This window comes from Loxodonta africana, unplaced genomic scaffold (assembly GCF_030014295.1).
Source record: "Loxodonta africana isolate mLoxAfr1 unplaced genomic scaffold, mLoxAfr1.hap2 scaffold_173, whole genome shotgun sequence".
Taxonomy (NCBI): Eukaryota; Metazoa; Chordata; class Mammalia; order Proboscidea; family Elephantidae; genus Loxodonta; species Loxodonta africana.
Window position 1 is genome coordinate 164,031 of NW_026974921.1, and position 144,179 is coordinate 308,209.

A 144,179-nucleotide genomic window follows, 5' to 3' on the forward strand; every position below is an offset into this window, starting at 1 on the left:
TTGAGGGGACCTCAGTTGGCTGAAAAACAGCCAGATACAGACCTTCACAGCCAGAATTTCTCCAACCGTGGCTGTGGGCAGTGTGAACCTTCTGATGTGCTCCTGTGCTGGGAGACCTGAGATCCAGGTGAAGGTCTCAGTGAAATCTGAGCAGGTATGTGGGGCTGGGCCTCACTCTGGTGGCTCAGGGGAACTGACAGGTAAGGGACATGAGGAACTGGGTGTGTGTTCCTAGAACAATCTGGAAGAATATGACAGATCCCTCTTGTAGTAGGGCTTCCCAGCCACACCCCTTGTCTCTTCTGTCACAGGAGGCCTTAGTACCCCAAGGAGAGAATGTATTCACTTTCTGTGGTGTGTCTCATCTCTTGGTGCTGATCTCCACTTTCTCTGGTAGGCTTGGTGCCAGTTCAGTGGGAGTGGAAGAAGTAAAGCAAGGGTTAGGGTCAGATAAGTGACAAGGGAGGGCAGGGGGAAGCACTGGCCCCGAGAGAGGGTGGGGAGGGTGGATCTAGAGAGCATGGGGAAGCCCACCCGGGAATAGAAATGACTCTTACTTTCCTGACTCCTTTCTTTTCTGAAGCCATTAGGATGCTGCTGGCACTGGGAAGCTCATGTTAGCGTTCTGTTTTTCTGATAGGGTGACCTGACCTTCTTTATTTTCCCCCATGATTATTTTTTTAATGTGCAGCTACAAACACACCATAGGGTATCAGGTGACCATTATGGACCCCAGTTGACTCCACACAGGCCTCCTACCTCACTTGTACCCACCCAAGGATTGCTGCACCTTATGTTGAGTCTCCTTCCTTTTAGTGGATTCTACTGCCCAAAAATATACTGCCACCTCTTTCTGGAATGATCCAGTGACTGCTTCTCTGTAGTACAGATGGATTACTTGTAGCCTAACCAGCCTGCTGTGTATGTTATTTCCAACATGACGACTCCGTTTTATAGTTTTTATGTGCTCTTTTGTTGGCAGAATGGTGGTTGGCTTGCCTTTGTATAGTAAAATATCACCTAGTTTAAATACAATATTTCGTAGGTTCCTTTTCATTTGGTTAGGAATATTCATTTTGTTGCTGTTATTTTGTTTTTAACAATTACTCCCCATGCTTTTTTGCCTCCAACCGTCCTAGCCTTTAATCTACAGTGTATTTTGCTTACTGTAGATTTTCATATAAGTGGGATCATGCAGTAATTGTTCTTGGGATTTCAGTTATTTCACTCAGAAGAATCTATTTAAGGTCCATCAATTTATTACAAATAATAGAACATCGTCGCTCTTTATGGCTGCAACATATCACACGTATCTTTATGTCACATATTGCATATTCAATATCTTTTGATAGACACTTGGATTGTTTCCACCTTTGTTTTTTATTGTACTTTAGATGAAGGTTTACAGAACAATCTAGCTTCTCATTAAACAGCTAATACATATATTGTTTTATGACATTGGTTACCAACACCACAACATGTCAACACTGTCCCATCTCAAGCTTGAGATCCCTATTGCTGCCTTTCCTGCCGCCTCCTGCCTTTCAGTCCTTGCCCATTGGCTGTTGTGCCCCTTTAGTCTCATTTTGTTTCGTGGGCCTGTCTAATCTTTGGGTGAAGGGTGAACCTCAGGAGTGACTTCTTTACTGAGCTAAATGGGTGCCTGGGGGCCATACACTCGGGGTTTCTGCAATCTGCCAGGCCAGTAAGTCTGGTATTTTTTGTGAGTTAGAATATTTTTCTACATTTTTCTTCAGGAGTGTCCAAAACTCTCTATTGTGATCCCTATCAGAGCAGCCAGTGGTGGTAGCCAGGCACCAAGTAGTTTTACTGCACTAAGTCTGGTGGAGGCCATGGTAGATGTGGTCCATTAGTTCTTTGGACTAATCTTTCCCTTGTATTTTTAGTTTTCTTCATTCTTCCTTGCTCCTGAAAGGGTGAGATGAATGGAGTATCTTGATGATGACTCACAGACTTTTTTTCCAATCTTTTTTTTTTAATTTTTATTGTTCTTTAAGTGAAAGTTTACAAATCAAGTCAGTCTCTCATACAAAAACTTATATACACCTTGCTACATACTGCCAATTTGTCTCCCCCTAATGAGACAGCGTGTTCCCTCCATCCACTCTCTCTTTTTGTGTCCATTTCTCCAGCTTCTAACCCTCTCCACCCTCTCATCTCCCCTCCAGGCAGGAGATGCCAACATAGTCTCCGATGTCCACCAGATCCAAGAAGCTCACTCCTCTCCAGCATCCCTCTCCATCCCATTGTCCAGTGCAATCCCTGTCTGAAGAGTTGGCTTTGGGAATGGTTCCTGTCCTGGGCCAAGAGAAGATCTGGGGGCCATGACCACTGGGGTCCTTTTAGTCTCAGTCAGACTGTTACGTCTGGTCTTTTTATGAGAATTTGGGGTCTGCATCCCACTGGAAGAAAAAAAGGGACAACGTTAAGACCCCTAATATATGGCATAAACAGTATACAAAACATTACTAAAAATGCAGATGAAAAACTAGATAACTGGGAGCTCCTAAAAATCAAACACCTATGCTCATTCAAAGACGTCATCAAAAGAGTAAAAAGATTACCTACAGACTGGGAAAAAGTTTTTAGCTATGAAATTTCTGATCAGTGCCTGATCTCTAAAATCTACGTGATACTGCAGAAACTCAACTACAAAAAGACAAATAACCTAATTTAAAAAATGGGTAAAAGGTATGAACAGAAACTTCACTAAAGAAGGGTAACTAACAGATACATGAGGAAATGCTCAAGATCATTAGTCACTAGAGAAATGCAAATCAAAACTACAATGAGATTTCATCTCACTCCAACAATAGTGGTTTAATCCAAAAGACACAAAACAGTAAATGTTGGAGAGGCTGTGGAGATATTGGAACACTTATACACTTCTGGTGGGAAAGTAAAATGGTACAACCACTTTGGAAATTGATTTGGCACTTCCTTAAAAACGCTAGAAATAGAAATACCTTATGATCCAGCAATCCCACTTCTTGGAATATCTCCTAGAGAAATAAGAGCCTTTACGCGAACAGATATATGCATACCCATGTTCACTGAAACTCTGTTTACAATAGCAAACAGATGGAAGCAACTAAGGTACCCATCAACAGATGAATGGATGAATAAATTATGGCATAGTCATGCAATGGGACATTATGCATTGATAATGAACAGTGATGAATCTGTGAAACATTTCATAACATGGACAAATCTGGAAGGCATTATGCTGAGTGAAATTAGCCCTGACTAGTAGACTTGACTCATTGGGTAGGGTATGGTAGGGTAGGACAGGGTAGGGTAGGTGTAGCACATGCTAGGGTAGCATATGGTGGGGTAGCATAGGGTGGAATACAGAGAATAGAATAGAAAAGACTAGATTAGGGCAGGGTAGGGTAGGGTAGCAAAGGGTGGAACAGAGAGATTAGAAAAATAGAATAGAATCTAGTCGAATCAAGTCAAATCGCGCCAAATGGCATCAAATTGGGTAAAATTGCATTGATTCATGCCAATTAGCGCTGAAAATCAGGGCAGGGCAGAGCAGGGGAGGGGATCGGAGGGGACGGGACGGCAGGGCACGGCATGGCAGGGAACAGCACGGCAAGGCAGAATAGAAATAGAACAGAATAGAAATCATGCAATAGAATAGAGAAGAGTAGACTACAGTACAATAGAGTAGACTAGAGTATAATAGAGCCGAAATGAGAGGAATTGCGTCGAATCGATTAGAGTAAATTAGAGTGGTGTAGGTTAAGGTAGAGCAGAATAGAGTAGCATAGCATACAAAGGTGTGGAATGAATAGAATGGAGTAGAATGGAGTCAAGTAGAGACGAATAGAGTAGAAAAGAGTTGAATAGAGCAGAATAGGCCCAAATAAGGCCGAATCGAGCAGAATCGAAGCGATTCAAGCCAAAACGAGCTGAATGGAGCCTAATTGAGCCGAATAGAGCCAAACCGATCCAAATCGAGCCGATTCAAGCTTAATCGCGTCGAATCGCTTTAAAAGCATCAAATCCAATAGAAATGTATAGATTAGAGAAGGGGAGGGGAGGGTAGAATAGAGTAGAATAAAAGAGATTAGAACAGAATAGAAAGAATAGAATAGAGTGGAAAAGAGTAGGGTCGAATACAGTCGAATAGAGCCAAATAGGCCGAATAGAGACGAATAGAGCTGAATACAGCTGAAAAGAGCCGCATAGTGCTGAATCGCAACTAATCGAGCTGAATCAAGCAGAATCGCACCGTCGCCGGATACCATCGAATCACATCATTTTGCGTCAAACCAGGCCGAATCGCTTCATATCGCGTCGAATGTTGTTGAATCACAGCGAATCGCATCGTATCACGTCAAATAACTTTGAATTGCGTCAAGTCTCATAGAATTTTGCTGAATCATATCGAATTGCATAGAATCTGGTCAAATCTCTTCGAATCCCTTCGAATGCCTTCAGATCTCTTGGAATCCCGTCAAATTCTGTCAAATCACATTGAACTGAATCGAATTGAGTCAAATAGATGAAAGTAGGGTAGGTTTGGGTGAGGTGCAGTAGGGTTGGATAGGGTAGAATAGAATAGAGTACAACAGAAAAGGAGAGAACAGAACAGAATAGAAAGAATACAACAGAATAGAACACAGTAGAATAGAATAGAGTCAAATAGTGCAGAACATAGCCGAATTGAGCCGAATGGAGACAAAACGAGATGAATCACATTGAATCGCTTCGAATCGGGCCAAATCAAATGGAATCAATTAGAATAGATTATGATAGGGAAGGGTAGGATAGAATAGAGGAGAATAGTGTGGAATGGAATACAATGGAGTCGAATAGAAACGGATAGAGATGAATAGAGTAGGAAAGAGTTGAATAGGCAGAATAGGGCCAAATAAGGCCTAATAGAGCAGAATCCAGCAGAATCGATGCAGTTCGAGCCAAATATAGCCGAATGGATTGAAATGGAGCCAAATAGAGCCGATTTGAAGTGAATCGAGCTGATTCAAGTCTAATCGCGTTGAATCGCATGGAAATGCGTCTCATCGAATGAATCAAATAGATTAGAGAAGGGTGGGGGGCAGGGAGGGTAGAATAGAATAGAACAGTACAGAATAGAAAAATAGAATATAGTACAGTAGGGTAGAGCAGAGAAGAGTAGAGTAGAATTGAGTCGAATAGAGTCAAATAGTGCAGGATATAGCTGAATAGAGCCAATTCTAGCTGAATTGAGCCTAATGGAAACAAAACGAGACGAATCGCATTGAATTGCTTCGAATCGCGTCGAATCGAATCCATTAGCATCGATTAGAGTAGGATAGGGTAGAACAGAATAGAGTATAAAGGAGTAAAATGGAGTCAAATGCAGTCGAATAGAGAAATATAGAGTAGAAAAGAGCCGAATCAAGCCGAGTGGGGCTGACTGAGGCTGAACTGAGCTGAATCGAGTCAAAAAGAGCTGAATTAAAGCGATTTGAGCCAAATCAAGCTGAATCTTAACTAATAGCCCCGCCTTAACTAGTAGTCTTAACTAGTACTCTTGCCTTAACTAGTACCCTTGCCTTAACTAGTAGTCAACTAGAAATTTTGCCTTAACTAGTACCCTGACCTTAACTAGTAGCCTGAACTAGTACCCTTGCCTTAAGTTGTACCCTTGGCCGAACTAGTACCCTTAATTAGTACCCTTATTTAGTACCCCTAAATAGTAGGGTATGATACGGTGAGGTAGCATAGTGTAGGGCAGCATATGGTGGAACAGACAAAAAAGAATAAAATAGAATAGAATGGTATAGGTCAGGGGAGGTTAATTTAATGTAGGGTATGGTAGAGTAGCATAGGGTGGAATAGAGAAAATAGAAAACGAGAATAGAATACAACAGAATAGAAAAGAACAGACTCTATGACAGGGTAGGGTTGGGTAGGGTTCTGTAGAATAGAATAGTGTAGAGTGGTGTGGAATGGAGTCTAATGGAGTCGAACAGAGATGAATAGAGTAGAAAAGAGTTGAATAGAGCTGAATAGCGCCGAATAGGGCCAAATAGGGCCAAATCAAGCCGAATGGAGACGAATTGGGCCGAATCAAGTCGATTCGACCACATTCGAGCTGAATGGAGCTGAAACGAGCCAAATAGAGACAAACAAAATGAGCTGAGCTAAATCGAGCCAAATCACATCTAATCGCATCCTACTGCATCAAATCTCTTCGAATTCCATCAAATTCTACCAAAACCTGTCGAATCTCGTGGAATCTCACCGAATCCCGTCGAACTGTGTCAAATCAGGTCGAATTGAATGGAATCGAATTAAATTGAACCCATTAGAATAGTGTAGGTTAGGCTGGGATTCGGTAGGGTAAGGCACAGAAGAATAGAATAGAGTAGAAAAGAAGAGAATACAAGGAGTAGAATGGAGTAGAGTTGAGTAGAGTGAAATAGTCAGAGTCGAGTAGTGCAGAATATAGATGAATAGATACAATTTGAGCTGAATCGAGTTGAATGGAGGGGAAACGGGACAAATCACAATGAATCGAATCAATTAGAACAGATTAGGGTAGGGTAGAACAGAATAGGATACAATAGAATAGTGTAGAATGGAGTCGAACAGAGTAGAATGGTGTGAAATGGAGTCGAATGGAGCCAAACAGAAACGAATAAAGTAGAAAAGAGTTGAATAGAACCAAACAGGGTTGAATAAGGTTCGATCGAGCCTAATTACGCTGAATGGAGCAGAATCGAGCCGAATTGACCCGATTCAAGCCAAATAGAGCTAAATCAAGCAGATTCAAGCCTAATCACATGGAATCGTGTCGAAATGCATTGAATCAAATCGAATAGAGTAGAGGAAGGTAGGGTAGGAGAGGTTAGAATAGAACAGAACACAACAGAAAGAATAGAACTAAGTAGAGTCGAGTACAGTAGATTAGACTCAAATCGAGTTGAATAGAGCTGAAAAGAGCTGAATACAGCCGAATTGACCAAATTCGAGGTGAATCGAGACGAACCATGTCGAATCGCGTGGAAATGTGTCGAATCGAATCAAATAGATTAGTGTAGGGCAGGTAAGGTTAGGGTAGGGTAGGGTAGAATAGAATAGAGTAGACTAGAACAGAACAGAAAGAATAAAGTATACTAGAGTGAAATAGAGTCAAATACTGCCGAAAAGAGCCGAATAGAGAGGAAAAGAGCTGAGTAGAACCGAATCGAGGCTAATGGAGTGGAAAGGAGCTGAATCGAGCCGATATGACCCGAATCAGGCCAAATCGTGTTCAAGTGTGTCCAATAGAATCGAACAGATTAGGGTAAGTTAGGGTAGGGGTAGGGTAGAATAGAATGCAGTAGAAGAGAACAGGATAGAACAGAACCAAAAGAATAGAACACGGTCAAGTAGAGTATAGACGAGTAGAGTAGAATAGAGTCGAATATTGCCGAATAGAGACAAATACAGCCAAATAGAGCCAAAAAGAGCCGAAGCGATAGAAATCAAGACAAATGGCACCGAGTACCACAGAATCGTGCCGTATCGCGTCGAATTGCGTTGAATCCCATCGATGCAACTCAGATCAAATCCAATCGATTGGAATAGACTAGAATAGGGTAGAGTACAATACAATACAATAGGGAACAGTAGAGTAGCATGGAGTAGAATGGAGTTGAATGGAGTCGAAAAGAGATAATAGAGTTGAGTAGAGTCTAATAGAACTGAATAGAGCCTATTAGAGCCGAATAGAACTGACTAGAGTCGAATGGAGCCGATTAGAGATGAATCGAAACTTTTTGAGCCAAAGGGGAGTGAATGGAGTGCAATGGAGCTGATATGAGATAAATCGCATCGAAATGCATGGAATGGAATCCAACAGAATAGATTAGAGTGGGGTAGGATAGAATAGAGTAGAATAGAATTGATCACAGTAGACGAGAATAGAAAGAATACAATAGAATAGAGTAGAAAATGGTAGAGCAGAGCAGAATAGTGTAGAGTAGAATAGAGTAGAACAGAGTTGAATCGAGCCAAATGGAGACGAAACGAGACAAATCGCGTCGAATCCCATTGAATCAATTACAGTAAATTAGAGTAGGGTAGAGTAGAATAGTGTAGAATTGAGTAGAATGGTGTGCAATGGAATCGAATGGAGTCAAATAGAGTAGAAAAGAGCAGAATAGAGCCGAATAGTGCCGAAAAGCCCGAAGAGGACCAAATCTAGCTGAATTGAACCAAATCGAGCCGAATCCAGTGAATTGAGCTTAATGGAGCCGAATCGAGCCTAAGGAACCGAATTGACACTATTGAAGGCAAATGGAGTCGAATGGACACGAATCGTACCGATTCGACCTGAATCGAATCAAAATTCGTTGAATTGAATTGAATAGATTAGAGTAGTGGAGGTTCAGGTATGGTAGGGTAGGGTAGAATAGAGTAGAGTAGAATAGCGTAGAACAGAATAGAATAGTAAAGAACAATACAGAAAGAATACAGAAAAGCATAAGCTAGAGTAGAGTAGAGGAGAATAGAGTAAGTAGAATAGATTCGAACAGAGTCAAATAGAGCCAAATCGAGCCAAATCGCGTCGAAATGGGTTCAATCAAATCCTATCAAGTGGATTAGAATTGATTAGAGTTGGGTAGCATAGGGTAGGGTAGAATAGAACAGAACAGAATAGAAAAAATACAATAGCATAGAGAAGAGTAGACTAGAGTACAATAGAGTAGACTGGAGTATAATAGAGTCGAATAGAGCTGAATAGAGCCGAATGGAGACGAAATGAGAGCCGAATGGAGATGAAATGAGAGGAATAGCGTCAAATCGATTAGAGTAAATTAGAGTGGTGTAGGGTAGGGTAGAGCAGAAGAGAGTAGAATAGAATGGTGTGGAATGAATAGAATGGAGTCAAATAGAGATGAAAAGGGTAGAAAAGAGTCGAATAGAGCAGAACAGGGCCAAATAAGGTGGAATCGAGTAGAACTGAAGTGATTCAAGCCAAAACGAGCCGAATGGAGCCTAATTGAACCGAATAGAGTCAAATTGATCAGAATCGAGCCGACTCAAGCTTAATCACATCGAATCGCATTAAATGTGTCAAATCCAATCCAAACGTATAGATTAGAGGAGGGTAGAATTGAGTAGAGTAGAATAGAAGAGATTAGAACAGAATAGAGTGGAAAAAAGTAGGGTCAAATAGAGTCGAATAGAGCAGAATAGAGAAAATAGAGATGAATAGAGCTGAATGGAGCAGCGTACAGTCGAAAAATCGCACCTAATCAAGCTGAATCAAGGAGACTCTAACTGACCATCCCCAAATAGAGTCGAATCATGTCGAATCGCACCGAATCACCTTGTTTTGCATCAAACCAGGTCGAATCGCTTCGTATCGCGTCAAAATGTGTTGAACGTCGTCGAATCATGGCGAATTGCATCATATCACGTCGAATAACTTCAAATTACATCAAATCTCATAGAATTCTGCTAAATCACGTCGAATCACATGGAATCTCATCAAATCTCTTTGAATCCCTTCAGACCTCTCGAATCCTGTCAAATCTCATTGAACTGAATCGAATTGAATCAAATAGATTAAAGTAGGGTAGGCTTGGGTGGGGTGCAGTAGGGTTGGGTAAGGTAGAATAGAATAGAGTACAACAGAATAGGAGAGAACAGAACAGAATAGAAAGAATACAACAGAATAGTGTAGAGTAAAATAGTGCAGAACATAGGCGAATGGAGACAAAACGAGACGAATTGCGTTGAATTACTTCGAATCAGGTCAAATCAAATCGAATCAATTAGAATAGATTAGGGTAGGGAAGGGTAGAATAAAATAGAGGAGAATAGTGTAGAATGGTGTGGAAAGGAATAGAATGGAGTCGAAAAGAGATGGATAGAGATGAATAGAGTAGAAAAGCGTCAAATAGAGCAGAATAGGGCCGAATAGGGCCAAAGAAGGCCTAACCCAGCAGAATCAATGCAATTCGAGCCAAATCGAGCCAAATGGAGTGAAATGGAGCCAAATCGAGCCGATTCAAAGCGAATCGAGCTGATTCAAGCCTAATCGCGTCGAATCGCATTGAATCAAATAGATTAGAGAAGGGTAGGGGTTGGGCGGGGAGGGTAGACTAGAATAGAACAGGACAGAATAGAAGGAATAGAATATAGTACAGTAGGGTAGAGCAGAGAGCGGTAAAGTAGAAATGAGTCGAATAGAGTCAAACAGTGCAGGATATAGCTGAATAGAGCCAATTCTAGCCAAATGGAGCCAAATGGAAACGAAACAAGACGAATCGAGTCGAATTGCTTTGAATCGCGTCGAATCAAATCCATTAGAATCGATTAGAGTTGGGTAGGGTAGAACAGAATAGAGTAAAATGCAGTAGAATGGAGTCAAATGGAGTTGAATAGAGAAAAATAGAGTAGAAAAGAGTCGAATCGAGCCAATAGGGCCTAATAAGGCTGAATTGAGCCGAATCGAATCGAAACAAGCTGAATCGAAGATATTCGATCCAAATCAAGCTGAATCGAGCTGATTCAAGCGTAATCGCGTCCAATTGCATCGAAATCCTTTGAATAGAATCAAAGCGAATAGATTAGAACAGGTTAGGGTAGGGTAGTTTATGATAGGGTAGACTAGAGTAGACGAAACTAGAGCAGACAAGAGAAGGCTAGAGTAGTAGCCTAGACTAGTAAGCTGGACTAGTCAGCTAGACCAGTGGCATGGATCAGTAGCCTAGACAACTAACCTTGACAAGTACCTTAAATTAGTAATCTGAACTAGAACCCTTGCCTTAACTAGTAGTCTTAGCTAGTACCCTTGCATTAACTAGTACCCTTGCCTTGACTAGTACCCTGAGCTAGTATCTTGCCTTAACTAGTAGACTTAATTAGTACCCTTGCCTTAACTAGTAGTCTTAAGTAGTACCCTTGAGTTACTAGTACACTTAACTAGTACCCTTGCCTTAACTAGTAGTCTTAACAAGTGACCTTGCCTTACTAGTGCACTTAATTATTACCCTTGCCTTACCTAGTATCCTTAACTAGTACCCTGGTCTTATCTAGTACCCTTGCATTAACTAGTAGTCTCAACTACTACCCTTGCCTTAACTAGTAGCCTTAACTAGTTTCCTTGCCTTAACTAGTACCCTTATCTAGTACCCTGGCCTGAACTAGTAACATGAATTAATACTCTTGCCTTAAGTAGTACCCTTACTTGAACTAGTAACCTTAATTGGTACCCTTATTGAGTACCCCTAAGTAGTAGGGTATGGTATAGTGGGGTAGCATAGGGTAGGGTAGCATACGGTAGAACAGAGAATATAGAATAGAACAGCATAGGTCAGGGTAGGTTAGTTTAGTGTGAGGTATGGTAGAGTAGCATAGGATGAAATTGAGAAAATAGAAAATGAGAATAGAATACAACAGAATAGAAAAGAACAGACTAGATTAGGATAGGGTAGGGTGGGGTTGGGTTCTATAGAATAGAATGGAGTAGAATGGTGTGGAATGAAGTCTAATGGAGTCGAACAGAGATGAATAGATTAGAAGAGTTGAACAGAGGCGAATAGTGCCGGTTAGGGCCAAATAGGGCTGAATCGAGCTGAATAGAGCCGAATCGAGCCAAATCGAGTCAAATCGACCAGATTCTAGCTGAATGGAGCTGAAACGAGCCAAATAGAGACAAACAAAATGAGCCGAGCTAAATCGAGCCAAATCGCACCTAATCGCATCCTATTGGATTGAATCACGTCGAATTCCATCAAATCCCACCAAAACCCGTCGGATCTTGTGTTTTTCTCACCGAATCCCATCGAGTTGTGTCAAATCGGGTCGAATTGAATGGAATCAAATTAAATTGAACAGATTAGAGTAGTGAAGGTTATGCTGGGATTCGGTGGGGTAGGGCACAGAAGAATACGATTGAATAAATTAGAGTAGGGTAGGGTAGAACATAATAGAATAGTGTAGAATGGAGTCGAACAAAGTGGAATGGAGCCAAACAGAGACGAATAAAGTAGAAAAGAGTTGAATAGAGCCGAACAGGGCCGAATAAGTTTGGATCAAGCCTAATTATGCTGAATGGAGCAGAATAGAGCCGAATTGACACGATTCAAGCCAAATAGAGCTAAGTCAAACCGATTCAAGCCTAATCACATGGAATCACGTCAAAATGCATTGAATCGAATCAAATAGATTAGAGTAGAGGAGGGTAGGGTAGGAGAGGTTAGACTAGAACACAACAGAACAGAACACAATAGAAAGAATAGAATAGAATTAAGTAGAGTCGAGTACAGTAGAACAGAGTCAAATCGAGTTGAATAGAGCCAAACAGCTGAATACAGCCGAATTGACCAAATTCGAGGTGAATCATGTTGAATCGAGTTGAATTGTGTCGAATTGAATCAAATAGATTAGTGTAGGGCAGGTAAGGTTAGGGTAGGGTAGGGTAGAATAGAATAGAGTAGAATAGAACAGAAAGAGTAGAGTAGACTAGAATCAAATACTGCTCAAAAGAGCTGAATAGAGTGGAAAAGGGCCGAGTAGAACCGAATCGAGTCTAATGGAGCAGAAAGGAGCTGAGTTGAGCCGATACGACCCGAATCAGTTTGTATCGTGTTCAAGCGTGTCCAATAGAATCAAACAGATTACAGTAGGGTCAGTTAGGGTAGGGTAGGATAGAATGCAGTAGAACAGAACAGGATAGAACAAAACAGAACTGAAAGAATAGAATAGAGTAGAATAGAGTTGAATATTGCCGAATAGAGCCAAAAAGAGCTGAAGTGATAGAAATCAAGACGAATGGCTCTGAATACCGTGGAAACGTGCCAAATCATGTCGAATTGCATTGAATCCCATCGTTGCAAGTCAAATCAAATCCAATAAATTAGAATAGACTAGAGTACAATACAATACAATGGAGAAGAATAGAGTAGGATGGAGTAGAATGGTGTAGAATGGAGTTGAATGGAGTCGAATGGAGTCAAAACAGATAATAGAGTTGACTAGAGTCTAATAGAACTGAACAGAGCTGAACAGAGCCTATTAGAGCCGAATAGAACCGACTAGAGCTGAATGTAGCTGATAGAGGCTGAATCGAACTGATCTGAGCCAAAGGGGAATGAACAGAGTGCAATGGAGCCGATTTGAGCCGAATCGCATCGAAATGTGAGGAATCAAATCCAGTAGAATAGATTAGAGTAGGGTAGGATACGATAGCGTAGAATAGAATTGAACACAGCACAAGAGAATAGAAAGAATAGAGTACAAAAGGGTAGAGCAGAGCAGAATAGTGTAGACTAGAGTAGAACAGAGTCGAATAGAGTTGAATTGAGCCAAAATGGAGACAAAACGAGACAAATTTCGTCAAATCCCATCAAATCAATTACAGTAAATTTGAGTAGGGTAGATTAGGATAGTGTAGAATGGAGTACAATGGTGTGCAATGGAATCGAATGGAGTCAAATAGAGTAGAAAAGAGCCGAAGAGAGTCAAATAGGGCCGAAGAGGGCCGAATCGAGCTGAATTGAGCCAAATCGAGCTGAATCCAGTGAATCAAGACTAATGGAGCCGAATCGAGCCTAATCAAGCTGAATCAACACTATTCGAGCCAAATGAAGCCGAATGGACACGAATGGAACTGATTCTACCCGAATCGCGTCAAAATTCGTCCAATCGAATTGAATAGATTAGAGTAGGGTAGGTTCAGGTAGGGTAGGGTAGGGTAGAATAGAGTAGAATAGAATAGCATGGAATAGAAGAGAACAGAACAATACAGATCAAATACAGAAAAGAGTAGGCTAGGGTAGAGTAGAGGGGAATAGAGTAGAGTAGAATAGATTCGAACAGAGCCAAATCAAGCCGAAGTGTGTCAAAATGGGTTGAATCAAATCCAATTAAATGGGTTAGAATAGATTAGAGTTGGGTAGCATAGGGTAGGGTAGAATAGAGTAGAAGAGAACAGAACAGAATAGAAACAATACAATAGCATAGAGAAGAGTAAACTAGAGTACAATAGAGTAGACTGGAGTATAATAGAGCTGAATAGAGCTGAATGGAGACGAAATGAGAGGAATTGCGTCGAATCGATTAGTGTAAATTAGAGTAGTGTAGGGTAGGGTAGAGCAGAATAGTGTAGAATGGAATGGTGTGGAATGAATAGAATGGAGTCAAATAGAGACGAATAGAGTAGAAAAGAGTCGAATAGAGCAGAATAGGGCCAAATAAGGCCGAATCGAGCAGAATTGAAGCAATCAAGCCAGAACGAGCCGAATGGAGCCTAATTGAGCCAAATTGATCCGAATCGAGCCGATTCAAGCTTAATTGCATCAAATCACGTTAAATACATCAAATTCAATCGAAACGTAAAATTAGAGAAGGGTAGGGTAGGGTAGAATAGAATAGAGTAGAGAAGAAGAGATTAGAACAGAATAGAAGGAATAGAGTGGAAAAGAGTGGGGTCGAATAGAGTCGAATAGAGCCAAATAGGCTGAGTAGAGACAAATAGAGTTGAATGGAGCTGAATAGAGCGGAAAATAGCCGTACAGTGCCGAAACTCACCTAATTGAGCTGAATCAAGCAGAATCGCACCGTCACCGAATAGCGTCGTATCACATTGAATAACTTCGAATTGCATCAAATCTTATAGAATTCTACTGAATCACGTCGAATTGCATGGAATCTCTTCAAATCTCATCAAATGCCTTTGGATCTCATCGAATACTGTCAAATCACCACAAACTGAATCGAATTGAATCAAATGGATTAAAGTAGGGTAGGTTTGCGTGGGGTGCAATAGGGTTGGGTAGGGTAGAATAGAATAGAGTAGAACAGAATAGGAGAGAACAGAACAGAATAGAAAGAATACAACAGAATAGAATAGATTCAAATAGTGCAGAACAGAGCCGAATGGAGACAAACCAAGACGAATCGCGTTGAATCACTTCAAATCGGGTGAAATCAAATCGAATCAATTAGAATAGATTAGGGTAGGGAAGGGTAGAATAGAATAGAGGCGAATAGTGTAGAATGGTGTGGAATGGAATAGAATGGAGTCGAATAAAGACGGATAGAGATGAATAGAGTAGAAAAGAGTTGAACAGAGCAGAATAGGGCTGAATAGGGCCAAAGAAGGCCTAATCGAGGAGAATCCAGCAGAATTGATGCAATTCAACCGAACTACAGCCGAATGGAGTGAAATGGAGCCAGATTGAACCGAATCGAGTTGATTTAAGCCTAATCGCGTCGAATCGCGTGGAAATGCATCGAATTGAATCGAATCAAATACATTAGAGAAGGGGTGGGGAGGGTAGACTAGAATAGAACAGGACAGAATAGAAGGGATAGAATATAGTACAGTAGGTAGAGCAGAGGAGAGTAAAGTAGAGGAGAGTAGAGTGGGATTGAGCTGAAATAGAGTCAAATAGTGCAGGATATATCAGAATAGAGCCAATTCTAGCCAAATCGAGCCCAAGGGAAACAAAACGAGATGAATCGCGTCGAATTGCTTGAAATCACGTCAAATCGAGTCCATTAGAGTAGGGTAGGGTAGAACAGAATGGAGTAGAATGGAGTCAAATGGAATCGAATAGAGACAGAATAGAAAACAGTCCAGTCGAGCCTAATAGGGCCGATTGAAGCATAATCGCGTCCAATCGCATCGAAATGCTTTGAATCGAATCAAATCGAATAGATCAGAAGAGGTTAGGGTAGGATAGTTTAACATAGGCTAGAAAAGGGTAGACGAAAGTAGACTACAGTAGAGTAGCCCAGAGAAGGCTGGAGTAGTAGCCTAGACTAGTAAGGTGGATTAGTCAGCTAGACTAGTGGCATAAAACAGTAGCCTAGACAACTAGCCTTGAATACAACCCTTGCCTTGACAAGTACCCTAAATTAGTATTCTGAACTAGTACTCTTGCCTTACCTAGTACCCTTGCCTTACTAGTACTTTTAACTAGTACCCTCGCCTTAACTAGTACCCTTAACTCGTACCCTTAACTAGTAGCCTTGCCTTAACTGGTAGCCTTAATCAGCACCCTGGCCTTAACTAGTACCATTGCCTTAAATAGTAGCCTTAACTAGTAATCTTGCCTTAACTAGTAGCCTTAACTAGTACCCCTGCCTTAACTAGTAGTCTGAACTAGTACCCCTGCCTTAAGTAGTACCCTAGCCCAAACGAGTACCCTTAATTAGTACCTTTATTGAGTACCCTTAATTAGTACCTTTATTGAGTACCCCTAAGGAGTAGGGTATGGTACGGTGGGGTAGCATAGTGTAGGGTAGCATATGGTGGAACAGAGAAAATAGAATAAAATAGTAGAATAGCATAGGTCAGGGTAGGTTAGTTTAGTGTAGGGTATGGTAGAGTAGCATAGGATGCAATAGAGAAAATAAAAAAGGAGAATAGAATACAACAGAATAGAAAAGAACAGACTAGATTAGGATAGGGTAGGGTGGGGTAGGGTTCTGTAGAATAGAATAGTGTAGAATGGAGTAGAATGGTGTGGAATGGAGTCTAATGAAGGCAAACAGATATGAATAGAGTAGAAAAGAGTTGAATAGAGCCAAATAGCACAGAATAGGGCCAAATAGGGCAGAATCAAGCTGAATCGAGCCGAATGGAGACAAACCGAGCCGAATCAAGGCGAATCAACCAGATTCGAGCTGAATGTAGCCTACTGGAGCTGAAACGAGCCAAATAGAGACAAACAAAATGAGCCGAGTTAAATCGAGCCAAATCGCACTTAATTGCATCCTATTGCATCGAATCTCGACGAATTCCATCAAATCCCACCAAAACCCGTTGAATCTCATAGAATCTCACCAAATCCTATCGAATTGTGTCAAATTGGGTCGAATTAAATAGAATTGAATTAAATTGAACAGATTAGAGTAGTGTAGGTTAGGTTAGGCTGGGATTCGGTAGCGTAGTGCACAGAAGAATAGAATAGAGGAGCATAGGGTAGAACAGAAGAGAATACAGAGTAGAATAAAGTTGAATACAGTAGAATAGTCAGAGTCAAGTAGTGCGGAATATAGGTGAATAGATCCAATTTGAGCTGAATCAAGGCTAATGGAGTGGAAACGAGACAAATCGTGATGCATTGAATCGATTAGAATATATTAGATTACGGTAGGGTAAAACAGAAAAGGATAGAGTAGAATAGTGTAGAATGGAGTAGAACAGAGTAGAATGGTATGGAATGGAGTCAAATGGAGCCAAATAGAGAAGAATAAAGTAGAAAAGAGTTGAATAGAGCCGAACAGGGCCGAATAAGGTTGGATCGAGTCTAATTATGCTGAATCGAGCAGAATCGAGCCGAATTGACCTGATTCAAGCCAATAGAGAGATAGTATTGCTGATTGAAGCCTAATCACATGGAATCGCTTCAAAACGTATTGAATCGAATCGAATAGATTAGAGTAGATGAGGGTAGGGTAGGAGAGGTTAGAATACAACAGAACACAACAGAAAGAATAGAATAGAATTAAGTAGAGTCGAGTACAGTAGAATAGAGTCAAATAGAGTTGAATAGAGCTGAAAAGAGCTGAACAGAGCTGAGTACAGCCAAATCGATCAAATTCGAGGTGAACCCTGACGAATCACTTCGAATTGCGTTGAAATGTGTCGAATCGAACCAAATAGATTAGTGTAGGGCAAACTAGGTTAGGGTAGGGTAAGGTAGAATAGAGTAGAATAGAACAGAATAGAAAGAACAAAGTAGAGTAGACTACAGTCAAATAGAGTTGAATACTGCCGAATAGAGCGGAAAAGAGCTGAGTAGAGCCGAATTGAGTCTAATGGAGCGGAAAGGAGCTGAATCGAGCTGTTATGGCCGGAATCAGGTCGAATCGCGTTCAAGTGTGTCCAGTAGAATTGAACAGATTACAGTAGGGTAAGTTAAGGTAGGTTAGGGTAGAATAGAATGCAGTAGAACAGAACAGCATAGAACTGAACAGAACCGAAAGAATAGAATAAGGTTGAGTAGAGTATAGAAGAGTAGAGTACAATAGACTCGAATATTGCCAAATAGAGCCAAAATCAGACAAAGCAATAGAAATCCAGACGAATCGCTCTGAATCCCGTGGAATCGTGCCATATTGCATCAAATCCCATAGAATTGCATTGAATCCCATTGATTCAAGTCAAATCAAACCCAATCGATTAGAATAGACTAGAGTAGGGTAGAGTACAATACAATAGAATAGAGAAGAATAGAGTAGGATGGAGTAGAATGGTGTAGAACGGACTTGAGTGGAGTTGAATCCAGTCAAAAAGAGATAATAGAGTTGAAGAGTCTAATACAGCCAAAAAGAGCTGAATAGAGTGTATTAGAGCCGAATAGAGCCGACTGGAGTGGAATGGAGCTGATTAGAGCTGAATCGAACCGATTTGAGCTGAAGGGGGAAGAATGGAGTGCAATGAAGCCATTCTGAGCTGGATCCCATTGAAATGCATGGAATCGAATCCAGTAGAATGGATTGGAGTAGGGTAGGATAGAATAGAGTAGAATAGAATTGAACACAGTAGAAGAGAATAGAAAGAATACAATAGAATAGAGTAGAAAAGGGTAGAGCAGAGCAGAATAGCGTACAGTAGAATAGAACAGAGTCAAAAAGAGTTGAATCAAGCCAAATGGAGATGAAACGAGACAAATTGTGTAGAATCCCATCGAATCAATTACAGCAAATTAGAGTAGGGTAGAGCAAAATAGTGTAGAATGGAGTAGAATACTGTGCAATGGAATCAAATGGAGCCGAATAGAGTCGAATAGTGCCGAAGAGGGCCGAATTGAGCTCAATTGAGCCAAATCGAGCTGAATCCAGTGAATCGAGGCTAATGGAGCCGAATCGAGCCTAATCAAGCTGAATCGACACCATTCGAGCCAAATGGAGCCAAATGGACACAAATCGAACCGATTCGACCTGAATCGGGTCAAAATTCATGGAATTGAATCGAATAGATTGGAGTAGGGGAGTTTCGGGTATGGTAGGGTAGGGTAGAATAGGGTCAAGTAGAATAGAATAAAACAGAACAGAGTAGAACAGAACAATACAGAACGAATACAGGAAAGAGTAGGCTAGAGTAGAGCAGTGGGGAATAGAGTAGAATAGAATAGATTCCAATAGAGCCAAATCGAGCCGAATCGCGTCAAAATGGGTTGAATCAAATCCAATCAAATGGATTTGAATAGAGTAGAGTTGGGTAGCTATTATAGGGTAGGGTAGAATAGAGTAGAATAGAACAGAACATAATAGAAACAACAGAATAGAGAAGAGTAGACTAGAGTATAATAGAGTCGAATACAGCTGAATAGAGCCGAATCGAGATGAAATGAGAGGGATCATGTCAAATTGATTAAATTAGAGTCGTGTAGGGTAGGGTAGAGCAGAATAGAGTAGAATAGTGTAGAATGGTGTAAAATGAATAGAATGGAGTCAAATAGAGATGAATAGAGTAGCAAAGAGTCAAATAGAGCAGAATAGGACTGAATAAGGCCGAATCAAGCAGAATCGAAGCAATTCAAGGCAAAATGAGCCGAGTGGAGCCTAATTGAGCCGAATAGAGCCAAGTCGATCCGATTTGAGCCGATTCAAGCTTAATCGCATCGAATCGTGTTAAATGCATCAAATCCAATCGAAACATATAGATTAGAGACGGGTAGACGAGGATAGAGTAGAAGAGATTAGAACAGAATAGAAGGAATAGAATAGAGTGGAAAAGAGTAGGGTCGAATAGAGCCGAATAGGCCGAATAGAGACGACTAGACCTGAATACAGCCGAAAAGAGCCCTATAGTGCCGAAACGCACCTAATCGAGCTGAATCAAGCATAGAATCTGGTCAAATCTCTTCGAATCCCGTCGAATGCCTTCGGAACTCGTCGAATCCCGTCAAATCCTGTCAAATCGCGTCGAACTGAATTGAATTGAATCAAATAGATTAGAGTAGGGTAGGTTTGGGTGGGGTGCAGTAGGGTTGGGTAGGGTAGAATAGAATAGAGTACAACAGAATAGGAGAGAACAGAACGGAACAGAATAGAAAGAATACAACAGGATAGAATAGAGTAGAGAAGGATAGAGTCAAATAGTGCAGAACAGAGCCGAACTGAGCCGAATGGAGACAAAACGAGATGAATTGTGTTGAATCAGGTCAAATCAAATAAAATCAATTAGAATAGAGTAGGAAAGGGTGGAATAGAATAGAGAATAGTGTAGAATGGTGTGGAATGGAATAGAATGGAGTAGAATAGAGACGGATAGAGACGAATAGAGTAGAAAAGAGTCGAATAGAGCAGAATAGGGCCGAATAGGGCCAAAGAAGGCCTAATCGAGCAGAATCCAGCAGAATCGACCCAATTAGAGCCAAATCGAGCCGAATGGAGTGAAATGGAGCCAAATCGAGCCGATTCGAAGCAAATCAAGCTGATTCAAGCCTAATCGCCTCGAATCGCGTGGAAATGCGTAGAATGAAATCAAATCAGATAGGTGAGAGGAGGGGAGAGGAGGGTAGAATAGAATAGAACAGGACAGAATAGAAAGTATAGAATATAGTACAGTAAGGTAGAGAAGAGTAGAGCAGAGTTGAGTCAAATAGAGTTGAATAGGGTTAAATAGTGCAGGATATAGCTGAATAGAGCCAATTCTAGCCGAATCCAGCCAAATGGAAACAAAACAAGACGAATCGTGTCGAATTGCTTCGAATTTCGTCGAATCGAATCCATTAGAATAGATTAGAGTAGTGTAGGGTACGGTAGAATAGAATAGGGTAGAATGGAGTCAAATGCAGTCGAATAGAGACAAATAGAGTAGAAAAGAGTCGAATCGAGCCGAATAGGGCTGATTCAAGCATAATTGCATCCAATGTCATTGAAATACTTTGAATCAAATTGAATCGAATATATTACAATAGAGCTTAGGGTAGGGTAGTTCAGGATAGGGTAGGCAAGAGTAGATGAAAGTAGACTACAGTAGAGTCAGCAAGAGAAGGCTAGAGAAGTAGCATAGACTAGTAAGCTGGACTAGTCAGCCAGACTAGTGGCAAAGACCAGTAGCCTAGGTTACTAGGTTTGAATACTACCCTTGGCTTGACAAGTACCCTAAGTTAGTAATCTGTACTACTACCGTTGCTTAACTAGTAGCCTTAATTAGTGCCCTTGTATTAACTAGTACTCTTGCCTTAACTAGTAGTCTTAACTAGTACCCTTGCCTTACTAGTACCTTTAGCTAGTAGCCTTCCCTTAACTAATATTCTCAACTAGTAACCTGGCCTCAACTAGTAACCTTACCTTAACTAGCAGTCTTAACTAGTACCCTTCCTTAATTAGTACCCTTGCCTTAATTAGTAGCCTTGACTACTGCCCTTGCCTTAACTAGTAGCCATAACTAGTCCTCTTACCTTAACTAATAGCCTTGCCTTAACTAGATGTCTTAACTAGTACAATTGATTTTACTAGTAACCTTAACTAGTACCCTAGCCTTAACTAGTAGCCCAAACTACCAACCTTGCCTTAAGTAGTACCCTTGCCCCAACTAGTAACCTTAATTAGTGTCCTTATTGAGTACCCCTAAGTAGTAGGGTATGGTGTGGTGGGGTCGCGTAGGGTAGGGTAGTATAGTATATGCTGGAACAGAGAAAATAGACTAGAACAGCATTGGCCAGGGCAGGTTAGTTTAGTGTAGGGTATGGTAGAGTAGCATAGGATGGAATAGAGGAAATAGAAAGCGAGAATAGAATACAACAGTAGAAAAGAACAGATTAGGATAGGGAAGGGTGGAGTAGGGTTCTGTAGAATAGACTAGTGTAGAATGGAGTAGAATGGTGTGGAATGGAGTCTAATGGAGTCGAACAGAGATGAATAGATTAGAAAAGAGTTGCATAGAGCCAAATAGACCCGAATCGAGCCGAATCGAGTCGAATTGACCACATTCGAACTGAATGTAGCCGAAGGGAGCTGCAACGAGCCAAATAGAGACAAACAAAATGAACAGAAATAAATCGAGCCAAGTCTCACCTAATCGCATCCTATTGCATCGAATCTTGTTGAATTCCATCAAATCCCACCAAAACCCGTCGAATCTCACCAAATCCCGTCGAATTGTGTCAAATCAGGTCGAAATTGAATGGAATCGAATTAAATTGAACCCATTAGAATAGTGTAGGTTAGGCTGGGATTTGGTAGGGTAGTGCACAGAAGAATAGAATAGAGTAGCATAGAGTAGAAGAGAAGAGAATACAAAGAGTAGGATGGAGTAGAGTTGAGTAGAGAAGAATAGTCAGAGCCGAGTAGTGCAGAATAGAGATGAATAGATCCAATTCGAGCTGAATCGAGTCGAATGGTGAGGAAACGAGACAAATCACATTGAAGCGAGTCGTTTAGAATAGATTAGAGTAGGGTAGGGTAGAACAGAATAGGATACAATAGAATAGTGTAGAATGGAGTCGAACAGAGTAGAATGGTGTGGAATGGAGTCGAATGGAGCCAAATAGAGATGAATAAAGTAGAAGAGTTGAATAGAGCCGAACAGAGCCGAATAAGGTTGAATCAAGCCTAATTATGCTGAATCGAGCTGAATTGACCTGATTGAAGCCAAATAGAGCTAAATCAAGCCAATTCGTGCCTAATCACATGGAATCGCGTCAAAATGCCTTGAATCAAATTGAATAGATTAGAGTAGAGGAGGGTAGGGTAGGAGAGGTCAGAACACAACAAAACAGAACACAATAGAAATAGAATAGAATTAAGTAGAGCCAAGTACAGTAGAATAGAGTCAAATCAAGATGAATAGAGCCGAAAAGAGCTGAACAGAGCTGAATACAGCCGAATCGAGCAAATTCGAGGTGAATCGAGACGAATTATGACAAATCGCATATAATTGTGTCGAATCGTATCAAAGAGATTAGTGTAGGGCAGGTAAGGTTAGGGTAGGGTAGGGTAGAATAGAATAGAGGAGACTAGAACAGAACAGAAAGAATAGAGTAGGGTAGACTACAGTCAAATAGAGTTGAATACTGCCGAAAAGAGCTGAATAGAGTGGAAAAGGGCTGAGTAGAACCGAATCGAGTTTAATGGCCAAAAAGGATCTGAATCGAGCAGATACGGCACGAATCAGGTGAAATCCCGTTCAAGTGTTTTGAATAGAAAAGAATAGATTACAGTAGGGTAAGTTAGGGTAGGGTAGAATAGAATGCAGTAGAACAGAACAGGATAGAACAGAACAGAAAGAATAGAATACGGTCAAGTAGAATATAGAAGAGTAGAGTAGAACAGTTCGAATATTGCCGAATACAGCCAAATAGAGCCAAAAAGAGCCGAAGCAATAGAAATCAAGATGAATCAGGCCGAATCCCACGGAATCATGCCATATGGCGTCAAATCCCATTGAATTGCATTGAATCACATTGATTCAAGTCAAATCAAATCCAATCAATTAGAATAGACTAGATTTTTTTTAGAGTAGGGTAAAGTACAATAAAATAGAATAGAGAAGCATAGAGTAGGATGGATTAGAATGGTGTAGAATGGAGTTGAACAGAGTCGATAAGAGATAATAGATTTGAGTAGAGTCTAATAGAGCCAAATAGAGCTGAATAGAGCCTATTAGAGACGAACAGAGCCGACTAGAATGCAATGGAGCCGATTTGAGCCGAATCCCATTGAAATGCATGGAATCGAATCCAGTAGAATAGATTAGAGTAGGGCAGGATAGAATAGAGTAGAATAAAATTGAACACAGTAGAAGAGAATAGAAAGAATACAATAAAATAGAGTAGAAAAGTGTAGAGCAGAGCAGAATAGTGTAGAGTAGAGTAGAACAGAGTCAAATTGAACCAAATGGAGAGGAAATGAGACAAATGACGTCGAATCCCATCGAATCGATTACAGTAAATTAGAATAGGGTAGATTAGAATAGTGTAGAATGGTGTGCAATGGAATCGAATGGAGTCGAATAGCATAGAAAAGAGCTGAATAGAGCCGAACAGGGCCGAGGAAGGTCGAATCGAGCTGAAATGAGCCAAAAGCAGCCGAATCCAGTGAATCAAGCCTAATGCAGCCAAATCAAGCCTAATCAAGCTGAATCGACACTACTCGAGCCAAATGGAGCTGAATGGACACGAATCAAATGGATTCGACCCGAATCTCATCAAAATTCGTTGAATCGAATTGAATAGATTAGAGTAGGGGAGATTCAGGTAGGGTAGGGTAGGGTAGAGTAGAGTAGAATACAACAGAATAGAAACAGTACAATAGAATAGCGAAGAGTAGACTAGAGTATAATAGAGTTGAACAGAGCTGAATAGAGCCAAATCGAGATGAAATGACAGGGATCGTGTCAAATCGATTATACTAACTTAGAGTGGTGTAGGGTTGGGTAGAGCAGAATAGAGTCGAATAGTGTATTATGGTGTGGAATGAATACAATGGAGTAGAATGGAGTCAAATAGAGGCGAATAGAGTAGAAAAGAGTCGAATAGAGCAGAATAGGGCCAAATAAGGCCGAATTGAGCAGAATCGAAGCAATTGAAGCCAACATGAGCCGAATGGAGCATAATTGAGCCGAATAGAGCCAAATCTATCCGAATCGAGCCGATTCAAGCTTAATCACGTCGAATCACGTTAAATGCGTCAAATCCAATCGAAACGTATAGATTAGAGAAGGGGAGGGTAGAATAGAATAGAGTAGAATAGAAGAGATTAGAACAGAATAGAAGGAATAGAATAGAATAGAGTGGAAAAGAGTAGACGTCAAAAAGAGTCGAATAGGCCGAATAGAGATGAATACAGCTGAATGGAGCTGAATACAGCCGAAAAAAGCCGTATTGTGCTGAATCACACCTAATCGATCTGAATCAAGGAGAATCGCACCGATTGTTGCTGAATAGCGTCGAATCACATCGAATCACCTACAGTCATATCATTTTGAGTCAAACCTGGTTGAATTGCATCATATTGTGTCGAATTGCAACGAATGTCGTCGAATCACGGCAAATCGCATCGTATCATGTCGAATAACTTCAAATTGTGTCAAATCTCATGAAATTCTGCTGAATCACGTCAAATCGCATGGTATCTCATTAAAACTTTTCGAATCCCGTCAAATGCCTTCCAATCTCGTTGAATCCCGTCGATTCCCGTCAAATCGTGTGGAACTGAATCGAATTGAATCAAATAGATTAAAGTAGGGTAGGTTTGGGTGGGGTGCAGTAGGGTTGGGTAGGGTAGAATGGAATAGAGTACAACAGAATAGGAGAGAACAGAACAGAATAGAAAGAATACAACAAAATAGAATAGAGTAGAAAAGAGTCAAATAGTGCAGAACATAGCTGAATTGAGCTGAATGCAGACGAAACGCATTGAATTGCTTTGATTCGTTTCAAATCAAATCGAATCAATTAGAATAGATTAGGGTAGGGAAGGGTAGAATAGAATAGAGGAGAATAGTGTAGAATGGTGTGGAATGGAATAGAATGGAGTCAAATAGAGACGGATAGAAACGAATAGAGTAGAAAAGAAACGAATAGAACAGAATAGGGCCAAAGAAGGCCTAATCGAGCAGAATCCAGCAGAATCGATGCAATTCGAGCCAAATCAAGCCGAATGGAGTGAAATGGAGCCAAATCGAGCCGAATTGAACCAAATCGAGCTGATTCAGGCCTAATCGCGTCGAATCTTGTGGAGATGCATCAAATCGAATTGAATCAAATAGATGAGATAAGGGTAGGGGAGGGGCGGGGAGGGTAGAATAGAATCTAATAAAACAGTACAGAATAGAAAGAATAAGAGTATAGTACAGTAGGGTAGAGCAGAGGAGTAGAGAAGAGTAGAATAGGATTAAGTCGAATAGAGTTGAATAGAGTGAAATACTGCAGGACATAGCTGAATAGAGCCAGTTCTACCTGAATTGAGCCATATGAAAACAAAACGAGACGAATCGTGTCAAATTGCTTCCAATTGTGTCGAATCGAATCCATTAGAATAGATTAGAGTAGGGTAAGGTAGAACAGAATAGAGCAGAATGGAGTCAAATGGAGTCGAATAGAGACAAATAGATTAGAAAAGAGTCGAATCGAGCCGAATAGGGCCAAATAAGGATGAACAGAGCCAAATCGATTCGAAACGAGCTGAATCAAAGCGATTCGAGCCAAATCGAGCTGAATCGAGCTGATGATGCTGAATCGAGCCGATTCAAGTATAATTGCGTCTAATCGTATAGAAATGCTTTGAATAGAATCAAATCGATTAGAATAGAAGAGGTTAGGGAAGGGTAGTTTATGATAGGGTAGACTAGGGTAGACGAAAGTAGACTGCAGTAGAGTAGACAAGAGAAGGCTAAAGTAATAGCCTAGACTAGTAACCTGGACTAGTCAGCTAGACTAGTGGCATAGATCAGTAGCCTAGACAACTAGCCTTGAATAGTACCCTTGCCTTGAAAGGTACCCTAAATTAGTAACCTGAACTAGTACCCTTGCCTTAACCAGTAATCTTAACTAGTACCCTTACATTACTAGTACCCTTAACTAGTGGCCTTTACAAGTAGCATGAACTAGTACCCTTGTCTTAACTAGTACCCTTAAGTAGTAGCCTTGCCTTAACAACTAGCCTTAACTAGTACTCTTGCCTTAACCTGTAGTCTTAACTAGTACACTTGCCTTAACTAGTACCCTCGCCTTAACTAATAGCCTTAACTAGTACTCCTGCCTTAACTAGCTGACTTAACTAGTACCCTTGAACTAACTAGTAGCCTTGCCTTGACTAGTAGGCTTAACTAGTAGCCTTGCCTTACTAGTACCTTTAACTAGTAACCTTGCCTTTACTAGTATCCTTAACTACTACCCTGGCCTGGTCAAAATGCATTGAATCTAATTGAATAGAGTAGAGGACGGTAGGGTAGGACAGGTTAGAATAGAACAAAACAAAGCACAATAGACAGAATAGAATAGAATTAAATAGAGTCGAGCATAATAAGATAGAGTCAAACAGAATTGAATAGAACCAGAAAAAGGCTTACAGAGCTGAATGCAGCTGAATCAACCAAATTCGAGGTGAATTGAGACGAATCGTGTCCAATTGCATTGAACTGTGTCGAATCGAATCAAATATATGAGTGTAGAACAGGTAAGGTTAGGGTAGGGTAGGGTAGAATAGAATAGAGTAGAATAGAACAGAACAGAAAGAATAGAGAAGAATAGACTAGATTAGAGTCAAATAGAGTCGAATACTGCTGAAAAGAGCCGAATAGAGAGGAAAAGGGCCAAATAGAACCGAATCAAGTTTAATGGCACAAAAAGGAGCTGAATCGAGCTGATATGACCTGAATCAGGTTGAATCCCATTCAAGTGTGTTGAATAGAATAGAACAGATTACAGTAGGGTAACTTAGGGTAGGGTAGGGTAGAATAGAATGCAGTAGAACAGAACAGGATAGAATAGAACAGAACAAAGAATAGAATAGGGTCAAGTAGTGTAGAGTATAGAATAGAGTTGACTATTGCCTAATAGAGCCAAATACAGCCAAATAGAACCAAAAAAAGCAAAAGCGATAGAAATCAAGAAGAATCGCACTGAATCCTGTGGAATCGTGCCATATCGCGTCAAATCCCGTCGAATTGCATTGAATCCTATCGATTCAAGTCAAATCAAATCCAATCGATTAGAATAGACTAGAAAAGGGTAGAGTACAAGACAATAGAATACAGAAGAATAGGGTCGGACGGAGAAGCATGGTGTGGAATGGAGTTGAAAAGAGATAATAGAGTTGAGTAGTCTAATAGAGCCGAATAGAGCTGAACAGAGCATATTGGAGCTGAATAGAGCTGACTAGAGCCGAATGGAGCCGACTAGAGATGAATCGAACTGATTTGAGCCGAAGGGGGATGAATGGAGTGCAATGGAGCCAATTTGAGCCGAATCCCATCGAAGTGCGTGGAGTCAAAACCAGTGGAATAGATTATAGTAGGGTAGGATAAAAAAGAGTAGAATAGAATTGAACATAGAGGAAGAGAATAGAAAGAATACAATAGAATAGAGTAGAAAAAGGTAGAGCAGAGCAGAATAGTGTAGAGTAGAGTAGAACAGAGTCAAATAGAGTCGAATTGAGCCAAACAGAGACGAAACGAGACAAATAGCGTCGAATCCCATCAAATAAATTACAGTAGAGTAGGGTGGAGTAGAATAGTGAAGAATGGAGTAGAATGGTGTGCAATGGAATTGAATGGGGTCAAATAGAGTAGGAAAGAGCCGAATAGAGACGAATAGGGCCAAAGAGAGCTGAATTGAGCTGAATTGAGCCAAGTCGAGCCGAATCCAGCAAATCGATCCTAATAGAGCCGAGTCGAGCCTAATCAAGCTGAATCGACACTATTAGAGCGAAATGGAACTGAATGGACACAAATCGAACCTATTCGACCCAAATCGCGTCACAATTTGTTGAATTGAATTGAGTAGATTAAAGTAGGGGAGGTTCAGGTATGATAGGGTAGGGTGGAATAGGCTAGAGTAGCATAGAATAAAACAGAATAGAATAGACAAGAACAGAATAGAACAGAACAATACAGAACGAATACAGAAAAGAGTAGGCTAGAGTAGAGTAGAGGGGAATAGAGTAGAGTAGAATAGATTTGAACAGAGCCAAATAGAGCCGAATCAAGCCGAATCATGTCAAAATGGGTTGAGTCAAATCCAATCAAATGGATTAGAATAGATTAGAGTTGGGTAGTATAGGGTAGGGTAGAACAGAGTAGAATAGAACAGAACAGAATAGAAACAATACAATAGAATAGAGAGGAGTAGAATAGAGTATAATAGAAAAAAAATATAGAGCCGAATGGAGATGAAATGAGAGGAATCGCGTCAAATCCATTAGAGTACATTAGAGAGGTGTAGGGTAGGGTAGAGCAGAATAGTGTAGAATGGTGGGGAATGAAAGGAATGGAGTAGAATGGAGTCAAATAGAGACGAATAGAGTAGAAGAGTGGAATAGAGCAGAATAGGGCCAAATAAGGCCAAATCGAGCAGAATCGAAGCAATTGAGGCCAAAACGAGCCAAATGAAGCCTAATTGAGCCAAATAGATCCAAATAGGTCTGAATTGAGCAGATTCAAGCTTAATCGTGTTGAATCACGTTAAATGTGTCAAATCCAATCGAAACGTATGGATTAGAGTAGGGGAGGGGAGGGTAGAATAGAATAGAAGAGATTAGAAGAGATTAGAAGGAATAGAATAGATTGGAAAAGAGTAGGTTCGAATAGAGCTTAACAGGCCGAATAGAGACGAATAGAGGTGAATGGAGCTGAATACAGCCGAAAAAGAGCCGTATAGCGCCGAATCGCACCTAATCGATCTGAATCAAGCAGAATCGCACCGACTGTCGCCGAATAGCGTCGAATCGCATCAAATCATGTTGAGTCACATCCAATGATATCATTTTGCATCAAACCGGGTCGAATCGCTTCATATTGCGTCAAATTGCGTCGAATGTCATCGAATCAAGGCGAATCGCGTTGTATCACGTCGAATAACTTCGAATGGCGTCAAATCTCATAGAATTCTGCTGAATCTAGTTGAATCGCATGGAATCTCATTAAAACTCTTTGAATCCCATCGAATGCCTTCGGATCTCATCAAATACCATCGAATCCTGTCAAATCTCGTTGAACTGAATCAAATTGAATCAAATAGATTAAAGTAGGGTAGGTTTGGGTGGGGTGCAGTAGGGTTGGGTAGGGTAGAATAGAGTACAACAGAATAGGAGAGAACAGAACAGAATAGAAAGAATACAACAGAATATAGAAAGAGGCAAATATTGCAGAACATAGCTGAATTGAGCCTAATGGAGACAAAACGCATTGAATCGCTTCGATTCGTTTCAAATCATATCGAATCAATTAGAATAGATTAGGGTAGGGAAGGGTAGAATAAAATAGAGGAGAATAGTGTAGAATGATGTAGAATGGAATAGAATGGAGTCAAATAGAGATGGATAGAGACGAATGGAGTAGAAAAGAGTCGAACAGAGCAGAATAGGGCCAAATAGGGCCAAAGAAGGCCTAATCAAGCAGAAACCAGCAGAATCGATGCAATTCAAGCCAAATCGAGCCAAATGGAGTGAAATGGAGCCAAATCGAGCCGATTCAAACTGAATCAAGCTGATTCAAGCCTAATGGCGTCGAATCGCTTGGAAATGCGTCGAATCGAATCATAGATGAGATAAGGGTAGGGTAGGGGACAGGGAGGGTAGAATAGAATAGAACAGAACAGTACAGAACAGAAAGAATAGAATATAGTACAGTAAGGTAGAGCAGAGGAGTAAAGTAGAGAAGAGTAGAGTAGGATTGAGTCGAATAGAGTCAAATAGTGCAGGACATAGCTGAATAGAGCCAATTCTAGCCGAATCGAGCCAAATGGAAACAAAACGAGATGAATCGCGTCGAAATGCTTTGAATCGTGTCGAATCAAATCCATTAGAATAGATTAGAGCAGGGTAGGGTAGAACAGAATAGAGTAGAATGGATTCAAATGGAGCCAAATAGAGACAAATAGAAAAGAGTCGAGTTAAGCCGAATAGGGCCTAATAAGGCTGAATTGAGCCGAATCGAGTCGAAACGAACTGAAGCGAAGTGATTTGAGCTGAATCGAGCTGATGGTGCCGAATCGAGCCAATTCAAGAATAATCGCGTCTAATCGCATCGAAATGCTTTGAATTGAATCAAATCGATTAGAATAGGTTAGGATAGGGTAGATTATGATATGGTAGACTAGGGTAGACGAAAGTGGACTACTGTAGAGTAGACAAGAGAAGGCTAGAGTAGTATCCTAGACTAGTCAGCTGGACTAGTCAGCTAGACTAGTGGCATAGATCAGTAGCCTAGACAACTAGCCTTGAATAGTATCCTTGCCTTGACAAGTACCCTAAATTAGTCATATGAACAGGTACCCTTGCCTAAACAAGTAGTCTTAACTAGTACTCTTGCCTACTAGTACCCTGAACTAGTACCCTTGCCTTAACTAGTAGCCTTAACTAGTACCCTTGCCCTACTGGTACCCTTAACTAGTATCCTTACCTACAAACCTGACCTTAACTAGTACCCTTACCTTAACCAGTAGTCTTCACTAGTACCCTTGAATTAACTAGTAGCCTTAACTAGTACTGTTGCCTGAACTAGTAACCTTAAATACTGCCCTTGCCTTAACTAGCACACTTAACTAGTACCCTTGCCTTAACTAGTACCCATAACTACTACAGTGGGCTTAACTGGTAGCCTGAACTAGTACCCTTGCCTTAAGTAGTACCCTTACCCGAACTACTACCCTTAATTAGCACCCTTATTGAGTACCCCTGTAGAATAGAATGGAATGGAATGGAGTCTAATGGAGTTGAATAGAGATGAATAAAGTAGAAAAGAGTTGAATAGAGCCGAATAGCACTGAATAGGGTCAAATAGGGCCGAATAGAGCTGAATCAAGCCAAATCGAGCCGAATCGAGTCGAATCCACCAGATTCGAGCTCAGTGGAGCCAAATGGAGCTAAAAAGAGTCAAATAGAGACAAACAAAATGACCCGAGCTAAATCGAGCCAAATCGCACCTAAATGCATCCTACCACATCGAATCTCGTCAAATTCCATCAAACCCCACCAAAACCTGTCGAATCTAGTGGAATCTCACTGAATCCAGTCCAAGTGGAATCTCACTGAATCCAGTCCAATTGTGTCAAATGGGGGCGAATTGAATGGAATCAAATTAAACTGAACAGATTAGAGTAGTGTAGGATAGGCTGGGATTCGGTAGGGTAGGGCACAGAAGAATAGAATAGAGTAGCATAGAGTAGAACAGAAGAGAATACAAAAAGTAGAATGAAGTAGAGTTGAGTACAATAGTGAGAGTCGAATAGTGCTGAATATAGATGAATAGATCCAATTCGAGCTGAATTGAGTCGAATGGAGAGGAAAAGAGGCAAATCGTGATGAATCAAATGGATTAGAATAGATTAGAGTAGGGTAGGGTAGAACAGAGTAGAATAGTGTAGAATGGAGTAGAACAGAGTAGAATGGTGTGGAATGGAGTTGAATGGAACCAAATAGAGACGAATAAAGTAGAAAAGAGTTGAATAGAGCCCAACAGGGCCGAATAAGGTTCGATCGAGCCTAATTATGCTGAACTGAGCAGAATCGAGCCGAATTGACCTGATTCAAGCCAAATAGAGCTAAGTCAAGCCGATTCAAGCTTAATCACATGGAATCACTTTGAAATGCATTGAATCAAATCAAATAGATTAGAGTAGAGGAGGGTAGGGTAGGAGGGGTTAGAATAGGACAGAACAGAACAGAACACAATGGATAGAATGGAGTAGAATTAAGTAGAGACGAATACAGTAGAATAGAGTCAAATAGAGTTGAATAGAGCCTAACAGAGCTGAATGCAGCTGAATCGACCAAATTCGAGGTGAATCAAGAAGAATCATGTCGAGTCTCGTTGAAATGAGTCGAATAGAATCAAATAGTTTAGTGTAGGGCAGGTAAGGTTAGGGTACAGTAGGGTAGAATAAAATAGAGTAGAATAGAACAGAATAGAAAGAATAGAGTCAAATAGAGTCAAATACTGCCAAAAAGCCGAACAGACCGGAAAAGAGCCGAGTAGAACCAAATCAAGTTTAATGGTGTAGAAAGGAGCTGAATCGAGCCGATAGGACCCAAGTCAGGTAGAATCCCGTTCAAGTGTGTCGAATAGAATAGAACAGATTACAGCAGGGTAAGTTAGGGTAGGGTAGGGTAGAATAGAATGCAGTAGAACAGAACAGGATAGAACAGAACAGGACTGAAAGAATAGAATAGGGTCAAGTACTGTAGAGTACAGAAGAGTAGGGTAGAATAGAGTTGAATAGTGCCGAATAGAGCCAAATACAGCCAAATAAAGCCAAAAAGAGCCGAAGTGATAGAAATCAAGATGAATCGCGCCGAATCCTGCGGAATCGTGCCGTATCACGTCGGATCCCATCGAATTACATTGAATCCCATCGATTCAAGTCAAATCACATCCAATCGATTGGAATAGACTAGAGTAGATTAGAGTACAATACAATAGAATAGAGAAGGATGGAATAGAATGGTATAGAATGGAGTTAATGGAGTCTAATGGAGTTGAAAAGAGGTAATAGAGTTAAGTAGAGTCTAATAGAGCCGAATAGAGCTGAACAGAGCCTATTAGAGCTGAATAGAGCTGACTAGAGCCGAATGGAGCCGATTAGAGCTGAATCGGACCGGTTTGAGCTGAAGGGGGATGAATGGAGTGCAATGGAGCCGATTTGAGCTGAATCGCATCGAAATGCATGGAATCGAATCCAGTAGAATAGATTAGAGTAGGGTAGGATAGAAAAGAGTAAAATAGAATTGAACACAGTAGAAGAGAATTGAAAGAATACAATAGAATAGAGTAGAAAAGGGTAGAGCAGAGCAGAATAGTGTAGAGTAGAACAGAGTCGAATCGAGCCAAATGGAGACAAAATGAGACAAACCATGTTGAAGCCCATCGAATCAATTACAGTAAATTAGAGTAGGGTAGAGTAGAATGGAGTAGAATCATGTGCAATGGAAGCGAATGGAGTTGAATAGAGTAGAAAAGAGCTGAATAGAGCCGAATAGTGCTGAATAGGGCCGAGGAGGGCCGAATCGACCTGAGTTGAGCCAAATGGAGCCGAATTCAGTGAATTGAGCCTAATGGAGCCGAATCGAGCCTAATCAAGCCAAATCGACACTCTTTGAGCCATACGGAGCTGAATGGACACGAATGGAACTGATTTGAACCGAATCGCGTCAAAATTCATCGAATCGAATTGAATAGATGAGAGTAGGGGAGGTTCGGGTATGGTAGGGTAGAGTAGGGTAGAATAGAGTAGAGTAGAATAGAATAAAACAGAATAGAATAGAACAGAACAGAATAGAACAATACAGAACGAATACAGAAGAGAGTAGGCTAGAGTAGAGTAGAGGGGAATAGAGTAGAAGAGATTTGAACAGAGCCAAATTGAGCCGAATCATGTCGAAATGTGTTGAATCAAATCCAATCAAATGGATTAGAATAGATTAGAGTTGTGTAGCATAGGGTAGGGTAGAATAGAGTAGAATAGAACAGAACAGAATAGAAACAACACAATAGAATAGAGAAGAGTAGACTAGAGTACAATAGAGTAGACTGGAGTATAATAGAGTTGAATACAGCCGAATGCAGACGAAATGAGAGGAATCGCGTCGAATAGATTAGAGTAAATTAGAGTGGTGTACGGTAGGGTAGAGCAGAATAGTGTAGAATGGTGTGGAATGAATAGAATGGAGTCAAATAGAGACGAATAGAGTAGAAAAGAGTCGATTAGAGCAGAATAGGGCCGAAAAAGGCCGAATCGAGCAGAATTAAAGCAATTCAAGCCAAAACGAGCCAAGTGGAGCCTAATTGAGCTGAATGGAGCCTAACTGAGCTGAATAGAACCAAATCGATTCGAATTGAGCCGATTTGAGCTTAATCACGTCGAATCGCATTCAATGCATCAAATCCAATTGAAACGTATAGATTAGAGAAGGGGAGGGAAGGTTAGAATAGAATAGAGTAGAATAGAAGAGATTAGAACAGAATAGAAGGAATAAAATAGAATAGAGTGGAAAAGATTAGGGTCGAATAGACTCGAATAGAGTCAAATAGAGCTGAATAGGCTGAATAGAGACGAATAGAGGAAATAGAGCTGAATGTAGCTGAATAGAGCCGAAAAGAGCCGTATAGTGCTGAATCGCACCTAATCGAGCTGAATCAAGCAGAATCGCACCGACCGTCCCTGAATAATGTCGAATCACATCGTTCTGTGTCAAACCATGTCGAATCGCTTCATACAGCGTTGAATTGCATCGAATGTCGTCGAATCACGGCGAATCGCTTCGTATCACGTGGAATAACTTCGAATTGCTTGAAATCTCATAGAATTCTGCTGAATCACGTCGAATCGCATGGAATCTCATCAAATCTCTTTGAATCCTGTCGAATGCCTTCAGACCTCGTCAAATCCCTTCGAATCCTGTCAAATCGCGTTGAAATGAATCGAATTGAATCAAATAGATTAAAGTAGGGTAGGTTTGGGTGGGGTGTAGTAGGGTTGGGTAGGGTAGAATAGAATAGAGTACGACAGAATAGGAGAGAACAGAACAGAATAGAAAGAATACAACAGAATAGAATAGAGTAGAGTAGAAAAGAGTCAAATAGTGCAGAACCTAGCCGAATTGAGCCGAATGGAGACAAAACAAGAGGAATCGCTTTGAATCGCCTCGAATCGGGTCAAATCAAATCAACTCAATTAGAATAGATTAGGTTAAGGAGGGGTAGAATAAAACAGAACAATACAGAATAGAATAGAGGAGAATAGTGTAGAATGGTGTGAAATGGATTAGAATGCAGTCAAATAGAGACGGATAGAGGCGAATAAAGTAGAAAAGAGTCGAATAGATCAGAATAGGGCCGAATAGGGCCAAAGAAGGCCTAATCGAGCAGAATCCAGGAGAATCAATGTGATTTGAGCCAAATTAAGCTGAATGGAGTGAAATGGAGCCAAATCGAGCCGATTTGAAGCGAATCAATCTGATTTAAGCCTAATGGCGTCGAATCTCGTGGAAATGCGTCGAATCAAATCAAATCAAATAGATTAGAGAAGGGGAGGGGAGGGGCGGGGAGGGCAGAATAGAATAGAACAATACAGACTAGAAAGAACAGAATATAGGACAGTAGGGTAGAGCAAAGGAGAGAACAGAGTAGAATAGAATCGAATAGAGTCAAATAGTACAGGATATAGCTGAATAGAGGTAATTCTAGCCGAATCGAGCCAAATGGAAACAAAACGAGATGAATCGCGTCTAATTGCTTCGAATCACGTCGAATGGAATCCATTAGAATAGATTAGAGTAGGGTTGGGTAGGGTAGAACAGAATAGAGTAGACTGGAGTAAAATGGAGTCAAATGGAGTCGCATAGAGACAAATAGAGTAGAAAAGAGTCGAATCGAGCCAAATAGGGCCGAATAAGGCTGAACCGAGTCAAATCCAGTCAAAAAGAGCTGAATCGAAGCGATTTGAGCCAAATCAAGCTGAATCGAGCTTATGGTGCCGAATCGAGCCATATCGAGCCGATTCTAGCATAATCGAGTCCAATCGCATCGAAATGCTTTGCATTGAATCAAATCGAATAGATTAGAACAGGTTAGGGTAGGGTAGTTTATGATAGGGTAGACTAGGGTAGACAAAAGTAGACTGCAGCAGAGTAGACAAGAGAAGGCTATAGTAGTAGCCTAGACTAGTCAGCTGGACTAGTCAGCTAGAGTAGTGGCATAGATCAGTAGCCTAGACAGCTAGCCTTGATCAGTACCCTTGCCTTGACAAGTACCCTAAATAAGTAATCTGAACTAGTACCCTTGCCTTAACTAGTACCTTAACTAGTAGCATTGCATGAACTAGTACCCTTAACTGGTAGCCTTGCCTTAACCAGTAGCCTCAAGTAGTACCCTGACCTTAACTAGTACCCTTCCTTAACTAGTTGTGTTAACCAGTACCCTTGCCTTACTAGTACCTTTAACTAGTACACTTGCCTTAACTAGTAGTCTTAACTAGTACACTTGCCTTAACTAGTAATCTTATCTAGTACAATAGCCTGAACTAGTACCCTTGCCTTAAGTAGTGCCCTTGCCCAACCTAGTATCATTAATTAGTACCCTAATTGAGTACCCCTATGTAGTAGTAGGGTATGGTACTGTGGGGGAGCATAGGGTAGGGTACCATATGGTGGAACAGAGATAATAGAATAAAATAGAATAGAACAGCATAGGTTCAGCATAGGTTAGTTTAGTGTAGGGTATGGTAGAGTAGCATAGGATGGAATAGAGAAAATAGAAAACGAGAATAGAATACAACAGAATAGAAAAGAACAGACTAGATTAGTATAGAGTAGGGTGGTTTAGAGTTCTGTAGAATAGAATAGGATAGAATGGTGTGGAATGGATTCATATGGAGGGGAACAGAGATGAATAGAGTAGAAAAGAACTGGAGAGCCGAATAGCGCCGAATACGGCCAAATAAGACCGAATCGGGCCAAATGGAGTCAAATCGACCAGATTTGAGCTGAATGTAGGCGAATGGAGCTGGAACAAGCCAAATAGAGACAAACAAAATGAGCCGAGCTAAATCAAGCCAAATCGCACCTAATCGCATCCTATTGCATCGAATCTCATTGAATTCCATCCAATCCCACCAAAACCCGTCGAATCTCATGGAATCTCACCAAATTCCGTCAAATTGTGTCAAATGGGGTCGAATTGAATGGAATTGAATAAAATGAACAGATAAAAGTAGTGTAGGTTAGGCTGGGATTCGGTAGGGTAGTGCACAGAAGAATAGAATAGAGTAGAATAGAAGAGAATACAAAGAGTAGAATGGAGTAGAGTTGAGTAGAATAGTCAGAGTTGAGTAGTGCAGAACATAGATGAATAGATCCAATTCGAGCTGAATTGAGTCGAATGGAGAGGAAAAGAGGCAAATCGTGATGAATCGAATGGATTAGAATAGATTAGAGTAGGGTAGGGTAGAACAGAATAGAATAGTGTAGAATGGAGTAGAACAGGGTAGAATGGTGTGGAATGGAGTCGAATGGAGCCAAATAGAGATGAATAAAGTAGAAAAGAGTTGAATAGAGCTGAACAGGGCCGAATAAGTTTGGATCGAGACTAATTATGCTGAACTGAGCAGAATCTAGCCGAATTGACCTGATTCAAGAAAAATAGAGCTAAATCAAGCCGATTCAAGCCTAATCACATGGAATCGGGGTGAAAATGCATTGCATCGAATCAAATAGATTAGAGTACAGGAGTGTAGGGTAGGAGGGGTTAGAATAGAACAGAACAGAACAGAACAGAACACAATAGAAAGAATAGAATAGAATTAAGTAGAGACAAGTACAGTAGAGAAGAGTCAAATAGAGTTGAATAGAGCCAAACAGAGCTGAATGCAGCCGAATTGACCAAATTCGAGGTAAATCGAGACAAATCTTGTCAAATCACATTAAAGTGTGTCAAATCGAATCAAACAGATTAGTGTAGGGCAGGTAAGGTTAGTGTACGGTAGGGTAGAATAGAATTCAGCAGAACAGAACAGAACTGAAAGAATAGAATAGGGTCAAGTGCTGTAGAGTATAGAAGAGTAGAGTAGAATAGAGTTGAATATTGCCGAATAGAGCCAAATACAGCGAAAAAGAGCCGAAATGATAGAAATCAAGATGAATCACACCAAAGCCTACGAAATCGTGCCATATCGCGTCAGATCCCATCGAATTGCATTGAACCCCATCGATTCAAGTCAAATCACATCAAATCGATTAGAATAGGCTAGAGTAGATTAGAGTACAATACAATTGAATAGAGAAGGATGGAGCAGAATGGTGTATTGCAGTCGAAAAGAGATAATAGAGTTCAGTAGAATCTAATAGAGCCGAATAGAGTTGAATAGAGCCTATTAGAGCTGAATAGAGCTGACTAGAGCCGAATGGAGCCGATTAGAGCTGAATCGGACCGGTTTGAGCTGAAGGGGGATGAATGGAGTGCAATGGAGCCGATTTGAGCCGAATCGCATCGAAATGCATGGAATCGAATCCAGTAGAATAGATTAGAGTAGGGTAGGACAGAATAGAGTAAAATAAAATTGAACACAGTAGAAGAGAATACAAAGAGTGCAATAGAATAGAGTAGAAAAGGGTAGAGCAGAGCAGAATAGTGTAGAGTAGAACAGAGTTGAATACAGTCGAATTCAGCCAAATGGAGATGAAACGAGACAAATCATGTTGAATTCCATTGAATCAATTACAGTAAATTAGAGTAGGGTAGAGTAGAATGGAGTAGAATCATGAGCAATGGAAGCGAATGGAGTCAAATAAAGTAGAAAAGAGCTGAATAGAGCCGAATAGTGCTGAATAGGGCCAAGGAGGGTCGAATCGAGCTGAATTGAGCCAAATCGAGCCGAATCCAGCGAATCGAGCCTAATGGAGCCGAATCGAGCCTAATCAAGCCGAATCGACACTGTTCGAGACAAATGGAGCCAAATGGACATGAATGGAACTGATTCGACCCAAATCACGTCAAAATTCATCGAACTGAATTGAATAGATTAGAGTAGGGGAGGTTCGGATAGGGTAGGGTACGGTAGGGTACAATAGAGTAGAATAGAATAGAACAGAGCAGAATAGAATACACAATGAATACAGCAAAGAGTAGGCTAGAGTAGAGTAGAAGGGAATAGAGTAGAGTAGAAGAGATTTGATTAGAGCAAAATCGAGCAGAATCGCTACAGAATGGGTTGATTCAAATCCAATCAAATGGATTAGAATAGATTAGAGTTGTGTAGAATAGGGTAGAGTAGAATAGAACAGAACAGAATAGAAATATTACAATAGAATAAAGAGTAAACTAGAGTACAATAGAGTAGACTAGAGTATAATAGAGTCGAACAGAGCCGAATGGAGAAGAAATGAGAGGAATCAAGTTGACTCGATTAGAGTAAATTAGAGTGGTGTAGGGCAGGGTAGAGCAGAATAGTGTAGAATGGTGTAGAATGAATAGAATGGAGTAGAATGGAGTCAAATAGACATTAATAGAGTAGAAAAGAGTCGAATAAAGCAGAATAGGGCCGGAAAAGGCCAAATCGAGCAGAATTGAAGCAATTTAAGCCAAAACGAGCTGAAAGGAGCCTAACTGAGCCGAATGGAGCCTAATTGAGCCGAATAGAGCCAAATCGATTTGAATCGAGCTGATTCAAGCTTAATCACGTCGAATCCAATCGAAACGTATAGATTAGAGAAGGGGAGGGAAGGGGAGGGTAGAATAGAATAGAGTAGAGTAGAAGAGAAGAGATTAGAACAGAATAGAAAGAGTGGAAAAGAGTAGGGTTGAATAGACTCGAATAGAGTCGAATAGAGCCGAATAGGCCGAATAGAGACAAATAGAGAAAATAGAGCTGAATGGAGCTGAATAGAGCCGAAAAGAGCCGTATAGTGCCGAATCGCACCTAATTGAGCTGAATCAAGCAGAATCGCACCGACTGTCACGGAATAGCGTCGAATCACATCATTTTGTGTCAAACCGTGTCGAATCACTTCACATCGTGTCGAATTGCATCAAATGTCATCGAATCACTGCAAATCGCGTTGTATCATGTGACATAAATTCGAATTGCGTCAAATCTCATAGAATTCTGCTGAATCACGTCGAATCACATGGAATCTCGTCAAATCTTTTTGAATCCCGTGGAATGCTTCGGACCTCGTCAAATCCCATCGAATCCTCTCAAATCGCGTCGAACTGAACCAAATAGATTAAAGTAGGGTAGGTTTGGGTGGGGTGCAGTAGGGTTGGGTAGAGTTGAATAGAATAGAGTACAACAGAATAGGAGAGAACTGAACAGAACAGAAAGAAAGAATACAACAGAATAGAATAGAGTAGAAAAGAGTCAAATAGTGCAGAACTTAGCCGAATTGAGCCGAATGGAGACAAAACAAGACGAATCGCATTGAATCCCTTCAAATCGGGTCAAATGAAATTGAATCAATTAGAATAGATTGGGGTAGGGATGGGTAGAAGAGAATAGTGTAGAATGGTGTGGAATGGAATAGAATGGAGTCGAATAGAGACGAATAGAGTAGAAAAGAATCGAATAGAGCAGAATAGGGCTGAATAAGGCCGAATCGAGCAGAATCAAGGCGATTCAAGCCAAAACAAGGTGAATGGATCCTAAATGAGCCGAATAGAGCCAAATCCATGCGAATCGAGCCGATTCAAGCTTAATCACGTCGAATCGCGTTAAATAGGTCAAGTCCAATCGAAAAGTATAGATTAGAGTAGGTGTTGGGAGGGTAAAATAGAACAGAGTAGAGTAAGATAGAAGAGATTAGAACAGAAGGAATAGAATAGAGGGGAAAAGAGTAGAGTCAAATAGAGCTGAATAGGCCGAATAGAGACGAATAGAGCTGAAGGGATCAGAATACAGCCAAAAAGAGCCACATAGTGCTGAATCGCACCTAACTGAGCTGAATCAAGCAGAATCGCACTGACTGTCACCGAATAGTGTCTAATCACATCGAATCACGTCAAATCGAGTCAAGTCACATAGTTTTGCATCAAACAAGGTCAGATTGCTTCATTTCGTGTCGAATCCCATTTTATCAGGTCGAATAACTTCGAATTGCATCAAATCTCATAGAATCCTACTGAATCACATTGAATCGCATGGAATCTCGTCAAATCTGTTCAAATCCCTTCAAATGCCTTCGGATCTCATCGAATCGAGTCGAATCCTCTCAAATCACGTCGAATTGAATCGAATTGAATCAAATAGATTAAAGCAGGGTAGATTTGGGTGGGGTGCAGTAGGTTTGGGTAGGGTAGAATAGAAGAGAGTACAACAGCATAGGAGAGACAGAATAGAAGAATACAACAGAATAGAATAGAGTAGAAAAGAGTCAAATAGTGCAGAATATAGCCAAATTGAGCCGAATGGAGACAAAAGAAGACGAATTGCATCGAATCGCTTCTAACTGGCTCAAATCAAATCGAATGGATTAGAATAGATTAGGATAGGGAAGGGTAGAATAGAATAGAGAACAGTGTAGAATGGTGTGGAATGGAGTTGAATGGAGTCCAGTAGAGACAGATGGAGATGAATAGGGTAGAAAAGAGTCGAATAGAGCAGAATAGTGTCAAATTTGGCCTTATCGAGCAGAATCCAGTAGAATCGATGCAATTCAAGCCAAATCGAGCCGAATGGAGCCGATTCGAACCGAATCGAGCTGATTCAAGCCTAATCGCGTTGAATCGCGTGGAAATGTGTCAAATCGAATCTAATCAAATAGACTAGAGAAGGGTAGGCTAGGGGCAGGGAGGGTAGACTAGAATAGAACAGAACAGTACAGAATTGAAAGAATAGAATATAGTACAGTAGGGTAAAAAGAGCAAAGTAGAGAAGAGTAGAGTAGAATTGAGAAGAATAGAGTCAAATAGTGCAGGATATAGCCGAATAGAGCCAATTCTAGCCGAATCGAGCCAAATGGAAACAAAACGAGATGAATCGCGTTGAATTGCTTTGAATCGTGTCCAATCGAATCGATTAGCATAGATTAGACTAGAGTAGGGTAGAACAGAATAGAGTAGAATAGTGTAGAATGGAGTCAAAAAGAGACAGAGTAGAAAAGAGTCGAATCGAGCCAAATAGGGCTGAATAAGGCTGAACCGAGCCAAATCGAGTTGAAACGAGCAGAATCGAAGCAATTCGAACCAAATCGAGCTGAATCGAGCTGATGTTGCTGAATCGAGCCGATTCAAGCATAATCGCGACCAATCACATCAAAATGCTTTGAATCGAATCAATTGGAATAGAATAGGTTAGGGTAGGGTAGTTTATGATAGGGTAGACGAAAGTAGACTACAGTAGAGTACACAAGGCTAGAGTAGTAGCCTAGACTAGTAAGCTGGGCCAGTCAGCTAGACTAGTGGCATAAATCACTAGCCTAGACAACTAGCCTTGAGTAGTACCATTGCTTTGACAAGTACCCTAAATCAGTAATCCAAACGAGTACCCTTACCTTAACTAGTAGAATGAATTAGTACCCTTGCCTTAACTAGTAGTCTTAACTAGTACCCTTGCCTTAAATAGTAGTCTTAACTGGTACCTTGCTTTAACCAGTAATCTTAACTAGTACCCTCGCCTTAACTAGTAGTCTTAACTAGTACCCTTGCCTTAACTAGTTCCCTAGCATTAACTAGTACTCTTAACTAGTAATGTCAACTAGTACCCCTGCCTTAACCAGTACCCTCAACAAGTACCCATGCCTGAACTAGTACCCTGAAGTAGTATCCTGGCCTTAACTAGTACCCTTAAATAATACACTTATGTAACTAGTACTCTTAGGTAGTACCCTGGCCTTAACTTAACTAGTAGCCTGAACTAGTACCCTTGCCTTAAGTAGTCCCCTCGCCCAAGCTACTACCCTAATTAGTACCCTTATTGAGTACCCCTAAGTAGTAGGGTACGGTACAGTGGGGTAGCATAGGGTAGGGTAGCATACGGTGGAACAGAGGAAATAGAAGAAATAGAATAGAACAGCATAGGTCAGTTTAGTGTAGGGTATGGTAGAGTAGCATAGGATGGAATAGAGAAAATAGAAAACGAGAATAGAATAGAACAGAATAGAAAAGAACAGACTAGATTAGGATAGGGAAGGGTAGGGTAGGGTTCTGCAGGATAGTATAGTGTAGAATGGAGTAGAATGGTGTGGAATCGAGTCAAATGGAGTCGAACAGAGATGAATAGAGTAGAAAAGAGTTGAATAGAGCTGAATAGCACCAAATAGGACCAAATACAGCCAAATCGAGCCGAATAGAGCCAAATCAAACCAAATTGAGCCGAATCGTGTCAGTAGAACTGCCTCATGTGGCTTCCTAGGAGCAGTTGGTGGATTTGAACCACTGACCTTTTGGGTAGCAGCTGAGTTCTTAACCACTGTGCCATCAGGGCACCAATAATGTACCCAAGCCTTTATTAATGCATAAATGTGTGCCAGTGGAATTTTTAATGAAAATTATTGTGAATTTTTGTTCACGGAGCTATTCTATTAGACAAATGCAAATGCTCTTTCAGATATGTTCATTGAAACTTTATCATGATCCACATGAACGTTTTCTTTTGCTGTAATTCTGAAATTAATTGGTTTAACACTATGGTCTAGCACTCACGATGTAATGGATTCTGTACTAATTCTTTGTACACAAAACAATAGAATACTAAAAATAATTACTGTCTATGAATTCCACAAGAGTTTTGTTTACAGACACATTGTGAATTGTTTCTTCTGTATCATTAACCTAAAAGGTAATAGGAATGAATTTTGCAATAAAATACTTGTATCTTCCAAACCCATAATTTTTCTTTGCTTTCTCAATGTCATTGGAGACCTTGCTCACATTAAAATCCAGGAACATTTAATAACAAATGTAAGCCTAGTTGGATCTCTTTCTCTTTCTAATCAGCACACAGGGGCCTTTTACAGAGATATTTTTCTGACGTCTCTTCAAATGTGTTCATCCTAACAGCCTAGTAATTAAGCTATTTACACAGAATCAATAACAGTATTTTTTAAACAGATTTTCTGATTCTCTCTTGAATACACCACAGTAGATTTATCTCTGCCTAACAAAAAGGATAGTAAACAAAGAGGATATTTACCAACATGAACAGTGACTATACACATGGACTTCACCAGATGGAATACACAGGAATCAAATTGACTACATCTGTGGAAAAAGATGATGAAAAAGCTTGATATCATCAGTCAGAACAAGGCCAGGGGCTGAGTCTGGAACGGACCATCAATTGCTCTTAAGCAAGTTCAAGTTGAAACTGAAGAAAATCAGAGCAAATCCACAAGAGCCAAAATATGACCTTGAGTATATCCCACCCGAATTTACAGACCACCTGAAGAATAGATTTGATGCGATGAACACTAATGACCAAAGGACAGATGAGTTGTGGAATCACATGAAGGATATCATATGTGAAGAAAGCAAGAGGTCATTGAAAAGACAGGCAAGAAAGAAAAGACCAAGATGGATGTCAGAGGAGACTCTGAAACTTGCGCTCAAACATCGAGCAGCTAAAGCAAAAGGAAGAAATGACAAAGTAAAAGAACTGAACAGAAGACTTCAAAGGGTGGCTTGTAGAAAGAGCTGGAGATAGAAAGCTAAAAGGGATGGACATGCTCAGCATTACTCCAGCTGAAAGAACTGAAGAAAAAAGTCAAGCTTCGTGTTGCAGTAGTGAAGGATTCTATGGGGAAAATATTAAGCAATGCAGGAAGCATCAAAAGAAGATGGAAGGAATACACAGAGTCATTACACCAAAAAGAATTAGTCGGGGGGCAACCATTTCAAGAGGTAGCAAATGATCGGGAACCGATGGTACTGAAGGAAGATATCCAAGCTGTACTGAAGTCACTGAGGAAAAACAAGGCTTCAGGAATAGACGGACTATCAATTGAGATGTTTCAGCAAATGGATGCAGCACTGGAAGTGCTCACTCATCTATGCCAAGAAATTTGGAAGAGAGTTTCCTGGCCAACTGACTGGAAGAGATCCATATTTATGCCTATTCCCAAGAAAGGGGATCTAACCTAATGAGGAAATTATCAAACAATACCATTAATATCACATGTAAGCAAAATTTTGCTGAAAATCATTCAAAAGTGGCTGAAGCAATATATTGACACAGAACTGCCAGAAATTCAGGCCAGATTCAGAAGAGGACATGGAACCAGGGATATCATTGCTGATGTCAGATGGATCCTGGCTGAAACCAAAGAATATCAGAAAGACGTTTACCTGTGTTTTATGGACTATGAGAAGGCATTCAACTGTGTGGATCATAAAAAATTATGGATAACATCATGAAGAATAGGAATTCCAGAACACTTAAGCGTGCTCATGAGGAACCTGTGCATAGATCAAGAGACAGTTGTTTGGACAGAACAAGGGGATAGTGAATGGTTTAAAGTCAGGAAAGGTGTGCGTCAGGTTTGCATCCTTTCACCATACCTTTTCAATCTGTATGCTGAGAAGCTGGACTATATGAAGAAGAACGGGGCATCACGATTAGAAGATGACTCCTTAACACCCTGCATTACGCAGATGACACAACCTTGCTTGCTGAAAGTAAAGAGGAACTGAAGAACTTACTGATGAAGATCAAAGACCTTCAAGATGGATTACACCTCAAAATAAAGGAGACAGAAAATCCTTGCAACTGGACCAATAAACCACACTCTGAAATATGAAAAAAGGGTTGAAGTTGTCAAGGATTTCATTTTACTTGGATACACAATCAACACCCATGGAAACAGTAGTCAAAGAATCAAAAGCTGCATTGCATTGGGCAGATCTGCTGCAAATGACCTCTTTAAAGTGTTGAAAAGCAAAGATGTCACCTTGAAGACTAAGGTGCACCTGACCTAAGCCATGGTATTTTCAGCCACTTCTTATGTGTTTGAAAGCTGGACAGCGAATTAGAAGAGTGAAACAGAATTGATGCCTTTGAATTGTGTTGGCAAAGAATATTGAATATACCATGGACTGTCAAAACAATGAACAAATTTGTCTTGGAAGAAGTACAACCAGAATGCTCCTTAGAAGCAACGATGTCAAGACTGCATTTTACATATTTTGGACATGTTGTCAGAAGGGATCAGTCCCTGGAGGACATCATGCTTGGTAAAGTACAGGGTCAGTGGAAAAGAGGAAGACTCTTAATGAGATCTATTGCCACAGTGGCTGCAACAAGGGCCTCAAGCATAACAATGATTATAAGGATGGTACAGGACTAGGCAGTGTTTTTTTTCTGTGGTACATAGGCTCACTATGAGTCAGAACTGACTCATCAGCACCAAACAACAACAATCCTATATGGGGTTTGTTGAACTTCTCAGATAGTTAGATTTCATCTTTCATACTAAGAAAGTTTTCGGTCAGCAAATCTTGAATGATCTTCTGTGTTTTCCATTTTCTCCCCCTATTCTGGAATTCCAATCACTCACAAAATTTTGCTCTTGATTGTATCCCACATCGTTCTCACGGTTTCTTCATTTTTCTTCATTCTTTTCTCTGACTTTTCTCAAATTGGCATCCAAAGATTTGTTTTCAGTTTCTCTGATCCTGTCTTCCATTGTTTCAAACCTGCTCCTCAAACCTTTTATGATACTGTCATTTCTGAAATCTTGTTGATTATCATTTTGATTTGTAATTGCTGTTTTTGTAAGATTTCTAATTATTAATTTTGAAATTTTATTCTGTATTATTTTTTCTGAACTCTCTTATTGATTTGTCTGTGTTTTCTTTGACTTTGGCTATATATTGGTTAGTTTTGTCTGCATTTTCCTTTATCTCTTTCACCAGATGGGTGGTGTTGTGGTTTCTGTTGCAGGCAGGGAGGGGCCTGGGCTCCTAACCGGGTCTCCTTGGGGCCGTGGTGGACAGCACAAGGGGCCCAGAGCCAGTGAGGAAGAGTCTGGAATCCTTCTTGTGTACCCTCTGGGGTGAGGCTGGTGGCAGTAGATGTCTGGAGGTGGCAGTAGATGTCTGGAGCTGGCACGGAAGGGCCTGAGGTTCATGTCTAGTCCCCTTGGGGCCACAGTGGGTGGCAGGAGTCATCTGGAGCCTACAGGAAAGGGCCAGTGGTTTGGGCCAGGTCCCACTGGGGCCACAGCCAGAAGGTGGAAGAGGTGGGGGGCAAAGGCAGGGGCAGAGGATGCCAAATGGAGGAGGGCAACAGGGTGGGTTGGTACTGTGGTTCCTGGCATTTGGGGTTGCCAGGATGGGGTGGTTATAGCTGCTGTTCCCCAGAGGGGTGGGGAGTGTAGGATTGCTCCCCTGTAGTTTCCACTGGAAAGATTTTGGTCTCCTCCTTGAGTTGCAGGCAGCAATGTGATCTTACTTAGCCCTGGGTATGCCTGTGTTGTGCCTCTATCTCTTATTGGGAATCCTGTGGAGGTGCCTTTCTGTATGCGGGGTTGTTGGTTTTATTCCAAGATGGCCACACTGAGTCATGCCGTTTGGCAAGAGAATCTCCACTCTGTATCTCTATTCCTGCTCCGTTTTATATCAGTTTCTTGTTCTCAGTAACTTCCATCTAATACTTTAACCCTTCATTTAAGGTTCAGGGATCCAGGATTGATGTCTGTATATGTTTTACTTGTTTTGTCATGTCTTTGTTGCAGCGGGTTGGCTTAGTGCATCTGACTACTCTTCCATCTTGGCTTCCACTCCAATGTATATTTTCCTAATTACTTGATCTTCCCAATGGATTAACACTTTTATAATTTTTAAATGTTCTTTTTGTCTGGTAACTTTTTTTACTCAAAGTCTAATATGTCAGATATTAGTATAGCTAATTCAGCTTTCTTTTGATACTGCTCGCTTGGTGTCTTAGTTTCCTAGGGCTTCCATAACACATTAATATATTCTCTCACAATTTTGGAGGTTAGAGGTCCAAATTTAGGGTACTGGCAGGGCTATTATCTTTCTCTTTTTGTTCTGGGGGAATATCCTCCTCTCTCTTCTGGCTTCTTGTAGCCCCTGGCTTTTTTTGACAGTCCTTGGATACATGTAGGTTCATTGGCCTCTATCTTCACATGGTGTCTCTGCTGCCTGTGTGACTCTCTACATTTCCCTGTCTGTTCTCTCCTTTTATAACACTTCCGTCAGAAGTTATTAGGATCAGAACCTACCTTACTCTGATATTATCTTAAAAGAATAACCCTATTTCCCCAAACAAGGTTACACTGACAGGCATAAGGGATAAGACTTCATCACTTGCAGTGACACTTTCAATTCACAGCAGAGGGCTTATGTTTCACCGTTCTTTATCTTCACCCGATTTGTGTCTTCAAATCTTAAGTGTGTCTGTTGTAGACTGGTGTATATTTGTATCATGTTTCCTTTTTCATGTATTTTTCCAACTTCTGCCTTTCAATTGAGTTGTTTCACTATTTAAATTTAATTTAAATAGATGACTTCTGTTTTCCTTCTTGCAATTTATTTTCTATAGGTCTTATGTCATTTTTAGTTGGTCTATTTCTTGATTTCAGGCCTCTATTGTGTTAAATCAATAATTTCTAGTGTAATTTTAAAATTTCCTGTTGTATATTTTCCAATATATATTTTATATTATTTTCTTAAAAAGTCTGTGAAGATTATACTTAGCAAATTAGAACAAATTCAAATTAATAATATCTTACTTTCAATAATATTTAATAAATCTCTGTCCCATTTATTCTTTGTAAAAATATTGTCACACAAATTACTTCTTTATATGTTAAAAGCAAGGATTTTCTTTTCTCTGCTTATTGGAAAGATTTTAGTGCAAGAAGTTAAAAGGTCTAGTTTTTTTTTTTTTTTTTAAGGAACTAATTGAGGAAACAAACTCAGTGTGCATGGAGGTTCTCAGGGCCTTGAATATAATCACATAACCTCACACTCTTCTCTCTGCCAAGGAAAAGTAGATGTCCCACAATGCTACCTTTAAAAATTTGTAAAACAAATTTCAACACAAATCTGAACTAAATGATATCTATTCAGGCCCATATATATAATAGTTATACCATCAAACATCTAGTGAATTCTTCACTCATGTGTCTGTTATGCCAAATTATATCCAGTTTGGAACCTCATATGTTTTGCAGGTGATTTTTAAAAAATCTGACAGTATATTAATAAAGCTTTCTCTTTTAAAAGACATTAAATACTTGAGTGTTTACGTGCAGATGTAGAAAGTAGGTTAGGCCCAAGAACAAACATTTTATAACTTTCTTTCACTTATTCCAGATATGCAAATGTTCAATAGTTTCCCTCAGTTTGTTCTCCTAAACATCTCTTGAGTTCACTCCCTGAGCTTTCGATTCACTGCCACTATTGTGTTTTAAACATTTGGAATACCTTATTGAGCTTAAAGCGTTGGCCCTCCAACTTGTCTTTCTAAACACAAACGTCTCAAAATCTAACCTTAGAACATTTGGCAGAGAAATCTTTATGAAGTAAATATCTGATCACGTAAATGCTTATACCAAAAAAAGAAAATCCTATATGAAACATCTGCTACAGAATCACCTACAGTTCACGTTTCTATTCAATGTGATTTGAAAAGTTATTTTAGGTATGACACATAGAATTTTTACCTCAATAATCTAATCACACTAAATTTATGTGGTTAAGTACAAGAGGTCGGCAGTTCGAATCTGCCAAGTGCTCCTTGGAAACTCTATCGGGCAGTTCTACTCTGCCCTAGAGGGTCGCTATGAGTCGGAATCGACTAGACGGCAGTGAGTTTGGTTTTGGTTCAGACCTACCAGACTAGGTGCCAGTGCATTTTCAGTGCACATAAACTTTTTTGTAGATTAAACCTCAACATAGAGGAAAAAAAATCCTAAAACTGGACAAATAAGCAATATCATGATAAGAGGAGAAAATGTTGAAGTTGCTGATGATTTCATTTTAATTGGATTCACAACCAACACCCATGAAAACAGCAGTCAGGAAATCAAGTGATGCAAAAAGCTGCCAACCAAGAATAATATATCCTGCAAAACTCTCACTGAAATATGATGGCAGAATTAGGACATTTCCAGATAAACAGCAATGAAAGGAATATGGAAAAACCAGACCAAACTTACAAGAATTATTAAAGGGAGTCCTTCAGTTAGAAAACAAACAATATTGGACAACCACCTGAATCTAGCACTTAAGACAGCCTCCGCCAGATACCAACCAAGCAAAACAGGAATAGAGGGATATTCCTTGATGTAATAAATTGCATTCATACAAATCCAACAGCCAACATCATTCTTAACAGAGAGAGGATGAAAACATCCCCCCTCCCCCAAAAACAAGAAGACCAATCTTATTTAACATTGTGCTAGAAGTCTTAGCTAGAGCAATAAGGCAAGAAAAAGAAGTAAAGGACATCCAAGTTGGTAAGGAAGAAGTAAAATTACTATACATGAAGAACCCAACGCCTACACAAGAAAACTGCTGGACCTAACGGAAAGATTCAGCAGAGTAGCAGGATAAAAGATCCACCCACCAACCACTGCCTTCGAGTCGATAAAAGATACACATAGAAAAATCAGTCAGATTCCTATACATCATAAAGAGAAAAACAAAAAGAAAATCAGGAAAGCAACACCATTTATCATAGCAACTAAAGACAAACAAACAAACAAAACAAGATACTTAGGAATAAATCTAAACAGAGACATAAAGGGCCTATACAAAGAAAGATTCAAAACACTATGTCAAGAGACCAAATAGACAAACATAAATGGAAAACCTACCACGCTCATGGATAGGTAGACTCAACATTGTGAAAATGTTAATTCTACCCAAAGCAATCTACGAATGCAATACAATCCTGATCCAAATACCAACAGCATTCTTCAAAGAGATGGAAAAAGTAATCATTAAGTTTATGTGGAAAGGAAAGAGGCCCCAGATAAGTAAAGCACTATTGAAGTAAAAGAACAAAGTAGGAGGACTCCTACTACTTGACCTTAGAGCCTACTATACAGCTATGGTAGTCAAAAAAACTGGTACTGGTACAACGGCAGACACTTTGACCAGTGGAACAGAACTGAGAGCCCAGGCAGAAGTCCACCCACCTGGTCACTGTATCTTTGACAAAGGTCCAAAGACTGTTAAATGGGGAAAAGATAGTCTTTTTAATAAATGGTGCCTGCAAAACTGGATGTCCACCTGTAAAAAAATGAAATAAGACCCATATGTCACACCATAAACAAAAACTAATTCAAATGGATCAAAGACCTGAATATAAAACCCCAAACTATAAAGATCATAGAAGAAAAACCAGGGTCAACACTAGAGGCCCAAATACATGGCATAAATAGCATACAAACCATAACTAACAATACAAAAACAACAGAAGATAAGCTAGATAACTGGGATCTTCTAAAAATTAAACACTTATGCTCATCAAAAGACTTCACTAAAAGAGTAAAAAGACAACCTACACGCTGGGAAAAAAACTGTCTATAGCAAATCTGACAAAGGTCTAATCTCTAAAATCTATAGGAAAACCCAATACCTCTACAACAAAAAAAAATCTAATTTAAAAAAATGGGCAAAGGATATGAATAGACACTTCACTAAAGAAGACATTCAGGCAGCTAACAGACATATGAGGAAATGCTCGAGATGGCTAGCCATTAGAGAAACGCAAATCAAAACTACAATGAGATACCGTCTCACCGTGACATTACTGGCACAAATCCAAAAAACTGAAAATAACAAATGTTGGAGAGGCCGCAGAGAGACTGGATCTCTTATGCACTGCTGGTGGGAAAGTAAAACGGTGCAACCATTTTGGAAAATGATATGGCAGCTTCCTTAAAAAGCTAGAAATAGAAATACCATATGACACAGCTATCCTACTCCTAGGAATATATGCTAGAGAAATAAGAGCCATCACACGGACAGACATATGCACACCTATGTTTATTGCAGCATTATTCACAATAGCAAAAAGATGGAAAAAACTTAAGTGCCATCAACAGTTGAATGGATAAACCACTATAATACATACACACAATGGAATACTATGCAACAACAAAGAACAATGATGAATCTGTGAAACATCTCACAACATGGATGAATCTGGAGGGCATTATGCTGAGTGTAATACATTAATCACAAAAGGACAAATAGTACATGAGACCACTATTATAAAAACTCATGAAAAGGCTTACACACAACAAGAAACAATCCTAGGAAGGGGAGGGTTGGGGAAGGAAAAATGCCAACTAGACAATAGATAAGTGGTAAATTTGGTGAAGAGTAAGACAATACACAATTCTGGGGAATGCAGCACAACTTGACCAAGGCAAGGACATGGAAGCTTCATAGACAGATCCAAACTCTCTGAGGGACTGAATTACTGGGCTGTGGGCTGGCGACCACAGCCTCGGGGGACATCTATCTCAATCGACGTAACATAGTTTATAAAGAAAATGTTCTACAGCCTACTTTGGTGAGTAGCTTCTGGCATTTTAAAAGCTTGTGAGTGGCCATCTAAGATACTCCACTTGTCCCACCCCATCTGAAGCAAGGGAAAATGAAGAAAATCAAAGACACAAGGGAAAGATTAGTCCAAAGGACTAATGGACCACAACTACCACAGCCTCCACCAGACTGAGTCTAGCACAACTACGTGTTGCCTGGCTACCACCACGTACTGCTCTGACAGGGATCACAATACAGGGTCCTGGACAGAGCTGGAGAAAAATGTACAACAAAATTCTAACTCATAAAAAAAGACTAGACTTACTGTTCTGACAGAGCCTGGAGAAACACCCAGAGTATGCCCCCTGGACACACTTTAAATTCAGTACTGAAGTCATTCCTGAGGTTCACCCTTCAGCCAAAGATGAGACAGGCTCATAAAACAAAATGAGAGTAAATAGTCACACAAACCCAGGGGCAAGGATGAGATGGGAGGAGGGGACAGGAAATCTGGTAATAGAGAACCCAAGTTTGAGAAGGGAGACCGTTGATATGTTATGGGGTTGGTAACTAATGTCACAAAACGATGTGTATTAATTGTTTAATGAGCAACAAATCTGCTCTGTAAACCTTCATCTAAATGACAATACAAAAAAAGAAAAAGGTCAAATGGAAAAAGAAATCATACAACACATTGCATTGGGCAAATCTGTTGCAAAAGACCTCTTTAAAGTGTTAAAAACAAAGACCTCACTTTTAGGACTAAGGTGGACCCCACCCAAGCCATGATATTTTTAATTGCCACATATGCATGCAAAAGCAGGACAAGGAATAAAAATTACTGAAGAAAAATTTTTGCATTTGAATTATGGCATTGGCAAAGGGTATTGAAAAAAAAGTTTTTTTTTTTTTATTGACTATACTATGGACTGGAGGGTGAAAAAATCTGTCTTCAAAAAAGTACAGAATGAGTGCTCCTTAGAAATGAGGATGGCGAGACATCAAGTACTTTAGATATGTTTTTATAAGAGACAAGTACCTTGAGAGGGGTATCATGCTTGCTAAAGCAGAAGATCTGCGAAAAATAGGAGGATCCTCAACAAGATGAATTGACACAGTGCCTACCACAATGGGCTCAAACATAGCAACAATTGTGAGGGTGGCGCAGGACCCATGTTTCTGTCCTTTGTACATGGGGTCGCTATGAGTCGAACTGACTTGACGGCACTGTTTAACAACAAAAATAACAAAATTTTTATGATTTAAAGCCTTCCTCTTTTTCTTGCGTTGTTACAATCTACCCCAACTGACACAATTTTTCCTCCCAAAGGGCAGCTAACACTTATTGAGAGCTCATTGTAGGCCACGTGCTGACCGTGAATTGTTTTATACATACTTCATTTCATTCTGAAAATAACCTTATCAAGTAAGAACAATTGTTATTTATATCTCATGAATGGAGAAACTTATCGATAGAGAGTTTGGGAAACTTAACCAGGCTGACATGTAAATCTGGAGTTACAACCTGGCTAGCTGACACAAAACAATATGCTACTCATTTTCAGGACAGTGATACTAGCTAGCAATATTTGAACTACTTCCTAGTGCCCCCAAATAGTGTGCATGCTCTTATACATGTCTATATCATTCCTTTACACTTTCTTTCATGTATATTGCAAGTGTCACAAGAATCACCTCTTTTCGAACTGCACTCCTGATTCACTAAAATAAGTAAGCATTCATTACTATGAACACATCATTGTGTATAGTGCTCTATTATAAGAGAAATTACTATCTATGATATTTGTTGGTTTCTTTGTTTCCTCCACAGTAAGCTGTTTCATCCTAATAAGGACCAAAATTTTGACTAGTGTAGAACCTAGGATAAGCGTACCTATAATAAATGGATGTTAATCAATTATACTCATCCAACCATTTGTACAGGGTATAAAACCAAAAACCGAACCCGATGCTGGCGAATTGATCTGACTCCTAGCGACCCTATAGGATAGAATAGAATTGCCCCATAGGGTTTCCACAGAGGACCTGGTGGATTCGAACTGCCAACTTTTGGTTAGCAGCCATAGCACTTAACCACTATACCACCAGGACTTCTGTACACAGTATATTAATATATAAGTATAATTGGATTTTTTTTTTTAGTTTTTTTTTTTTAAGGGAAAGAGTTCCATATCTTGGGAGGTAAAAATAATAACAATAATAAATTTGTGGTGAAATCTAAAAGGGAGAATTCTATAACACTGCAGGAAATATTAATCATAAAGAGAAGTAGGAAAGAGTGAATCACACTGAATTTGTTTAAAATGCTATAAGAAAGTTAATTAATTGAAAGAACAGATTAAGTAAACAGGAACATAGGAGCAATAATCTTTATTTAATGTTTACATCAAGATTTTAAAATTTTTTCCTCATTTTTTGAAAACAGTGAAAATCTTTTTGAATGTATCCTTGAAAACTTGTTTCACTTGCTGGTTCCTTAGACTATAAATGACGAGATTTAATAAAGGAGCAAATGAAGTATAGATGACAGCTATACCTTTGGATAAAGTCACCCTTTCTTTTGCTGATGGCTTTATGTAAATGAAGATACAGCTACCATAAGTAAGGGAAACTACAATCATGTGGGAAGAACAAGTGGAAAAAGAATTTGTTCTTTTCTGAGCAGGAAGGATTTTTAGAATGGTCTTGATTGTATATGTATAGGAAAAAAATCAGTAACAGCAATGTGACCACAAGTATTATATAGCTGATAAAAACAAATGAAATTAATTCTAGGAAGTGAGTGTCTATGCAGGACATCTGTAAGATAGAAATTTCACATGAAATGATCAATTACTTTGGAAAAACAGAATTCTAGTTTCAGCCCTATGACCAACGGTGGAAAGGTAATCAGAAAGCCAGCTGTCCATGAACTGAGTACCAGTTGGTAGCACACTTGGCTTCTCATAATGATGGGATAATGCAACTATTTGCAGATGGCTGCATAAGAGTCATAGACATGGCAGGCAGAAGGTGAAACTCTGTAACACATATTAAGAGGAAAAAGAACAATTGAGATGCACAACCATTGCAGGAAATGATTTTGTTTTTAGTAACAATGCTTGTCAGAAATCTAGGAATAGATATTGTTGTCAATAAGATTTCCAAGTGGGAGAAATTTCAGAGAAAAAAAATACATTGGCGTCTTGAGGCGAAGATCCAACAGCGTGAGGGGGATGATAGCTAAGTTCCCCATCACACCCAAAATGTAATTGAGAAAGAGAAATATAAAAATCACAATTTGCAACTCTGGGTCATCTGTCAGTCCCAAGAGAATGAACTCTATCTCCTTTGACTGGTTCTTCATTTCACTTATGAATCCTATTAAATCGACATTGGGAAAAAAACACAAAAGCAGAAATAACAGGATCTTTTTTAAAGCTAGTATCAGAAAAACTTGATAACCAGAAATGTAAACAAGTGTAAATATTTGTCACAGTTTGACAAGGCAGGTGATCCCTAAAATTATAGTACAGATCAGCCTAAACATCTTCTAATGCACTGTACCGTATACATTAAAGTTTTACATATTACAATACGAAGTTCTTTCTTCTCTTTCTCCTTTGGACTTGAAAAGTGATTTAAATATTGGCTAATCATTTCCAAATAATCTGAATTCTGCTTAAATATTCTAAATAGAGAGAGGATAAGTATTATTTGAGATGTGTTTTCTGTGTACGTTTAATAAATTATTGTAATAAGTTTTTATAAAATTTTGCCAACTTTGCCAGTGTCAATTTACTATGCATGTTCAACATCTTTTACTTTATGAAAAGACTTTTTAAATTTATCAAACATATAGAATTATTAGGAGTTATATATTTTCCGTAAGTATGATCAAAATTCTCCAGTATATGCCATTAATTTTTTAGCTTTGATGCAGTACTGCTCCATGTTCCTTTGACTTATTTTCTTCAATGATTATTTTTTCTGATTCCAAATCATCAGTCTTATAATCTGTTGCATTTCAACTCATCATTTTGAAATATCTTCAAGATACAGTTAGTAATTTCAAAAGTCTAAATAAAGTAGGGAAAGAAATGTAGCTATAGGAAAAACAAACACAATCAATTATTATCTTACTTTGTCTTGGATTCAGACAATTTATAAAGTCTTAAATATTACTTTTTTCCTGTTTGTGCAGACTACAGTAAATAATTTTGTCTTCTTAGTCTAATGATGAGGGTGATATTAATTACTAGGAATAAGGAGTTTCGTTAAATATTTTTGTTAGTCTAGGACTAGTATAGAAGTGAAAGTCAGTAGTCACTTGTGATACTAATTATATTATTTCTGACACTCAACTTCATTTTTCTTAAATACATAAGTAAAAAATTTCTCTATAGATGAATAGGCCCATTGTTTGCTACAGAGTTAATTGTATACTTTATGTTCAGTAGACTACTGTCTTGTATGTATATACATGGTGGAAAAGAGATATTTTCTCTTTATTTTAATGAAGCTGTTGAAGTGCTATCTGAACATTCATGTCTTTAATTTCAGAGTTAATATACAGGTCCCATTGGGTATTTAAATTAGGGTATCTCTAAATCAACTACCTTATTCATTTTAAAAATCATTCCACTAGGTTATTAATATATGCATCTCACTTGAATAAAAATGTTTGACCCTTGCATAGAAGGATGTGTTTTCCCTAATTTCATTTTTCTCACTCTACTTAATGTAGCAAAAATGTGTATTTTCTTATAAAATTTTTGTTTTGGGTTTTGAATGAGAGCTATTGATAATCTGAGGTGCTATAGGAAACACTGGTGGCATGCTGTTTAAGAGCTATGGCTCTTAACCAAAAAGATCAGCAGTTCGAATCCACCAGACACTCCTTGGAAACCCTATGGGGCAGCTCTGCTTCGTCCTATAGGGTCGCTGTGAGTTGGAACCAACTCAACGGCAATGGTTTTATAGCAATTTATAGCAATAATAATCTACCATGTCCCTATTTTCAAGTATTTTTCCCCAATATTTTATATTTATATTTGAGTTTCTTTTTGGCTTTGGAAAATAGGTTAGATGATAGTTAGAGAGAGAATAGATGATTAGATAGATAGATAGACAGACAGACAGTGAGACAGATAGATAGATGATAGATAGATGATAGATAATAGATGATGGATAGATAGATAGATGATTGATAGACAGACCGACCGACCGACAGACAGACAGATAGATAGATGATAGGCAGATATATAGATTCAAATTGCCCTGGTGGCACAGTGATTAAGAGCTACGGTGAATCCACAAGTCACTCCTTGGAAATCCTATAAGGCAGATCTACTATGTCCTATAGGGTTGCTATGAGTCATAATTAACTAGATGGCAAAGGATTTGGGTTCTTTTTTGGCTTTGGAAAATAGATTAGATAGATAGCTAGATGATAGATTGGGAGATGGACAGATACATTGGCAGATAGATTCGAACTAATGATTTCAGTAAATCTCAAAATCTGAAGTCAAGGATAGCAGCCATTTTTGTTTTATTCCTTGACCACTAAAAAGATCACAAACTGAGTGATCACGAGTGTTTTTTATGAAGAATGTGTTCCACTACTTTCATTTCTTCAATTCTCAGTCTTGCTCTACATTCAGTCAGAAAGAGAACAGAGTCAGTTCAACAATTTTCGCTAACATCATGTGGCTAGATGGCAAATCTACATGCTGGTTTCTTTAAGAATCTGCAAAATAGATGCTATTTTTGCTCTTCAAAATTCCTGAAGGAGTACAATTTCATGTAGTTAAAAAAATCTATCATGGGAGGCGGGGCCAAGATGGCTGACTAGGTAGAAGCTACCTTGGATCCTTCTTGCAAAAAAGACTCGGAAAAACAAAGTGTATTGATCATATACATGACAATCTACGAACCCTGACCAACAAACACAAATCTAAAGAGTTGACATGAGTGACAGAGACTCAGCCAGCACAAGCAGGCTGCACACTAATGAGCTAAGGAGAGAAGGAACAACCACGGGAAATCAGTGACAGTTTTCGGAGCCTGGAGTCAGTGTCCCAGCCAGAAAACCTTGGCCCCGGGCTTTGGACTGGGGGCAGGGGAGCGGAGCACGGTATCCTGAGACAGCAGAAACATGGAACGCAGCCCTAGCCCCAAGAAGTGACCTCAGGGGAAGCCCAACCAGTGCAGGCAGGCAGCACAGCCATGCGGCTGACAGGAGGAGAAGTCACCGGGAGGCAGCGACTGGTTTTGGAATCTGGAGTGTGGCATCCCAGCTGGGGAACCTTTGCACTGGGCTTTGGAATGGGAGCAGAGGAACTGACCACGGCTTCTGATACAGCACAAGCACAGAATGCGGGCCTGACCCTCGGGGGCAATCTCAACCCAGCCAGTGCACACAGTCGACACGCCCCTCGGGAATCTCAGATAAAACAGTCATCACCAAGCAAGATAAGTAACTTTGTCTATATTCCTGGGTGCTACTCTCTCCTATCTATCTGATCCCTCCCCTCCCCTTCCCAGGCAGCTTCATTAACATTGGAATTTCATGGGCCAGAGAGTGAAGTACTCTGCGGTTTTTTTTGTTTTGTTTTGTTTTTTGTTTTTGTCTTTTCCTAACCCATTCTCCTCGCCTGAGAGAAGCAGCTACAAAAAAACCCAGGGACCAAAAATCCTTCCCTGACTTCCCAAAATCGGACCAAAAATAGAGAACCAGCTCCAGCCAAGCATTTGAGATCCACAGTCTTGGGCTTTCATCCCTACAGGGAACAAAGTGGCTATTATAAAGCAAAGGCAATTCTGATAGTGATCTGACTGTAAATGTTTTAGCAGATTACTGGTAAGACAAGTTTCCCAGGTCTGATATCTCTACCTACTAAACAGAGCCCTCACTGAGCTACAAGGGGGAACTGAGGGCTGAAGCTCCATGCAAACCACCTAGCCTCCTGCCATAAGGGTCTGAGGATAATGACACCTAGCAATCTGTAGAGGTACATGCATTTGGTGCCTAAGGTACAGCTGTGGAGCCCACCCACCAAAGTGCTTTAGGAATAGAGACACACCTACTTCACTGGCACTTGGGGGAAGACTGTCAGTATCCTGCCCCCCGGAGTATGACCCCCTGCTGCTACTAGAATCTGGTGCACACAACTATCACCACTACTCCTCTAAGTTAATAGGTGACAGTCTACCCCACACACTTGGTGACCCAAAATCAGATTCTACTCAAGAAGAGTGAATGGACTCTTAGGCTTATATAAATGGTAACAGCCCAAACCACCTGGTAATAGGACATAAGTGATTCAAAGGCTACAACAATCAAGACAGCACGATCTAGTAGCCCATCTACATATATTGAAAGAAAACAAAACAAGATAAGACTCAGTGAGCAAATATAAAATAAATCATTACACTGTCTTATAGATGGCTCGGAGACAGTAGTCGATATCAAACCACATAAAGAAGCAGATCATGGTTGCTTCTACAACTCCCCAAATTAAAGAATGAAAATCTTTCCCAAATGAAGATACAATCCTGGAATTGCCAGATGCAGAATATAAAAAACTAATATACAGAATGCTTCAAGACATCAGGGATGACCTCATAAATGAAATAAGGCAATCTACACAAAAGGCCAAGGAACACACTGATAAAGCAGTTGAAGAAATCAAAAAGATTATTCAAGAACATAGTGGAAAAATTAATAAGCTACAAGAATCCATAGAGAGACAGCATTCAGAAACCAAAAAGATTAACAGTAAAATTACAGAATCAGACAACTCAATAGGAAGTGAGGAGCAGAATCGAGCAATTGGAAAGCAGAGTGGGGGAGTTGGTGGATAAGGCAATTGACACCAATATAGTTGAAGAAAAATCCGAAAAAAGAATCAAAAAAAGGGAAGAAACCCTAAGAATCATGTGGGACTCTATCAGGAAGAATAACTTGGGTGTGATTGGAGTTCCAGAACAGGGAGGAATAACAGAAAATACAGAGAGAATAGTTGAAGATCTGTTGGCAGAAAACTTCCCTGACATCATGAAAGATATCATGATGACATCATGAAAGGATATCTATCCAAGATGCTCATCGAACCCCATAGAAGACTGATCCGAAAAGAAAATCACCAAGATATATTATCATCATCCTTGCCAAAACCAAACATAAAGAGAAAATTTTAAAATCAGCCAGGGATAAAAGAAAGGTCTCCTACAAAGGAGAATCAATAAGAATAAGTTCAGACTATTCAGCAGAAACGATGCAGTCAAGAAGGCAATGGGATGACATATATAGAGCACTGAAGGAGAAAAATGCCAGCCAAGGATCCAGCAAAACTCTCTCTCAAATATGAAGGTGAAATTAAAACATTTACAGAGAAACACCAGCTTAGAGAATTTGTAAAAACCAAACCAAAGCTACAAGAAATACTAAAGGAAATTGGTCAGAAAATCAATAATGTCAGATACCAGCACAACACAAGGTCATAGAACAGAACATCCTGATATCAACTCAAATAGAGAAATCACAAAAACAAATTAAGATTATTTTTAAAAAGAAAAAAGTGCTCAAAACAGAGAATCATTGAAGTCATTATGTAAAAGATCACAATACTCAAAAAGAAGGACTAAATACAGGAGGCATAGAGCTGACATGTAGAGAGGGAAACAAGGCAATATAGGAGAATACAAGTTAGGTTTTTACTTAGAAAAATAGAGGTAAATATTAAGGTAACCACAAAGAGGTCTAACAATTCCATAACTCAAAATAAAAACCAAGAAAAACATAATGACTCAGCAAACATAAATTCGACTACTATGAAAATGAGGAACACACAATTTACAAAGAAAAACGTCTCAGAACAAAAAAGTAAGTGGAAAAATGAAATTGTCAACACACACAAAAAGGCATCAAAATGACAGCACTAAACACGTACTTATCTATAATTACGCTGAATGTAAATGGACTAAATGCACCAATAAAGAGACAGAGAGTTTCAGACTGGATAAAGGAACAAGATCCGTCTATATGCTGCCTACAAGAGACACAACTTAGACTTAGAGAAACAAACAAACTAAACTCAAAGGATGGAAAAAATATATATCAAGAAAACAATAAGCAAAAAAGAGCAGGAGTAGCAATATTAATTTCTGACAAAATAGACTTTAAAGTTAAATCCACCACAAAGGATAAAGAAGGACACTACATAATGATTAAAGGGACAATTGACCAGGAAGATATAACCATATTAAATATTTATGCACCCAAAGACAGGGCTGCAAAATACATAAAACAAACGTTAACAGAACTGAAAAGTGAGATAGACACCTCCACAATTAGAGTAGGAGACTTCAACACACCACTCAATAGAGACACAGAACACCTAATTGCTACAATCAACCAACTTTACCGCATAGACTTATGCAGAACACTCCACCCAACAGCTGCTAAGTATACTTTCTTTCTAGTGCCCATGGAACATTCTCTAGAATAGATCACATATTAGGTCATAAAACAAACCTTTGCAGAATCCAAAACATCGAAAGGTTACAAAGCACCTTCTCAGACCACAAGGCCATAAAGGTGGAAATCAATAACAGAAAAATAAGGGGAAAGAGATGAAATACTTGGAAACTGAACAATACCCTGCTCAAAAACCACTGGGTTATAGAATACATTCAGGAGGGAATAAAGAAATTCATAGAAAGCAACGAGAATGAAAACACTTCCTATCAAAACCTCTGGGACACAGCAAAAGCAGTGCTCAGAGGTCAATTTATATCGATAAATGCACACACACATAAAGAAGAAAGAGCCAAAAGCAGAGAACTGTCCCTATAACTTGAACAAATAGAAAGCCCACAACACAAGCATCCATCAGGCACCAGAAGAAAACAAATAATAAAAATTAGAGCTGAACTAAATGAATTAGAGAACAGAAAAACAATTGAAAGAATTAACAAAGCCAAAAGATGGTTCTTTGAAAAAATTAACAAAATTGATAAACCATTGGCTAGACTGACCAAAGAAATACAGGAAAGGAAACAAATAACCTGAATAAGAAACGAGAAGGGCCACATCACAACAGACCCAACTGAAATTAAAAGAATCATATCAGATTATTACGAAAAATTGTACTCTAACAAATTTGCAAACCTAGAAGAAATGGATGAATTCCTAGAAAAACATTACCTACCTAAACTAACACAATCAGAAGTAGAACAACTAAATAGACCCATAACGAAAAAAGAGATTGAAACGGTAATCAAAAAACTCCCAACAAAAAAAAGCCCTTGCCCGGAAGGCTTCACTGCAGAGTTCTACCAAACTTTCAGAAAAGAGTTAACACCACTACTACTAAAGGTATTTCAAAGCACAGAAAATATTGGAATACTACTTAACTCATTCTATGAAGCCACCATATCCCTGATACCAAAACCAAGTAAAGACATCACAAAAAAAGAAAATTACAGACCTATATCCCTCATGAACATAGATGCAAAAATCCTCAACAAAATTCTAGCCAATAGAGTTCAACAACATATCAAAAAAAAAAAAAAAATACACCACGACCGAGTGGGATTTATACCAGGTATGCAAGGCTGGTTTAATATTAGAAAAACCATTAATGTAATCCACCATATAAATAAAACAAAAGACAAAAACCACAGGATCTTATCAATTGACGCAGAAAAGGCTTTTGACAAAGTCCAACACCCATTCATCATAAAAACTCTCAGCAAAATAGGAATTGAAGGAAAATTCCTCAACATAATAAAGGGCATCTATACAAAGCCAACAGCCAACATCATTCTAAATGGAGAGAGTCTGAAGGCATTTCCCTTGAGAACGGGAACCAGACAAGGATGCCCTTTATCACCGCTCTTATTCAACATTGTGCTAGAGGTTCTAGCCAGAGCAATTAGGCTAGACAAAGAAATAAAGGGCATCCGGATTGGTAAGGAAGAAGTAAAATTATCTCTATTTGTAGATGACATGATCTTCTACACAGAAAACCCTAAGGAATCCTCCAGAAAACTACTGAAACTAATAGAAGAGTTCAGCAGAGTATCGGGATACCAGATAAACATACAAAAATCAGTTGGATTTCTCTACACCAACAAAAAGTACATCAAAGAGGAAATCACCAAATCAATGCCATTTACAGTAGCACCCAAGAAGATAAAATACTTAGGAATAAATCTTACCAAAGATGTAAAAGACCTATACAAAGAAAACTACAAGGTACTACTGCAAGAAACTAAAAGGGACCTACATAAGTGGAAAAACATACCTTGCTCAGGGATAGGAAGACTTAACAGAGTAAAAATGTCTATTCTACCAAAAGCCATCTATACATACAATGCACTTCAGATCCAAATTCCAATGACATTTTTTAATGTGATGGAGAAACAAATCATCGACTTCATACGGAAGAGAAAGAAGCCCCAGATAAATAAAGCATTACTGAAAAAGAAGAAGAAAGTGGGAGGCCTCAGTCTACCTGATTTTAGAACATATTATACAGCCACAGTAGTCAAAACAGCCTGGTACTGGTACAACAACAGGCACATAGACCAACGGAACAAAATTGAGAACCCAGATATAAATCCATCCACATACGAGCAGCTGATATTTGACAAAGGCCCAGTGTCAGTTAATTGGAGAAAAGATAGTCTTTTTACAAACGGTGCTGGCATAACTGGATATCCATTTGCAAAAAAATGAAACAGGACCCATACCTCACACCATGCACGAAAACTAACTCCAAATAGATCAAAGAACTAAACATGAATTCAAAAACGATAAAGATCATGGAACAAAAAATAGGGACAACGTTAGAAGCCCTGATACAAGGCATAAACAGAATACAAAACATTACCAAAAATGACGAAGAGAAACCAGATAACTGGGAGCTCCTAAAAATCAAACACCTATGCTCATCTAAAGACTTCACCAAAAGAGGAAAAACACCACCTACAGATTGGGAAAAAATTTTCAGCTATGACTTCTCCGACCAGCGCCTGATCTCTAAAATCTATATGATTCTGTTAAATCTCAACCACAAAAAGACAAATAACCCAATCAAAAAGTGGGCAAAGGATATGAACACGCACTTCACTAAGGAAGATATTCAGGCAGCTAAGAGATACACGAGAAAATGCTCTCGATCATTAGCCATTAGAGAAATGCAAATTAAAACTACGATGAGATTCCATCTCACTCCAACAAGGCTGTCATTAATCCAAAAAACACAAAATAATAAATGTTGGAGAGGCTGCGGAGAAATTGGAACTCTTATACACTGCTGGTGGGAATGTAAAATGGTACAACCACTTTGGAAATCTATCTGGCATTTTCTTAAAAAATTAGAAATAGAACTACCATACAACCCAGAAATCCCACTCCTCGGAATATACCCTAGAGAAATAAGAGCCTTTACGTGAACAGATATATGCACACCCATGTTTATTGCAGCACTGTTTACGATAGCAAAACCTGGAAACAACCAAGGTGTCCATCAATAGATGAATGGTTAAATAAATTATGGTATATTCACACAATAGAATGCTATGCATTGATAAAGAACGGTGACGAATCTGTGAAACATTTCATAACATGGAGGAACCTGGAAGGCATTACGCTGAGTGAACTTAGATGCAAAAGGACAAATATTGTATAAGACCGATATTATAATATCTTGAGAAATAGTATAAACTGAGAAGAACACATACTTTTGTGGTTACGAGAGGGGGAGGGAGGGGGGTGGGAAATGGTTATTTACTGATTACCTAGTAGATAAGAACTACTTTAGGTGAAGGGAAGGACAACACTCAATACAGGGAAGTTCATCTCAACTGGACTGGACCAAAACCAAAGAAGTTTCTGGGATAAACTGAATGCTTTGAAGGTCAGCAGAGCAAGGGCGGGGATTTGGGGACTATGGCTTAAAGGGACTTCTAAATCAATTGGCAAAATAAATTCTATTATGAAAACATTCTGCATCCCACTTTGAAGTGTGGCATCTGGGGTCTTAAAAGCTAACAAGTGGCCATCTAAGATGCATCAGTTGGTCTCAACCCACTTGGATCAAAGGAGAATGAAGAACACCAAGGTCACACGATAACTATGAGCCCAAGAGACAGAAAGGGCCACATGAACTACAGACTTACATCATCCTGAGACCAGAAGAACTAGATGGTGCCCGGCCACAACCGATGACTGCCCTGACAGGGAGCACAACAGAGAACCCCTGAGGAAGCAGGAGATCAGTGGGATGCAGACCCCAAATTCTCATAAAAAGACCAGACTTAATGGTCTGACTGAGACTAGAAGAATCCCGGTGGTCATGGTCCCCAGAACTTCTCTTGGCCCAGGTCAGGAACCATTCCCGAAGACAACTCATCAGACATGGAAGGGATTGGACAATGGGTTGGAGAGAGATGCTGATGAAGAGTGAGCTACTTGTATCAGGTGGACACTTGAGACTGTGTTGGCATCCCCTGTCTGGAGGGGAGATGGGAGGGTAGAGAGGGTTAGAAACTGGCAAAACGGTCACGAAAGGAGAGACTGGCAGGAGGGAGCGGGCTGGCTCATTGGGGGAGAGTAAATGGGAGTATGTAGTAAGGTGTATATAAGCTTATATGTGACTGACTGACTTGATTTGTAAACTTTCACTTAAAGCACAATAAAAATTATTTTTAAAAAATCTATCATGCTACAGTTTATATGTATCCCTGTATATTCTGACAGCTTTGAGTACTGCATCTACATATAGAAAATATGTGACGCCTGAGATGTCAATGGTAATTACCATTGTATGTGTAGAGTTGTCTAATTTTATTATCTAGACATTTATTCCAAATTACAAGTGATTTGCCGTATGCAGGGAGTGTTGATACTCTTTTTCCCCTAAGGGCATATGGTATAAACAAAAGTCAAACAATAAATGATGAATATTATTGCTTTTGTAATATTAGAAAACATTCAGTTATTTGAATAAGAACTTTAATTCCAGTGTTTTTCTTGAGAAGGCTTTAAATCAGAGGGGCAATTGGGAAAGTATACCCATCTGTTAATATTTCCCAATTTCACATACTCTACAAAAGTCACAGGACCAGGATACTATCGATAACTCAATTAGAATATGCTTTCTAATTGCCAGATAGAATTTTTCTCTACTTTTTTCCCTTAATTACTTAAACTTAAATGAAAATATGTTTTTCTAAGAGAAGAATATTTTAGGAACGCTCTCAGATTAAAGGAACCCACTTTTCATAACAAAGAATGACTATGTTTGCAATTGTGCACAAAATTGCACACTTGTTACAGTTTTATCAGGTTGTTCATAAGAGACTCAAAGGAGTTAATTAAAATAAAAGGAAGGAAGGAAAAGTAATCTCTTATGGAGACTGGTGTTGAGGATCTACCAATTACATATAATAATAATAAGCTAAAAATTGTAAATTGCTTTAAATACAAATCTGAGGGGACATTATTCCAACAGATAACTAGAAATGATTTAAACACTATATGACACGTCAACAAGATTCTGATTCTTCACTACCCTCAATCTTTATGAGTAATTCTTCTGATCAGAGGTTTTATCTCAAACAGGAAACATTTTCTGGACTCCATTATGCAATATATTAAAATTCGGTTAGCTAGATTGTTGCCCAACCAAGTACTTGAGAACAAATATTTGTGTTGTTGTTAGTTACCATCAGTTGGTTGTGACTCAGCGACATCACGTACAACAGAAAGAAACACAGGCTGTATTTCCCCATTCACAAAATCACCGCTATGTTTGAGCCCATTTTTGCAGCTGCTGTGTCAATCCATCTAATTGAGAATCTTCTTTTTCTCTGACCCTCTACTTTTCCAAGCATGATGTCCTTCTCAAGGTACTGGTCCCACCTGATAACATGTCCAAAGCATGTGAGATAATGTGTCACCATGTTTGCCTCTAAGGGGCATTCTGGCTGAACTTCTTCCAAGTAGGATTTGTTCATTCTTCTGTCAGTCCGTGGTATTCTTTGCCAACACCATAATTCAAAGTCATCAGTTCTTCTTTGATCTTCCTTATTCATCGTCCTTCTTTCGCCTGCATATGAAAAAATGAGGTGAGTTAAAATACTATGGCTTGGGTCAGACACATCTTGGTCCTTAAAGTAACATCTTTGCTTTTGAGCACTTTAAAGAGGTCTTTTGCAGCAGTTTTCCTAGTACAATGCATCCTTTGATTTCTTGACTGCTGCTTCTGTGGGCGTTGATTGTGAATCCAAGTAAAATGAAATCCTTGACAACTTCAATCTTTTCTCCATTTATCGTGATACTGCTAATTGGTCCAGTTGTGAAGAGTTTTGGATTTGGGTTTTTTTGTTGTTGTTTTTTATTTTGAGGTGTAATCCATACTGAAGGCTCTAGTCTTTGATATTCATCAGTAAGTGCTTGAAGTCCTCTTGGTTTTCAGCAAGTAAGGTCATGTCCTCTGCATATCACAGGTTGTTAATGATTCTTCCTCCAATCCAGATGTCACATTCTTCTTAATATACTCCATCTTCTTGGATTATTTGCTCAGCATACAGATTCAATGAATATGGTGAAAGGATATGACCCTGATATACACCTTTTCTGATTTTAAACCTTGCTGAACCCCCTTGTTCTGTTTGAACAACTGCCTCTTGGTCCATGTACAGTTTCCTTATAAGCACAATTAAGTTCTGGAATTCCCATTCTTTGTAGTGTTATCCATAATTTGTTATGATCTACACAGCAACGATAACCCTTGTTTTATGTCCTCTTCTTAATCCAGTTTGAATTTCTGGCAGTTCCCATAATGTACTGTCGCCACTGCTTTTGAATGATCTTCAGCAAAATTTTACTTGTGTGTGATATTAATGATATTGTTTGATAATTTCCACTTTCTGTGGGATCACCGTTCATTGGAATGGGCACTTTTGTCTGGCCAGGTAGCTGTCTTCCAAATTTCTTGGCATAGACAGGTGAACACCTCTAGTACTGCATCCATTTGTTGAAACAACTCAATTGGTAGCTCTTAATTCCTGGACCCTTTTTTTCTTAATGCCTTCAGTGCAGCTTGGACTTCTTCCTTCACTACCATTGGTTCTTGGCCATATCCTGCCTCCTAAAATGGTTGATCATTGACCAATTCTTTTTGATACAGTGGCTCTGTGTATTCCTTCCATCTTCTTTTGATGCTTCCTCCATTGTTCAGTATTTTCCCAGCAGAATCCTTCAATATTGCAACTCAAGGCTTGAATTTATTCTTCAGTTCTTTCAGCTTGAGAAATGCTGAGTGTGTTCTTTCCATTTGGTTTCTAATACCATGTCTTTGTACATTTCCCTATAATACTTTACTATGTCTTCTCAAGCCACCCTTTGAAATCTTCTGTTCAACTATTTTACTTCATCATTCCTTCCATTCGCTTTAGCTACTCAAAATTCAAGAGCAAGTTTCAGAGTCTCTTCTGACATCCATTTTGGTCTTTCCTTTTTAATGACCTTTTGCATTCTTCGTGTCTGATGTCCTTAATGTCGTTCCACAACTTGTCTGGTCTTCAGTCATTAGTGTTCAGTGCATCAAATCTATTCTTGGAATAGTGTCTAAATTCAGGTGGGATACTCAAGGTGGTATTTTGGCTCTTGTGGATTTGATCTAATTTTCTTCAGCTTCAACGTGAACTTACATATGAGCAGTTGATGATCTGTTCTGAAGTCGGCCCCGGCCTTGTTCTGACTGATGATATTGAGCTTTTCCATTGCCTCTTTCTACAGATGGAGTCAATTTGATTCCTGTGCAATCTGTCTGGTGAGATCCAAGTGTATCGTTGCAATTTATGTTATTGAAAAAAAGATAATTGCTGTGAAGAAGTTGTTGGTCTTGCAAAACTCTATCACAGGATCTCTGGTGTCATTTCTATCACCAAAGCCACATATTCCAACTATTGATCAATCCTTCTTCTTTGTTTCCAACTTTCGCATTTCAATCACCAGTAATTACCAGTATGTTTGATCAATTTTAGATTTGGAAATTGGTAAAAATCTTCAATTTCCTCATCTTTGGCCTTAGTGGTTGATTCTTAAATTCGAATAATTGTCGTATTAGCTGGTCTTCCTTGTAGGCACGTCGATATTTTTCTATTACTGACAGCATTGTACTTCAGGATAGATCTTGAAATGTTCTTTTTGACGATGAATGTGATGCTGTTCCTCTTCAATTTGTCATTCTTGGCATAGTAGACCATACGATTGCCTTAACCCAAACGGCAACTACTAGTCCTTTTCAGCTATCTAATGCCTAGGATATTGATCTTTATACGTTTCATACAATTTTTGTTGACTTTCAATTTCCCTAGATTCATACTTCATAAATTCCATGCTGATTATTAGTGGATGCTTGCAGCTGGTTCTTCTAATTCTGAGTCATGCCATACCAGCAAATGAAGGTCCTAAAAGCTTGACTCCATCTACGTCATTAAGGTCGGGTGTACCTTGAGGAGGCAGCTTTTCCCCAGTCATAATCTGAGTGCCTTCCAACCTGAGGGGCTTCCAACCTTCCAGCATTATATTAGACAATGTTCAGCTGCTATTCATAAGTTTTTCACTGTCTAATTTTTTATTTCACAAGTAGTTATTTAGGATGACACAAGCCTAGTAGAAGGAGAAGCCTAGTGGTATGATTATCAATATGATAGCAATTTTTACAACTTACCAAAACATCTTTTCTCTTGATAAATTACGAGCATTTTGTGAGCAAAGAGAACATTTTGCTCAGAATTGCCTGCCAAATGGCTTGATGTAGATCACTCAGTCAGTAAAATGTTTGTTAAATGAATCAACAAATAGATGGAAGAATTTTGAACTGAGATGACACTGTCTCTGTGAATGTCAATGACTCTGCGTACCTGAATCTAAAAGTTCCACCCAACCTCCTTTGCCAACAGAAGCATCCCTCTTCCTCTACCTCATGAGATTGGTCATGCATTATTTAGAACTCACTGATTACCTCACCTGAAGTAGTTGCCTTTAAAATTCTTCTTATGAGTGTATTTACCACTCCTAGACTGTCTTTTAGTGTATAACATGTATCAGATCTGCCATTATCCATGGGATGAAAAATTCTTACTTAGAAGGAGAGCATAGATATTAAAAGTTTTACAATATTTTGCTCATTAATTTGATCATAAATATGAAAAATTATTTTCAAATGGATTCTCATAACAAAAGTCAGGGAAGGAAACACATGATTTTACACTGAGCTCATTGTATTAAAATGAGTGCATTTATCAGAAACCCTGGATTCACTAGGCCACCTTAAGTAGGTAGGAAGGATTCTAGTGGATTTATCAGGTGGTTAATAATCTGATGACTCAAGGGTAACCTACAACAAAAGAAGTAAAATGTCATAAACACCTCAATATACAGATTAAATTGATGAGATATATTTGTTAGAATGCATTCATCACGTTCAAGCTATTCATTAACCTCAAAATTATGTTCCCTAAACCAGGTGGCTATTATAATGCAAAGGCAAATCTGTTAGAGGTCTGACTGTAATTGTTTCAGCTGTGTGATGGTGAGGCAGGTTTTGGAGGTCTGATACTGCTCTACTTATTAAACAGAGCCTTCACCTACCCACAGTACAGACCGGAGGGCTGAGGCTTAATCCATGCCACCTAGCACCACGCGAAAGCGATCTGAGGATAATGGTGCCTACCAGTCTTTACGGATATAAGCATTGGGTGCCTAAGGCACAGCTGCAGAGTCCACCCAACAGAGCACTCTAGGGAACAGAGACGGTACATCCTCACTGACAGTTGGGGGAAAGCTGTCAGCACCCTACTCTCCTCAGGGTGCGACCCCCTGCCGCTACCAGAAACCAGTGTATACAACCATCACCACTACTCCTCTAAGATAGTAGGTGAGAGCTTAAACCACACAGTAGGTGGCTGACTGTCAGGACACCTGAGCTGATTTTATTAAAGAATAGTGAATGGACTCATAGGCTTATTTACCTGGTAACAGTTCTAACCATCTGGTAACAGGACATTAGTGCTTCAAGGGCTCCAGTGACCAAGTTAGCATACTCTAGTAGCCTATCTGAGTATATCGAAACAAAGCAAAACAAAAAGGACACTGTCAGCAAACATAAAATAAATTATTACAATAACTTATAGATGGCTCAGAGACAGCAGTCAATATCAAATCACATAAAGAAGCAGACCATGATTGCTTCTACAAACTCCCAAAATAGAGAATCAAGGTCTCTCCTAGAGGAAAATGTATCCTGGAATTGGCAGATGTAGAATACAGAGGATTAGCATACCGAACACTTCAAGACTTCAGGGACAACATCAGGAATGAAATCAGGCAATGTACAAAAAAAGCCAAGGAACACACAGATAAAGCAGTTGAAGAAATTAAAAAGATTATTCAAGAACATAATGAAAAATTTAATAGGCTGCAAGAATCCATAGAGAGACAGCATTCAGAAACCCAAAAGATTAACAATAAAATGACAGAATTAGACAAATCAATAGGAAGTCAGAGAAGCAGAATTGAGGAATTGAAATGCAGAATTGTGGAGATGGCAGATAAGGCACTTGGCACCAATGTAGTTGAAGAAAAATCAGATAAAAGAATTTAGAAAAATGAAGAAACACTAAGAATCAAGTAGGACTCTATCAAGAACAACTTGTGTGTGATTAGAATTCCAGAAGAGGAAGGGAGAACAGAAAATACAGAGAGAATTATTGAAGATTTGTTGGCAGAAAACTTCCCTGACATGGCGGAAAATGAAAGGTTATCTATCCAAGATGCTCATTGAACCACATAAAAGGCAGATCCCAAAAGAAAATCACCAAAACATATTATCATCAAAATTGCAAAACCAAAGATAAGAGAAAATTTTAAGAGCAGCCAGGGATAAATGAAAAGTTACCTACGAAGTAGAATGAATACGAATAAGTTCCAACTACTCGGCAGAAAACATGCAGGCAAGAAGGCAATGGGATGACATACACACAGCACTGAAGGAGAAAAATTGCTAGCCAAGAATCATATATCCAACAAACCTCTCTCTCAAATATGAAGGGGAAATTAAGTCATTTAGAAATAAACACAAGCTTAGAGGATTTGCAAAAAACAAACCAAAACTACAAGAAGTACTTAAGGGAATTCTCTGGATAGGAAGCCAATAATATCAGATATCAACACAACACAAGGACACAGAACAGAGCATCCTGATATCAACTAAGATAGGGAAATCACAAAAATTAAATAAGATTTTAAAAAATGCTCAAAACATGGAATCACTGACATCATTATGTAAAAGATGACAATAATCAATAAAGAGGGATGAAATACAGCAGGCATAAACCTTCCATATGGAGAGGAAATCAAAGCAATGTAGGGAGGTACAAAGTAGGTTCATACTTAGAAAAACAGGGGTAGATATTAAGGTAACCACAAATAAGACTAACAATCCCAAACTTCAAAATAAAAACCAAGGTAAACATAAAGACTCAGCAAAAACAAATTCATCTACAACGAAAAAGACGAACACACAATTTACAAAGAAAAAGTTCTCAGAACAAAAAAATAAGTGGAAAATGAAACTGTAAACAATACAGAAAAATGCATCAAAATGACAGCACTAAATTCATACCTATCTATAATTACCCTGAATGTAAATGGACTAAATGCACCAATAAAGAGACAGAGAGTCATAGATTGGATAAAAAAACATAATTCAGCTATATGCTGTCTACAAGAGACACACCTTAGACTTAGAGACACAAACTAAAACTCAAAGGATGGAAAAAATACATCAAGCAAACAACAATCAAAAACAAGCAGGAGTGGCAATATTAATTTCTGACTAAATAGACTTTAAAGTTAAATCCACCACAAAGGATAAGGAAAGACACTATCTAATGATTAAAGGGACAATTTACTAGGAAGATATAACCATATTAAATACATATGCACGCAATGACAGGGCTGCAAGTTACATAAAACAAACTCTAACAGCATTGAAAAGTGAGATAGACAGCTCTGGAATTATAGTAGGAGACTTCAACACACCACATTTGGTGAAGGATAGGACATCCAGTAAGAAGCTCAGTAAAGACCCAGAAGATCTAAATGCCACAATCAACGAGCTTGACCTCACAGACATACAGAAAACTCCACCCAACAGCTGCAAAGTATACTTTCTTTTCTAGTGCACATGAAATATTCTCTAGAATAGACCACATACTAGGTCATAAAGCAAGCCTTAGCAGAATCCAAAACATCGAAATATTACAAAGCATCTTCTCAGACCATAAGGCCATAAAAGTAGAAGACAAAAACAGAAAAACCAGGGAAAAGAAATCAAATACTTGGAAATGGAACAATACCCTGCTCCAAAAAGACTGGATTATAGAAGACATTAAGGAGGGAATAAACAAACTCATAGAATCCAATGAGAATGAAAACACTTCCTATCAGAACCTTTGGGATACAGCAAAAGCAGTGCTCAGAGGTCAACTGATGTCAATAAATGAACACATACAAAAAGAAGAAAGGGCCAAAATCAAAGAACTGTCCCTACAACTTGGACACAAATAAAGAGAGTAAAAAAAGAAACCCTCAGGAACCAGAAGAAAATAAATAATAAAAATTAGTGCAGCATTAAATGAATTAGAGAACAGAAAACAATTAAAAGAGTTAACAAACAAAAAGCTGGCTATTTGAAAAAAATAACAAAGTTTGTAAACCATTGGCTAGGCTGACAAAAGAAAAACAGGAAACAAATAACCCAAATGAGAAATGAGATGGGTGATATTACAACAGACCCAGATGAAATTAAAAGAATCGTATCAGATTACTATGAAAAATTGTACTCTAACAAATTGGAAAACCTGGAAGAAATGGGTGAACTCCTAGAAACACACTATCTACCTAAACTAACACAAACACAGGTAGAACAGCTAAGTTGACAGATAACAAAAGAAGAGATTGAAAAGATAATCAAAAAACTCCCAACAAAAAAAGTCCTGGCTCTGACAGCTTCACTGCACGGTTCTACCAGACTTTCAGAGAAGAGGTTACTCCACTACTACTAAAGGTATTTCAGACCATAGAAGAGGACGAAATACTCCCAAACTTATTCTATGAAGCCAGCATATCCCTGATACCAAAATGAGCTGAAGACACCACAAAAAAGAAAATTACAGACCTATGTCCCTCATGAACTGATACGCAACAATCCTCAACAAAATTCTGGCCAATAGAATTCAACAACATGTCAAAAAAATAATTCACCATGACCAAGTGGGATTCATACCAGGTATGCAGGGATGGTTCAACATCAGAAAAACAATTAATGTAATCCACGACATAAACAAATAAAAGACAAGAATCACATGATTTTATCAATTGATGCATAAAAGGCATTTGACAAAGTTCAACACCGATTCAGGATAAAAACTCTCAGCAAAATAGGAATAGAAGGAAAATTCCTCAACACAATAAAGGGCATTTATACAAAGTCAACAGCCACCATCATCCTAAATGGAGTGAGCCTGAGGATAATTCCCTAGAGAACAGAAACCAGACAAGGATGAGACTTACCACCAGTCTTATTCAACATTGAGCTGGAAGTCCTAGCCAGAGCAATTAGGCTACAAAAAGAAAATAAAGGGCATCCAGATTGGAAAGGAAGAAGTAAAAGTAACTCTATTTGCAGATGACATGATCTTATACACAGAAAAACCTAAAAAATCCTCAAGAAAACTACTGAAACTAATAGAAGGGTTCAGCAGAGTATTGGGATACAAGATAAACATACAAAAATCAATTGAATTCCGTCACACACACCACACACCAACAAAAAGAACATCAGAGAAGAAATCACGAAATCAAAACCATTTACAGTAGCCCCCGACAAGATAAAATACCTAGGAATAAATCCAACCAGAGATGTAAAAGACCTATACAAAGAAAACTACAAGACACTACTGCAAGAAACCAAAAAGACTTTCATAAGTGGAAAAACATACCTTGCTCATGGATAGGAAGACTTAACATTGTAAAAATGTCTGTTCTCCCAAAAGCTATCCATAGATACAATGCAATTCTGACCCAAATTCCAACAACATTTTTTAATAAGATGGAGAAAGAAATCACAAACTTCATATGGAAGAGAAGAAGGCCCTGGATAAGTAAAGCATTGCTGAAAAAGAACAAAGTGGGAGGCCTCACTCTACCTAATGACAGTCAAAACAGCCTGGTACTTGTACAAAAACAGATACATAGACCAATGGAACAGAATGGAGAATCCCAACATAAATACATCCACATGTGAGCAGCTGATATTTAACAAAGACCCAAACTCAGTTAAATGGAGAAAAGACACTCCGTTTAGCCAATGGTGCTGGCATAACTGGATATCCATCTGCAAAAAAAAAAAAAAAGAAAGAAGACCCGTATCTCACACCATCCACAGAGAAAAAAAATTAACTCAAAATACCTCAAAGTCCTAAATATCAAGTCAAAAATGATAAAGACCATGGGAGAAAAAATAGGGACAATGCTACGAGCCCTAATGCATGGTATAAACTGTAAACCAAACATTACTAACAATATAGAAGAGAAACTAGATAACTGCGAGCTCCCCAAAGTCAAACACCTATGCTCATCCAAAGACTTCACCAAAAGAGTAAAAAGATTACCTACAGACTGGGAAAAAGTTTTTAGCTATGACGTATCTATCTGATCTCTAAAATCTACGTGGTACTGCAAAACTCAACTACAAAAAGCCAAATAACCCGATTAAAATGGACAAAAGATATCAGCAGGTACTTCACTAAAGGAGACATTCAGATAGCTAACAGACACATGAGGAAATGCTCGTAATCATTAGCCATTAGAGAAATGCAAATCCAAACTACACTGGTATTCCATTTCACTCCAACAAGGTGGGCATTAATCCAAAAAACACAAAACAATAAATGTTGGAGAGGTTGTGCAGAGACTGGAACACTTCTACATTGCTGGTGAGAACGTAAAACGGTACAACCACTTTGGAAGTCGATTTGGCACTTATTTAAAAAACTAGAAATAGAAATACCATACCATCCAGCAATCCCACTCCTTGGACTATATCCTACAGAAATAGCAAAAAGATGGAAGCGACCAAGGTGTCCATCAACAGATGGGGGATCATGACCACTGGGGTCCTTCCAGTCTCAGTCAGACCATTAAGTCTGGTCTTATGAGAATTTGGGGTCTGCATCCCACTGCTCTCCTGCTCCCTCAGGGGTTCTCTGTTGTGTTCCCTGTCAGGGCAGTCATTGGTTGTAGCCGGGCACCATCTAGTTCTTCTGGTCTCAGGCTGATGTAGTCTCTGGTTCATGTGGCCCTTTCTGTCTCTTGGGCTCATAATCACCTTGTGTCCTTGGTGTTCTTCATTCTCCTTTGATGAAGGTGGGCTGAGACCAATTGATGCATCTTAGATGGCTGCTTGCTAGTGTTTAAGACCCCAGACACCACTCTTCAAAGTGGGATGCAGAATGTTTTCTTAATAGATTTTATTATGCCAATTGGCTTAGATGTCCCCTGAAACCATGGTCCCCAAACCACTGCCCCTGCTACGCTGACCTTCGAAACATTCAGTTTATTCAGGAAACTTCTTTGCTTTTGGTTTAGTCCAATTGTGCTGACCTCCTCTCTATTCTGTGCTGTCTTTCCCTTCACCTAAAGTAGTTCTTATATACTATCTAATTAGTGAATGCCCCTCTCTCCCCCTCCCCGCTCCCCCTCTCATAACCACAAAAGAGTGTTTTCTTCTCAGTTTAAACTATTTCTCAAGTTCTTATAATAGTGGTCTTATACAATATTTGTCCTTTTGCAACTGGCTATTTTCACTCGGCATAATGCCTTCCAGTTTCTTCCATGTTATGAAATGTTTCACAGATTCCTCACTGTTCTTTATCGATGCGTACTGTTCCATTGTGTGACTATACCATAATTTATTTATCCATTCATCTGTTGATAGGCACCTTGGTTGCTTCCATCTTTTTGCTATTGTAAACAGTGCTGCAATAAACATGGGAGTGCATATATCTGTTCATGTAAAGGCTCTTATTTCTCTTGGATATATTCCAAGGAGTGGGATTGCTGAATCGTATGGTAGCTCTATTTCTAGCTTTTTAAGGAAGCGCCAAATGGATTTCCAAAGTGGTTGTACCATTTTACGTTCCCACCTGCAGCGTATAAGTGTTCCAATCTCTCCACAGCCTCTCCAACATTTATTGTTTTGTGTTTTTTGGATTGATGCCAGCCTTGCTGGAGTGAGATGGAATCTCGTTGTAGTTTTGGTTTGCATTTCTCTAATGGCTAATGATCGTGAGAATTTCCTCATGTTGTTAGCTACCTGAATGTCTTCTTTAGTGAAGCGTCTTTTGCCCATTTTTTTAATTGGGTTGTTAGTGTTTTTCAGTTGAGTTTTTACACTGTCATGTAGATTTTAGAGAACAGGTGTTGATCAGAAATGTCATAGCTAAAAACGTTTTCTCAATCTGTAGGTAATCTTTTTACTTTTTTGAAGTCTTTGGATGAGTGTAGGTGTTTGATTTTTAGGAGCTCCCAGTTATCTACTTTGTCTTCTGCATTTTTAGTAATGTTTTGTGTACTGTTTCTCTTAACGTTGTCCCTATTTTTTCTTTCATGATCTCTGTCGTTTTAGATTTTATACATAGGTCTTTGATCTGTTTTGAGCTTGTTCTTGTACATGGAGTGAGGTATGGGTTTTGGTTCATTTTTTTGCAGATGGATATCCAGTTATGCTGGCACCATTTTTAAAAAGACTGTCTTGTTCCCATTTAACTGTTTTCAGGCCTTTGTCAAATATCAACTGCTCATGTATGGATGGATTTATGTCTGGATTCTCAATTCGGTTCCGTTGGTCTAAGTATCTGCTTTTGTACAAGTACCAGGCTGTTTTGACTACTGTGGCAGTATAATAGGTCCTAAAATCAGGTAGAGTAAGGCCTCCCACTTTGTTCTTCTTTTTCATTAATGCTTTACTTATCCGGGGCCTCTTTCCTTTCCTTTCCTTATGAAGTTGGGGATTTGTTTTTCCATTTTATTAAAGAATGTCATGGAATTTGGATTGGAATTGCATTAAATACATAGATCATTTTGGGCAACATGGACATTTTTATAATTTTAAGGCTTCCTGTCCATGAGCAAGGTATGTTTTTCCACTTAAGTAGGTCTCTTTTGGTTTCTTGCAGAAGTGTTTTGCAGTTTTCTTTGTAAAGGTCTTTTACATCTCTGGTAAGATTTATTCCTAAGTATTTTATCTTCTTGGGGGCTGCTGTAAATGGTATTGATTTGGTGATTTCCTCTTTGAAGTTCTTTTTGTGGGTGTAGAGGAATCCAACTGATTTTTGTATGTCTATTTGTATCCCGATACTCTGCTGAACTCTTCTATTAGTTTCAGTAGTTTTCTGGAGGATTCCTTAGGGTTTTCTGTGTATAAGATCATGTCGTCTGAAAATAGATATAATTTTTCTTCTTCCTTGCCAATCCGGATGCCCTTTGTTTCTTTGTCTAGCCTAAGTGCTCTGGCTAGAACCTCTAGCACAATGTTGAATAACAGCAGTGATAAAGGGCATCCTTGTCTGGTTCCCGATCTCAATGGGAATGTTTTCAGGCTCTCTCCATTTAGGATGATGTTGGCTGTTGGCTTTGTATACATGCCCTTTGTTATGTTGAGGAATTTTCCTTCAATTCCTATTTTGCTGAGAGTTTTTATGCTGAATGGGTGTTGAATTTGTCAAATGCCTTTTCTGCATCAGTTGATAAAATCATGTGATTCTTGTCTTTTATTTATTTATGTCGTGGATTACATTAACTGTTTTTCTAATGTTAAACCCGCATACCTGGTATGAATCCCACTTGGTCATGGTGAATTATTTTTTTGACATGTTGTTGAATTCTCTTGGCTAGAATTTTGTTGAGGATTGTTGCGTATCAGTTCATGTGGGATATAGGTCTGTAATTTTCTTTTTTAGGTGTCTTCAGCTCATTTTGGTATCAGGGATATGCTGGCTTCATAGAATGAGTTTGGGAGTATTTCTTCCTCTTCTATGGTCTGAAATACCTTTAGTAGTAGTGGAGTAACCTCTTCTCTGAAAGTCTGGTAGAACCGTGCAGTGAAGCTGTCAGAGCCAGGACTTTTTTTGTTGGGAGTTTTTTGATTATCTTTTCAATCTCTTCTTTTGTTATCTGTCAACTTAGCTGTTCTACCTGTGTTTGTGTTAGTTTAGGTAGATAGGGTGTTTCTAGGAATTCATCCATTTCTTCTAGGTTTTCCAATTTGTTAGAGTACAATTTTTCATGGTAATCTGATATGATTCTTTTAATTTCAGTTGGGTCTGTTGTAATATCACCCATCTCAATTCTTATTCAGGTTATTTGTTTCCTCTCCTGTTTTACTTTGGTGAGTTTGGCCTATGGTTTATCAATTTTTTTTAATTTTTTCAAAGAACCACCTTTTGGTCTTGTTAATTCTTTCAATTGTTTTTCTGTTTTCTATTTCATTTAGTTCAGCTCTAATTTTTATTAAATGTTTTCTTCTGGTGCTTGAGGGTTTCTTTTGTTGTTTTCTTTATATTTATTCAAGTTGTAGGGATAATTCTTAGATTTTGGCCCATTCTTCTTTTTTGTATGTGTGCATTTATTGATATAAATGGACCTCTGAGCACTGTTTTCACTGTGTCCAAAAGTTTCTGATAGGAAGTGTTTTCATTCTCATTGAATTCTATGCAATCCTTTATTTCATCCTTAATGTCTTCTATAATCCAATCTTTTCTGAGCGGGGTATTGTTCAGTTTCCAAGTGTTTGATTTCTTTTCCCTGTTTGTTCTGTTATTGATTTCCACTTTTATAACGTTATGGTCAGAGAAGATGCTTTATAATATTTACACGTTTTGGATTCTTCTAAGGCTTGCTTTATGACCTAATATGTGGTCTATGCTAGAGAATGTTCCATGTGCACTAGAAAAGAAAGTATACTTGTTTGCTGTAGGTCTATGAGGTCATGTTGGTTGATTGTGTCATTTAGATCGTCTGCGTCTTTATTGATCTTCGTTCTGGATGTCCTGTCCTTTCCTGAAAGTGATGTGTTGAAGTCTCCTACTATTATTGTGGAGCTGTCTATCTCACTTTTCAATGCTGATAGAGTTTGTTTTATGTATCTTTTAGCCCTATCATTGGGTGCATAAACATTAAATATGGTTATATCTTCTTTTTATAAAAAAATAATTTTAATGATTATATAGTGTCGTTTGTTACCCTTTATGATGGACTTCACTTTAAAGCCTGTTTGTCAGAAATTAATATTGCCACTCCTGCTCTTTTTTGATTGTTGTTTGCTTGATGTATTTTTTCCATTCTTTGAGTTTTAGTTTGTTTGTGTCTCGAAGTTTAAGGTGTCTCTTGTAGGCAGCATACAGACAGACCGTGTTTTTTAATCCATTCTGCCACTCTCTGTCTCTTTATTGGTACATTTAGTCCGTTTATATTCAGCGTGATTATGGATGTGTATGAATTTAATGTTATCATTTTGATGTCTCTCTGTGTGTGTTATTAACAGTTTCTTTTTCCCACTTAATTTTATGTGCTGAGTAAATTATATATAGTCCCTTCCTCATACTCTTTGTTGTTGATTTTGTTTCTGCTCTGTATTTTTTCTTGTATTTTATTTTGATGAGTAGAATACTTTGTCTCCTTTTGGTTACCTTATTATTTACCCCTGTTGTTGTTAGGTGCTGTCGAGTTGGTTCCGACTCACAGTGACCCTATGCACAACAGAACAAAACACAGCCTGGTCCCGCGCCATCCTCACAATAGTTGTTATGCTTGAGCTCATTGTTGCAGCCACTGTGTCAATCCACCTTTTTGAGGGTCTTCCTCTTTTCCACTGACCCTGTACTCTGCGAAGCATGACGTCCTTCTCCAGGGACTCATCCGTCCTGACAACATGTCCAAAATATGTAAGACGCAGTCTCGCCATCCTTGCCTCTAAGGAGCATTCTGGCCGCACTTCTTCCAAGACAGATGTGTTCGTTCTTTTGGCAGTCCATGGTATATTCAATATTCTTTGCCAACACCACAATTCAAAAGTGTCAACTCTTCTTCGGTCTTCCTTATTCATTGTCCACCTTTCACATGCATATGATGCGAATGAAAATACCATGGCTTGGGTCAGGTGCACCTTAGTGTTCAGGGTGACATCTTTGCTCTTCAACACTTTGAAGAGGTCCTTTGCAGCAGATTTGCCCAATGCAATGCGTGTTTTGATTTCTTGACTGCTGCTTCCGTGGTTGTTGATTGTGGATCCAAGTAAAATGAAATCCTTGACAACTTCAACCTTTTCTCCGTTTATCATAATGTTGCTCATTGGTCCAGTTGTGAGGATTTTTGTTTTCTTTATGTTGAGGTGTAATCCATACTGAAGGCTGTGGTCTTTAATCTTCATTAGTAAGTGCTTCAAGTCCTCTTCACTTTCAGCAAGCAAGGTTGTATCATCTGCCTAATGCAGATTGTTAATGAGTCTTCCTCAAATCCTGATGCCCCGTTCTTCTTCATATAGTCCAGCTTCTCGGATTATTTGTTCAGCATACAGATTAAGTTTTCCCCTAGTTTTCTAAATTTAAACCTTACTTTCACTTCTTTGTATGGCCGTATCGTCCTGTCCGTGTGGAAGATCTATGATTACATTTCTTAGTCCCTCTTACTTTTTTAATGTTGAGTTTTTTTTTATCTTGCTTTTTTTTTTTTCTCTGTCTGGGTTGACTTCTGATTGCTCTGTCCAGTGTTCTAGTCTTGGGTTGATGCCTGATATTATTGATTTTCTAACAAAAGAGCTCCCTTTAGTATTTCTCATAGTTTTGGTTTTTTTTTTTTTTTTTTTTACAAATTCCCTAAACTTCTATTTATCTAGATATGTCCTACTTTCCCCTTTGTATTTAAGGGACAGTTTTGCTGGATATATGATTCTTGGTTGGCAATTTTTTTCCTTCAATTTTTTTAAATAAGTCATCCCATTGCCTTCTTGCCTGCATGGTTTCTGCATAGTAGTCTGAGCTTATTCTTATTGACTCTCCTTTGTAGGTGACTTTTTGTCTATTAAAATACTCTCTCTATCTGTGGTTTTGGCAAGTTGGATTATAATATCTCTTGGCGACTATCTTTTAACATCTACCTTATGTGGAATTCGATAAGCATCTTAGATAGATATCTTCTCATCTTTCACAATATCAGGGAAGTTTTCTGCCAAAAAATCAACAATTCTCTCCACATATTTTCTGTTATCCCTCCCTGTTCTCATTCTCCAGTCCCTCGCAGGTTGTTTCTCTTGATAGAGTCCCACATGATTCTTAAAGTTTCTTCATTTTTTAAAATTCTTTTATTCGATTTTTCCTCAAATATGTTACTGCCAAGTGATTTATCTTCAAGTTGAGAAATTATGGCTTCTACTTGCTCAATTCTGCTCCTCCGATTTTCTGTTGAGTTGTGTAATTCTGTAATTTTTTTGTTAATCTTCTGAATTTCTGATTGCTGTCTGTCTATGGATTTTTCCAGCTTATTAAATTTTTCATTATGTTTCTGAATGATCTTTTTAATTTCTTCAATTATTTTATCTGTGTGTTTCTTGGCTTGTTCTGCGTATTGTCTCATTTCCTTCCTGATGTCTTGAAGAGTTCTGTATATTAATCTTTTGTATTCTGCCTCTGGTAATTCCAGGATTGCACTTTTATCTAGAAGATCCCTGGATTCTTTGGTTTGAGAGCTTATTGAGGTGATCATGGTCTGTTTCTTTATGTGACTTGATATTGACTGTTGTCTCTGAGCCATCTATGAGTTATTATATTAGTTTATTCCTGCTTACTGTATCGTAGCCTCTTGCTTTGTTTTGTTTGGTTTTGATATGCCCAAATGGGTTGGCTGAGTGAGCTAGCTTGATTATTTTCACCTTTGGAACTCTGACGTCCTGTCCTCAGATGGAAAGAGCTGTTATCAGTTATATCATTCTAGGAGTCCATTCACTTTTCTTGTATGAATTCAGCTCAGGTGTCCAGGTAGCTGATCATGAAGTGTGTGGTACAGGCTCTGTCCTACAGTCTTAGAGGGGCAGTGGTAATTGGTGTATATACCAATATCTGATTGCAGCAAGGGGTCACACTCTGAAAAAGGCGTGGGGCTGAGAGCTGACTCCCAAGTGTCTCTGAGGAAAGCGCGTCCCTGTTCCCTAGAGTGTGCAAGGTGGGTTCTTCAGACAGACCATGGGCTCCTAATATTTTTGGTTGTAAAGACTGGGAGGTACTAGTTATCCTTGGACCCATGTAGTGGGTGGCTGAGTGACCTGAGTGGAGCTATCAGTCCTTAGGCCCATCATGTGGGTAGGTGAGGACCCTGTTTAATGGGCAAAGCAATGCCAAACATCACCCACCTTTCCGCCGCACAGCTGAAATGGTTAGAGTCTGCCAACAAGGGCCTAGTCTCCTGAAATAGGCCCACACAGGTCCATGCAGAGGGGAAAGGTGCTTAAAGTCCATGGACTGTTTATGCCTGGACAGGAGCCACTTCTGTGCTGAGCTCCCCTGGTTAGTAAATTAGTGGAGCTGGCAAATTATCTTTTCCCCCAATTGCAAATTTTTTCCTTCTCCATGGCTGGGAGGATGCCTCTAGGCACTCAACAGTGCCTATCTCAGGCCCAGAGAATTCAGCCCGTGAAGCTGGCTTGTGAGTGTGGGGCGCGGTGAAACATACGGAAGTACTTAGCTTTTGCTGAGAGCGCCATTCTTCTCTGGTTCTGAAGGTATGAGTAGGCTGTGTGGCTGGCTGCTTCTCCCTAAGGAAACTGTGGCAAAATGCTAGTACCAACCCACTGCCGCCACTCTGGAATGATGCCTGAGGGCATTCCGAGATTCAGGCCCAGTAACTCCTCTCTGCTTCTGTACTGTCTCTTCTTCCCCCTTCCCCTCTGTTCTATTTCTAAACTTGCCTTTGAAGCTCAGGGCTTCTAGCTTGTCATAAATATACTCGTTTCACTTTTTTTTTTTTTTTTGAGTCTTTATTGTATAGAGGGTTCGCCGGAAGCATCTGTCTATTCCACCTTCTTAGCTCAGCCAGCGTAAACAAAATCTTTTCGATGCTCTAAAACTAAGAGAAATAGATCACAAATACTAAACATGCAGTGGTAAAATTATAGGTATATGGTTTCACAGTTCTGAAATTGTATATATTTACTAGGTTTAGACAAATAAAGAACTGAATTTTAATAATGGGATTCCCTGGTTGGTGCAAATGGTTAACATTCTCAGCTGCTAACCGAAAGGCATATGTTCAAAACTTTCACATTTCTAATGAAGACAATTCTTTACAAATTCGATCAAAATTTCACCTTTTATAAGAAAGTGGGTTTCTTATTTTATTACTCATATAATATGAAGTAAGGATGAATATTAAGCAATTTATTAATGGATATAAATATTACATAGAAGTCACCATCTTAGGTCCTCTGTGGGATGCAAGGATGAACATAACTCTTCTCAAGAGAGATCTGCTAGGGAGAGGAGTGAGCAGGTTACTGAGAAATGCAAGGGCCCCTTCCAGATTTCCCTTATGGTCTATAATATAGCAGAGATGTGGCCTGACTTTGTCTGGTTTCCAGGAGATCAGTACACAGTCTTTGCTGAGGTTAAAAATATTTCCACATCTTTTGAAGGTTTCTGACGTTCTACTTTTCATGTCTTGAAAACTGCCTTTAAGCCGTTATAAAATAAAGCATGATTAGTGTGAATGTTGCTAGTTGTTGGAAGGTATAAAACGATTTTACATTTTATTCTTCTAAACAGAAATTTTACTCTCTAAAATCAAAAGGAGATAGCTGTCAAGATTTTAATAGAATTGATAAACTATTACTACATTCAAAATAGCATTTGAATACGTGGGAACAAGCTAAGTAGGTTAGGAAAATGAAAGAAGTTTTTTCTTAACTTTTCTGGATATCCATTTGGATAAGTGGACTTATGGAGAAGATAACTGTGAGATAGAATTACAAGGGAATGAAACATTTTTTCCAAAAACCTTAATAACTCAGTGTCATGGGTTGAATTGTGTACCCTAATAATACATGTCAAATTGATTAGACCATGATTCCCAGTACTGTGTGGTTGTCCTTCATCTGGTGATTGTAATTTTATGTTAAAAACTATTAGGGTAGGATTATAACACCCTTACCCAGGTCACATCCCTGATCCAATGTAAAGGGAGTTTCCCTGGGGTATGGCCTACACCACCTTTTATCTTACAGGAGATGAAAGGAAGGGAAACAAGCAGAAAATGTGGGACCTCATACCACCAAGATAACAGTACCAGGAGCAGAGCGAGTCCTTTGGATCTGGGGTCCATCCATGGAGAAGCTCCTGTCTGGGGAAAGATTGATGCCCTGAATTTGGACTTTTACCCTACTTCACTGTGAAGACATAAATTTCTCTTTGTTAAAGCCCATCCACTTGTGTTATTTCTGTTACAGCAACATTATACTAAGAAACTCAGGAAGATAATTTCATGGAAAATGCAATGAGCCGTAAGCCAGCGACAGAGTTGATAAGATAAAAGGCTAGCAGTCACTTTTCAATTTGTGCTTCAGTCAAAATGAAAAATAAATACATTATGCCTCTTTCAGTTCAAAAATAAAAATGTTTTTATTTAAATACATACATGTACATTTTTAGGAAGCCATACAGAAGTGGAACATTAAAGATCGTGATGGAATAAGAAGACAAACCAGTGAGTAATTGAAATTTTTCTATTTTTTAAATAATTGGGTTACTTATTCTGTCTTGTAGCAATTGTATTTAGTGTACTCATATGGTCTTGGCAATTAGACCCATAAATCTTAGGGTTAAAAATTTAAATATATTACTTGTAATAAGGCAACTGATTTCTTATATCCTAAAAAAAATAATGAGTTGTTACTTCAGGCTTCTAAGTTTGACTTTTACTTTTTGGTAAGTTAAAGTAACCCATTTCTGTTTCTAGGAGATAGATTGTTTAATAGATAGATTGTCTAATTCTGAGTGAAAAGAAAGGGCTATGTAATTCTTATGACTGTTTCAACACAATTGTAATCAGATTTGCGTAAATAGGACATAAAATGACAATTATTTTATTCATTGTCTCCCAAAGATGTGCTTTGTTGTGTAAAGATTTCCTATCTACTACTGTATTTTTAATATAAAATAACTAATAAATGTGTATTAAAAGAATGCCAACAAGATCTTAAAAATAAGAAAAAATTTGCATGGATTATACAGGATATTTTAGAATATTGGAGATGATGATGCTGATCATGATGAATTATATCTTTCATCTCTTCCCCTTAATACTTTTTTTGTCTAAATGGGATTAAAAGAAGAAAAATTGAAGAGAGAGAGAGAGAAATGAACAACTACACAGTGGTCACAGTGCTTGAAATCTCCTTTACAACTGTATGCATTCCCAGATTTCTGGGTGCAATTATCACCAGGGATAAGACCATGTCCTATAACAACTGTGCAGCTCAAGTCTTCTTTATTTTCATGAGGGTGACAGAATTTTACCTTCTGACAGCCATGTCCTATGACTTGTATGTGGCCCTCTGCAAGCCCCTGCATTACACGAGCACCATGAACAGGAAACTCTGCTCCTTGCTTGTGTCATGTGTGTGGCTGAGAGGGTTTCTGACCATATTCCCACCCCTTATGCTTCTTCCCCCCCAGATTACTGTGCTTCCAAAGTCATTGATCACTTTGCATGCGACTATTTTCCCCTCTTACAACTATCTTGCTCAAATACATGGCTCCTAGAAGTAATTGGTTTTTACTTGGCTTTGGTTTCTTTGTTACTCACTTTGGCATTAATGATTTTGTCCTACATGTGTGTCATCAGGACTATTCTGAGAATCCCATCTTCCAGTCAGAGAAAAAAAAACTTTCTCCACTTGTTCCTCCCACATGACTGTCATTTCCATCTCTTATGGAAGCTGCATCTTCATGTATGCCAATCCCTCTGCAAAAGAAAGGCATCATTGACCAAAGGAGTTTCTATTCTCACCACCTCTGTTGTCCCCGTGCAGAACCCCTGCATTTATTCCCTGAGGAACCAGGAAGTAAAACAAGTCTTTGAAAACTTCCTCCAGAACGTAGTGTTTTCTACAAATTTGGAGCTTTTTTTTTTTTTTTTTTTTTTTTAGCAAAAATACAGATACATGTGGTTGACATGAGTTGGAATCGACTCCACACCAACAGTTTTTTTGGGGGGAGGGCGTATAAAGAACAATGAAATGTAAACCTGAAATTCATAGATGTTTGTACAGGTACGCTTGTTCTTTTAGAGTCTCTTTACCTGTCACATCATTTGATCTGATATTTTGCAAATCCTTCACTTTAACTGCTGTGCCTGAGTTTGTCCAATGCAGTGCCTATTAACATATTTGAAAATATGGTAAAGTTTATTTCTCCTACTGAATTTTCTGAAAACCTTACATTTTCCTTGAAGGCACACTGTAATTAAGGTGGAGTAAAGTTGTTTTAATTCTGTTTATTTTCTCAGCTCTTAAAAGACACAGTTATTATTGCTTCGTACTTCAAATGTAGTGTTTCAAATGTATGTAATTTCTTGTGTATTTTCAAGGTGAATATTGATAGTGTTTTCAGTAGTGTTTATAGAATTTCCACGCTCTGTGTCATTGTTCATTAAATTCAGTTCAATACATACTATTGTGTTGCACTTTGAATACAGAGCTTTATACTTTGTGAAATTTAATGTATATTTTCTGCATAAATATTGATCATGAGATTAAGTAATTTTTATAAAATTTTCATGTTTTTAAAACTTCTTAGGAGATATTCATAGTTTTTCTAAAACATGCAAAGTAAATGCACTAAAACTAAAACAGATTTCACTTCTTTTTTCTGTAAATTATAAAAGTTCCGCATTGCGAACTACAAAAATAAATTTAGGCTACACTATGATTATTTTGGAAAGCCTGGTGGCATACTCGTTAAGTGCTAAGGCTGCTAACCAAGAAGTCAGCAATTCGAATCTGCCAGGCACTCCTTGGAAACTTTATGGGACGGTTCTACTCTGTCCTATAGGGTCGCTATGAGTCGGAATCGACTTGATGGCAGCGGGTTTTGATTTTATGATTCTTTTAATTATATGAGCCGCACAAGTTATATGAACAGTGTTGTGATAATGATTCATCTGGCTTAAAATATAAAACATTAATTAATGACTATATTTTAGAAGAATTACAATTTCAAATTTTCTTTTCTTGTTCTCCCAAATTATGTTGACTAGAAAATTTTGTTTAACAGACTTCGTTGTTAAATTGTAGACTACTTACAAAGTGAGGCATTTGAAAAAAAAAACTTGAAGTACTTGTCAAATCATGAAAAGTGTTGTTATGCAGATTTTTAGTATAATTCAAATATATTTTGGTCTTTATATGTATCTATATTCTTTTAAGATCTGGAACACAATGCGTTCCAATATGAGAAATGAACATGGTGACTTCTCTCTGAGGAATTTAAAACCTGTAAGTCTTGGTGGTACCTTACATTTGTCTGTGATTTAAACGGTCTCAGAGATCTTTTACATATCCCTTTTATTCATGTATTTATTCATCTCTTTATTCCCAAATTTCAGTATCTACATAGGAAATGATTCAGTGATGGAAAAGAATGGCTTTTGTGCTTGTTCATATCCAGTGTAAGGAAAAAAAGGAAGTAAATTGATTATAATCCAATTGTATATAAATTCTATAATATCTCTATGAAGAATACACTGTACAGGCACATGAAAATATTAAGGTTATAAATGTAATAGGCTTGCCCACATCATTCAGAATTTGGAAAAAACATTACAGCAATAAGGAAGGCACAATCATTGTTATTTGTATGTATTATATTAGGATTACGGTCATGATAGAGACAGCAGATAAAGAGAAAAATTTGCTACATTGCAAAGCCTTGTGTAACTAGACATTCCATTAATAACTAACATTTAGTTAATACTTAAAAATATTATACAATGACCAAGTTTAAAAGCTTAATTATTTTTGCAGACTCCTATGACATAGTGGGTTCCTTGGGTGGTACAAACTGTAAATGCTGCACTCAACTGCTAAACAAAAGGCTGGAGATTCGAGTCCACCCAAAGCTGCTTCAGGAGAAAGGCTTGGAAATCTACTTCCAAAATATGATCCATATTGAAAACCCTATGAAGCACATTTCGATTTTTAGGCACACGGGGTTGCCATTGACTGCACAGCAAGTTCTTTTTATTTTTTTTTAACGACATATGTAGTAATCATTCTACGTGACTACACCTTATGTTTTTAAACTTGATTTGCATCTGGCATGGCGGAACAATAGCTGTCATTCTGAGCAAACTAAGTAAACGACAGTCTTTGCAACTATAGACAAAAATAAAAATACTTATCCATGTATGTAGATTTGGGGTTCCATCTGAAATTGAGTTAAATTTGGTGTATTCATAATTATAATTATTTAATACATTGTAAGCAATAAGGTACTTTTTTCTGGTTAAATAAATAATGACTGTTATTGAAGTACTGAGTTATGATACCTAACTTTCAACTTACCATCAATAAGAACTTAAGAAAATTAGGCATGTTAGCTTTTCCAACTTCAGTGTCCTCATTTTTTTAAAATAAAGTTGAAAATACTTCAGTTTTTACGCCATACGCTTACTGCGGAAACACTGGTGGCGTAGTGGTTAAGTGCTACACCTGTGAACCAAAGAGTTGGCAGTTCGAATCTGCCAGGTGCTCCTTGGAAACTCTAGGGGGCAGTTCTACTCTGCCCTACAGGGTCCCTATGAGTCAGGATTGACTCGACGGCTCGGCTCTAGGTTTGTTTTTTTTACGTTTACCGTGAGATAAAATTATAAAAGATATTCATAGATTATTTTTTAAAGTAAGAAACGTTATTCAAATGTAACACTAGTGTTTAAGAATCCAACAGTATGAAGGGCTTAGGTTTTGCTCCAAATCTATGACTTTGTTTATATGTGAAATAATATATATATATAATTTTTTTAGGCACTCCAATCTATCGTGCACAGGTGAAATTTCTTTCCCAGCTCTTAATTTCATATCATGTAAAGCCATTACTTGCTAGTCACATTCAGTTAATCTGGTCAATTTAAAAATATCAGCTTCATATTCGACTAGCTTCGGTCGGGCATTGAAATTTGGATGGAGTCTCGGGCTCCTTTCATTGCCTCTTCTCTACTCAGGGATAGTTCGTGATTGGGACAAAGGCAGAAGACAGATGGAAAAGGACAAACACCTTTTATTTATCTGGTGCTCCTTTAAATCTCTTTTGATTAACATTGGATCTTTGTGGGAGGGTGTCTAAATGCAGATACTCCTATATGGTGCATATGAGTAAATTCAATGGACTTCACACAAATTGCGGTGCTACAACCAATCCCTCACCAGTATTTAACTCTGAGGTACACAACATAGAAAATTGCATTAGTGTTCCCTAATCTGGAAGCAGCTAAACTTGTAAGGGTTCTTGCAAAATGCCTAAAGTGTGATTATCTTTTCTGATGTTTAATTGATCTAAGGGAAACCTTCACATTCTTGGTTTAACAAGTAATGATTGTAATGACTACTTCGCTTCTGCTCACTCTCTGTGCCCAAGTATTTCTCTGAAATTCTTTCTCTTCTACTCAAATTGAGAGGGCAGAGCAGCAAATACAGTGTGATATACCAAATCATTGTAAAGAGAAGCCTGTCATTCTCAGAAGCACTGCGTATTCATGCATCTGGTTCTCTAAGACCTTTTATACTTGACCTTGAGAGTCATTGTCAGGTTGCAACATTCACAGAAAATGGAGGGAAAATCATTTCTAAGCTGATGATGACATGGTTCCGTTAATCTTTCTCTTTTAGCAAACTCCACTGTATACGGAATAATGAGAGATTCTAGATAATGGTTTCTGGTAGCAGAATCTGTCCAACTGCCAGTTATTTAGCTCTGTAATGGTTGCTTGACCCCCAAATTATCTTGATTGTAGGGTGTTATAAATTGAATTGTGTCTGCCCCAAAATATCTGTTGCAAATCCTAACCCCTCTACCCGTGGTTATAATTCCATATGGGAATGTGTTTTTTCGTTGTGTTAATAATGTAGCAAAAACAAACAAACAAAAAAAATATTGCCATTGAGTCTATTCTGACTCATAGCAACCCTATATGAAAAAGTAGAACTGCTTCATATGGTTTCCAAGGAGTGGCTGGTGGATTCAAACTGCCAACTTTTTGGTTAGCAACGGAACTCTTAACCACTGCACCACTAGGTTTTCCAATAATGTAGGATGTGTCTTAAATCAATCCCTTTTGAGATATAAAAGAGCAGATTAAGCCAGGGATAGCAAGCATAGTTGGGAGAAGGTAGGTACCATGCCACTTGAAGATCACCAAGGAACCAAGGAACAGAAGCTGAAAAGAGACAAGGACCTACCCCTCGAAGAGACACAGATAGAACGCCTTCCTCCAGAGCTGGTGCCCTGAATTCAAACTTCTGTCTAGCCTCCTAAAATGTGAGAAAATAAATGTGTTTGTTAATGTCACCCACTTATTGTATTTCTGTTATAGCAGGACAAGATAATTAAGACACGAGGATTAAGCATTTGATTTTTGTAGCTCTGGAAAGTCAACCACAATGCCAACACAGAAGAAAATTTTCTTAGCATTCTCTTACAAAGACATGAAAACAGCTTGGCACTATTTCCATTTTTCATATCTTTGTAAGTTAATACAGTAGAGGAACCAGCTTCCGAGTTCAGATGAATGAGGAAATACACTTAAGTGAATTTTCTCATGAAAATTATGGTTTATGACAGTACACTAGGCCAAGGAATGGTATACCATCCCGTTGATTAATTAAAAAGACATCTAGATCTGTTTCTTAAACTCGCTCAGCCTCAGATGCATTGGCTCAGTTGTTTATCCTCAGGGTAGATCTGAAAATGTAGATAACAAGTGTATTCACTCTCAGTTAGTTCAGGACAATCCTTGCACAGAAACAATAGGAAAGCAAAAATAATAATAATTTTTTTTGAAGATATTGGAAAGTAAAAAAAAAGCAAAGTATTTTAGGATTAAAATACAATACATTAAAGAATTCGGAATGATAATCCCAGCAAAGGAGGTCACTTTTCCCTGCCCATAATGGAAGAGGTAGCTGAACAGATAAATCAGGAAATCATTCCTAGCAGGTTAGAGAAGAAAAACTGGAGTGTAGGACTCGCCAAATTTGTGAAGCTAGAAAACTTTTATACTTTCAAAGTTTATCTAAAAGGTTAAGCTGTAGAAATAAGAGTGGGGACAAGATAGCCTTTACCCTAAAGAAAAGCTTCAAAGTACGTCAAGTCATGGATTTAGATTAATATGCCTTTGAATATTAGTGTTCCTAATCATCTGCTAGAAAAAAGCATAAAATCTCTGTGGGAAGATATCATTGCCCTAAACACCACTATATTTCTATAACTTTGTCACACAACTCCTATCTATCAGAAACAATACCCTGGCACATGAGCAGATAAAGCAATATAAATAAAATCAAACAAAGCTAACAATAAAAACAGAGGAAGAGTGGCTATAGAAAATAGACTCAAAAGGCACAAATGTTAAATTAGCTATGCTTAATATATTCAAAAGATCACAGTAAGAATTGTAATTTTGATTCAAGTTCTTAGAATTACTGAGGAAAAAAATCTGATATTTAAAGTTCTCCTTAATAACTCAGTGGAGGAGTTTAAGAGCAGATTAACACAGCCAAAGAAAGAGGTAGTGTACTGGAACAGAACTCAGACGAGTGAATATTTGAGAAATACTAAAGGAAAACTAGAGAAGAGGGTAAGAGACAAAGAGAATAAGGTGAGAACTTCTACCAGATGGATTAATGGGGTTCCAGAAAGAGAAAGGAAAAAAAAAAAAGGAGAGGCAATTTTTGAAGTTATAAACCAAAAAAAAAAAAAAATCTGTTACCCTGAGTCGATATTGACTCATAGCGACCCTAGACAGAGTAGAACTGCCCCATAGGGTTTCCAAGGAGCTGCTTTGGATTCGAACTGCCAACTTTTTCGTTAGCAGCCAAGCTCTTTTTTTTTCCCTTGTTTTTTGTTTTAATTATTTTGTTGTTGTTGTCATTGGGAATATACCTAGCAAAACATACACCAATTCAACAGTTTCTACATGTACAACTCAGTGACATTGATTACATTCTTCAAGTTGTGCAACCATTCTCACCCTCATTTTCTGGGTTCTTCCTCCCCCATCAACATAAACTCACTGTTCCCTAAGATTCCTATCTAATCTTTTGAGTTGTTGTTGTCATTATAGATCTTTTTTTTATTGTGCTGTAGGTTTACAGAGCAAATTAGCTTCTCATTAAACAATTAATACACATATTGTTTTGTGACATTGATTGCCAACCCCGCGACATGTCAACACTGTCCACTTCTCAATCTTGAGTTCTCTATTTCCGTTCCTCTCTGTCAGACCAGTCAGTCTGCTCTTTTTTTGTGAGTTAGAATTTTGTTCTACATTTATCTCCAGCTCTGTCCAGGAGCCTCTATTGTGATCCCTATCAGAGCAGCTGGTCTAGGTAGCTGAGCACCATCTAGTTGTGTTGAACTCAGTCTGGTGGAGGTCGTGGTACTTGTGGTCCATTAGTCCTTTGGACTAATCTTTCCCTTGTGTCTTTCGTTCTCTTCATTCTCTCTTGACCAGAGAAGTATCTTAGATAGCCGCTCACAAGTTTCTAAGATCCAAGAGGTTGCTCCCCAAAGTAGAATATAGAACATTTTCTTTATAAATCATGTTATGCCAATTGAGCTAGATGTCCCCTGAGACTATTGTCCCCAGCCCTTAGCCCAGTAATTCCGTTCCTCTGGGAGTCTGAATGTGTCTATGAAGCTTCCATGGCCTTGCCTTGGTCAAGTTGTGCTGACTTTCCTAGCATTGTGTAGTATCTGACCCTTCACCAAATTTACCACTTACCTGTTGTTTAGTGATTTTCCCTCCCCACTCTTCTCCCTCGTAACCATCATAGTTTCTTTCTGTGTGTAAACCTTTCCATGAGTTTTTCTAACAGTGATCTCATGCAGTATTTGTCCTTTCATGATTGAATTTCACTCAGCATAATGTCCTCCAGATTCATCCATGTTGTAAGATGTTTCACAGATTCATCATTGTTCTTTATTATTGCATAGTATTTCATTTGTGTGTGTACCATAGTTTGTTTATCCATTCTTCCATTAATGGGCACTTAGGTTGTGTCCATCTTTTCCCTATTGTTAATAATGTCGCAATGAACATGGGTGCTCATATGTCTGTTTGTATGATGGCTCTTATTTCTCTAGGATATATTCCTAGAAGTGGGATAGCTGGATCATGTAGTATTTCTATTTCTAGTTTTTTAAGGAAGCCACCATATCTTTTTCCTAAATGGTTGTACCATTTTGCATTCCCACCTGCAGTGCATAAGAGTTCCAATCTCCCTGCAAACTCTGGAATATTTGTTAATTTCTGTTTTTTTTTTTTTTTTTATTAGTGCCAGTAATGTTCGGGTGAGATGGTGTCTCATTGTAGTTTTCGTTTATGTTTCTCTAATGGCTAGTGATTGCAAATATTTTCTCATGTGTCTATTAGCCATGTGAATGTCTGCTTTAGAGAAGTATCTGTTCATATACTTTGTCCATGTTTTAATTGGTTTACTTGTCTTTTTGTTGTAGAGGTGCTGGATTTTCCTACAGAATTTAGAGATTGCAACTTTGTTGGACTCGTCATGGCCAATTTTTTTTCCAAGTCTGTAGGTTCTCATTTTACTGGGTTGGTGAAATCTTTTGATGAGCATAAGTGTTTAATTTTTAGAAGATTCCAGTTACTAGCTTATCTTCTGGTGTTTGTGTATTGTTGGTTATGGTTTGTATGCCATTTATGCCATGTATTAGGGACTCTTGTGTTGACCTTTTTTCTTCTATAATCTTTATAGCTTTTGATTTCTTATTTAGGTCTTTGACTTATTTTGAATTAGTTTTTTGTATGGTGTGAAGTATGGGTCCTGTTTCATTTTTTACAGATGGACATCTAGTTTTTCCAGCACTAATTGTTAGAAAGACTGTCTTTTCCCCATTTAGTGGACTTTGAGCCTTTGTTGAAGATCAGTTGACCATAGGTGGATGGATTTACATCTGCATACTGGATTCAATTCCATTGATTACTGTGTCTGTCATTGTACCAATACCAGGCTGTTTTGACTATTGTAGCTGTAGAGCAGTTTCTGAGGTCAAACAGTATGAGGCCTCCTGCTTTCTTCTTCTTCTTCAATAGTGATTTACTTATCTGTGGCCTCTACCTTTCCAAATAAATTTAATGATTAGTTTTTCCGTCTTGTTATAGAATGCTGTTGGACTGGCATTGCATTGTACTTGCAGATCGCTTTGGGTAGAATCGACATTTTCACAATGTTGAGTCTACCTATCCATGTACATGGTGTGTTTTTGAATTTATGTAGGTCTCTTTTGGTTTCTTGCAGTAGGATTTTGTAGTTTTCTTTGTATATGTCCTATACATCCCTGGTTAGATTTATGCCTAAGCATTTTATTTTTTTAGGACATATTAAATTGTATTGCTTTACTCATTTTCTTTTCCATGTTCTTTTTATTGGTGTTTAGGAATCCAACTTTTTTTGTATGTTTATCTTGTATCCCGCTATACTGCTGAATTTTTCTGAGTTCCAGTAGTTTTCTTGCGTATCTTTGAGGATGTTTGTGTACAGTATAATATCATCCTCAAATAGGGATAGTTTTACTTCTTCCTTGCCTATTTGTATGTCCTTTATTTCTTTTTCTTATTGCTGTAGGTAGGTCTTCTAGCACAATGTTTAATAGCAGTAGTGATAAAGCGCATCCTTGTTTTGTTCCTGTTCTCAGGGGGAATGTTTTCAGCCACTCTCTGTTGAGAATGATGTTGGCTGTTGGTTTTGTTTAGATGCCCTTTATTATGTCGAGAGATTTCCTTTTTAAACCTATTTTATTGAGAGTTTTTATCAGGTATGGGTGTCATACTGTACCTAATGACTTTTCTGAGTCTACTGAGATGATCATGTGATTCTTTTGTTTTATTTATGTGGTGGATTACATTGTTTCTCTAATGTTGAATCATTGTTGCATACCTGGTATGAATTCCACTTGGTCATGGTGTTTTTTTTTTTTTAATATGCTGCTGAATTCTATTGGCTAGAATTTTGTGGAGAGTTTTTGCATCTATATTCATGAGAGATATTGGTCTGTAATTTTCCTTTTTGGGGGGTGTCTCTGCCTGATTTTGGTATCAGGGTTATGCTGTCTTCATAGAATCAGTTAGGAAGTATCCCTTCCTTTTGTATATTCTGAAATAGTTTTAGTAGTACTACTGTGAATTCTTCTTTGAATGTTTGGTAGAATTCTCCAGTGAAGCCATCTGAGCCAAGGCTGTTTTTATTGGAAGTTTTTTTAATTACCTTTTCAATCTCTTCTCGTTATGGGTCTGTCCAGATTTTAGACCTCAGTTTATGTTAGTTTAGGAAGATAGTGTGTTTCTAGAAATTTGTCCATTTCCTCTAGGTTTTCAAATTTGTTGGAGTATAGATTTCATAGTACTCTGTTATGAACCTTTTTATTTCAGTTAAGTCTGTTGTAATGTCCCCTGTTTCATTTCTTCTTTGGGTTGTTTTTGTCTTCACCTGTTTTTATTTTGTCAGTTTGACCAATGGTTTGTTGACTTTGTTGATCTTTTGATGGAACCAACTCTTGGTTTTGTTGCTTCTTTCTATTTTCTATTTCATTCACTTCTCTCTGATTTTTATTATTTCCTTTCTTTTCATGGCTGTGGACTTCTTCTGCTCTTCTCTTTCCGTTTGTCCAAGTTGTATAGCTAGTGTTTTGATTTTGTGCCTTTCTTCGTTTTTGACGTGTGCATCTATCACTATTGACCTCCGAGCACTGCCTTTGCTGTGTCCCAAAGGTTTTGGTATGTTTCCTTTCTCACTTGAGACTTTGAATTTTTTTTTAGTTCTGTCTTTGATACCTTTTATTACCCACTGGTTTTTTAGCAGGTTGTTACTTAGTTTCCATGTATTTGGGTTTTTTCCTTGCTCTTCTTTTTATTAATTTCTACTTTTGTTGCTTTGTGATCAGAGAAGGTGCTTTGTATTATCTCAGTGTTTTGGGTTTTGTTTAAGGTTGCTTTGTGCCCTAAGATGAGGTCTATTCAGGAGAACGTTTCATGTGCATTGGAAAATAACAGGTACCTTGCTGCTGTTGGGTGGATTGTTCCGTATATGTGTATGAGGTCAAGTTGGTTGATTGTGGCCTTTAAATCTTTTGTATCTTTGTTGAGTTTCTTTCTAGATGTTTTGTCCTTTACCAAAACTGGTGCGTTAAAGACTCCTACTATTATTGTGAAACTGTCAATTTCTTTTCAGTGTTGTTGGAGTTTGTTTTATGTTTTTGAACCCATGTCATTGCTTGTGTAGATATTTATTATTGTTATGTCCTTATGGTGGCTTGTTCCTTTAATCATTATATAATGTCCTTCCTTATCTTTAATGATTTTTGTTTTAAAGTCTATGTTATCTGAGATTTTTGTTGCCTCTCCTGCTCCTTTTTTGTTTGTCATTTGCCTACTATATTATTTTCCATCCTTTCACTTTTAATATATTTGTATCTTCATTTCCAAGGTGTGCCTCTTGTAGACAGCATATTGACGAATTCTGTTTTTTTAACCCATTCTGTCACTCTCTGTATCTTTACAAGTACATTTAAGTCATTTACATTTAGTGTGATTATCGATAGGTATGAGTTTATTTCTGTCATTTTGTAGTTCTTTTGTGTGTATGTGTGTGTGGTGCAGATGTTTTCTTCACACCTCTTTCTTTCCTGTACTGAATTCCTTTTGTTTCTGGATTTTTTTTTCATGTCTTTCACTTTCGTAGATTTTATGTTTATTGAGTGTCTATGTTATCTAGTGCTGCTATAACAGAAATACCACAAATGGATGGCTTTAACAAACAGAAGTTTATTCTGTCACAGCCTAGTAGGCTAGAAGTCCAAATTCAGGGCATCAGCTCCAGAGAAAGACTTTCTGTCTTTCTGTTGGCTCTGGAGGGAAGTTCTTGTCATCAATCTTCCCTGGTCATGGAGCTTCTCAGCACAGGGACCCTGGGTCCAAAGGACAATCTCTGCTCCCGGTGCTGCTTTCATGGTGGTATGAGGTTGCCGTCTCTCTCTTTTATATCTCAAAAAAGATTGGCTTAAGACACAAACTCTTCCTAGAGATTGAGTCCTGCCTCATTAGCATAACTGCTACTAATACCGTCTCATTCACTGATACTAATCTCATCTCATTAACAACACATAGGCAAATCACATCTAATGACAAAGTGGTGGACAATCACACAATACTGGGTATCATGACATAGCCAAGTTGGCATATTTTGGGAGGACACAATAGAATCCATGACACTGAGACTTTACCTTTTTCTTCTTTATTTTAATGAGTAGGTTTGTTAACTTTCTTTTTGGTTATCTTAATATTTACACCATCTTCCTAAGTTTAAACCAGTCTTTTATTACATGATATCTACTTGATTTCCTTTCCATTTGAAAATCCTGTACCTACGCTATTTATTCTCACTTTTATTGTTCTGATGTTGTTGTCATTTGCAGATTGACTTCCCTTGTTCCCTGTTGTAAATCTTACAGTTTTCTTTTGTCCTTTAGTGCTCATTAGCTAGGTTGGCACCTGGCTGATACTCTCCTGTGTCCTAGATTCAGGTTGTTGTCTGATGTCGTTGGTTCTCTAACTGAAGGACTCCCTTTCATAATTCTTGTAAGTTTGGTTTGGTTTTGACATATTCCCTTAATTTCTGTTTATCTGGAAATTTCCTAATTTCACCATCATATATGAGTGAGACTTTTGCAGGATGTATTATTCTCAGTTGACAAATTTTCTTTCAAGTTTTTTATATGTCATCCCATTGCCTTCTTGCCTGCCTGGTTTCTGCCTAGTAATCAGAGATTAGTCTTATAGTGTCCCCTTTGTATGTGACTTTTCATTTTTCTCAACTGCTCTCAGGATTCTTTTTTTGGTTTTGGTTTCGGCAAGTATAATTGCGTTGTGTTTTGGTGACTTTCTTTTGAAGTCTATTCTATATGTGCTTCTTTTGAGCTTCTTGGACGGTCAGCTTTTCATCTTTCATTATATTAGGGAAGCTTTCTGTCAGCAAGTCTTCAGTGATTCTCTCTGTGTTTTCCATTTTCTCCCCCTGTTCTGAAATTCCTGTCACTCACAAATTCTGATTGCACCCCACATGGTTCTCAGGTTTTCTTTATTCTTTTTTTCAGATTTTTCCTCAAACAAAGCGGTACCCAAGGATTTGTCTTCAGTTTCACTGATCTTGTGTTCCCTTGTTTCAAATTTGCTCCTAAAACCTTCTATTGCACTGCCCATTTCTAAAATTATTTTGTCTTCTGGATTTCTAGTTACTGTTTTTTGTATGATTTCTAATTGTTTATTTATTTTGACATTTTGCTCTTGTATTATTTCCCCCAATTCTCCCTTTGCTTTGTGTTTTCCCTGATTTTTGTCTGTATTTTCCATGATTTCGTCCATTTTTTCCTTAGTTTTGTCTGCCTTTTCCTTCATCTCTTTCTTAATCTCTTGGAGAGTCCTGAATATTAAACTTTTGAATTTCCTATGAGGTAATTCCAGTGCCTTTACTTCTGCCAGAGGTCATGTGGTGTTTTATTTTAGTTGCTTTTTGGACTCATCCTGTCCTATTGTTTTTAATATGTTTTGATATTGTCTATTGTTTCCAGGACATTCTGGAATTATTTTCTTCATGTATTGATTGTTGCTTTGTTTGTTTCATCCTGTTTTTTTGTTTTATTTGGTTATATCTGAGCAGGCAGGCTGGGTGTGTTTTGTTGCTTGTCTGTGGGCATACTTCTCACCACCTCGCCCAGGTGGGCAAGGCTGGCTGCTCAGCTATGATGCAGCTGGAAAGGTCCAGTAAGGAGGGGAGAGAGGGATGGATCTTTTGCAACATGAACTTGGGCTGACAGGGAAGTGCTGATGTGGTTCAGAGGTCCAGGGGTTTGCACTGTTGCCTCTCATGGGTACGGCACTTTGTGTGTGGTGTAGATAGGCAGGAGGCAAGGGGAGAATGTAATGTGTGGAACTAAGCAGGTGACAGAAAGAAGAGAAATAAGAGACAGAGAAACAGAATCAAAACAAAGCAAAAAATGGAGAGGCAAAAGAAAAAGAAGTAAATACAATGGCAGTGTGGTGGAATTCAGCAGGTGGGGCAGGGCATACCCAGGGAGGCCATGTGCTCGTGACTTTCTAGTTGAGAGAGCCTAGCTCAGCCTGTTGAAAAGGTGCATGGGCAGTGCATGGGGCTAGGTGGACTGGAGAAAGGAAAGGAAAGAAGGGAAACAGAGAGAGGAAACAAAACAACAACAAGAAAATAAATATGGTGCTGAAGGAGCCTGCTGTTGGGGGCAGGGTGGAAGCAGGGTGATGACAAGCTGATGTCTTTCTCACCGGCTGGTGTGGCATGACCTGTCAGGAAAGAGTGGAGGCAGTGCAGAGCCCAGGTGGAAGGAAGAAGGAAAGGGGAGAAGAAGAAAGAAAAAGAAAAAATATGGTGCTGAGCCGGCCAGTGGCAGCAGCATGGATCCAGGGCACTCTAGCCCAGCGGTGCAACACTACCTGTTAAGATGGGATGGGGGCAGCACATGGGTCTAGGTGGGTGGAAGATAGGGAAAGAAGGAAAAGATAGAGATAAATCTGAAAAAAAAAAATGGACTGAGAGACCTAGCCAGTGTGGGCAACACAGAACTGGGGAGGCCTTGTTGGCAGCTCTCTAGCTGAACAGTGTTATACTGCCCACCAAGAAGGGATGGGGACGGCACATGGGGCTATCTGGGTGGGAGAAAGCAAAGGAAGGTAGGGAGAGAGAGAGAAGCGGGAAGAAAATGTTGCTAAGAGACCTGGCCAGTTGGGGTGGCACAAAACTGAGGAAGATGTGCCAGTGGCTCTCCGGCCCAGCAGTGTGGCATAGCTTGTCAATGAAGGATGGGGAAAGCAAAGGGGCTGGCAAGGTGGAAGAAAGAAAAGGAAGGAAAGGAGACAGAGAGAAGAAACAAAGAAAGGCAAAATAATAATAATAACAAAAATAATTGGCATTGAAGGAGCCAGCTGGTGGGGTCGGGGAGGACCTGGGCAGCAGTGAACTGGTGTCTCTCTATCCGAGTGACTCTAGCCCATTGGAAAATGGAGGAGGCCGCGTAGAGGGAAGAAGGGTGAGGGGTGGGAAAGCGTGTATCTCTGCTTTCTGAGTGCTCTAACTCCTGTTGGGAGCCCTATGAAGTTGGCTTCCTGTACTCCCTCTCTGCATTCCTTGGTGGTTATAGTCCAAGATGGCGAATCTGTGCCATGTTAGCTGGTAGGGAACTTCCACTCCACAGTTCCCCTCATTCTCTGTTCTCTGTCAGTTTCTTATCCCATTCAGTGCCTGATCAAATTCTTTCCCTTCATTTTATGCTTAGAGTTCCAGGATTGACATTTGTGTCTGTTTTACTTAGTTTTGGGGGTCTTTGCTGCAGAGGGACAGCATGGTGCTTCTGTCCATAGCACCGTGTTGGCTTCCCTATCAGCATCTGTAGCTCTTAACGACGGTGCCACCAGGGCTCCAAGAATTTTTCAAAACAAAACAATAAAACAAACAATGACAATAAAAGCAAAGAACTAGGCACTTTATAGGAAATCTACATGAAATTTCTTAGTGAGAAGATAGTTAATCATGTAACAATTTTTATACTTATGGAACAATTCAGACTGCTCATTTCATATTGTGAGAGCTATGGAAAGTTACTTCCCCACGTCCTTCCCTCATAAATAGTCCATTTCATCAATATTTTCAATTCCAGTGTCATAAAGTTTTCGAACAGTCCTCTTATGTGATAAGATCTATAAACTAAGAAGCAAAATCATCTCACTATTTTTTATATCGGATAAATGTATTTTCATTTTCTTTATCGTAAGGGCATATATGTATTCTATTATTCTTATAATTAACTAAATTTTAGCTCCATTAATACTCCCTAGTGTATTGTATGTGTTTTATTTTGTTTGTTTCTCCTGCTCTCTATCTTCTTTCAAATTAAAGTGTAATTTGCCATTTTTTAAAAATGTTTGGTATGGAAACTTAGATCATCCATCAAGATAGATGAACTTTCAGCCTATTCCTCTGTTCTCACGTGTTTATTTAAGGCCATACAATTTCTTAGAATGTTAACTTGACCTGCATTTACAAATTCTGATACGTAATTTTATTATTTTCATTTCATTAAATTGTAAGTATTTTAATTCCTATTGTGATTTCATTTCCAACCTATACATTATTTATAAGTATATTGCCTAAATGTCCATGCATATTTGGATTTCTAGTTATCTTTGAATATAATTAAAAACACCCCATTTCATTTATTTATTATTTTTTTATTAACTTTTATTGAGCTTCAAGTGAATGTTTACAAATCAAGTCAGTCACATATAAGTTTATATACAACTTACTCCATATTCCCACTTGCTCTCCCCCTCATGAGTCAGCCCTTCCAGTCTCCCCTTCGTGACAATTTTGCCAGCTTCCAACTCTCTCTATCCTCCCATCCCCCCTCTAGACAGGAGATGCCAACACAGTTTCAAGTGTCCACCTGATATAATTAGCTCACTCTTCATCAGCATCTCTCTCCTACCCACTGTCCAGTCCCTTTCATGTCTGATGAGTTGTCTTCGGGAATGGTTCCTGTCCTGTGCTAACAGAAGGTTTGGGGACCAGGACCGGCGGGATTCCTCTAGTCACAGTCACACCATTAAGTATGGTCTTTTTATGAGAATTTGGGGTCTGCATCCCACTGATCTCCTGCTCCCTCAGGGGTTCTCTATTGTGCTCCCTGTCAGGACAGTCATCGATTGTGCCTGGGCACCAAGTAGTTCTTCTGGTCTCAGGATGATGTAGGTCTCTGGTTCATGTGGCCCTTTCTGTCTCTTGGGCTCTTAGTTATCGTGTGACCTTGGTGTTCTTCATTCTCCTTTGCTCCAGGTGGGTTGAGACCAATTGATGCATCTTAGATGGCCGCTTGTTAGCATTTTAGACCCCAGATGCCACATTTCAAAGTGGGATGCAGAATGTTTTCATAACAGAATTATTTTGCCAATTGACTTAGAAGTCCCCTTAAGCCATGGTTCCCAAACCTCCGCCCTTGCTCCGCTGACCTTTGAAGCATTCATTTTATCCCGGAAACTTCTTTGCTTTTGGTCCAGTCCAATTGGGCTGACCTTCCATGTATTGAGTGTTGTCCTTCCCTTCACCTAAAGCAGTTCTTATCTACTAATTAATCAGTAAAAAACCCTCTCCCTCCCTCCCTCCCTCCCCCACCTTGTAACCACAAAAGTATGTGTTCTTCTCAGTTTATACTATTTCTCAAGATCTTATAATAGTGGTCTTATACAATATTTGTCCTTTTGCCTCTGACTGATTTCATTCAGCATAATGCCTTCCAGGTTCCTCCATGTTATGAAATGTTTCACAGATTCTTCACTGTTCTTTATCGATGCGTAGTATTCCATTGTGTGAATATACCACATTTATTTACCCATTCATCCGTTAATGGACACCTTGGTTGCTTCCAGCCTTTTGCTATTGTAAACAGAGCTGCAATAAACATGGGTGTGCATATATCTGTTTGTGTGAAGGCTCTTGTTTCTCTAGGGTATATTCCGAGGAGTGGGATTTCTGGGTTGTATGGTAGTTCTTTTTTTTTTTTTTATGGTAGTTCTATTTCTAACTGTTTAAGATAACGCCAGATAGATTTCCAAAGTGGTTGTAACTTTTTACATTCCCACCAGCAGTGTATAAGAGTTCCAATCTCTCCGCAGCCTCTCCAACATTTATTATTTTGTGTTTTTTGGATTAATGTCAGCCTTGTTGGAGTGAGATGGAATCTCATCGTGTTTTAATTTGCATTTCTCTAATGGCTAATGGTCGAGAACATTTTGTCATGTGTCTGTTAGCTGCCTGAATATCTTCTTTAGTGAAGTGTGTGTTCATTTCCTTTGCGCACTTCTTGATTGGGTTGTTTGTCTTTTTGTGGTTGAGTTTTGACAGAATCATGTAGATTTTAGAGATCAGGCGCTGGTCGGTGATGTCATAGCTGAAAATTCTTTCCCAGTCTGTAGGTGGTCTTTTTCCTCTTTTGGTGAAGTCTTTAGATGAGCATAGGTGTTTGATTTTTAGGAGCTCCCAGTTATCTGGTTTCTCTTCGTCATTTTTGGTAATGTTTTGTATTCTGTTTATGCCTTGTATTAGGGCTCCTAGGGTTGTCCCTATTTTTTCTTCCATGATCTTTATCGTTTTAGTCTTTATGTTTAGGTCTTTGATCCACTTGGAGTTAGTTTTTGTGGTTGGTGTGAGGTATGCGTCCTGTTTCTTTTTTTTTGCGAATGGATATCCAATTATGCCAGCACCATTTGTTAAAAAGACTATCTTTTCCCCAGTTAACTGACACTGGGCCTTTGTCAAATATCAGCTGCTCATATGTGGTTGGATTTATATCTGGGTTCTCAATTCTGTTCCACTGGTCTATGTGCCTGTTGTACCAATACCAGGCTGTTTTGACTACTGTGGCTGTATAATAGGTTCTGAGATCAGGTAGAGTGAGGCCTCCCACTTTCTTCTTCTTTTTCAGTAATGCTTTGCTTATCTGAGGCTTCTTTCCCTTCCATATGAAGTTGGTGATTTGTTTCTCTATCACCTTAAAAAATTACATTGGAATTTGGATCGGAAGCGCATTGTATGTATAGATGGCTTTTGGTAGAATAGACATTTTTACTATGTTAAGTCTTCCTATCCATGAGCAAGGTATGTTTTTCCACTTAAGTATGTCCTTTTTAATTTCTTGTAGTAGAGCTTTGTAGTTTTCTTTGTATAGGTCTTTTACTTCCTTGGTAAGATTTATTCTTAAGTATTTTACCTTCTTGGGGGCTACTGTGAATGGTATTGATTTGGTTATTTCCTCTTCGGTGTTCTTTTTGTTGATGTAGAGGAATCCAAGTGATTTTTGTATGTTTATCTTATAACCTGAGACTGCCAAACTCTTCTTTTAGTTTCAGTAGTTTTCTGGAGGTTTCCTTAGGGTTTTCTGTGTATAAGATCATGTCATCTGCAAATAGAGATAATTTTACTTCCTCCTTGCCAATCCGGATGCTCTTTATTTCTTTGTCTAGCCTAATTGCCCTGGCTAGGACTTCTAGCACGGTGTTGAATAAGAGCGGTGATAAAGGGCATCCTTGTGTGGTTCCCGTTCTCAAGAGAAATGCTTTCAGGTTCTCTCCATTTAGAATGATGCTGGCCGTTGGCTTTGCATAGATGCCCTTTATTATGTTGAGGAATTTTCCTTCAATTCCTATTTTGGTGAGAGTTTTTTTTTTATCATAAATGGGTGTTGGACTTTGTCAAATGCCTTTCTGCATCAATTGATAAGATCATGTGGTTTTTGTCTTTTGTTTTATTTATGTGGTGGATTACATTAATGGTTTTTCTGATATTAAACCAGGCTTGCATACCTGGTATAAATCCCACTTGATCGTGGTGAATTATTTTTTTGATATGTTTTTGAATTCTATTGGCTAGAATTTTGTTGAGGATTTTTGCATCTATGTTCATGAGGGATATAGGTCTGTAATTTTCTTTTTTTGTAATGTCTTTACCTGGTTTTGGTAGATGGTGGCTTCATAGAATGAGTTGGGTAGTATTCCGTCATTTTCTATGCTTTGAAATACCTTTAGTAGTAGTGGTGTTAACTCTTCTCTGAAAGTTTGGTAGAACTCTGCAGTGAAGCCGTCCGGGCAAGGGCTTTTTTTTGTTGGGAGTTTTTTGATTACCGTTTCAATCTCTTTTTTTTTATGGGTCTATTTAGTTGTTCTACTTCTGAATGTGTTAGTTTAGGTAGGTAGTGTTTTTCCAGGAATTCATCCATTTCTTCTAGGTTTGCAAATTTGTTAGAGTACAATTTTTCGTAATAATCTGATATGATTCTTTTAATTTCAGTTGAGTCTGTTTTGATGTGGCCCTTCTCGTTTCTTATATTCAGGTTATTTGTTTCCTTTCCTGTATTTCTTTGGTCAGTCTAGCCAAAGGTTTATCAATTTTGTTAATTTTTTCAAAGAACCATCTTTTGGCTTTGTTAATTCTTTCAATTGTTTTTCTGTTCTCTAATTCATTTAGTTCAGCTCTAATTTTTATTATTTGTTTTCTTCTGGTGCCTGATGGATTCTTTTGTTGCTCACTTTCTATTTGTTCAAGTTGTAGGGACAGTTCTCTGATTTTGGCTCTTTCTTCTTTTTGTATGTGTGCATTTATCGATATAAATTGGCCTCTGAGCACTGCTTTTGCTGTGTCCCAGAGGTTTTGATAGGAAGTATTTTCATTCTCATTGCATTCTATGAATTTCCTTATTCCCTCCTTAATGTCTTCTATAAACCAGTCTTTTTCAGGAGGGTATTGTTCACTTTCCAAGTATTTGATTTCTTTTCCCTAGTTTTTCTGTTATTGATTTCTAGTTTTATTGTCTAGTGGTCTGAGAAGATGCTTTGTAATATTTCGATGTTTTGGATTCTGCAAAGGTTTGTTTTATGACCTAATATGTGGTCTATTCTAGAGAATGTTCCATGTGCGCTAGAAAAAAAAGTATACTTTGCAGCAGTTGGTGGAGAGATCTGTATAAGTCAATGAGGTCAAGTTGGTTGATAGTTGTAAGTAGATCTTCCGTGTCTCTGTTGAGCTTCTTACTGGATGTCCTGTCCTTCTCCGAAAGTGGTGTGTTGAAGTCTCCTACTATAATTGTGGAGGTGTCTATCTCACTTTTCAGTTCTGTTAAAATTTGATTTATGTATCTTGCAGCCCTGTCATTGGGTGCATAAATATTTAATATGGTTATGTCTTCCTGATCAATTGTGCCTTTTATCATTATGTAGTGTCCTTCTTTATCCTTTGTGGTGGATTTAAGTCTAAAGTCTATTTTGTCAGAAATTAATATTGCTACTCCTCTTCTGTTTTGGTTGTTGTTTGCTTGATATATTTTTTCCATCCTTTGAGTTTTAGTTTGTTTGTGTCTCTAAGTCTAAGGTGTGTCTCTTGTAGGCAGCATATAGACGGATCGTGTTTCTTTATCCAGTCCGAGACTCTCTGTCTCTTTATTGGTGCATTTAGTCCATTTACATTCAGCGTAATTATAGATAAATAAGTGTTTAGTGTTGTCATTTTGATGCCTTTTTATGTGTGTTGTTGACAATTTCATTTTTCCACTTACTTTTTTGTGCTGAGACGTTTTTCTTAGTAAATTGTGAGATCCTCATTTTCATAGTGTTTGACTTTATGTTTGTTGAGTCGTTACGTTTTTCTTGGCTTTTATCTTGAGTTATGGAGTTGTAATAGCTCTTTGTGGTTACCTTAATATTTACCCCTATTCTTCTAAGTAAAAACCTAAATTGTAATGTTTTATATCGCCTTGGATCACTCTCCATATGGCAGTTCTATGCCACCTGTATTTAGTCCCTCTTTTTGATTATTGTGATCTTTTACATTTTGACTTCAGTGATTCCCTGTTATGAGCATTTTTTAAATTATTCTTAATTTTTTTGTGTGTGATTTCCCTATTTGAGTTGATATCAGGATGTTCTTTTTTGTGACCTCGTGTTGTGCTTGTATCTGATATTATTGGTTTTCTGACCAAACAATATCCTTTAGTATTTCTTGTAGCTTTGGTTTGGTTTTTGCAAATTCTCTAAACTTGTGTTTATCTGTAAATATCTTAATTTCGCCTTCATATTTCAGAGAGAGTTTTGGTGGATATATGATTCTTGGCTGGCAGTTTTTCTCCTTCAGTGCTCTGTATATGTCATCCCATTCCCTTCTTGTCTGCATGGTTTCTGCTGAGTAAAAGTCTGAACTTATTCTTATTGATTCTCCCTTGAAGGAGACCTTTCTTTTCTCCCCGGCTGCTTTTAAAATTTTCTCTTTATCTTTGGTTTTGGCAAGTTTGATGATAATATGTCTTGGTGTTTTTCTTTTTGGATCAGTCTTAAATGGGGTTCAACGAGCATCTTGCATAGATATCCTTTCGTCTTTCATGATGTCAGGGAAGTTTTCTGTCAGCAGATCTTCAACTATTTTCTCTGTGTTTTCTGTCCTCCCTCCCTCTTCTGGGACTCCAATCACATGCAAGTTATCCTTCTTGATAGAGTCCCCCATGATTCTTAGGGTTTCTTCATTTTTTTTAATTCTTTTATCGGTTTTTTTTTTTTTCAGCTATGTTGGTGTTAAATCCCTGGTCTTCCAGATTTCCCACTCTGCATTCTAATTGCTCGCGTCTGCTCCTCTGACTTCCTATTGTGTTGTCTAATTCTGTAATTTTATTGTTAATCTTTTGGATTTCTACATGCTGTCTCTCTATGGGTTCTTGCAACTTATTAATTTTTCCACTATGTTCTTGAATAATCTTTTTGAGTTCTTCAACTGTTTTATCAGTGTGTTCCTTGGCTTTTTCTGCAGTTTGCCTTATTTCGTTTCTGATGTCTTGAAGCATTCTGTAAATTAGTTTTTTTATATTCTGTACCTGATAATTCCAGGATTGTTTCTTCATTTGGGAAAGATATTGATTCTTTTTTTGGGGGGGTTGTAGAAGCTGTCATGGTCTGCTTCTTTATGTGGTTTGATATCGACTGCTGTCTCTGAGCCATCATTGGGAAACTTGCTTTTGCAGAAATTCCGCTAAAAAAAATGCAGTCAGATCCCTATCAGAACTGCCTTTGGATTATAACCGCCACCTTTTTCCCTGTAAGGATGAAAGTCCCAGATTTGGATCATATATGCTTGGCTGTAGCTGGTTCTGTGTTTTTAGTCCAATTAGGGATGGATTTTTGGTCCCTGGGTTTTTTGTGTTTCCTTCTCTCAGGCCGGAAGAGTGGGTTAGGAAAAGACCAAAAGAAAAAAAAGGAGGGGGGAAGCAAAGCCGCCACAGAACCGGAGCTGTTCTCCCTCTGGCTCAGGAAATTCCAATGTTAATGAAGCCGACTGGGGAGGGTAGGGGAGGGATCAGAGAGATAGGAGAGTAGCACCTCGGAATATAGCCAGAGTTGTTTGTCTTGCTTGGAATGACAGTTATATCTGGGATTCCCGAGGGACGTTTCGCCTATGTGTGTTGGCTGTGTAGAGATTGCCCCCGGGGGTCTGGCCCGCTGAAGCCACTGTCAGATCCTCTGCTGCCAGTCCAAAACCTAGCCTCAAGGTTCCCCTGCTGGGTGCTGTACTCCCGGCTCCAAAATCAGTCACTGCCTCCCGGGGATTTCTCGTCTCGCCAGCTGCGTCACCACGCCACCCCCTGGGGTTAGTTCAGGGGTGTAGGGCTGCGCCCTGTGCTTGTGCCGTGACTGCGCCCAGTCAAATGCCCGGCGCCATGGTTCCCCGGCTGGGACGCAGCACTCCCGGCTCCAAAACCAGTCACTGCCTCCCGGGGACTTCTCCCACCAGCAGCGTCACCACGCCGCCCGCGCGGACCGGCTGGGCCCCCTCCTGGGTTCAGTTCAGGGGGGTAGGGCTGTGCCCCTTGTTTGTGCCCTCACAAGATTTATGAGTTCAGCTCCCCTGGGCCCAGATCTAAGTCCGGCACCAAGGTTACCTGACTGGGACACTGGCTCCAGGCTCCAAAAACAGTTGCTGCTTCCCCATATTTGTTCGTTTTCCATCTCTAAATCTGTGTTTGTTGTTCAGGGTTCATATATTGTTATGTATGTGATCGATTCACTTGATTTTCCGAGTCTTTGTTGCAAGAGGGATCCGGGGTAGCATCTACCTAGTCCACCATCTTGGCCCCGCCTCCCCATTTCATTTATATTTACAACTCTGCTGGTATAATTTTTTAAACTCTATGATGTCAGAAAATATGCTTTATTTAATTGAAATTATCTGAAATTAGTTGAGTCTTATTTTATGGCCTAGCATATAGTCAAATTTTTGATAAACATTTCATGAACATCTGAAAATTATAAGTGTTGTGTAGTTAAGTACAGTGTTCTAGTTAGTTCAACTTGGTTGAGTTCATTAATCACATAATTTAAATATTCTATACCTTTATTTTATTTTTGCTTTGTATATAATTACTGAGCTTTTTAAATCTCCAAAATGCCTATGGATTTTTTTTATTGTCTTTGTAGTACCTTGAATTTCTAATTTCCAAGACTTTGACATCGTGCATACCAATTTGGAATTGTTCTATCTTCTTGATGAATATAACTTTTTGTCATCATGAAAAATATCTATACTGATTTATATTAATATAGCCGAACCGGCTTTTAAAAATATTTTATCACATTTTTGGTAAAAATATACATAGCAAAACACACTTCCATTTAAAATTTTTCTATAGATAATATTCAGCGACATTGTTACATTCTTCACATCGTGTCAACATTGTCATTATTTCCATTCTAGTTGTTTCACTCTCATTAACTTAATTTCACTGCCTCACAAACTTCTAATGACAATCCTACTGAAATATAGACACAGATAAATTTTAAATAATGTGACTTCACAATAAAATACATTATATTATGTTTTAGAGGTCACCAAGTAATAGCAAGCAGAAACAATAACTGCTGAATAAACTCATAAAAACTAAAGAATTTGAAAGAATTCACACAAACTATACTGAAGAATGTTTAATAGTTTGATGAAATAAACTTTTCCCAGTATATTTAAGTACAGATATAAGACTATTGAACAGCAAGAATATTTTTTAAAAATGGGACTAATTGAAATTAAAGTAAAAATTGAGGTAAAAATTAAATATATACGCTACATAGATGATTGACATATTTGTTTGTTAATAAATAAAATCAGAAACTATGAGTACATAATGATATTAAGTTATTAATGAGTAAGTTGAAAGTTTTATGAAGATTGATATATCCAACGTATTCAAAGTACCTTCCCACAAAATGCTTATTAATTACAAATATAAAACATTACTTTTATGGTGGAAAAGTCTGTCAATCACCACGTTATGCAAGAGATAAGACTCAATGAAAAAATAGGATCACTTCTGTGATTCTGGTGCCAAAAAGTAAATTAATGGAATCTAATCCTTTTTTTTTCTTTTAATCAGGTGAAAACCTCAGAAAAACACAAATCAAGGGACATTATATAGGCTTACCAGAAAGTAATCTCCAACATGCAAGGAAGTTAAGGAAAGACTGAAAAACCATTCTGTATTAAATGAAATTAAAGAGTCATGCTAATCAAATGAAAACATAACTCTGAGCTATTTATACCTCTATAAACTTGTAAAAATTGAATGGGATTGGGATAGTGGACGTTATTAATATATCAGTGTTAGTGTGCTACTGTTCTAATATTTATTAAGAACGGATTCATGTTATTATATAGTAGATATTTTCTTTTTTTGTAAGGAATGCACACTGTAGTGTTGAGCAGGAGGTAGGGTATCAAATGATTCAGGAAAAAACAAAAAAAAATTCTTGCTCTGTATTTGTAACTTTTAAGTTTAAGATGGTTTCAGAATAGAAATAATAATTAATAGGAGACATTTAAATTTTTTTATTTAAATACTCCTTCTCAAGCCTTAGGGTGGGCCACAATCAAGTTAGTGGAATCTTAATATATTGACTAATGAAGGCAAGAGAAAAGTTCCTGTTTGAGATAAGGTCTCTGACCAATAGAACGACTCATACAGCCCCAAAACCCAAAAAGAGAAACTGGTTGCTGTTGAGTAGATTCCGACTCACAGTGACCCTATAGGGCAGAGTACAACTGCCCCATAGTGTTTCCAGGAGCGGCTGGTGGATTTGAACCACCGACCTTTTTGCTAGCAGCCAAGCTCTTAACCACTGCACCTCCAGGGCTCCCAGATAGCTCTGGGGGAGTGGAATATCAAAATCTTGTTGGCATCCCATATAGAGTTTAAATTGTTTCTAGTTATCTTTTGGGAAAGTGTTCCCTTGCTTTGTATTTAAATCAATACACAGCTTTGTGGCTTTTTTTTTCTTGATGTAAGTGGTAGCTCCTGCACACCAGTTTCCACAGGAGATTTCTTTTTCTGTCTTCCCTTTATTTCAATTAATTTCCCTGAGTCTTTTATGAGCAAATTGATAAAAGTGTGGCTTTTGTTAGTGCACAATTGTAAACATAGTCATTCTTTGCTACGAAGAGTGGGTTGCTTTAACCTGAGACCTTTCCTAAAATGCCCTTCTCTTAGAGCATCATTTTCATTTAAGTTTAAATATTTAAGGAAAAAATCAGAAAACCTCTATTTGGTAACCAGAAAGGGCATTCTAATTGAATTTTCTATAATATCTAGGTTCTGTGATTTTTGTAGTGTATGTGATATTGGGAGATATTCACAGATACATATACTTTCCAAATCTCCCCTCTGCTTTGAATCCTTCCCACGAAAAGCATTGGAATTAAAGTTCTTATGCAAATAATGGAATGTTTTCTAATATTATAAATGCAATAATATTCAACATCTATTATTTGACTTTTGTTTATAGCATATGTCCTTAAAGGAGACGGGAAATCAGTAAATCCTGCATACGGCAAGTCACCTAGATCATAGGTGAAGGTAGTTCTACAAGTACAATAGTTATAACCATTGGCATCTGGATCATCATACATGCTCTGTGTAGATGCAGTATTCAAAGCTGCCTGATTATATAGGGACTGATATAAACTGTAGCATTATAGGCTTTTTACTATATGTAACTATGATCATTCAGCAGATTTTGAAAAGTAAAAATAGCTTCTGTTTTGCAGGTTTTTAAGAAAGCAGCATATAGACTTGTCACCTAGACACATGATGTTAGCAAAAATTGTTTGACTGACTCAGAGAGTTTCCCTTCCCACTGAGTTAGAGCAAAACTGGGGTTAAAGAAATGGCAGTGCAGATATACATATTTGATAAATAAACACTCATGATCACTCAGCTTCTCATCCTTTCAGTAGTCAAGGAGTAGAAGAAAAATTGCTACTATCCTTGTGTTCTGGTTTTGAGATTTACTCAAATCAATACTTCGGAATTTTTCTTCAATATTTCTCTTGCTGTCACTCTCTCTCTTTTCCAGAGCAAAATGAAGATAGAAGGGAGCACTACCTATAAAATATTGGGGGAAAAAGCCACTTGGAAATAGGAGCACTGTACTGTTTTTTTTCTCCAATAGCTATCATTTAAAACACAAAGCAAAATTCTTATAAGGAAATAGATGTGTTTATTGCATTGAGTAGAGAGTGAGAAAAGTGAAATTCAGGGAAAGCTAATAAAATTCTTATATGCAGGAATAGATGAAATTATTTTTATTCATGTGAAAAGCATACATTAATAACCCATGGAATGATTTTAAAATGAATAACGAAAGCATTTTGCAAATGTATTTATTTAAATACCATATGAAACCTGTAAATTAACTTTGACATTAAACATAGATGAATGCTTGGATAGCACCTCAATATCTTCCTTCAAATAAAGAGAAAAGCTCTCTTTTCTGTCCTAGACATCTATAGAAGGCCATCATCTACGGAACATAATGTATCCAGTCAGCAATTTAGGCCTATTCGTCTGTAAAGTCTTATTTATGGATTTAAGAACAATGACATTGAGTGCCAAAAACAATATAGTTAGCATCATAAGTGACTATTGACTACCACTTCTATACTAGTCTTTGAATAACAAAATGATTTTATTAAATTACTTCTAGTTATTAAAACACCTAGTTATTAAAATCATCTTCATATTTATACTAAAAAGACAAAATTATTTATTGTGGGCGGCTTAAACAGGGAAAAAAAAATATTACTTAAGAATTTAAAAATTACCTGAATCCAAGACAAAGATCAAGTCAGAAAATAATTGATTTTGATTTGTTTTATTTTCCCTGTAGCTACAGTTTTTCTCCCAATTTGTTTAGAATTTTGAAATTACTAACTGTATCTTGAAGATATTTCAAAATGTTAAGTTTAAATGATTATGAGAAGACTAATGATTTGGAACCAGAAAAATAGTAATTAGAGAAAATAAGTCAAAGGAACAATGGATCAGTACTGCATTGGAACTAAAGAATTAATGGCATATATTGGAGAAATTCAACTGTAGTTAAGGAAAATATGTAACTACCAATATTTCTATAAGTTTCATCAATTTTTTAAAAATTCATAAAATAAAAATTGTTGAACATACATTGTAAATTGACATTGGAAAAGCTGCCTAGATTTTATAAGGCTTTTTTTTGCAGTAATTTATTAAACACACACAGAAGATACATAGAGAATGCTTTGGTTGACCTGCACTATAATTTTAGGTATCATCTGCCTTGTTAAACTGCAGCAAATATTTACACTTGTTTACATTTCTGGATATCAGATTTTTTTCCTGATGCAGCTTTAAAAAATTGTTTTTTCTGCTTTTGGAGTTGTTTCCTAATTTCAGTTTAATAGGTCTCAAAACTGAAATGAAGAACCAGTCAAGGGAGATAGAATTCCTTCTCTTGGGACTCGCAGATGACCCACAGTTACAAATTGTGATTTTTATATTTCTCTTTCTCAACTATATTTTGAGTGTGATGGGGAACTTATCCATCATCCTCCTCACCCTACTGCATCCTCACCTCAAGACTCTAATGTATTTCTTCCTACAAAATTTCTCCTTCTTAGAAATCTTATTGACGACAATCTCTATTCCTAGATTCTTGACAACCATTGTGACTAAAAACAAAATCATTTCCTGCAATGGTTATGCATCTCAATTATTCTTTTACTTTTGTCAGGAGTTACAGAGTTCTACCTTCTGGCTGCCATGTCCCATGACCGCTATGCAGCCATCTGCAAACCCCTGCATTACTCAGTCATTATGAGAAGCAAAGTGTGCTACCAACTTCTACTCAGTTCACGGACAGCTGGCTTTCTGATTACCTTTCCACAGTTGGTCTTGGGACTAAAGCTGGAATTCTGTGCTTCCAAAGTAATTGATCATTTCATGTTTGACGCTTCTCCTATCCTGCAGATTTCTTGCAAAGATGCTCACTTCCTAGAAATGATTTCATTTGTTTCAGCAGTTATAGCACTAGTGGTCACACTACTCTTAGTTATTCTTTCCTATATTTCCTATACATATATAATCAAGACCATTCTAAAAATTCCCTCTGCTCGGAAAAGAACAAAAGCTTTTTCCACTTGTTCTTCCCACATTATTGTAGTTTCCCTTACTTATGGTAGCTGTGTCTCCATTTACATGAAGCCATCAGCAAAAGAAAGGGTGACTTTATCCAAGGGTGTAGCTGTTATCTGTACCTCAGTTGCCCCTTTACTCAATCCCTTCATTTGCAGTCTTAAGAACAAGCAAGTGAAACAAGCTTTCAAGGATACACTCAAAAAACTTTTCATTTTTTTCAAAAAATAAGGAAAAAAACTAAAATCTTGACAGAAACAGTGAATATATTTTTTGTTCCTTTTTTCATGTTTACTTAATTTGTCCTTTCAGTAAGTTAAACTTCTTATAGCATTTAAACAAGTCTTTCAGCACAATACTTTTTCCTACTTCATCTTTAATAGTTCTTGCAGTGTTAATATTAAGAGTTCCAACTTCAAATTTTCACAAATTTTAACTTTCTTTTAATCCCAAAGACATGCAACTTCAGGGTTGTGGAAAAAAATTACTTATGTATTAATTTCTCCTGTACAAATTTGCCTGGATGAGTGTAATTAGTTTATATGCACTTATTATAGGTATACCTTGTCTTATATACTACACTAGTTATAATTTTTGTCTTCTTTAGAATGATACAGCTTGCTATGGAGAGACAAAGAAACAGTTATCAAACAGTATGATTTCTCTTACAGCAAAGCTTTACACAAAATTGTGTTCTTATAGTAATGAAGGTTTAATTATTTCAGTGTATCAGAAATGGAGCTCAAAAAAGGGTAATTCTTATGACAGTTGTGATATATAGGAAAAAAAAAGTAAAATGGTGTTATAGGCATGTGTATAACAACATGCACAATGTTTGAGGCACTAGTCCCTAGTTCAAGTGTCACTAGCTTGATAATGGGAATGTAGGCTTTTAAGCCAGTCAGCCAGATATAAACCCAGGATAACATGTAAGCCTGGTCAAATTTTAAAACTTTGTTGCTAAGTTTCTCCATTTATGAAATAGATAGAATAATAGTCCTTACTTGTTTATTTTGAGAATGCAATGAGGCAGTATGTATAAAGCAATTTTAGATGAGAACCTGGCCCACAGTGAGTTATCAACAAGGGTTAGCTCCCCTTGGAGGGAAAGCTTGTCTCACTCGGGGTAGTATGTAATAAGGGAAGAAAAAGAGGCAGCTTCAAATCATAAAAAGCTTTTATGACCTAAAATGTATAAGGACTTAATCTGATTGGTCTATAAACCTGAAAATTTAGTGTGAATACATTACCGAGATAAAAATTCCATGTGTCTGTACATAAAATAACTTTCTAAATCACATGGAATAGTTTAGAAACATGGACTGGAGATGATTCTGAGGCTGATTTTTCACAATGCGATCAGATTTTTATATTATAAAGATTGATCTGTTAAATGTGCTGAGAATGGTTTTTTAGATATTTGGAGTTAGGAAGACAGGAGAGAGGATCAACACTTTAAGCTAAATGAGATATTTTAAAGGTCAAAAACACAATAGTGACAGTGGCTTGCAAGCTCAGGGAGCAGACTCCAGAGATGCTTAGGGGAATGAACTGAGGTTAAACTGTTGAACATTTTCATGTCCGGGATAAGCGAAAGAAAGTTATTTTAAAAAAAGGAAAAAGAAAAGACTCTTCTTGGGCTCTCCCTGCTGTCCAGTCTGTGCACAAGCACGGAAATGCCTGTCTTTTAAAAAAAAGAAGCTTTCTTAGTATCTGTCAGATCAAAAAAAAATCACCTATAAAACATATGGGGTTCTATATTGGATATAATTTTTCGTCAGAGACATATAAGTGAAGAATTTACTGGGGTGATTGATGGTTGCTGCAGATTAAATTGCATCCGTCCCACCCAAAATGTGTGTCCACTTGGCTAGGCCATGATTGCTAGTAGCATATGATTGCCCACCATTTTGTCATCTGATGTGATTTTCCTGTGTGTAGTAAATCCTGCCACTATGAAGTTAATGAGGCAGGATTAGAAGCAGTTACATAAATGAGGTAGGCTCAATCTACAGGATTAGATAGTATGTTGAGTCAATCTCTTTGGAAATATAAGAAGAGAAGCAAGCAGAGAGACAGGGGGACCTCATACCTCCAAGAAAAACCACCAAGAACATAGCACATCATTTGGGCCTGAGATCCCTAAACTGAGAAGCTCCTCAACCAGGGGAAAATTGATGAAAAAGACCTTCCTGCAGAGCCGACAGAGAAAGAAAGCCTCCCCTGAAGCTGGCATCGTGAATTAGGACTTCTAGACCCCTAGACTGTGAGAGAATAAATTTCTCTTTGTTAAAGCCATCCACATGTGGTATTTCTGTTATAGCAGTGCTAGATAACTAAGACAATGGCATGTCTATTATTTATGTGGCCTCGAATAGAAATCATTTAGTTTTTATTTGTGTTCAAATTTGTTTTACAATCTTTCAAAGCAACAATTTTTAGTCATCTACTTTTCCTTGGCAGAAAGAAGAGTGTTAGTTAGTTCATGTGATTATATTCATCGGCCTAAGAACTTTCACTCACGCAGTTTGTTTTTCAATATACTTTTTAAAAATTACTCGAGCCTTATCAGATAAATTATGGTCAAATATTTTTTCCATTCTATCCATTACATTTTCATTTTCTTGGTAGTGTCATTTAATGCACAAAACTTTTCATGAAATGGAGAAAAGAATACTTGCTTTTAATGTACAAATATGTAATTTGTATGACAATTTTTTTACAAAGAATGAGCAGGATCAAGATACACTGAACATTATTGAAATTAAGACATTATTCATCTGAATTAGTTGGTTTTATATTAAGATGCTAACTGTAATCTACAAGAAATAATTAAGAAAATAACTTGAAAGATATGCTGTAAAAGACACAATAAATAAATTTAAAGGTACACTAGGACTTACCAATTTAACACAACAGAAGCCAGCAATCCAGGAATAGACTAATAAAAAAGACATAAGTATATTTAAAAAAGGAAGACATAAGTCCTACTTTATCAGTAATTAAATTTAAACAGTGAAACAACTCAATTGAAAGGCAGAGATTGGAAACATAGTCTAAAAACAGAACATAACCCAAATATATATCTGTCTATTTTTTTTTATTATACGCACTCTTTAGATTAAAAGACACAAATAGATTGAAAATAGGATTTAAAAGATAGGCCATGTATTCCGGATTGAAAGTGTCTCCGAAATATATATGTTGAAGTGCTAAAAATTGTACCTGGAAGTTGTGACCTTGTTTGGGAAAATAGCGCTATTCTTGGAAGATAAAAGAAAAACCTTCGCCATCCTGTTGATTATAACTCATAGTGACCATATAGGACAGAGTAGAACCACCCCATAGGGTTTCCAAAGAGCAGCTGATGATATTGTCACTTAAGCCATACCAGAGTAGGATAAGTCCTATTCCATTCTGAGTGGTATCTTAAAAGGAGATAACAGACAGGGAGATGGAAAGAAACACACAGAGTAAGACAGATGCCAGGTGATAATGGAGGCAGACACATCTATAAGCATCCATAAGCATGCCAAGAATTGCAAAGGGCTACAAGAAGCTACAAGGAGCCCTGACGGTGCAGTAGCTAATAGCTCAGCTCCTAACCGAAATGTCAGCAGTTGGAATCCACCAGCCGCTCTTTGAAAACCCCATGAGAAAGTTCCGCTCTATCCCATAGGGTTGCTATGAGTTGGAATTGACCCAACGGCAACAGTTTCTTTTTTAGCTGCAAGAAGCTGAGACAGGAAGGACCTTTCCGTAGAACAAACAGAGAGAGAGTTCATAGACCCATTAATGAATTTGGACCTCTAGCCTTCAGAACTGAGACAATAAATTCTGTTCTTCAAAACCATTTACTTTGTAGTATTTTGTTATGGCAGCACTAGGAATCTAACATGCCAAGTAAGCAGTAGCCAAAAAAAAGAGCTGGGTTGCCTATAATAACACTTGACGTATTAGACTTTAAGACAAAAAAGTTACAGGTTACAAATAATATTTTACAATTACAAAGTGTCAATCTATTGGGCAGAATAAACAATTATAAACATGTATTCACCTAACATTTCACAATAATAGAGACTTCAATAACTCATTTTCAATAATGGACATAAAACTAGGCAGTATACGTGGGACATACTCCAGAGTGACCATATACCAGACTATAAAACAAACACACAAAAAACCTAAATAATATAAAATAATTGAAATAATACAAAATATGTTCTTTGACCAAAATACAATTAAATTAGAAATCAACAATAGAAGAAAATATAAGAAAATCACAAATATATGTAAATTAAACACTACACTCCTAAATAAGAAATGAGCCAAAGAATAAATCACAAGGAGAGTTTAAAAATAATATTTTTAGATAAAAGGAAGTGAAAAACAGCATGCTAAAACATACGGATTGCAGCTTTAGAATCGTTTATAGAGAAATTAATAGCTCCAAGTGCCTATGTTAAAAAGGAAGACAGATCTCAAATCAATAAGCAAATGTTTTACCTTTGGAAACAAGAAAAAGAAGAGTAAAATGGCACAAAACAAACAAAAAAAGAGAGTACATATTATATGATTTTATTCACATGAAATTCTAGTAAATGAAAACTAATTGTAGATCTATTGTTGCCTTATAAATATAGATGTAGGTGTTAATATTGATGTAGACATACATATAAATATTTGACTTAATAACTATATATATATTTTTTGTGACACCAAAACGTTCACCAATGAGAGGACAATACAAGAGTTTCAAATCTTTGATTAAAATATATTTACTGAGTATAAATTATGTCACCTTTACCAGACACTAGAGATATAAATATAAAACAACCAAGGCCTGTTTCTTCCAGATTAGGTAGTAATTTAATAGAATCAGGTTTATGTACAAATAATTTCAGTAGAGTAAGCTAAGAGGACAAAGTTTTGGGAGAGCAAAGAGGAGATAGCACCTAATCTTGGCTTTACACAAAGGGAAGATTTCAAGGATTTTATTAAATTTAGACCAAACCATAAAGAAAAGTATGCGTGTATATGTGTGTGTATTTGTGTGTATGTGTGCACGTCTGAAAATGCCTAGTGTTTACAGGAATAAATGAAAGATTTGATGATGTTAGCGCAAATGTTGAACAGGGCCTCGGTTCTGGGTTGCACAGGGTTAGTTTAAGAACAACAAAAAGGAGAAAACTGATCTCCCAGCACTTGTCCAAAATAATTTTCTACAATAATGGAAATGTTCTATAATCTGTGCTGCCTGATACATTAGCCACTAGACACATGTGGCTACTGATAATTTTAGATACGGCTAGTGTGACTAAGGAACTGAATTGCTATTTTATTTCATTCCTATTTAAATTTAAATAACCACAAAAGTAACTTACTCCTGAGCAAGGCCGATACTTGGTTATTAGTTCAAATTCAAATAATATTGCTGTTTTAAAGATGAAGCACAGGACATTCTGGAAACATGTAAGAGTTTGAGAGAATCCAAGAAGACTTCTCCAAGAGAGTGCAATTAAAGTACAAATGAATTGAGGTACCAGAGAAACCACCTCTAGCAGACAGAAGAACACATGTAAATGTCCTGAAGGAGAAGAGAAAGTGTCAGATTGTTAAAGAAACAAACAACGAAGAACGAGTATCTCAAAATGACAAAAGCGAGGGACATGCTCATCGATAGGCAGACTCAACATTGTGAAAATATCAATTCTACCCAAAGCAATCCACAAATACAAAGCAATTCTCATCCAAATACCAACAGCATTCTTCAAAGAGATGGAAAAACTAATCATTAACTTTATACAGAAATGAAAGAGGCCCCACATAAGTAAAGTACTACTGAAGAAGAATTCACTCGGAAGACCACTACCTGGCCTCAGAATCTACTGTACAGCTACGGTAGTCAAAACAGCCTAGTACTGGTACAATGACAGCTACATTGACCGGTGGAACAGAATTGAGAACCCAGGTATAAATCCATCCACCTACAATCACCTGATCTTGGAAAAGGGCCCAAAGTCCATCAAATGTGGAAAAGACAGTCTTTTTAACAAACTCTGCTGGCAAAACTGGATGTCCCTCTGCAAAAAAATGAAACAGGGCCCATACCTCACAGTATACACAAAAACTAATTAAAAATGGATTAAACACCTAAATATAAAATCAAAAACCACAAAGATCATAGGAGAAAAATAGGATCAAGGCTAGAGGCCCTAATACATGTCATTAACAGGATAAAAACCATAATTAACAAGACACAAACTCTAGAATATAAGTTAGATTACTGGAATCTTCTAAAAATTAAACACTCATGCTCATCAAAAGACTTCACCAAAAGAATAAAAAAAAACTTAGACTTGGAAAAATATCTGCCTATGACAAATTCAACAGAAGTCTAATCTCTAAAATCTACAGGAAAATCCAATACCTCTACAACAAAAAGACAAATAATCCAATTAAAAAATGGACAAAGGAAATTAACAGACACTTCACCAAAGAAGGCACTCAAGTGACTAACAGACACATGAGGAAATGACCGTGATCACCAGCCAATAGAGAATTGGAAATTGATACTACAATGAGATATCATTTCACCCCAACATTACTGCCGTAAAAAAAAAAATAAATAACAATGTTGAAGAATTTGTGGGGAGACAGGAACTCTTATGCACTACTGGTGGGAATGCAAAATGGTACGACCATTTTGGAAAACGATATGGCACTTCTTTAGAAAGCTAGAAAGAGAATACCATAAGATCCAGCAATCCCACTCCTAGAAATATATCTTAGAGAAATAAGAGCTGTCACATGAATAGACAAATGCATACCCATGTTCACTGCAGCATTTTTCACAATAGCAAAAAGTTTGCTCATAAAAGACTCAAGGGGATCAAATGAAATAAAAGGAAAAAAGAAAAAGAAATCTGTGGAGACTGGTGTTCCTGTCTACCAATTACGTACAAAAAAAAGGAGAGAGAATTGTCAATTCCTTTAAGTACAAAACTGAGGGGACATTCTCCCAAAAGATAACCAGAAATGATTTAAAATCTATATGTCAACAGCATTCTGGTATTCCACTCCAATGGGTCATAAATTGTTTAGAAATTTATCTATGTCTATATCTGAATTGTAATAAGAGAATTGTCCTTCACAGTTGCTCAGTAACTGGCTGCTCATCACTCAGACCCTATGTTAAATACATTTTGACATGGTGATATTTAAGTTACGTGGTGGTATGCAATCTACTCTCAACTCCCATGGGGCCGTTGAGGTCAGATGTTTAACTCGAAAAGGAACTTTTGTCTCCATTAGGCAATATATTAAGATTCTGTTACCTTCGTTGTTTCCCATCCCAATACTTGAGAAAAAAATATGTTGTTGTTGTTAGCTGCCATCGTCACTACGAGTCAGAATTGACTCGATGGCAATGGTTTTTTTTTTTTTTTTTTTTAATAGTGATACCATGTACAAGAGGGCGAGAAGCTGCCCGGTCCTGTGCCACCCTCACAATCATTGTCATGTTTGAGCTCATGGTTGTAGTCACTGTGTCAATCCATGTCTTTGAGGGTCTTCCTCTTTTTCACTGACCCTTTACTTTATCAAGCATAATGTCCTTCACCAGGGACTGATCCCTCCTGATAACATATCCAAAGCACGTGAAAGAAAGTCTCGGCACCCTTGCTTCAAAAAAGTATTCTGGCTGTACTTCTTCCAAGATAGATTTGTTCATTCTTCTGGCAGTCACTGGCATATTCAATATTCTTCACCAACACCTAATTCATTGTCCAGCTTTCACATTCATATGTGGTCATTGAAAATACCATAGCTTTGGTCAGGCACACCTTGGTCTTCAAAGTGACATCTTTGGAGGGCTTTTGTAGCAGATTTGCCCAGAGCAATACTGTTAAACATATAATATGAGATATTTCATTCTGAGATCATATTGTTTAGAAATTTATCTATGTCTGTATTTGAATACTAAGAGAATTGTCCTTCACAGTTGCTCAGTAACTGTGTATTCTGGCTGCTCATCACTCGGACTCCATGTTAACTCAATTTTGAGATGGTGATATTTAAGTTACATGGTGGTGTGCAATTTATTTCCAAATATATCTAAGTGTGGGGATGAGAATAGAAATTTTAAGAAAAGCTTTTTTATTTCCCTTCCACGGACATCTATGGTCAAAGGAAGTCATGGTCCTCCTTTATCTTTGATGTAGCTTTTTCTTACTGGGTTTTTTAAGAAAATAATTTTCCTGATCCCAGCTTGATATCTCTGCATGTACATAACTAACCACTGTGCATGGGACTTAATTTTGCTTCCTTTCCACATTGTGTGAGTAAAGTCGAATACCTACATCAACACCTTTTTTGTGTCTGTTACCTGTATTGACCTTTTTCAGAACTCATTCACAATATCTTTCTAGATAGTGCAGATTTCTCTTACTTTTCCAGTAGCTCAATCATTCATTTTACAGCATATATATATATATATATATATATATAAAATCAAATCAAACCAGTTGCCCGTGAGTCAATTCCAACTCTTAGTGACCCTATAGAACAGAGTTGAATTGCCCCATAGTGTTTCTAAGGCTCTAAATCTTTGTGGAAGCTGACTGCCACACCTTTCTCCTGTGGAATAGGCTAGTGAGTTCAAATTGCTTACCTTTTGATTAGCATCAGAGCACTTAACCACTGTGCCACCAGAAGTCATATATAGGTGTGTATATATATATAAACCCAGCAGAGCTCATATATACATATATTTATGTACACACACACACACATATATATACCCACACAAAAATACAAGTATATTTTTTATTTCTTTCATCAATTTGAGGCTTTTTGTGCCAGAGATATATTTTTCAAATTACCTGCTGTCTCAGCTATCTAGTGCTGCTATAACAGAAGTACCACAAGTGGATGGATGGCTTTAACATAGAGAAATTTTTTCTCTCACAGCTATAACAGAAGTACCACAAGTGGATGGATGGCTTTAACATAGAGAAATTTTTTCTCTCACAGCATAGCAGGCTAGAATTCCGAATTCAGGGTGCTAGCTCCAGGAGAAGGCCTTCTCCCTCTGTTGGCTCTGGGGGAAAGTCCTTGTCATCAATATTTCCCAGTCAAGAGATCCTAAGCACAGGGAACCCGGGTCCAAAGGATACTCTATTCTCCTGACTCTTGTTTCTTGGTAGTATGATGTCCGCCTGTCTCTCTGCTTGCTTCTCTCTTTTATATCTCAAAAGAAGTTGACTGAAAATACAACCCAGTCTTGTAGATTGAGTCCTTCCTCATTAACATAACTGCCACTAATCCTACTTCACTAACATCATAGAGGTAGGGTTTACAGTGTGTAGGAAAATCACATCACTCGACAAAATGGTGGACCATCACACAATACTGGGATTCATGGTCTAGCCAAGTTGACACACATTTTTGGTGGACACAATTCAACCCATAACATCTGTAGCATTTTAAGAAGTGAAAGACCCTTCTCCTTCTTAAGTTTTTAAGTCTAGATATTTTATTAAAAATATTATTTACTAGATGGTGCCCGGCCAAAACCGATGACTGCCCTGACAGGGAGCACAACAGAGAACCCCTGAGGGAGCAGGAGAACAGTGGGATGCAGACCCCAAATTCTCATAAAAAGACCAGGCTTGAGAGGAGGGCCAAGATGGAGGACTAGGTAGACGCTACCTCGGATCCCTCTTGCAACAAAGACTCAGAAAAACAAATGAATCGATCACATACATAACAATCTACGATCCCTGAACAACAAACACAGATTTAGAGACAGAGAACGAACAAATACGGGGAAGTGGCGACTGTTTTCGGAGCTTGGAGCCAGCGTCCCAGTCAGGTAACCTTGGTGGTGGGCTTAGGTCTGGACCTAGGAGAGATGAACACAAAATCTGGTGATGGCGCAAACAAGGGGCCCAGCCCTACCCCCCTGAATTGACCCCGGGAGGGGGCCCAGCCGGTCCGCATGGGCGGTGTGGCAATGCGGCTGGTGGGAGAAGTCCCCACGAGGCAGTGACTGGTTTTGGAGCCGGGAGTGCAGCGTCCCAGCTGGCGAGACTTGGCGCCAGGCCTTTTGACTGGGTGCTGTCACAATGCAAGCATGGGGTGCAGGCTTACTCCCCTGAACTAACCCTGGGAGGGGGCCCAGCCAGTCCGCGGGGGCGGTGCAGCGACAGGGCTGGCGGGACAAGAAGTCCCCGGGAGGCAACGACTGATTTTGGAGCCAGGAGTGCAGTGTCCCAGCAGGGAAACCTTGACGCTAGGCTTTGGACTGGCAGCAGAGGATCTGACTGCGGCTTTAGTGGGCCAGACCCTCGGGGGCAATCTCCACACAGCCAGCACACATAGGCGACACGCCCCTCAAGAATCTCAGATAAAATAGTCATTCCAAGCAAGATAAGCAACTTTGGCTATATTCTGCGGTGCTACTCTCCTGTTTCTCTGAACCCTCCCCCACCCTTCCCAGTCGGCTTCATTAACATTGGAATTTCCTGAGCCAGAGGGAGAACGGCTCCAGCTCCGCGGCTTTGCTTTTCCCTTTTTTTGGTCTTTTCCTAACCCATTCTTCCGGCCTGAGAGAAGGAATCACAAAAAACCCAGGGACCAAAAATCCATCCCTAATTGGACTAAAAACACAGAACCAGCTACAGCCAAGCATATATGATCCAAATCTCGGACTTTCATCCTTACAGGGAACAAGGTGGCGGTTATAATCCAAAGGCAGTTCTGATAGGGATCTGAATGCATTTTTTTTAGCGGATTTTCTGGAAAAACAAGTTTCCCAGGTCTGATATCTCTGCTTATTCAACAGAGCCCTAACTGACCCACAACAAGGGAACTGAGGGCTGAAGCTCCCCCCAGTCCACCTAGCCTCTTGCCTTAGGGGTCTAAGGAGGGTGTCACCTACCAATCAGTAGAGGTACTTGCATTGGGGGCCTAAGGTACAGCTGCAGTGCCCTCCCACCAAGGTGCTGTAGGAATACAGACACACCTACCTCACTGACACTTGGGGGAAGGCTGTCAGCATCCTGCCCCCCCGGATGGTGAACCCCAGCTGCTAATAGAATCTGGTGCACACAACTATCGCCACTACTTCTAGAGGTGGATAGGTGTTAGGGTGCAGCACACACTTGATGACCCAAAATCAGATTCTACGCAAGAATAGTGAATAGACTCAGGCATATATATCTGGCAACAGCCCAAACCAGCTGGTAATAGGTCATAAGTAAGTCAAGGGCTACAACAAACAAGACAGCACAATCTAGTAGCCCATCCGCGTATATTGAAAGAAAACAAAACAAGATAAGACTCAGTGAGCAATTATAGAATAAACCACTACTATATCTATTTTTTTTAATATCTTAGTGATGGCTCGGAGACAGCAGTCGATATCAAACCACATAAAGAAGCAGACCATAACAGCTTCTACAACCCCCCCCCCAAAAAAAAGAATCAAAATCTTTGCCAAATGAAGATACAATCCTGGAATGATCAGATACAGAGTATAAAAAACTAATTTACAGAATGCTTCAAGACATCAGGGATGTCCTCAGAAATGAAATAAGGCAAACTGCAGAAAAAGCCAAGGAACACACTGATAAAACAGTTGAAGAACTCACTATGTTCTTATAGTGGAAAAATTCATAAGTTGCAAGAATCCGTAGAGAGACAGCATGTAGAAATCCAAAAGATTAACAATGAAATTACAGAATTAGACAACGCAATAGGAAGTCAGAGGAGCAGACTCGAGCAATTAGAATGCAGACTGGGAAATCTGGAAGACCAGGGAATTAACACCAACATAGCTGAAAAAAAATCAGATAAAAGAATTTAAAAAATGAAGAAACCCTAAGAATCATGTGGGACTCTATCAAGAAGGATAACTTGTGTGTGATTGGAGTTCCAGAACAGGGAGGGAGGACAGAAAACACAGAGAAAATAGTTGAAGATCTGCTGACAGAAAACTTCCCTGACATCATGAAAAGACGAAAGGATATCTATGCAAGATGCTCGTTGAACCCCATTTAAGACTGATCCAAAAAGAAAAACACCAAGACATGTTATCATCAAACTTGCCAAAACCAAAGATAAAGAGAAAATTTTAAAAGCAGCCGGGGAGAAAAGAAAGGTCACCTTCAAGGGAGAATCACTAAGAATAAGTTCAGACTACTCAGCAGAAACCATGCAGGCAAGAAGGCAATGGAAGGACATATAAAGAGCACTGAAGGAGAAAAACTGCCAGCCAAGGATCATATATCCAGCAAAACTCTCTCTGAAATATGAAGGCGAAATTAAGATATTTACAGATAAACTCGAGCTTAGAGAATTTGCAAAAACCAAAACAAAGCTACAAGAAATACTAAAGAATATTGTTTCGTCAGAAAACCAATAATATCAGATACCAGCACAACACGAGGTCACAAAACAGAACATCCTGATATCAACTCAAATAGGGAAATCACAAAAACAAATTAAAATTAATTTAAAAAAATGCTCATAACAGGGAATCATTGAAGTCAATACGTAAAAGATCACAATAATCAAAAAGAGGGACTAAATACAGGTGGCATAGAACTGCCATATGAAGAGTGATACAAGGCAATATAGGACAATACAAGTTAGGTTTTTACTTAGAAGAATAGGGGTAAATATTAAGGTAACCACAAAGAGCTATTACAACTCCATAACTCAAGATAAAAGCCAAGAAAAACGTAACGACTCAACAAACATAAAGTCAAACACTATGAAAATGAGGATCTCACAATTTACTAAGAAAAACGTCTCAGCACAAAAAAGTATGTGGAAAAATGAAATTGTCAACAACACACATAAAAAGGCATCAAAATGACAACACTAAACACTTATTTATCTATAATTACGCTGAATGTAAATGGACTAAATGCACCAATAAAGAGACAGAGAGTCTCGGACTGGATAAAGAAACACGATCCGTCTATATGCTGCCTACAAGAGACACACCTTAGACTTAGAGACACAAACAAACTAAAACTCAAAGGATGGAAAAAATATATCAAGCAAACAACAACCAAAACAGAAGAGGAGTAGCAATATTAATTTCTGACAAAATAGACTTTAGACTTAAATCCACCACAAAGGATAAAGAAGGACACTACATAATGATAAAAGGCACAATTGATCAGGAAGACATAACCATATTAAATATTTATGCACCCAATGACAGGGCTGCAAGATACATAAATCAAATTTTAACAGAACTGAAAAGTGAGATAGACACCTCCACAATTATAGTAGGAGACTTCAACACACCACTTTCGGAGAAGGACAGGACATCCAGTAAGAAGCTCAACAGAGACACGGAAGATCTACTTACAACAATCAACCAACTTGACCTCATTGACTTATACAGATCTCTCCACCAACTGCTGCAAAGTATACTTTTTTTTCTAGCGCACATGGAACATTCTCTAGAATAGACCACATATTAGGTCACAAAACAAACCTTTGCAGAATCCAAAACATCGAAATATTACAAAGCATCTTCTCAGACCACTAGACAATAAAAGTAGAAATCAATAACAGAAAAACTAGGGAAAAGAAATCAAATACTTGGAAACTGAACAATACCCTCCTGAAAAAAGACTGGTTTATAGAAGACATTAAGGAGGGAATAAGGAAATTCATAGAATGCAATGAGAATGAAAATACTTCCTATCAAAACCTCTGGGACACAGCAAAAGCAGTGCTCAGAGGCCAATTTATGTCGATAAATGCACACATACATAAAGAAGAAAGAGCCAAAATCAGAGAACTGTCCCTACAACTTGAACAAATAGAAAGCGAAGAACACAAGCATCCATCAGGCACCAGAAGAAGACAAATAATAAAAATTAGAGATGAACTAAATGAATTAGAGAACAGAAAAACAGTTGAAAGAATTAACAAAGTCAAAAGCTGGTTCTTTGAAAAAATTAACAAAATTGATAAACCGTTGGCCAGACTGACTAAACAAATACAGGAAAGGAAACAAATAACCCGAATAACAAACGAGATGGGCCACATCACAACAGACCCAACTGAAATTAAAAGAATCACATGAGATTATTATGAAAAATTGTACTCTAACAAATTTGCAAACCTAGAAGAAATGGATGAATTCCTGGAAAAACACTACCTACCTAAACTAACACATTCAGAAGTAGAACAACTAAATAAAAAATAGACCCATAAAAAAAAAGAGATTGAAAAGGTAATCAAAAAACTCCCAACAAAAAAAAAAGCCCTGGCCTGGACAGCTTCACTGCAGAGTTCTACCAAACTTTCAGAGAAGAGTTTACACCACTACTACTAAAGGTATTTCAAAGCATAGAAAATATTGGAATACTACCGAACTCATTCTATGAAGCCACCATCTCCCTAATAACAAAACCAAGTAAAGACATCACACAAAAAAGAAAATTACCGACCTATATCCCTCATGAACATAGATGCAAAAATCCTCAACAAAATTCTAGCCAATAGAATTCAACAACATATCAAAAAAATAATCCACCACGACCAAGTGGAATTTATACCAGGTAATAATCCACCATATCAATAAAACAAAAGACAAAAACCACATGATCTTATCAATTGATGCAGAAAAGGCGTTTGACAAAGTCCAACACCCATTCATGATAAAAACTCTCAGCAAAATAGGAATTGAAGGAAAATTCCTCAACATAATAAAGGGCATCTATACAAATCCAACAGCCAGCATCATTCTAAATGGAGAGAGCCTGAAGGCATTTCCCTTGAGAATGGGAACCAGACAAGGATGCCCTTTATCACCGCTCTTATTCAACATTGTGCTAGAGGTTCTAGCCAGAGCAATTAGGCTAGACAAAGAAATAAAGGGCATCTGGATTGGCAAGGAAGAAGTAAAATTATCTCTATTTGTAGATGACATGATCTTCTACACAGAAAACCCTAAGGAATCCTCCAGAAAACTACTGAAACTAATAGAAGAGTTCAGGAGAGTATCGGGATACAAGATAAACATACAAAAATCAGTTGGATTTCTCTACACCAAAAAAAGTACATCAAAGAGGAAATCACCAAATCAATGCCATTTACAGTAGCACCCAAGAAGATAAAATACTTAGGAATAAATCTTATCAAAGATGTAAAAGACCTATACAAAGAAAACTACAAGGTACTACTGCAAGAAACTAAAAGGGACCTACATAAGTGGAAAAACATACCTTGCTCAGGGATAGGAAGATTTAACATGGTAAAAATGTCTATTCTACCAAAAGCCATCTATACATACAATGCACTTCCGATCCAAATTCCAATGACATTTCTTAATGTGATGGAGAAACAAATCACCAACTTCATATGGAAGGGAAAGAAGCCCCAGATAAGTAAAGCATTACTGAAAAAGAAGAAGAAAGTGGGAGGCCTCAGTCTACCTCATTTTAGAACATATTATACAGCCACAGTAATCAAAACAGCCTGGTACTGGTACAACAACAGACACGTAGACCAATGGAACAGAATTGAGAACCCAGATATAAAGCCATCCACACATGAGCAGCTGATATTTGACAAAGGCCCAGTGTCAGTTAATTGGGGAAAAGATAGTCTTTTTAATAAACGGTGCTGGCATAACTGGATATCCATTTGCAAAAAAATGAAACAGGACCCATACCTCACACCATGCACAAAAACTAACTCCAAATGGATCAAAGAACTAAACATGAAGTCTAAAACGATAAAGATCATGGGAAAAAAAATAGGGACAACCTTAGGAGCCCTGATACAAGGCATAAACAGAATACAAAACATTACCAAAAATGACGAAGAGAAACCAGATAACTGGGAGCTCCTAAAAATCAAACACCTATGCTCATCTAAAGACTTCACCAAAAGAGGAAAAAGACCACCTAGAGATTGGGAAAAAAATTTCAGCTATGACTTCTCCGACCAGCGCCTGATCTCTAAAATCTATATGATTCTGTTAAAGTTCAACCACAAAAAGACAAACAACCCAATCAAAAAGTGGGCAAAGGAGATGAACATGCACTTCACTAAAGAAGGTATTTAGGCAGCTAACAGATACATGAGAAAATGCTCTTGATCATTAGCCATTAGAGAAATGTAAATTAAAACTATGAAGAGATTCCATCTCACTCCAACAAGGCTGGCATTAATCCAAAAAACACAAAATAATAAATGTTGGAGAGGCTGAGGAGAGATTGGAACTCTTATACACTGCTGGTGGGAATGTAAAATGGTACAACCAATTTGGAAATCCATCTGGCATTATCTTAAACAGTTAGAAATAAAACTACCATATAACCCAGAAATCCCACTCCTCCGAATATACCCTAGAGAAATAAGAGCCTTTACATGAACAGATATATGCACACCCACGTTTATTGAAGCACTGTTTACGATAGCAAAAAGCTGGAAGCAACCGAAGTGTCCATCAATGGATGAATGGTTAAATAAATTATGGTATATTCACACAATGCAATACTATGCATCGATAAAGAACAGTGAAGAATCTGTGAAACATTTCATAACATGGAGGAACCTGGAAGGCATTACACTGAGTGAACTTAGATGCAAAAGGACAAATATTGTATAAGACCACTATTATAAGATCTTGAGAAAAAAAAATAGCATAAACTGAGAAGAACACATACTTTTGTGGTTTCGAGAGGGGGGAGGGAGGGAGGGTGGGAGAGGGTTTTTTACTGATTAATTAGTAGATAAGAACTACTTTAGGTGAAGGGAAGGACAATACTCAATACAGGGAAGTTCAGCTCAACTGGACTGGACCAAAAGCAAAGAATTTTCCAGGAAAAACTGAATGCTTCAAAGGTCAGCAGGGCAAGGGTGGGGATTTGGGGACTATCGCTTAAGGGGACTTCTAAATCCATTGGCAAAATAAATTCTATTATGAAAACATTCTGCATCCCACTTTGAAGTGTGGCGTCTGGGGTCTTAAATGCTAAAAAGTGGCCATCTAAGATGCATCAATTGGTCTCAACCCACCTGGATCAAAGGAGAATGAAGAATACCAAGGTCACACAGTAACTATGAGCCCAAGAGACAGAAAGGGCTACATGAACTAGAGACTTACATCATCCTGAGACCAGAAGAACTAGATGGTGCCTGGCCACAACCGATGACTGCCCTGACAGGGAGCACAACAGACAACCCCTGAGGGAGCAAGAGAACAGAGGGATGCAGACCCCAAATTCTCATAAAAAGACCAGACTTAATGGTCTGACTGAGACTAGAAGAATCCCGGCGGTCATGGTCCCCAAACCTTCTCTTGTCCCAGGGCAGGAACCATTCCTGAAGACAACTCATCAGACATGGAAGGGACTGGACAATGGGTTGGAGAGAGATTCTGATGAAGAGTGAGCTACTTGTATCAGGTGGCCACTTGAGACTGTGTTGGCATCTCCTGTCTGGAGGGGAGATGGGAGGGTAGAGAGTTTTAGAAACTGGTAAAACGGTCACGAAAGGAGAGACTGGAAGGAGGGAGTGGGCTGGCTCATTAGGGTGAGAGTAAATGGGAGTATGTAGTAAGGTGTATGTAAGCTTATATGTGACTGACTTGATTTGTAAACTTTCACTTAAAACACAATAAAAATTATTTTTTTAAAAATCTATTATGCTACAGTTTATATGTATCCCTGCATATTCAGGCAGGTTTGAGTACTGCATCTACATATAGAAAATATGTGATGCCTGAGGTGTCAATGGTAATTACCATTGTATTTGTAGAGTTGTCTAATTTTATTATCTACACATTTATTCCAAATTACAAGTGACTTGCCATATGCAGGGAGTGTGGATACTCTTTTTCCCCTAAGGGCATATGGTATAAACAAAAGTCAAACAATAAATGATGAATATTATTGCTTTTGTAATATTAGAAAACATTCAGTTATTTGAATAAGAACTTTAATTCCAGTGTTTTTCTTGAGAAGGATTTAAGTCAAAGGGGCAATTGGGAAAGTATACCCATCTGTTAATATTTCCCAATTTCACATACTCTACAAAAATCACAGGACCAGGATACTATCGATAATTCAATTAGAATATGCTTTCTAATTGCCAGATAGAATTTTTCTCTACTTTTTTCCCTTAATTACTTAAACTTAAATGAAAATATGCTTTTCTAAGAGAAGGATATTTTAGGAACGCTCTCAGATTAAAGGAACCCACTTTTCATAACAAAGAATGACTATGTTTGCAATTGTGCACAAAATTGCACACTTGCTACAGTTTTATCAGTTTGTTCATAAGAGACTCAAGGGAGTTAATTAAAATAAAAGGAAGAAAAAGTAATCTCTTATGGAGACTGGTGTTGAGGATCTACCAATTACATATAATAATAATAAGCTAAAAATTGTAAATTGCTTTAAATACAAATCTGAGGGGACATTACTCCAATAGATAACTAGAAATGATTTAAACACTACATAACATGTCAACAAGATTCTGATGCTTCACTACCCTGAATCTTTATGAATTATTCTTCTGATCAGAGGTTTTATCTCAAACAGGAAACATTTTCTGAACTCCATTACGCAATATATTAAGATTCCATTAGCTAGATTGTTGCCCAACCAAGTACTTAACAAATATTTGTGTTCTTGTTAGTTACCATCAGTTGGTTGCGACTCAGCGACATCACGTGCAACAGAAAGAAACACAGCCTATCTTTCCCCATTCACAAAATCACCGCTATGTTTGAGCCCTTTTTTGCAGCTGCTGTGTCAATCCATCTAGTTGAGAATCTTCTTTTTCTCTGACCCTCTACTTTTCCAAGCATGATGTCCTTCTCAAGGTACTGGTCCCACCTGATAACATGTCCAAAGCACGTGAGATAATGTGTCACCATGCTTGCTTCTAAGGGGCATTCTGGCTGAACTTCTTCCAAGAAGGATTTGTTCATTCTTCTGTCAGTCCGTGGTATTCTTTGCCAACACCATAATTCAAAGTCATCAATTCTTCTTTGATCTTCCTTATTCATTGTCCCGCTTTCGTCTGCATATGAGGTGAGTTAAAATACTATGGCTTGGGTCAGACACATCTTGGCCCTTAAAGTAACATCTTTGCTTTTGGACACTTTAAAGAGGTCTTTTGCAGCACATTTTCCCAGTGCAATGCATCCTTTGATTTCTTGACTGCTGCTTCTGTGGGCATTATTGTGAATCTAAGTAAAATGAAATCCTTGACAACTTCAATCTTTTCTCCATTTATCGCGATACTCTAATTGGTCCACTTGTGAAGATTTTTGGACTTGGTTTTTTTTTTGTTGTTGTTGTTTATTTTGAGGTGTAAACCATACTGAAGGCTCTAGTCTTCGATATTCATCAGTAAGTGCTTGAAGTCCTCTTGGCTTTCAGCAAGCAAGGTCATGTCCTCTGCATATCACAGGTTGTTAATGATCCTTCCTCCAATCCAGATGTCACATTCTTCTTAATATACTCCATCTTCTTGGATTATTTGCTCAGCATACAGATTCAATAAATATGGTGAAAGGATATGACCCTGATATACACCTTTTCTGATTTTAAACCTTGCTGAACCCCCTTGTTCTGTTTGAACAACTGCCTCTTGGTCCACGTACAGTTTCCTTATAAGCACAATTCAGTGTTCTGGAATTCCCATTCTTTGTAGTGTTATCCATAATTTGTTATGATCTACACAGCAACGATAACCCTTGTTTTATGTCCTCTTCTTAATCCAGTTTGAATTTCTGGCAGTTCCCATAATGTACTGTCGCCACTGCTTTTGAATGATCTTCAGCAAAATTTTACTTGTGTGTGATATTAATGATAATGTTTGATAATTTCCACTTTCTGTGGGATCACCGTTCATTGGAATGGGCACTTTTGTCTGGCCAGGTAGCTGTCTTCCAAATTTCTTGGTATAGACAGGTGAACACCTCTAGTACTGCATCCATTTGTTGAAACAACTCAATTGGTAGTCCTTGATTCCTGGACCCTTTTTTCTTAATACCTTCAGTGCAGCTTGGACTTCTTCCTTCACTACCATTGGTTCTTGGCCATATCCTGCCTCCTAAAATGGTTGATCATTGACCAATTCTTTTTGATACAGTGGCTCTGTGTATTCCTTCCATCTTCTTTTGATGCTTCCTCCATTGTTCAGTATTTTCCCAGCAGAATCCTTCAATATTGCAACTCAAGGCTTGAATTTATTCTTCAGTTCTTTCAGCTTGAGAAATGCTGAGTGTGTTCTTTCCATTTGGTTTCTAATACCACGTCTTTGTACATTTCCCTATAATACTTTACTATGTCTTCTCAAGCCACCCTTTGAAATCTTCTGTTCAACTATTTTACTTCATCATTCCTTCCATTCGCTTTAGCTACTCAAAATTCAAGAGCAAGTTTCAGAGTCTCTTCTGACATCCATTTTGATCTTTCCTTTTTTTTTTATGAACTTTTATTGAGCTTCAAATGAACGTTTAAAAATCAAGTCAGACTGTCACATATAAGTTTATATACACCTTACGCCGTACTCCCACTTGCTCTCCCCCTAATGAGTCAGCTCTTCCAGTCTCTCCTTTCATGACAATTTTGCCAGCTTCCAACTCTCTCTATCCTCCCATCCCCCCTCCAGACAGGAGATGCCAACACAGTCTCAAGTGTCCACCTGATATAAATAGCTCACTCTTCATCAGCATCTCTCTCCTACCCATTGTCCAGTCCCTTTCATGTCTGATAAGTTGTCTTCGGGAATGGTTCCTGTCCTGGGCCAACAGAAGTTTTGGGGACCATGACCGTTCGGGTTCCTCTTGTCTCAGTCAGACCATTAAGTATGGTCTTTTTGTGAGAATTTGGGGTCTGCATCCCACTGATCTCCTGCTCCCTCAGGGGTTCTCTGTTGTGCTCCCTGTCAGGGCAGTCATCGGTTGTGGCCGGGCACCAACTAGTTCTTCTGGTCTCAGGATGATGTAGGTCTCTGGTTCATGTAGCCCTTTCTGTCTCTTGGGCTCTTAGTCATCGTGTGATCTTGGTGTTCTTCATTCTCCTTTGATCCAGGTGGGTTGAGACCAATTGATGCATCTTAGATGGCCACTTGTAAGCATTTAAGACCCCAGATGCCACATTTCAACGTGGGATGCAGAATGTTTTCATAATAGAATTATTTTGCCAATTGCCTTAGATGTCACCTTAAACCATGGTCCCCAAACCCCAGCCCTTGCTCGATATTTTTCTATTACTGACAGCATTGTACTACAGGATAGATCTTGAAATGTTCTTTTTGAAGATGAATGTGATGCTGTTCCTCTTTAATTTTTCATTCCTGGCATAGCAGACCATACGATTGCCTTAACCCAAACAGCAACTACTAGTTCTTTTCGGCTATCTCATGCCTAGGATATTGATCATTATACATTTCATATAATTTTTGTTGACTTTCAATTTCCCTAGATTCATACTTCATATTCCATACTGATTATTAGTGGATGTTCGCAGCTGGTTCTTCCAATTCTGAGTCATGCCATATCAGCAAATGAAGGTCCTAAATGCTTGACTCCATCTACGTCATTAAGGTCGAGTGTACCTTGAGGAGGCAGCTTTTCCCCAGTCACACTCTGAGTGCCTTCCAACCTGAGGTGCTTGCAATCTTCCAGCATTATATGAGACAATCTTCAGCTGCTATTCATAAGTTTTTCACTGTCTAATTTTTTTTCACAAGTGGTTATTTAGGATGACACAAGCCTAGTAGAACGACAAGCCTAGTGGTACGATTATCAATATGATAGCAATTTTTACAACGTACTGAAACATCTTTTCTCTTGACCTTTTCTTTTGATAAATTACGAGCATTTTGTGAGCAAAGAGAACATTTTGCTCAGAATTGCCTGCCAAATGGCTTGATGTAGATCACTCAGTCAGTAAAATGTTTGTTAAATGAATCAACAAATGGATGGAAGAATTTTGAATTAAGATGACGCTGTCTCTGTGAGTTTCAATGACTCTGCGTACCTGAATCTAAAAGTTCCACCCAACCTCCTTTGCCAACAGAAGCATCCCTCTTCCTCTACCTCATGAGATTGGTTATGTATTATTTAGAACTCACTGATTACCTCACCTGAAGTAGTTACCTTTAAAATTCTTCTTATGAGTGTATTTACCACTCTTAGACTGTCTTTAAGTGTATAACATGTATCAGGCCTGCCATTATCCATGGGATGAAAAATTCTTACTTAGAAGGAGAGCATAGATATTAAAAGTTTTACAATATTTTGCTCATTAATTTGATCATAAATATGAAAAATTATTTTGAAACGGATTCTCATAACAAAAGTCAGGGAAGGAAACACATGATTTTACACTGAGCTCATTGTATTAAAATGAGTGTATTTATCAGAAACCCTGGATTCACTAGGCCACCTTAAGTAGGTAGGAAGGATTTTAGTGGATTTATCAGGTGGTTAATAATCTGATGACTCAAGGGTAACCTACAACAAAAGAAGTAAAATGTCATAAACACCTCAATATACAGTTTTAACTGATGAGATATATCTGTTAGAATGCATTCATCACGTTCAAGCTATTCATTAACCTCAAAATTATGTTCCCTATCAGGTGGCTATTATGCAAAGGCAAATATGTTAGAGGTCGGACTGTAATTGTTTCAGCTGTGTGATGGAGAGGCAGGATTTGGAGGTCTGATACTGCTCTACTTATTAAACAGAGCCTTCAGCTACCCACAGTACAGACCGGAGGGCTGAGGCTTAATCCATGCCACCTAGCACCACGCGAAAGAGGTCTGAGGATAATGGTGCGCACCAGTCATTAAGGATATAAGCATTGGGTGCCTAAGGCACAGCTTAAGAGCCCACCCAACAGAGCACTCTAGAGAACAGAGACACCGCATCCTCACTGACACTTGGGGGAAAGCTGCCAGCACCCTACCCTCCTCAGGGTGTTACCCCATGCCGCTACCAGAAACTAGTGTATACAACCATCACCACTACTCCTCTAAGATAGTAGGTGAGAGCTTAAACCACACAGTAGGTGGCTGACTGTCAGGACACCTGAGCTGATTCTATTAAAGAACAGTGAATGGACTCATAGGCTTATATACCCGGTAACAGTTCTAACCATCTGGTAACAGGATATTAGTGCTTCAAGGGCTCCAATGACCAAGTTAGCGTACTCTAGTAGCCTATCTGAGTATATCACAACAAAATAAAACAAAAAGGACACTGTGAGCAAACATAAAATAAATTATTACAATAACTTACAGATGGCTCAGAGACAGCAGTCGATATCAAATCACATAAAGAAGCAGACCAGGATTGCTTCTACAAATTCCCAAAATAGAGAATCAAGGTTTCTCCCAGAGGAAGATGTATCCTGGAATTGCCAGATGTAGAATACAGAAGATAAGCACACAGAACACTTCAAGACTTCAGGGACAACATCAGGAATGAAATCAGGCAATGTACAAAAAAAGCCAAAGAACACACAGATAAAGGAGTTGAAGAAATTAAAAAGATTATTCAAGAACATAATGAAAAATTTAATAAGCTGCAAGAATCCATAAGAATCCATAGAGAGACAGCATTCAGAAATCCAAAAGATTAACAATAAAATGACAGAATTAGACAAATCAATAGGAAGTCAGAGAAGCAGAATTGAGGAATTGAAATGCAGAATTGTGGAGATGGCAGATAAGGCACTTGGCACCAATGTAGTTGAAGAAAAATCAGATAAAAGAATTTACAAAAATGAAGAAACACTAAGAATCAAGTAGGACTCTATCAAGAACAACTTGTGTGTGACTAGAATTCCAGAAGAAGAAGGGATAACAGAAAATACAGAGAAAATTATTGAAGATTTGTTGGCAGAAAACTTCCCTGACATGGCGGAAAATGATAGGATATCTATCCAAGATGCTCATTGAACCACATAAAAGGCAGATCCCAAAAGAAAATCATCAAGACATATTATTATCAAAATTGCAAAACCAAAGATAAAGAGAAAATTTTAAGAGCAGCCAGGGATAAATGAAAAGTTACCTACAAAGCAGAATGAATACGAATAAGTTCCGACTACTTGGCAGAAAACATGCAGGCAAGAAGGCAATGGGATGACATACACACAGCACTGAAGGAGAAAAATTGCTAGCCAAGAGTCATATATCCAACAAACCTCTTTCTCAAATAAGAAGGGGAAATTAAGTCATTTAGAAATAAACACAAGCTTAGAGAATTTCCAAAAACCAAATCAAAACTACAAGAAATACTTAAGGGAATTCTCTGGATAGAAAGTCAATAATGTCAGATATCAACACAACACAAGGCCACAGAACAGAGCATCCTGATATCAACTAAGACAGGGAAATCAGAAAAATGAAATAAGATCTTAAAAAATGCTCAAAACATGGAATCACTGACATCATTATGTAAAAGATGATAAAAATCAATAAAGAGGGATGAAATACAGCAGGCATAAACCTTCCACATGGAGAGGAAATCAAAGCAATATAGGGGGATACAAAGTAGGTTCATACTTAGAAAAACAGGGGTAAATATTTTTAAAAAATTTTTTAAGGTAACCACAAATAAGACTAACAATCCGAAACTTCAAAATAAAAAAACCAAGATAAACATAAAGACTCAGCAAAAACAAATTCATCTACAACGAAGAAGACAAACACACAATTTACAAAGAGAAAGTTCTCAGCACAAAAAAGTAAGCGGGAAATGAAACTGTCAACAATACAGAAAAATGCATCAAAATGACAACACTACATTCATACCTATCTATAATTACACTGAATGTAAATGGACTAAATGCACCAATAAAGAGACAGAGAGTCACAGATTCGATTAAAAAAACATAACCCAGCTATATGCTGTCTACAAGAGACACATCTTAGACTTAGAGACACAAACTAAAACTCAAAGGATGGAAAAAATACATCCAGCAAACAACAATCAAAAACAAGCAGGAGTGGCAATATTAATTTCTGACTAAATAGACTTTAAAGTTAAATCCACCACAAAGGATAAGGAAAGACACTATCTAATGATTAAAGGGACAATTTACTAGGCAGATATAACCATATTAAATACATATGCATGCAATGACAGGGCTGCAAGATACATAAAACAAACTCTAACAGCACTGAAAAGTTAGATAGACAGCTCTGCAATTATAGTAGGAGACTTCAACACACCACATATGGTGAAGGATAGGACATCCAGTAAGAAGCTCAGTAAAGACCCAGAAGATCTAAATGCCACGATCTACGAACTTGACCTCATAGACATACAGAAAACTCCACCCAGCAGCTGCAAAGTATACTTTCTTTTCTAGTGCACATGAAATATTCTCTAGAACAGACCACATATTAGGTCATAAAGCAAGCCTTAGCAGAATCCAAAACATCGAAATATTACAAAGCATCTTCTCAGACCATAAGGCCATAAAAGTAGAAGACAAAAACAGAAAAACCAGGGAAAAGAAATCAAATATTTGGAAATGGAACAATACCCTGCTCCAAAAAGACTGGATTATAGAAGACATTAAGGAGGGAATAAACAAACTCATAGAATCCAATGAGAATGAAAACACTTCCCATCAGAACCTTTGGGATACAGCAAAAGCAGTGCTCAGGGGTCAATTGATGTCAATAAATGCAAACATACAAAAAGAAGAAAGGGCCAAAATCAAAGAACTGTCCCTACAACTTGGACACAAAGAAAGAGAGTAAAAAAAGAAACCCTCAGGAACCAGAAGAAAACAAATAATAAAAATTAGAGCAGCATTAAATGAATTAGAGAACAGAAAACAATTGAAAGAATTAACAAACAAAAAGCTGGGTATTTGAAAAAATTAACAAAATAGGTAAACCATTGGCTAGACTGACAAAAGAAAAACAGGAATTAACCCAAATGAGAAATGAGATGGGTGATATTACAACAGACCCAACTGAAATTAAAAGAATCATATCAGATTACTATGAAAAATTGTACTCTAACAAATTGGAAAACCTGGAAGAAATGGATGAATTCCTAGAAACACACTATGTACCTAAACTAACACAAACACAGGTACAAGAGCTAAATTGACAGATAACGAAAGAAGAGATTGAAAAGATAATCAAAAAACTCCCAACAAAAAAAGTCCTGACTCTAACAGCTTCACTGCGCGGTTCTACCAGACTTTCAGAGAAGAGGTAACTCCACTACTACTAAAGGTATTTCAGACCATAGAAGAGGACGAAATACTCCCAAACTCAATCTATGAAGCGAGCATATCCCTGATACCAAAATGAGCTGAAGACACCACAAAAAAGAAAATTACAGAACTATATCCCTCATGAACTGATTCGCAACAATTCTCAAAAAATTCTAGCCAATAGAATTCAACAACATGTCAAAAAAATAATTCACCATGACCAAGTGGGATTCATTCCAGGTATGCAGGGATGGTTCAACATTAGAAAAACAATTAATGTAATCCACCACATAAATAAAAAAAGACAAGAATCACATGATTTTATCAATTGATGCATAAAAGGCATTTGACAAAGTTCAACACCCATTCAGGATAAAAACTTTCAGCAAAATAGGAATAGAAGGAAAATTCCTCAACATAATAAAGGGCATTTATACAAAGTCAACAGCCACCATCATCCTAAATGGAGTGAGCCTGAGGATAATTCCCTAGAGAACAGAAACCAGACAAGGACGCGCCTTATTACCAGTCTTATTCAACATTGGGCTGGAAGTCCTAGCCAGAGCAATTAGGCTACAAAAAGAAAATGAAGGGCATCCAGATTGGAAAAGAAGAAGTAAAAGTAACTCTATTTGCAGATGACATGATCTTATACACAGAGAAACCTAAAAAAACACTCAAGAAAACTACTGAAACTGATAGAAGAGTCAAGCAGAGTATTGGGATACAAGGTAAACATACAAAAATCAATTGAATTCCTCTACACCAACAAAAAGAACATCAGAGAAGAAATCACCAAATCAAACCATTTACAGTAGCCCCCGACAAGATAAAATACTTAGGAATAAATCCAACCAGAGACGTAAAAGACCTATACAAAGAAAACTACAAGACACTACTGCAAGAAACCCAAAAAGACTTTCATAAGTGGAAAAACATACCTTGCTCATGGATGGGAAGACTTAACATTGTAAAACTGTCTGTTCTCCAAAAGCTATCTATAGATACAATGCAATTCTGATCCAAATTCCAACAACATTTTTTAATGAGATGGAGAAAGGACAAAGTGGGAGGCCTCACTCTACCTGATGACAGTCAAAACAGCCTGGTACTTGTACAAAAACAGATACATAGACCAATGGAACAGAATGGAGAATCCCAACATAAATACATCCACATGTGAGCAGCTGATATTTAACAAAGACCCAAACTCAGTTAAATGGAGAAAAGACACTCCGTTTAGACAATGGTGCTGGCATAACTGGATATCCATCTGCAAAAAAAAAGAAAGAAACAAGACCCGTATCTCAAACCATCCACAGAAACTAACTCAAAATGCCTCAAAGTCCTAAATATCAAGTCAAAAATGATAAAGATGATGGGAGAAAAAATAGGGACAATGCTACGAGCCCTAATGCATGGTATAAACGGTAAACTAAACATTACTAACAATGTAGAAGAGAAACTAGATAACTGCGAGCTCCCAAAAATCAAACACCTATGCTTATCCAAAGACTTCACCAAAAGAGTAAAAAGATTACCTACAGACTGGGAAAAAGTTTTTAGCTATGACGTATCCATCTGATCAGCGTCTGATCTCCAAAATCTACTTGATACTGCAAAACTCAACTACAAAAAGACAAATAACCCAATTAAAAATGGACAAAAGATATCAGCAGGTACTTCACTGAAGAAGACATTCAGATAGCTAACAGACACCTGAGGAAATGCTCATGATCATTAGCCATTAGAGAAATGCAAATCCAAATTACATTGGGATTCCATTTCATTCCAACAAGGCTGGCATT